At 43.1% G+C, this 144,179-nt stretch overlaps 4 protein-coding genes and 1 pseudogene across 7 annotated transcripts; 2 read left to right on the forward strand and 3 right to left on the reverse strand.

Moving 5' to 3' along the window:
* Nucleotides 1–1,635: 1,635 nt before the first annotated feature.
* On the forward strand, nucleotides 1,636–72,334 carry LOC142854925 (uncharacterized). The gene is given in 5 exon segments (XM_075981359.1): nucleotides 1,636–1,710; nucleotides 69,159–69,285; nucleotides 69,477–69,537; nucleotides 70,742–72,099; nucleotides 72,102–72,334. Coding segments are annotated over 5 exon segments (1,569 nt in total). The 5' UTR covers nucleotides 1,636–1,707; the 3' UTR covers nucleotides 72,122–72,334.
* LOC142855043 (large ribosomal subunit protein eL36 pseudogene) lies at nucleotides 9,899–10,239 on the reverse strand (annotated as a pseudogene).
* On the forward strand, nucleotides 14,552–19,334 carry LOC142854947 (uncharacterized). 2 transcript variants are annotated; one of them, XM_075981459.1, is made up of 3 exons: nucleotides 14,554–15,832; nucleotides 16,027–16,087; nucleotides 17,287–19,334. In XM_075981459.1, the coding sequence occupies exons 1-3, from the start codon at nucleotides 15,799–15,801 to the stop codon at nucleotides 18,329–18,331; spliced, it is 1,140 nt and encodes a 379-aa protein (XP_075837574.1). In that variant the 5' UTR covers nucleotides 14,554–15,798; the 3' UTR covers nucleotides 18,332–19,334. The 2 variants fall into 2 exon arrangements, with proteins under 2 accessions (XP_075837582.1, XP_075837574.1); XM_075981467.1 differs by lacking the exon at nucleotides 16,027–16,087 and having other exon boundaries at nucleotides 14,552–15,832.
* Nucleotides 72,335–84,516: 12,182 nt separating the features above from the next.
* On the reverse strand, nucleotides 84,517–97,879 carry LOC142854940 (2'-5'-oligoadenylate synthase 1A-like). Its single transcript, XM_075981450.1, has 8 exons — nucleotides 97,859–97,879; nucleotides 95,084–95,413; nucleotides 92,706–92,994; nucleotides 90,055–90,239; nucleotides 88,408–88,640; nucleotides 87,309–87,462; nucleotides 85,037–85,063; nucleotides 84,517–84,894 (listed from the first exon to the last, which is right to left on the reverse strand). The coding sequence occupies exons 1-7, from the start codon at nucleotides 97,862–97,864 to the stop codon at nucleotides 85,040–85,042; spliced, it is 1,221 nt and encodes a 406-aa protein (XP_075837565.1). The 5' UTR covers nucleotides 97,865–97,879; the 3' UTR covers nucleotides 84,517–84,894; nucleotides 85,037–85,039.
* Nucleotides 95,301–130,007, reverse strand: LOC142854846 (2'-5'-oligoadenylate synthase 2-like). Of its 3 annotated transcripts, none has more exons than XM_075981209.1 (12): nucleotides 129,654–130,007; nucleotides 128,754–129,006; nucleotides 125,635–125,816; nucleotides 121,582–121,820; nucleotides 111,730–111,874; nucleotides 108,740–108,913; nucleotides 108,367–108,649; nucleotides 105,048–105,235; nucleotides 103,246–103,484; nucleotides 102,389–102,551; nucleotides 98,023–101,102; nucleotides 95,301–95,413 (listed from the first exon to the last, which is right to left on the reverse strand). In XM_075981209.1, exons 1-11 carry the CDS (start codon nucleotides 129,918–129,920, stop codon nucleotides 101,046–101,048), a joined length of 2,190 nt encoding a protein of 729 aa, XP_075837324.1. In that variant the 5' UTR covers nucleotides 129,921–130,007; the 3' UTR covers nucleotides 95,301–95,413; nucleotides 98,023–101,045. The 3 variants fall into 3 exon arrangements, with proteins under 3 accessions (XP_075837324.1, XP_075837313.1, XP_075837335.1); XM_075981198.1 differs by having other exon boundaries at nucleotides 125,635–125,870; XM_075981220.1 differs by having other exon boundaries at nucleotides 125,635–125,813; nucleotides 129,654–130,006.
* Nucleotides 130,008–144,179: the final 14,172 nt, after the last annotated feature.

The raw sequence follows: 144,179 nt of genomic DNA on the forward strand, positions 1-144,179 counted from the left end.
AACAAATGTGCAAATATTACTGTGGGCTTCCAGCTCCTCTGTGCCCACCACATAGGTGCCCTCCCTCCACCTCTCTGCTTTACAACAAGGTGCTCCATTGAGAATCGCCAGGACGTGTCCCATTTTCTACCTCACTGTGTCTGATGGCTCTCTGAACCTTGGTAAGACCAAAGAAGTTTTCCTGTGCAGCCTGTGAATGACAAGACTTTCCATTTTAATCCCATGAACCCCTCCTGTATAAGTCATGTACACCTCCCCCCACCAGCCAGCACTGTCCTTCCGCGTTTCTTAGTTTGTATATTGACACGAGGCATTTCTTTCCATAGCCCTGCCGGGAAATCATGACTTTCAGAGTTCACAGAGCTCACTCTGCCTCCTGAGTGATGAGATGATGATAGTAAAGGTGGTTTGCTTCCTTTTATTGTATATTTAGTTTAATTTTAAATTTTATTCAAGTGTTTCTGTGTGTGTGTGTGTATGAGAGAGACAGACAGACAGATAGATAGAACAGACACACAGAGAAAGAAGAGAGAGGTAGTTGAGTATAAAGTTATTCTCCACACACTTTCTAGGTCACATGTCAAAAGTTTTCATTATGAAAACAAAAGCCAATTAACAACTCTGTACTTTTTCTTTATTTGCTTGTTTGTTGGTTTGTTCGTCCATTCGATCATACTTCTGAACACATATTTGCTTACTTTATTTATTTACACTGGAAGAGTTGAGTTAGAATTAAGAATCAGTACAGAACGAGAATGGTAGGTAGGAAGGTATCCTGGGAAAAGAGTAAGACATCGTGACATTCCCTTTTGGAAGAAAACATTCTTCTGGGAACAGGTCCAGAATAAGACAAGACACCTTAGTTTCAAGTGCTGCCTGCTTCCCACAAGTCCTTTCCCCAAAGTCAGGCATTTAGATTTGCAAGGGTCTCCCTTCATTCCCTTTTGAGGAACTTCAGGCCCTGACATTAACATTTGACTGGGGCCTATTTGCAAGGTCAATACTAGCTACACTACTCCTCCAGGGACCAGAAGCCACACCCCAGTTCACTGCTGCTCGCAGCCAGTGGAATTCATTCTCAGATCCTGCAGCCTCTTCAGGACACAGACCATTTCTTTTAGAAATCCCTTCCCCACATATGTCAGATAAATAAATACTCACCAGCAGAAGTTCAAGAGCAGATTCTCAAAAATTTGCTTGATTTTTTTTTTACTCGAGACAGGGTTTCTCTGTGTAGCATTGCTAGCTGTCTGGCCTTGAACACACAGAGACCTGCCTGCCTTCTTGTGGAGTTTTGGGGTTACAGCCTTGTGCCTCCACTAACCAGTTCATTTCTTATTTTTAATGCCAGGTTCTTTAGTTTAATTTTAGTTAATTTTCTGAAATTGTATGCTTCCTTTTAAAAACCGAACCCACTGATTTACATTAGCAAGAGACTTGCTGTTGAATTTGGCATAAATTTCCAGCCAATCTGGGGCAAGTCTGTCTTTAGATTAGAAGCCAGTCCTGGACCAGGGTGCTGAGTCCCTTCCGCTAACCTGGTCCCGTCACTCAGAACTCACCAGCCAATCAGAGCCTCCAGTTGACTCTCAAGTCAGATGGGAGGGTTCTTCCGGGAGCCAGACTTCCGTTCAGGTTCAGCCCCCTCGAGCACTGTGTCTGGGGCTCTGCTGTGGGCAGGGAGTCTGTCAGCTTGGCGGCTGCACCATGGTGAGTGAGGGGTTGCTCTACACAGACGGGAGGAGTAGCCGGGCTTGGCGAGGAGGGGCCGCTGTCCGTAAACTAGGCGGAGCGGCCGCTGAGGCTCCAGGCTGGTGTGGTAGCCGGGTGGGAGTCTGCAGACAGACACAGAGTTTAGCGTCTTCCTCCATCAGTAGTCCTAACCTTGCAGCTCTCCTGGCAGCCTCTAAATCCCTTCACTGCCCGGGCTGTGTCTGCACAGAGCAGAGCGTCGGGAGCCGCAGATGGTGGTGTCTGTCATGTTTATACCGTCGCCTGTGGAGTGAGATCACCACATTCGCCAAACGCGGAGACTCCTGGTCTCTCCTGGGTCTTCAGAAGTTCTGCACTTTTAACATTTAGGTTTGGGATCCGTCTGTAGTCAATTTCCTGTAGCTTGTAAACGGATTCTCCAGTGTAGAGCTGCGCTCCACTACTAAACTGTGATGCAGACGAGTATAGCTGATAATAGAATTAATGGTATAAGGATTTACTGGTTCTTAGGAGACATTAAGTCACACAAAGTAAATTTAAGTGATGGTGGGCTGCATCCCAAATATCCAAAGATGAGTAGCATGCACACCATACCTGTTAGAGATTAGTAACATGAGGTGCAAATGTTCAGCAGGATTAATCAGCCATTAAGCTACATTCCTATAACAAATGAGACAACCATGATTTACAACCAGCCAGAAGACCCACTTCTCCATCAAAGGCCTCTGACCTGCTGCTCTAGGGCCATTACGGGGGTCACAACCTTGTGTGCCAGGAGAATATAACAATTCTAAACAGCTGCATTTTTCAGCTCTTAGGACAGCAGTTTAGATTCTGTCCCCTGTGCTGATTGAGGTGGACTTGAATATTGTCTGCAGCCCCACAGGGCATTGCCCTTGCTTCCTCCTGGCTAACCATCCTACATTCTTGATTACAAGTATGCTGCACCACCGAGCTCTAAAATTACCAGTTTGAGTCATACACTGGGCCTGTCCATTGCAGTAACAATAAAAGGATTTGCATGTGGAGCATGGCTTCTCCCTTCAGACCAGAAAAGGAGGAATGGTGTACTGTGTACACTGCAGGGGGTAAACACACTGGACAAGCTAGATCTTAGACTTGAATTTAAAGCCATGAGCTGCAGTAGTGTCCATTACAAAGAAGGACACAGTGATGGGGCACAGAGATTGACTTTCTGTGTGATTCCCATCATACATTAATTCCTTCCTTGTGAATGAAGACAGACACTTGTGGGTGTATAGTTTAGGGAGGAGAGCTTGAACTCCTAAGTATTTAGTTTCCAATTAGTGAACTCTCCCATGCAGATATGTCCAATCCTGGTTGACATAGTGAAGTCAGCTCAGATGTTTGTGACACAGGCAATTGGCTGTAACTCCATGTGTCAGCTTACAGCACTCAGCAGCTAACATTTTACATGGGACAAAGTCATGCATTCTCTTATTAATGGCATTCTCCCTACCAGGGAAGTGCCTACTCTATTTCAAAGTCAGTGTAACTGAGTGTTCAATTATTTTTTATAATTTTAAGAAGTCAATTACTGGGGCTGGAGAGGTAGCTCAGGGGTTAAGAGCATTGCCTGCTCTTCCAAAGGTCCTGAGTTCAATTCTCAGCAATCTCATGGTGGCTCACAATCATCTGTAATGAGATCTGATGTCCTCTTCTGGCCCACAGACAGACGCACAGACAGACTATTGTATACATAACAAAATAAATAAATAAATATTAAAAACAAATCATTTATTGGTTATCATTTTTTAGATTTCATTTTCTCCAAGGCGTGACTGCTATAATCTGTTTCTATTTTCCAATGTGTCCCAGTTTTTGAATTTCATTCCATTTTTAAGTGCTGTTTATTTATCCATCTATTTCTTTTTTTTTTATTCATCTATTTCTTTATAGCAGTGATTCTCAACCTGGTGGGCCATGACTCCTTTTTGGTGATCAAATGAACCTATCACAATACTGGCCTAAGACCATTAGAAAGTATGAATATTTATATTATAATTCATAACGGTAGCGAAAATATAGTTATTTTGTAGCATGAAAATAATTTTATAGGTGGGGAGATCACTACATCAAGAGTAACTGTATTAAAGAGTCACAACACTAGGAAGATTGAGAACGACTGGTTTAGATTAATGTCTCCTGTAGCTCAGGTTTGCATCCTACTATGTAACTGAGAATTGCTGTGAACACCCAATCCTGCCTCTGCTACCTAGTGCTGGAAAGACAGTCCTGCATAGCCTATCAGGCTGGACCTTGACTGGTCGGTGTGAAGGAGAAATAGATCAGTGAATGAGTATCCTCCAATTTCTGGAGATTTTATTGTGAATTTAGGAGTGAAGTGGGAGCCGTGTAAGAATTGAGTTCACTGACAAACTGTAAAGCCAGTGTAGTCACAACAGACAAAGGATGGGCAAGAAGGAGAGTAAAAGCTTTCCTGTTGTGACTGTAGTTGCCATTAGCTGTGAGTAGTGAGGTGATCAATTTTAGATGTTCCATAAATGTCCTGTCTGGCCATTTCATGGGTCCACAGACCACACACAGGACCTGGTGCCTTGAAGGATGAACAGGAAGTGCTCTGGGAGAATGGAAGATTTTATTAAATTACAAATTTCCCAGATTAGGTGCTTGTCCGCCTATAGTGTGTAAGGACAAACCTGGAGGATGTTTGCTTTCTGAGACATTCTATCTCTGCTCACCCAGTGGGGTAACTACTAATGTCTTGAAGCCCAGCTGGGTGGTCCTAGAGGGACTCTGGTTGGCAATTAGGAGCACCAGAGGTAGTTTACAGGTTCTTTCCAGGATTCTCTTGTTTTGCTCTCAGGAGCTGTAAGGAGGACCAAAAGCCATGCCATGGTGAATGTAGGAGCCACTGTCCCCAGACCAGGAAGAGCAGGTTGGCTGAGCTGTCAGAGGTGCTTGGACAGGGATGAACCACGAGTCAGACAGGTTCTATTGTTCTTCTTGGTGACCTTGGTAGTGGCCTTGGGCCTCTGATCTTTATCGAGAGTGGGGGAGATTATGAGCTTGTAATATTGTTGCCTCACACTGTGTAACTGAGAATTGCTTTGAAAACCTATTCCTGTCTCTGCTGCCCAGTGCTGGGTAGATGGTCCTTCAACTTCTTCAGGACTGGATCTTGACTGGTCAGTGGGAAGGAAAAATAAAGCAGCTAAAGAGAGACCTCCAGTCTCTCTGACTTTCAGTGTATTATTGTAGATGAAGAGGGTGAGTACATAGGTCAGGCTTGAAGCTGGTAGATTCACAGTGTAGAAAGGGAGAGACAGGACAGTGGCTGAGAACTTTCCTATTTTAACAGTAGTTGAGATTACCAATGCAGAACCAAACAATCAATTTTAGGTTCTCCACCAATGTCCTGATGGTCATTTTTTGATTTCCACATATTGGGCAATAAAGAATTGGATAAAGAACTGAACTTATCATGAGACCAAATTGCTATAGTTACAGCAGTTCAACCAAAATAGATTTGAGTAAAATGTGGCCCTGCCTAACAGGAATGTTATTTTACTGGTTTTAAATATACACCTTGAGACAAAAGGGTTTGAGAAGTCTTTGATCTGCTCTAATATTATCCCTTGTTTCTGAAGCACATGGCCTTATATCTTGTGTCAACTTTTCAAAATAATTTTTTGAGATTATAACTATATCATACCCACATTCTCTTTCCTGTCCCCAAGCCTTACTATGACCCCTTAATATCTTCTAATTCATGCCCCATTTTTCTTTAACAAGAGTTGTAATTGTGACTTGTGTTTGGCTGCAGGATTTCCCAGGTATGAGGCAATAGGTTTGCTGCACTGCACATTGAATGTGTAATGGAGTGTGCATACAAAGGATCACGTGCTCTGGATGAGGGACAGGGTATGGTCTAGGAAAGTGGATGAATGTGTACTGAAATACAGACTTTCTGGACTTGGGCCCTGTCTACTGGGCTGGAAGGGCAGAGCAGGAAGTACAGTGCTGTCTGAGTCATTTTATCTCTAATCACCCATTAGGAGAGCTCATAATATTCTGATGTCCATCAGGGTGGCCTTAGCCAGTGAGGGACTCTGGAAAGTCTTAGCAATCAGGAATAATAGTGGCAGGTGGCTGGCAGGTTCTTTCCAGGATTCTTCTCTACTTTTGTTGTAATTGTTGTAAGGAAGACCACAAGCTATGCCATAGTGAGTGTAGGGTGTTCAGAGAAGGTCTGTTGGTCTGTCATTTCTGCTGCGATTTGGATGGACCATGTGCCAGACTGTGGTTCTATTGCTCTATGTAATGACCCGGGCACTGCTCCTTGTCCTCTGAGCCTCGCTCTCTATGGATTTCCTGGGGAGAGGGAGACTCTGCAGCACTGGCATGGTAGGATATTATGCTTGTGATGTCACTGTCCAGTGTACACACAGAATCATGCTTTTGGTCTACAGTGGGAAGACAGATTTGAAAACTGATAATCTGGTTTCTTGAAGTTCTGAATATTGCAGTCTACTTTCAAGTTTGTCTTATACATGTTTCAAGTAGTTTTAAAGCTGGTAGAACTACAGTGATGTTGATTTAGCAATGAATGATTTAAATGTTCCTAACTTTCTGCTGCCACCAGCTGCAATGGTGTGATTCATGGATGTTTAGTTCCACAGGACAAAGGGAGTTTCTTAGGTGCAGAGGTGTCAGGAGCCATCTCCCCCTAAAAATCATTTATGTCAGGAGTCATCTCCCCCTAAAAATCATTGCAGGAATCATTGCCCTGAAAGGTTTGCAAAGAGTTCCACACCCTAACAATTGCTCTATTGATAGAACCTACCCCACACCCAATTATCTGTTAATAGAGAGCTATCTGTCAGGGAAACCCACCTCACATTCCAAACTATCTAGAGAACCAGGTGTGTCAACTCTTGACTTCCTGACCAAGGCTTAGTGACCTGACCGATTGTAGCCTCCTGGCCTACGTGACCGACGTGGACCATGCTGCAAGAGCCTGTGCCCCTGCCCCCCCAAATTCCTCATCCTATATAAGCTGTAACCATACTCTAATAAACGAAGGCTTTGACAAGGGAACTTTGCTTGGCCTCCTTCCTCTTTTCCCACCCATACCTTCCAGATAGTGCCTCTCCGGGACCCTGGAATAACTGACCCTGCCAGGCGGGTTACACCCCTAGACTGAGTAACCTGCCAAGGCGGTCTACAGTGTGTATATGCTGTTGGGCAGGTAGATAGGGCAAAGTCTATATCTTGTGCTATAATCCATGTGACAGGAAGCAAAAATTATTCTATATTGTTTTGGGAATGGGCATCAGTGGGGCTGGGTTTACCTGAAAACACAAGGAGGACTAAAGGACTGCAGAGCCATAGCAGGAGATCATCTCTTTGCAGAGAGGGATCTAGAGCATGGGGTCTCTCTGGAAGAAATACCAGTAGCTGGAGGGTCAGAAACAACATTTAAGGATCACTTTGAGGTAATTTTGTGAAAATTGTGAAGTCTTTATTTATTTAATTTCTATACACATAGAATCATAGGTAGCTGGATAACATTGGTCAAGATCACACGTTTCCTGACTAAATTTCCTTTGGCCTTTTGATTAATAGCTGACTATATTTTCCCGCCTTTGTTCTTGACTTTCTCTCCATTCTCTTTATTCTTTCCCAAATATCCTACACATTCTTGATTGATCACCTTTGTGGTAATATTTTCTCCCCGAGACAGGGTTTTTCTGTTTCTTTGGAGCCTGTCCTGGGACTTGCTCTGTAGACCAGACTGGCTTCAAACTCACAGAGATCCTCCTGACTCTTCCTTCTGAGTGCTGGAATTTAAGGTGTGTTCCTCCACCACCACCCACAAAGAAGTTATATTATGGCAGCCTGTGTACTATTTTTTCATAATCCTAATTGATTACTCTGTGTGCTTCCAATACGAATGTAGCTTTGTAATCAGTTTTTTTTCTGTTATAAATTGTTGGGAATTGTCATTGTACTGTATTCATTTATGGTGCAAATTTAACATACACATCATCTCAATGTTGATGCATCATGTTTCCAAGGATCATTTATTTACTTCTTTATTTATTTAGGTTTTGTTGCTCTTGTTGTTAATCTGTGAGAGACTTTGGTTAATTGGATAAAAGGTATTTGGATGTTGACAGGTGGCTCAGCACATATTCATTTTGGAGGTGACCTGAGTTCAGATACCTGTACTTAAATTGTGAGGCTCATAACTCTATCATTTCAGATCCAGGGTATCTTAAACCCTCTTTTTTTGTGTTACTCGTATACATATGGAAGACATTCTCACTCTGGCATAAACATATGCAAAAAATAGCAATAAACTTGTTTTCAAAAGTGTTTGTTACTTATAAAGCAATTAGAGTAAAACAAGTTGCTTTAGGTGTGCATTGATTCTTTAAAAAAAATCAGTCATCTTGCATTTTGTTTTAAAATGATTTCATTTCCTCACTCTGATTGCAGACGTACAGGCAGTCATCAATCAGGGGGAGCAAAATGGTGTCTAGGTGATCCTAACAGACATACTTTTCTTTATTATAGATAGTGAGATGTTTTTTAGTAGTCAAAATTATTTTCTACAAAGTTAAGACATGAGAAGGTTTCAAGTGAATCTTTCCAATTTTGGGGGAACAACCCTCCTCAACCGGCTCTTCTCTATTATTGGTATAAGATAAAGAACTGAAGTGTATAGGATGAGTGCTGGTCAGTGATTTCTTAGAGTTTGATCTTGGTTAGCATCTTGTAGTTTTATTTAAAGGACCATATTGTGTCTGTGTGTTTTGTTTGTCAGTGCCACCCTTCTATGTTATTGATTTTATTAATCGTTATTGAAGTATATTACTCATTTTCTGGAAAATAATGGATTCACCAATTTTGTTTTCAGGTTTCTCATGTTATGAGTTCCTTGAGTGTTTATTGGTGTGGGAAGTTTCTGTGGAGAGACACTTTTAGTTTTCTCGTCTTTATCTTAGATGTTTGCCTCTTTCCATTTCCTGGCATATCTATCTTCATGTTTGTGTTTTTGCTGCTTAAAATTCGAAGGGCAATGTACTAATCACATTTAAAAACTTCTTTTATATTACTGTCTCTTTCTTCTAATTAGCCTCAGCTATCAGCATGACATAGCTTAGAGTGATCTGAGAAAATACCAATTGAGAGTATGCCTAGATCAGAATACCTGATTAAGGTATCTGAGAGAGATTGTGTTGATTTCGATTGATATAGGAAGACTCTTCCACTGAGTTGGCAATATCTCTGAACAAGCAGCTCTGATAGGAGAGCTAGTTGAGCATAAGACAGAGACAAAGCAAGAGGGAAATCCCGAAAACAATGGTTCCACATATTTTGCCTTTAGTTATTAGCTTGATTGTCTATCCTAAGATGTCATAAGGAGGAATTGTGAAATAGGGCTAACAGCCAAATAAGCATGTTCATTACCTGAGTTGCTTTTGATTGCATAATTTAATAACAGCAACAGAGAAGAAAGAACAAAAATGGGACTCAAAGGGGATTTTGTTGCTGCAACCTGGGAATGTTGACTCTGAGAAGAATGCTGAAGATATCAGAACACTGGACAAAGATCATAATCAGCTGGTCTGGTAGAACCTAGAAGATGGGAATGTTGAGAGTAATGACAGATAGTGGAGGTCAAGGTCATAGGATTTTAGTGGGCAGTAGGCTCTTCAGGGAACCATGCACTTTGCCCAACCTAACTGGCTTGAGAGACCTGTATCATAGGTTTTTCATGTTAAAGTCCATGGTTCCTGGGTCACAATATACCTCCCAGTTCCTGACAGACTGTTGCATTCCCTTAGGCAGTAAGCATTCAGGCTGATTTCTGCACTTTGTATGATCCCTAAGTAGTCAAGGAATCATGAATGCTTAACAGGACAATTGAACTTAGACATTAATCTTGTGTATGCTGTATAGCTTCTAAACATCATTATATCCTGGTGTAGACAGAGATTGCTTTTCATTTCCCAAATGTCCAGACTTGTAATAATTATACAGAAATTGTATTAATTATAAGACTGCATATTCAATAGCTTAGGCTTCTTATTAAGTAATTTTCCCATCCTTTCTTTTTTGTTTTTTTTGTTTTTTGGTTTTTTGGTTTTTTTTTTTTCCGCTACAGCAATGTTTATTGAGAACGGGGAGGGGCTCAGTCCTTCTTGGCCTCCGCCTTCCTCATAGAGGCCAGCAAGTTGCTCAGCTCCTCCCGCTTCCTCTTGGCGCGTATGTGCATGCCCACCCGCTTCTTGGTGAACTTGAGCGCGTGCTTGTCCTTGGATACCTTGAGCAGCTCCATGGCGCACCGCTCATAGGGCGCGAAGCTGCACACCTCCCGGATCACGTCCCGCACGAACTTGGTGTGCTTTGTGAGGCGCCCGCTCTGCCGGCTGTGCCTCGGCTGGCTTATGTTCTTCGTCACCTTGTGGCCCTTGTTGAGGTCCACGGCCATGGGGTAGCGCAGGGCCATGGCTGCTCCTCTCCGATGGCGGCCGCGACCGTAATTTTCCCATCTTAAATTAAGCCATTTTTTATCAGTCTGTGTATTGCCACATGGCTGTGGCCTGCCAGTAAGGTTTCTTCCAGCATTTGTCTCCTTCAGTGGCTACATGTCATCTCCCTCACTCTGCCTTCTTTTCTCTATCTCTTATTCGAATTCCCACCTTGTTCTATTCTGTGTTGCCATAGGCTCAAAGCAGTTTTTTTGTATTAACCAATGGGAATAAAACATATTCACAACATACAGAGGGGAATTCCATAACATCCTGGAAGCTACAAGAGTGTTGATCCTAGAAATTGCCTTTATCTTCTATATTTGATAAAGACAAAGTCTGAGTGTCCTCAATAAAACAGTCATAGCCTTGTCTTGTTGTGGCCTTTCTAGCCCAAGTCTGACTTCATTCCTTGTGGCACCATCAGGTGATCTTAGCTTGGTACACAAGCACAGGTGCTTAGACGACTTCATGAAAAAAATTATCTATAGATCATTTGTGTGATATTTTTGTTCTAATCTTTCTTATTCTCTCCTTGTCCTGAAAAAGACCTTAGGCAGAATTAGAGAGGTATAAACTGATTTCCTATACAAAATACTGCTTCTATTGGATGGTTATTACTGATGACTCATTCAGGTCTACAGTGAACAAAAACAAGAAGAAAAAGATGACGAGTGTAGCTGCAAGTTTTCCCTCCCATCTTCCAGCTCCCAAATAACCACTCAGAGGCTTATATTAATTACAAATATTTGGCCAATGACTCAGACTAATACTAGCTAATTCTTACAATTAAATTAACCAATATTTTGTATATATTTGCTACCTGATTCATGACTTGTTACCTCACATCTTGTTCTGCCTGCAGCTCTTGGAGTTTCCTTGACTTCACCTTCTTTCTCTCTGTATTTGTTTGGATTTCCTAGCTAGCTATATTCTGTCCTGTCATAGGCTAAAACAGCTTTATTCATCAACCAAAGAAAGCAACACATATTTTCAGCATTCAAAGGGACATCGCACATCAGAAAAGTGTGTTTTGTTAAGAAAAACAATACTAGGTAGTTTCAGATGACAGTCCAGTGGTTAAAAGGATGCAGAGTTTGTCAACTATTTTAGCACCATTAAAGGGAAGAGTCTGGCTGTACATTTGAAGCCTAGGAACATGTTCCATATGTAAGACTGCATCTAACTAAGCCCTTAATTCTTGGAAGGAGTACACAAAGTAATTCCTTGTCCCAGGAGCAACATCATATAGAACTTGCAGCAAATTTGGTCCAAGCTTGGTAGAGTCCATCAAATCTTGTCAGGATTACCTATGTCATACTGATTCAGAAAACAAGAAAAATGCAAAATATAAAGGTCATGGATTCTTCTTTTGTGATCAGGTCATCAGTATTTTGCCCATCTATGTTTGGCAGAGTCAGAGCCCCAGTGAAGAAGAGATTGTGAGAGTTCATTACAGGAAGTGGTGGAGATGAAGCTGGGTCACATTTTAGACCACAGGATGTTGAGATACCCAAGCTATGGGACATCTGCCATGGAGAAGTGCATAGGGGTGTGGAAGTAGTAAGAGTGAGCTATATGAGAGGTTGCAGTGTGTTGTTTGATATTTTGATCTTATTTAGATCAAAAGCCTGTTTGGGGTCAGAAAACAGAGCTTAGCTATTTACTGACAAAAAGATGTCATAGTGTAGAAGGAGTGGTAGGCTACATTCCCCATGCCTGGCCACCCACATTACTAGCTTTACACCTGAAATAACACACCAATTGTATTTTTTTTTTTTTTTTTGGTTTTCCGAGACAGGGTTTCTCTGTGGATTTGGAGCCTGACCTGGAACTAGCTCTGTAGACCAGGCTGGTGTCGAACTCACAGAGATCTGCATGCCTCTGCCTCCCTGGGATTAAAGGCGTGCGCCACCATCGCCCGGCTAACCATTATGTGGTTGCCAGGAATGAATCGAACTTCTGACCCATGGAAGGGCAGCCAAAGCTCTTAACCACTGAGCTATCTCTCCAGCTCTTTTTTTTTTTTGTTTTGATTTTTGAGACACGGTTTCTCTGTAGTTTTTGGTGCCTGTCCTGGAACTAACTCTCATAGACCAAGCTGGCCTCGAACTCACAAAGATCCTCCTGCCTCTGCCTGCCAAGTGCTGGGATTAAAAGTGTGTGCCACCACTGTCCAGCCAAATTGTATTCTTTTAAACACTGCCCAGCCCATTAGTTCTAGCCTCTTACTGGCTAATTCTCACATCTTGATTAACCCATTTCTAATAATCTGTGTAGCACCATGAGGTGGTGGCTTACTGAGAAAGATCACAATCTGTGCCCATTTTGGAGAGGAGAGCTATAGCGTCTGCCTCACTTCCCTGTTCCCAGCAGTCTGTTCTGTCTACTCCACCCACATATGTTCTGACCTTTCTTTATTAATTAACCAATGAAAGCAACAGATAGACAGATGACCCTCCTCCATCATCATAGAGGTTTGGAGGACAGTGGATAGATAGGAGACAAGAAGTAGTAAGGTTGGGCTGAGAGAGGATCTTGGCCTTTTTTGGATAGAAGAATGGAAGAGAAAGATTCACTGGTGGTTTTTCCAGTTTCTTTGATCTTTTAGGTTTTCAGTCCTGATATCTGACTCCCAACTTTTATTGATAAAGATTAATTAGTTAATGTTGCATCTGTTCCCCTAAAATTTATGCGTAATAAACATAAAGGGGTACTCAAGACCCCTAGATATAAATTGTACAGTAGTTTATTAACTTTAATTTTTTAATGCTAATGAAAAGAAAATGGCAGCTGTGGAGAAAGTTAAAAGTTATAACCTTTTATTTTTTATTTAGACAAAAGGGTAAATGTTGTGGAACATTAGTTGAAGATGTTTCACATCCATTTATGCTGTGGAACGTTTGTTTAATGATGCAAGAGTGTGTTGCATTCCTTTATATTGCATTTTTTAACTCTGTGTAGCTGTGTTACTTTGCCTGCATAAAACACCTGATTGGTCTAATAAAGATCTGAATGGCCAATAGCTAGGCAGGAGAGGGATAGGTTGGGATGGCAGGCAGAGAGAATAAATAAAAGGAGAAAGAGAGAAGGACTGAGGACCAAGAAGAGAAATAGGAGAATGTCAGGGACTAGACACCCTGCTTCACAGTTACCTACAGAGTAGGAAGTAAAGAAAGGTATATAGAATAAAGATAAAACCCCAAAGGCAAAAAGTAGATAGAATAATTTAAATTAAGTAAAGCTGACAAGAACCAAGCTAAGGCTGGGCATTCATAGGTAAGAGTAATATTCCATGTGATTTATTTGGGAACTGGATGGTGTGCTTCCAAAAGAGCCAAAGAGTAAAAAAAACTAACTATAGGATGGATCATCTGTGGGACCATAACTGGTCCTCCAGAAAGAGTCAGAGTTTGTGCTGACAGCACAGCCCAGAAAGCCGGCATTTCAAAATGGTGCAGCTTTTTTTCTGCTACCTCTAAATCAGGAAAACCTCTCTTAAAGGTGCCAAAGCATGTCACCAGTAAGCAAAGCCCATTTGGGGAAAGAAATGTAGCTAAACTTCATTTTTTTAGTGTCTAAAATTCTTTTCCAAGCTCTCTAAGATTGTAAGTGGATATTAGTTGGCTGCGTGGTCATGTTTATTATGGCAAACTGCTTGTTGGTTCCCAGCTGCTCAGCCCGAAAACAATCACACAGAATCTGTATTAATTAAATCACTGCTTAGCTCATTGGCTCTAGCTACTTATTGGCTAACTCTTACATGTTAATTTAATCAATTTCTATCAATCTGTGTATTGCAATGTGGGTATAACTTACAAGATAAAGTTCTCAGCATCTGTCTTCTGCAGGGCTACATGACTTCTCTCTGACTCCGCCTTCTTTCTCTCTGCATTCAGCTTAGTTTTCCCAACCCACCTTAGAGTTGTCCTATAGCTCTGTTATAGGCCCAAAGCAGTTTCTTTATTAACCAATGATAATCACAGCATACAGATTGGAATCCCACAATATGAGTTTCTATAGCCTCAACCCATTTTCTGTTCTTTGTGCCTACTGTGTTGTGGTTGAAACTAATCAGTCAGCTTTCTGTCATTACTTCCCCACCATCATAAACTCTATCACTAAATCACATAAGGTTGAGTAGAACTAGCTGCTATTTGGTGCTAAGGTTGTTTGGTAGCCTACTGTTTTTATTTTTGTTGATTTATTTTTGAAGACATGGTTTGTCTATGTAGCCCTAGCTGTCCTGAAAGTAGCTCTATATACCTACCAGTTTGGCTTCAAACTCAGAGTACCTCTTTACTCTGACTCCATAGTGCTGAGATTAAAGGTGGGCCAGCATTCCTGACTTTTCTGTTTTTATATTGTTTTTATCAAGCATATGCTATTGTAGTGAATATCACCCATATCTTAAATTTTAAATTTTACAGAGGGTATCATTATCTTTCCCTGGATGGCATGTATTCATGACATTAATATTACCTGTGCCTTCTGAGTCATTGGATTGCAGGTGCATAACCTTCTTTCTCCTTGTTTTGTTTGTTTTGAATTTTTATCTTATAAAGAATATTTTACCTGTATGCATGGTTATGCACCATGTGAGTACCTGGTCCTTCCTTACATTGATCAAAAGATGGTACTAGAAACATTGCACTTGGAGTACTGCATAGTTATTATCCCCCATGGAAGTCATTGGTACCAAGACCAGCAGGACTCTTTACTGTTGAGCCATCTTTCCTGCTCTGTGTTGATTATGTGTAATCAGCATATAAATTGCTATTGTTTTCATTTGTCCATTCGTAACTTTTCAAACACACAGTGCCTTTTAGTCAAATCTTATTTATGTTGCAGTTTAAATTGGGGCACTTCAGGTTTCTGGTAGATGAATAAAGAGTTGATGTGAATGCCTAACTTTTGTAGAAACTTCAGCAAAAACCTGTGTGTTATTCCTAACTTTTATGTTTGTTTGATTGATTTTTATCATGTGAAAGAGGTATTTAACATGTATTTCTGGCTGCCCTAGAAGTGATTGCATGGACTAGGCTGGTATTCAACTCAGAGGCAGATAAATATTCATGCCTCAGCCTTCTGAGTACACGGATTAGAGGAATGATTCAATGCATCCAGCTTTTTCATCTTATGTTTCTTTTTTGTAGTCAGAAATTAATCATTCATACAATTTCTCTTATCTGTACTCTGTACTGTTGAACTGTTTATGCATCTTTCATTGTTGGGTAGTAGGCATTTCTCTTGCAAGGTGATATCCCATTCAAATGGTTCAGAAATGACAATGGTGAACTTCGGGATCAGTTTGCTTCTAAAGTGACTTGGTGATAAATTATGATGTCTTTGTCATGGAATAAGTATGGGGAGCACCAGAATCATATGACTATACTGTCAAAGAAGTATACATTTACAGTGTTGTCAAATCATGCTTTCTGTTGTACACATGTATGGGATATTTTAGAATGCAGTGACCTATGATGACGTACATGTCGACTTGACTTGGGAAGAATGGACTTTGCTGAATCCTTCCCAGAAGTGTCTCTACAAAGATGTGATGGTAGAGACCTACATAAACCTCACTACTATAGGTAAGACTGAATTATCTTTCATGTTTCAAATAAGGGGACAAGTGTTCATTGGTTAATGATGTTCTTTTGTAATATGATTGAGAAAGAAGAATGGGTAAAGAAATCAGGCATGGTTCTAAGTTTTGCTTATATGGTAACTAAATTTTTTACAATTTTTAATATATATCATACATTTTTCTGTCACTATATTTTAGGATATAATTGGGAAGACCATAATATTGAACAATATTTTCAAAGTTCTAGAAGACATGAAAGGTAACTTCCATGTATAAGCTCATACAAATGTACCCCTGAAGAATTTATAATGTATCCTTTATGTTTTCAACCAAAACAACAATGTAACAAAGTGCATTGATGATTATTAAAATTATCACAAAATCATATACCTTAATTTCAGATAGGTGAACTGCATTTGCAAGTCATTCTTTTAAGAAAGAAGTAAGGAAATGATGTCTTAACCTATATTTCCATTTCAATCATGATACAATGAGAGCTATCCTGTAAAATTGTCAGTGCATTTATTTCATATTATTCATATTATAAAAGATGTACATGTTGAAAACATAAGTATATCTCTGAAACTCTCTATTACATTAATATTCCATAGAAAAGGTAGTTTATCCCATATACTTGTGATTGTGTTCAGTTTGGTGAGGGGGCAGTTAGAGTCCCAAATCAAGGGCAGCTGTCCTGGAGAGGCCTCAATCCATTTACCAAAAGTCTATGAGGACAGAAAGTCAAACTGTGAACTCAATGTGGAAGCTTGACATTTGTTATTCTTCCTTTATTAAGTATATCATATGTTCCTCTGGATACAAGCCACATGAGCATAGTGAAGTGAAGAAATATAACATACCTCTCTCTCGGAACAAATAGAAGATATATAGCAGTCCCCATGTTGAGTATACTTGTTGAATTTGATGTACAGGTATACAAGTCATTGTTTTCCTAGTCTCATTGTTAATATATCAACAAGCTCACATTTCAGAAAAGCACCATGAGTACTAGGACTGTGTAAAATCTTCTGTTTGTCCTAGTACACTTAGCAAATGTAATTTCACTCACAGTATAGGAAACATTATGAATGCAATAAGAGTAGTAAAGCTCTGAGTTTTTTCAGTTCTCTTCAAATACATGAAAATTCTCATACAGAAAAAAAGTTTCTGGAAATGTAAACCATGTAATAAAGGCTGTTATCAGTTATCCTCAAAGATGAAAAGCAAGCCTTAATGAAGGGGAAAAACAAGATTGTAAACATGGTGATAAAACTTCAACATATAATTCTTCTTTAAAATAGACTAAATTGTAAAATTAATTTATACAGATAAAAATATTCAACAATGTATTAAATGTAGTAATGCTTTCACATGTACCATTATCATTGTAGGGATGAAAAAAGTCAAAATTTCTGCATATACTCAATGTCTTAAAGCCTTTGCATGTCGTCTTCACAGGCATGAAAAAACACACACTAGATTGAAACCTTATGAAGAAAATGAGTATGGTAAAGCTTTTTCATATCACAGTCATCTTCAAATGCATAAAAGATCATACACCGGGGAGAAACCCTATGAATGTAACAAGTGTTGCAAAACCTTTACACGTCACCATACTCTTCAAATGCATAAAAGAACACATACTGGAGAGAAGCCCTATGAATGTAATCAGTGTGGTAAAGCCTTCGCTAGGCAAGACCATCTTCAATCTCATGAAAGAAGCCATACTGGAGAGAAACCCTATGAATGTAATCAGTGTGGCAAAGGCTTTGCATATCACAGTACTCTCCGAAAGCATAAAAGAACCCATACTGGAGAGAAACCCTATGAATGTAATCAGTGTGGTAAAGCCTTTGTATGTCACAGTTATCTCCAAAAACATAAAAGAACCCATACTGGAGAGAAACCCTATGAATGTACTCAGTGTGGTAAAGCCTACACACGGCAAGACCATCTTCACACTCATGAAAGAAGCCATAATGAAGAGAAACCTTATGAATGTAATCAGTGTGGTAAAGCCTTTGTATGTCACAGTTATCTCCGAAAGCATAAAAGAAACCATACTGGAGAGAAACCCTATGAATGTACTCAGTGTGGTAAAGCCTACACACGGCAAGACCATCTTCAAACTCATGAAAGAAGCCATAATGAAGAGAAACCTTATGAATGTAATCAGTGTGGTAAAGCCTTTGTATGTCACAGTTATCTCCGAAAGCATATAAGAAACCATACTGGAGAGAAACCCTATGAATGTAATCAGTGTGGTAAAGCTTTCGCATATTCCAGTAGTCTCCAAGATCATGAAACAAGCCATACTGGAGTGAAACCCTATGAATGTACTCAGTGTGGCAAAGCCTTTGCATATCCCAGTAGTCTCCGAAAACATAAAAGAACCCATACTGGAGAAAAACTGTATGAATGTAATCAGTGTGGTGAAGCCTTTGCACAGCACATTCATCTACAAAGACATGAAAGTAGCCATGTTGGAGAGAAAACCCTATAAAAGTAATCAGTGTGGTAAAGCCTTTGTTTGTCACAGTAGTCTCCAAACACATGAAAGAACACATACTGGAGAGAAACCCTATGAATATAATCAATGTGGTAAAGCCTTTGCATGTATAGTGATCTCTGAAAACATAGGGGAAACCATACTTGATAGAAACATCACGTATGTAATTATTGTGCTAAACGTTTTAAAGACATTAACTAACACATGCTAGAGATAAACCCTATGAATGTAATGAGTGTGGTAAAGCCTTTGCACTTCACAGGACTCTTCAAGTGCATAAAAGATCACACACTGGAGATAAACTCTATGAATGTCATCAGTATGGTAAAGCCTTTGAATGTATGAATAATCTAAGTCATGAGAAAAATCATACTGCATAGAAACTCTTTGAATGTATTCAGTATGATAAAGTTTTATACTTTATATAGGAATAAAACTTTTTGTGTGCAGTAATCTGTTAAAATCTTTGTATATTACAATAGACAATGACTACCTGAAAAAGATACTGAGGACTTTTTATTATAAAGTGTTTGGTAAGATCTTCAGTCAAAACACTTATAATCACATACACAGTGATTTGAGTTTCCTTTCTGTATGCTGTGAATATATTTTGTTACCATTGTTAATAAAGAAGCTGCTTTGGTCCTATAGCAGGGCAGAATAGAGCAAGGCAGGAATTCCAAGCAGAGATAGAGGAGAAAAGAAAGTGGAGTCAGACTCCATGTATCTGCTGAAGGAGACAGATGCCCTGGAACCTTACTGGTAAATCACAAGTCTTGTGATAAGATACAAAATACTAGGAATGGGGTAATTTAAGATGTCAGTATTAGTTAATAAGAATCTCAAGCCAATAGGCCAAGCACTGTTAATTAGTATAGTTTCTGTGTGATTATTTTGATTCTCTATAGCCAGGAATGAACAAGAATCTTCTGCCTACAACACAAGACTATTTCTTCTGTAGAAATAAATTTGACAGTGTTAACAATCTTTTCTAGCATTATGATGTCCTTTTTATATTGTTTGTACTTCAAAACTCATGGTAAAATGAATTTATGGATTTATCAAGCCCTATGTGTAGGGTAAATGGGCCAGCCAAAGAAACACATCCTGACACTGAAACCAGAGCCAGTGAAATATATAATTTTGACTCTGAACCTGGAGCCAAAGAAATACATCCTGACTCTAAGACCAAGACAAAGAAACACACTTTGTTCCTGAATCCAGAGCCAATAAAAGAAACACCTGACCCTGAAACCAATCTCAAAATGTTATAAGGGGCCAGTGAAAGAACACACTTTGGCCCTGAAACAAGATCCAAAAATAATTCTACCCTTGACCACCTGAGCACAAAACCAGCTAATCCCTAAGCTCCAGATCTACCAACACCTGAGCATAATATCCAGCCAACCTCTGCTTTGTTCAAGGTCAGGTATTGACATCTAAACAATTCCCACCCTGAGAATCTTCTCCCTGGGAAATCTCTGCCCCTAAGAATTCCTATATAAGCTTTGTACATGTTCAGTTGGCATCTGCCCATTTCTGCCCTGGCAGAGGCAGTCCTCCTGGATTCTTCCCTTCCAAATAAATTTCTTGAATGAGTTTTGGGTGAAGACCTTTCTCTGGAGTGATCAGAAACTTTGTAGTGTATTTGAACAGAGAAGCTTTGGTCACCTCTGCTGGCAAACCCCCTTAAAGGAGCAGAGCAGAAGTAGCAACTCTTCACCAGAGACTGCAACATTTCTGCAACAGTTTCCCATCAACTCCAGTGAAGCTGCGAAGTAACAAATTGGGCTGAAGCTGAGATAAAAATTGACATCACTTTTAGGAAACTTCCTAATCTGGTGGAACAGAGAAGCAACTGGACAACTCTGCTAGGAAACTCCCTTAGTGAATTGGAACAGAACAGCAATGGATGTCTCTGCTTTGAAGCTCTCTTAGCAGAGTGAAGCATGTCCCAGCTGTGATGGCTTTATTTTATAGGGTAGCAGTATTGCTACATCTTTTAGGGGAACAATTTGGACTGGAACACAGCCTCGTGTATAGCTGGACTTCCCAATAGTCATATGTCAGGGACCATTTTTGACAAGTATACCACTTACCAGAGTAGGAGCATGGCGATTAGAATGAAAATAATAAACAGAAGCATAGGGCAGCATCAGGAGGTAGTTCCAGTGAATACTGTAAATGCCTGTGTAATATTTTTCATATACTTTTTAAAGAAGATTTATTCATTGTGCATACAGTATTCTGCCTACATGCATGCCTGCAGGCTGAAAAAAAGCACCAGATCTCATTACAGATGGATGTAACCCACCATGTGGTTGCTGGGAATTGAACTCAGGACCTTCAGTTGAGCCGGTAGTGCTCTTAATCACTGAGCCCTCTCTCCTGCCCCAATACATCAGGGGGAAGAACAAAAGACTGCTTTAACATAATGCAAAAGACTAGAACAGTTACTTGCTTCAATACTTTGAGCCATCAAGTCCTCGATCATTGAAAAGAATATTCTGTTATTCAGGCAGTGAACCCTCTCTAGACCAAGTATCCTAAAGGCAGTCATTCCCTAGGTCAAACTCTTAATTCAAAAGAAGTAGCAGAAGTATGTCTGGATTCGTTCACCTTTGCTCAAGGGGGAGTGGATTTACCAGTATGGGCTCTCTTAAAGTCCAAAACGCAAAGCAACCAGACTTTAGGTCAGGGTGTGTAGCCACACCTATTAACAATTTTCAACAACCTCAAACTCTGACTTTCAGATAAGGCGGAAATGGGTTCATGGTTTTGGGCCTCCACAAGGATACCTTTTCACCTCATAGTTTTAGGTATCCAATACACTTTCCCTTCACAACTGTAGGTATGGCCTTACTCCTAATAATCAGGGTACCTTTTTCTTCAGAGCCCTAGGTATCAGGCTACCTTCCCTCCACAGCTTCAGTTATAGCCAGACTTCTCACAGTCAGGATTCCTTTCTCTTTATACCTATGGGTATCCAGTGTACTTTCCCAGCTGTAGGTATGTCCTGACATGACAGTGAGGGTATCTTTCTCTTCAGGGCTATAACAGGATACCTTTTCTCCAGTTTCAGGTATATTCTGACTTTCTAACAGTCAGGATAGCTTTCCTGTCAGCTGTAGATATCCAAGATTGTAGTTGGAGCCTGCTCAGCCAGTTTCTGTAGCCATCTAGACCCAAATAGTCACACAGAAAATATATTAATTACAACACTGTTTGGCCTGTTATCTCAAGATTCTTATTGTCCAATTCTTACATCTTAAATTAACCCATTTCTGTTCATCTCAACACAAGGTGGGGGGTTATCAGTAAGGTTCTCTTCTGGCACCTTTCTGCTTCAACAATTACATTGCATCTCTTTTACTCCACCTATTCTCTCCATATATCTCATCCAGCCTGACTATATTCTGCCCTATTGTAGGCCAAAGCAACTTCTTTATTAACCAATGGCAGTAAAACATGTTCACAGGATACGGAGTGGAATCCCACATCACAGGATACCTTCCCTTCAGAATTTTAGGTATAACGTGACTTCTGATTAGCAGTGTTGAAGGGAGGTGGCTTGTTTGGTTCCCAGCCACCCAGCTAGCTTAGGTCTAAATAACAACACAAATACTGTATTAATTAAATCACTGCTTGGCCCATTAGCTCTGGCTTCTTATTGGATAACTTCTTTTTTTTTTTTTTTTTTGGTTTTTCAAGACAGGGTTTCTCTGTGGCTTTGGAGCCTGTCCTGGAACTAGCTCTGTAGACCAGGCTGGTCTCAGACTCACAGAGATCTGCCTGCCTCTGCCTCCCAAGTGCTGGGATTAAAGGCGTGCGCCACCATCGCCCGGTTCCTTATTGGCTAACTCTTACATATTAATTTAACCCATTTCTATTAATCTGTGTATGGCCATGTGGCTGTGACTTTCTGAGTAAAAATCCCAGCATGTGTCTCTGGCAGCTCCATGGCATCTCTCTTACTGTGCCCTTCCTCCTAGCATTCAGTTCAGTTTTCCCTGCCTACTTAAGTTCTGCCCTATCAACAGGCCAAGGCAGTTTTTTAATTCATTAATGGTAATCACAGCACACAGAGGGGAATCCCACATCAAATCTGTGTATCTTTCTCCACATAGCTGTAGATATCCAGACTACCTTCATTTCATAATTGTAGGTATGCCCTGACTCTTCTGCCTGTCAGGATAACTTTCCCTTTAAGCTGTAACACTTGCACTATGAATTGAAATAATGTAACCCTTTTACATTTTATATTTCTCTTCAATTAAATGGAATCACTGATTCAGGTATGAAACTTTATTGATTTATATTAGTTCCTTTTCTGTTGTCGTGATATTATGTCTAGATCAACTTATAAAAATTAATTTGGCCTTTGGTTCCAGTGGGATACAGGATCACCATGAAAATGAGTGACAGGAGCCCAGGCAGTTTGGATGCTCACCTTACTAGACCGGGATGGAGGTGGGTGGTCCTTGGACTTCCCACAGGGCAGGGAACCCTGATTGCTCTTCGAGCTGATGAGGGAGGGGGACTTGATTGGGGAAGGGGGAAAGAAATGAGAGGCGGTGGCGGGGAGGAGGCAGAAATCTTTAATAAATAAATTAATTAAAAAGAAAAGAAAGTGAGTGACACCACAGCTGGGCAGTGGTGGTGAATACTTTTAATCCCACACCCAGGAGGCAGAGGCAGGTGATTCTCTGAGTTTGAGCTCAGCCTGGTCTACAAGAGCTAGTCCTAGGACAGATTTCAAAGTTACACTTTCTCAAAAAAAAATTATGGCTACAAGTGTCTAACTTGACAGCTAAAACAGGAAGCTAAGAACTCAAATCCTTAACCTACAGCATGAAGCAGAGAGTGTAAACTAGAAATGCCTACTCCCAGTGACTTATTTCCTTCAGCAGGACAGCATTTTATAAGTCTTCCCAAATGATTCCATTAACTTAGAAGTCTTGATTTCTCATACTTCAAGCCTACCTGATTGCTTCATGATGAGGAAAAGCTCTGTAAGCCATTAGCTGCATTAACACCTGTATTATAGGAATGAATTCTTACAAGAGAGAAACTTTCATGAGTGAAAATGTTTAAAGAGTTGTTTTGATTGTGATTATGTGGTTTCAGTGTGTCTTTCTGTGGGTATGTGAATGTGCATGCTTGTTTCTGATAATATTAGATCCTAGGATTTTAAAGCAGAAATTACTTGAAGTTGTCAAAAATCAGACCTTGGTCCTGGGAGTGAACATTTCCTACTGCCCAGCCATTTTTCTAGTGCTTTAAATATTTTAAAGCCTAAGTGTTTCAATTCAAAGTCAGGAAATAGGGATTAAACTCATACTGAAGAAAACTGTTTCCCTGAAAATGATTTTATAAAGACTTTAGACATCACAGTTGTCTTCAGCTTCAAGAAAAAAGTAATGTTTTATTTATTTTTCATCATAGCCTTGATGGAAGTAAACACCGTGTTCACTGAAGACTGATAGTACAGATCACTGCATTGTAGTTTCTGTATTGAAACATTAGATGTAGATACTAAAGTGTGCTCAATGTGTGACAAATCCCTTTAGTGAAGTTTATTTTGTGGTCCTTATATTTCTTCTGTGATTTTTGTTAATCTATTGTGTTTTTACTTATTGATAGGTATTTTTCTACTATAATGTGTAGAATGGTATCCCCATAATCTAAGAGGTCCATTGTTTCTTTAAATATCAGGCAGTGTGTGATCATACTTTTCAAGTAAGAGTGTCTATGAAGTGGTGGTGGGTTGTTGCTCCTGGTTTTGTTTTTCATATTTTTACAACTTCTCAAATTCCCTTGAGATTTTCTTATTTCTTATTCAGTTTTGCTTAGATGTTAGTAATGATTCAGGGATACATTTGAACTCATGATCCTCATGTGTCTACCTCCTGAGTAGAAGTCTAAGTGTAGATGATGTACTCCCAACATTTGCTGTTCTGTCAACACAATTTCACAATGTTAATGTTAAAATGCTTAATAGAAGAGAATATAAAAAACATTAATGATCTTGTGTGTATTCAAAAACAGTTTTTGTTTATCTGGTAGAGATTTAATAAAGTAGGATAATCATCATTCAACTGTGTATCTCATACCGTAGCTTGATGTTTTATGTGTGTGTGTGTATACATATATATTGAAGTTCCATGCTTCCCTCATCCCCATTAGTTAACCATTAGCATTTTAGCTTGAAGAATTGCCTTCTAAGGAAATTATGCAGAGATGTCAGGGAATGTAATGGCACTAAGACTTATTTTGTAACAAAGATTTATGGTGTGTGTGTGTGTGTGTGTGTGTGTGTGTGTGTGTGTGTGTGTGTGCAATGTGATTATCTGTTTGTAGGACCAATGCAGATATGTGGAGACCAGAGGACAACTTTGCAGTTTCTACTTTTGGTCCTCTTAATATGATGATCAAGGTTAACTTTCCATCCTTGCACACCACAGACCTTTCCCATGGAGCTATTTCACTGGTCCTAAAATAAGATTATTAGGAATATTGTAATAGTAAACTCTTATCTTCTTTTCAGATTGTAAACTTAATTTCATATGAGGATGGAGAAACACAGTATAATTTGAATAATAAATCCTCTTTGCATAGGAAAATATTTATATGATTATGCATCTTTTTAATTTGTTTAACCTGGGCACTAAACATCTGTTTATAACACTTTCTCAAAAACCATGATATAATGCCAAAAAATGCCTCTTTCATTAAAATTGGTTGCTGATAAGCCTGGTGACCTGTGTTCTATCTCTGGATGATCCATATTGCTCCTACAGGTTTTTTCTTTTATTTCTAAACTTGGGCAGTGGCATATGCACACTCCTACATACATAAATGATTTTTAATCCTGGATGAGTGCAGTTGAGGTCACTTGTAGTCAAATGAATTCCTAAGTTTCATCATTAAACTCACATAGGGGAAGAAAATAATAGACACCTGAGAGTTGTCTTCTCAGTGCTACATACACATGGCACAGGTGTATACACAGACACACAGTTCAAACATTCTTACATGCATAAAGTTAATAAAGCAAAGAAAATAACCCAATTATTGTACACATATTAGATGGTTGCACATTTCCATTATAGAATTTCAAGAAATATTAATGTTCGTCGGAACAATGATGGTCCTTTTTCAGCCATACTTTATCCTTTTATTCTCTGATTCAATGATAAGTCATGTAAAAACATACCTCAAATGAACCTAGAGGTGTATGGCTAAAATCCCAGCACTTGCAGGATTGTGTTGGGCCAATGTCTGAGACTGTGGCCATGTCGGTGCCCATAGTGAATTCCATTGCAGCTATGGATTTGTGGACATACCCTGTGTCAGAAATTCCAAAACTACAATCTTATCTCAAATTTTGGAACTTTTCCTAATATAATGTGGTTGGACTCTGACTGGTTTCAACAAAAGCTTTTGTTATCTTACATCAAGAGAACTGTGTTAACAATGAAACTCAGAAGGTGAGGTATAGAAATCCAATGAATGATTTGACAACCAACAAGAGGGGACTTTCCTCACCTTCAAGTGATAGGAGACAGAAGGAATAGTAGCTCATCTTCATCTTCAGCATTATTATGACCTGGAGAGTTGGCTCAGTAGTGCTGCTCCTCTTGGATACCAAAGTTTAATTCTGGCACTTATATCTGATTCTTCAGAACTACTTGTATTTCCTGGTCCTGGAGATCTGCTGCATTCTTCTGGCCTCCTAGGGAATCAGATATGTAAATGGTGGAAAGACAGATGATTATATATTGTTAAAAAGGGTTTTCTTCATGTGGCTATTATCTTAGAAAAGGAGAAAATTTAATTCAAGTGTGCAAGTTTTGCCAGTGAGTATGGCAATGGCATTTCAGGAACCAGTACTGACTGGAAGATGCTGTCTGATCCCCTATGACTGGAGGTACAGGCAGTTGTGAGCTGTCTTTTGAGTACTGGGAATCAAAAGTCAGGCCCTGTGGGTGAACAGCCAGTGTTTTAAGTGTTGAGCCTTCTATTCAGACCCATGAACATGTCATTAATCTCAGTAAGGTATGATTGGCTGATCTAAGTTCATCTTTACCTAGGCCTCGATGACCCAGAAGATTGATAGCATCAGAAGCTAACTTAGACTTGGTGCTTAAAGAATTTTCCAAGCCAAAACCTCCACAAAATGAGGGAAATGTACAGTGAATGATCAGGAGAGAAACTGACAATGAAAGTCTTTTAAAGATAGTTGACTATTTAACCAGAGCCATAAGAGTGAGTTTATCTCCAATAAGGTAAATAACCATCTATTGGAGCCCACAGTGTCACATGTCAGGTGTACCTCTGATTAAATTTATACCTCTTGTAAGGAAAGAAAAGTAACTTGCAGGTGTGAAATCTGACTTGTTTGAATGGTGTCATATTCTGTTTCCCTGATGCCTGCAAAGCCTTCAGTTAGGTGCTCTGAATGGTGGTTAATCTAGATGACATCCAGGTTGTGAGGAGAGCCTGAGACTTGAACTTAAGTCACCCTAAGGCTAAGGCAATCAGGCATTTAGAAAAGCTGTGGAGTTTGGAAGCATTGTTAGGTTTGGGTGTGAAATCCCGAAGTTCAAATGCCCAAGAGCATTGCTTGGGGTGTACATGAGGACTGTATTCTATCCACTCAACTGGTGGATACATCTAGGTATTCTTTTGTCAATTCATGTAGCTTGTCAGTGACAGTACTCTACATCCCCTACTTTGTGGCCCCCACTGGGACCTTAAAGATCCTCTGTCTTGGGGCTGGAGAGATGGCTCAGAGGTTAAGAGCACTGACTGCTCTTCCAGAGGTCCTGAGTTCAATTCCCAGCAACCACATGGTGGCTTACAGCCATTTATAATGAGACCTGGGGCCCCCTTCTGGCTTGCAGGCACACGTGGAAGGAATACTATACACATAATATAATAAATAAATAAATAAATAAATAAATAAATAAATAAATATTTTTAAAAAAGATCCTCTGTCTCCAACCCTGGTACCTGCCTCCTGGCATGAATAAGGATATTCTACAACACATTTATATCTCTCCCTTTGGCTACCAACTCATGAAATAGTGGATACCCTGAAATTCTTATTTCTTTGATAATTTTCATTCAGGGAAAAGACTGACTGCTGATGAGACTCTCTGTACTGAAGAAACATTTTCTCCTCTTGTCTCCTTGGAGGAGAGACAGGAGCTGAGGTTGGGGGAGGGTTTTAGAGATTGGAAAACTTGAATTATAGGACTTAGTTATATTACTTTGTTGTGCATATGTCTTGCTTTTTATCTAAACCTGTTAGGACCCCAAGGATGAATTAATTGCCTTATATCTTCATCACTGTTCTAAATTAGTCACAATACAAAAAAGTAATGTTTACAATGTTTTGTTATTAAGATGTGCTCCTGTTTTCTGTTGTTTTTATTTTCAAGAATACTCTCACTATGGGTGGCCTGGAACTCACTCTATAGACTAGGCTCTTCTAGACATCAGAGAGATTTGCCCAACTTGTCTCCAGTGTGTCTGAATTATAGATGGGTACATCACAGAACACTAACTTTTTTGTTTTGACTTTTCAAGAAAGGGTTTCTTTGTTTAGCCTCGGCTATCCTGGAACTAGCTCTGTAGTGCAGGCTGGCCTTGAATTTACAGAGATCCATATGCCTCTGCTTTCCAAATGTTAGGAATAAAGTGGTGGTAATGTACGAATGTAATTTGGTTCTTTTCATTGGAGAATTCATACTGGAGAGAAAGCATTTGAATGTTGTCAGTCTGGTAAGGCATTTATCCTCAAGAATGACCTCACTAGGCACCAGTGAGTTCACACTGGACAGGAGACTCGTAAGTGTAGCCAGAGTGACATTATCTGTAGCCCGCACTCTCTATTCATGATCCGCCAGATAGCTCAAGCTGAAGGCAGTTCTTCTCATGCTACCAGTGTGGGGCAGGATTGCTAACCAGGCAAACTGTGCCATAGAAAGAACCTACTGATGCAATACAGACCATCTCTCACCATGAGTAGAATGGCTGAAGAGAAGCTGTGCAAATTGGGTCTTGTAGCTATGCTTACAATCTTCTTAGCACTCTGTTGCCTGGATGGGGGCAAAACAAATTTCATTCAAGTATACAAATGAGGTTTTGTTCTTTGTAAAATTCCTACTAAATGCATTAACCTGGAAGCATTCTTGACCAAGCCTTAAATCTAAGAAAGCTTAAAGAAGTTGAGATATAATACAGCTTCATCATTCCCTTCAGAAGCAGATAAATGAGTATGTCACTGATAATAAATAATAAATGAGTTGTTCCTGATAATAAAATACAAGTTAATAGTTATTGCTCCAAGTGATAGGAAATAATATTCCATCAAATTTGTATGTCACTGTTGACTTAATTTACTTCTCTTATGGAACACTGAATAAACTTTAGCATGTTTTTTCATCTTATATGAACATTTTGGCTAACAGCAAGTAGAATGCATATAAAGTAAAACAAAGAAACATTTTCTATACTTCAAGTAATCCATTTAAATATACTTGCATAGGTCAAACATTAACTGGAAAGAATACAAAGTGTGTAGATAAATGAACAAAAATTTATTTGTTAGATGATAGTATTTTGAATGTGGGTTTTATTTTGTGTGATGCCAGAGATTGGACCCAAAGCCTGGAAGTGCTAGACAAACTATCACTGGGCTGTATCCCTAGCATGAAAGAGTTTCATTGAGATTACTTAAGACATAAAAATTTGAAATGTTATTTTAATCTCTATTCTGAAGCATGAGGAATACTTTCTTGCAAATCTTACTGTCAGTTCTAAATGATTTGATGCATTGGTTAGGATTCCACTTACAATGTGGTAGTAACAACTACTGAAAATTTAGACATAAAACCTCTCTGGATAAAGAGAGCTGAGAGAATGTTAGGCATCAGATGCAGCAGAGAGTCAGCCTTCCCTCATGATTAGGACCAGAAACCTAGGCAGTGTTGAGATCAAGTGTGTCCTGAGGGAAATATAGCTACTTCAGGAAATTGTCCTTTCAAAGGAAGTCCTTTATGAAGAAAGTGTAGTAGTCAAGTGTAGTGACTTGTCTGTCTTCTCAGTGCCTAACAAATGGACTGTGTGCTCTGTACATTAGAACTGGTGGTAGTGTTTAACTTGACTGGTCATGGTTAATCAACATGAGAAAATACATAGCTTAGAATACATATAACAAATGGGTGGAGCTGTAGTCTACCTGGCCCAGAACCTGTGGCCCTCATCCTTCCTTAGCCTCCCAAGTGCTGGGATCACATGTATTTGTCATCATGCCCGGATTTAAAGTCCTTCATAATTATTACCTGTAATAACATTATTGCTTCGCTTTAATGTCTCATTTAATTTAAACCTGCTGTGGTTTACTCAGTGTGCTTTCCTTTAACATAAAATAGGACCTAAACTGATAAATACCATGTTTTGATTTCTGAGACCAGTTTACAACTTTTAATATTGTATCCAAAATTGTTTTGTTTGTACAAAGATCTTCCTTCCTAAGGAAGAGACCCGAGTCTTCAGATATTTTGGAAAGTCCATGACCCAAAAGATATTCAAGATCTGTTTTAATTTTCTGTTTTATTCATTCTGTTTCCTTACGTGTTCCAGGGGGTCACTGTAAATGCTCTGCTTGGCAGAGGAATGGTATTCAAGAGGGAAGAAGGAAATCTGGTCAACATGACTTAGCTGATACTTGTTCAAATTTCTGAAGTCAGACCCTCAGCAGTTTACAGCAGTTTACTGTAAGCATATTCAAGCACAGTACAATTTTGGGGAAAATTTCCCTGTGTAATACAATCCCCTTGCACAAGAAGGCATAATTATATCCAAACTTAATTCAAAGTAATGTCACTTTTTTCGAGAAGATTATTTCTAGAGACAGGCCACATTTATTACCGTTTTGTTTTGTTTTGTTTTGTTTTGTTGAGACAGGGTTTCTTTGTGTTGACATGGCTGTCCTGGAACTTTCTCTGTAGATCAGACTGGGTTCAAATTCAGAGTTCCACCTCTGTTTTCCAAGTGCTGGGATTAAAGGCATGTGCCACCACTGCCAAACTTACCTGCATTACCTTACAAGCCTGGGGAGGGATCTGGTATGGTGTGGGAACTTTGGGAAGATCCTGGTCATAGAAATAATGCAAAGGTCATGTAGACTGTTGTAGTAATAAGAGTGGCGGACTGCGTCCCAAGCACCCCGGCCGCCTGCTGGCTTATGCCCTGAAATAATTACACACAAACTGCATTCTTTTAAACACTGCTTGGCCCATTATATCTAGCCTTTTCTCGGCTAACTCTCGCACCTGGACTAGCCCATTTCTTATAATCTGTGTAGCCCACTAGCTGGTTTACCAGGAATGATCTTAACCTGTGTCTGCCTAGAGTGAGAGAAACATGGCGACTCCTTGACTCAGCTTCTTTCTCCCAGCATTCTGTTCTGTTTACTCCACCCAACTATGTTTTAACCTATGAGGGCCAAGCAGTTTCTTTATTGCTTAACCAATGAAATCAACAGATAGAAAGATGACCCTCCTCCATCAGACTGTTAACCATCTCTGGTCCTGCTTGTGAAAACTTTGTATGGTCTGGATCTATAGATAACGCAGATCACCTGACCATTAGTCACTTCCATGTAAACTCAGGTTATATATTTTTTTCTCTTGAAAAGAGCTCTCTGTGTATCATTCCTGGTTTTTGTGAAAGTACTCCCAACATGTGTATCCTGTGTGTGTACTGTAAAAGTTGTCAAAAACTCAAAATGAAGTTGGTTAGATCAATCCAAGCAAAATAATTAAGTTGAGAGCTTATAAAGGAGGAGTTCTTATGCATATTTACCTGGTAGAAACTGTCACAAAACACTACCAGGTCCACAAGCTTGCAGAATGGCTGCTGTATAGTTGTATAAACAGTCCATCTGTCCAGCAACTGTCTGGTCAACTCTGGCTGACATTGTAGTCAAGAATCAGTTTTTCAAAAGAATTGATGTAATTCTTATTTTGTATTTATAAATATCCTCTGCTGGAAATATAGCTCAGTGTAAAACCATTGTCAGGCTGTGTGGGGTTGCAAGCTGACTTCCAGCACTATTATTAAGAATGTCCCCTGCCTCCCCCTCAATGAATGCTCCCACAGTCTCTATACTACATGTGTTCCCATTGCAATGATCTGCTCTTACCACTACAATACTGTTCCTCCCAGAAGTTGATATATTTTTTCAGTTTTAATCCATTTATTTCAGTCAACACCAGGTACTCACTGGCATTTGCCATTTTATACCATAGGTAATGTTCAGTATTTGGTTGTCAGCTGACATCTGAGTGTTAGAAGATGGAGTCCTCGGTATCTTGGGGAAATTTAGGAATGATGGGTAGAATCAAACTTGAGCACCACAGAGAACAGGGCATCGTTCTGATAGCACATGGCTCATTTAACTCAATCATACAGTTGAAACTCTATCAGAAGGTTATTATGTAGACTGACTGTAATGCATGGAATACTTAAACAGTGCCTGGCCCTTAGCAGGGATCTTTATCTGAGCAGTGAACAATGCTAGCTTTGCCCTCAAGACCTGGAAGTGCAGTCAATGGTGAGGGGGCTAGTGGGTAGGGTCACTTTCTGCTAATCCTGATGAATGAGTTTCGTACCCAGAGTCTAAATGGTAGCAGGAAAGAAGCAACATGGCACAAATTCCCTCACCCTCAAGAAAGTAAAAATAACAAAAAAGAGGTAAACATCTAATGATCGTTCAGCTGGTGCTTATAGTAGTTGATAATTTATGAAATAAAAACATTCATCAACATTTTGATTATTATATATCTATGTAATAGATTATTATGCAGACATTAAAATTATATACACAACAAGTCTAATAATGGAAAGGTTGATACTGACTTGTATAGTGGGGAAAAAAGCATGATAGGTTGTTGTTATGACATAAACTAACATATTTATAAATAAATGCACAATAAATAGGTGTCTATTGCCCCAAACTTAAGAAAATATGTGAAGGATTAATATCAGTTAACCTACATATTGTTTCTTTGTTTTTAAAACTATGCTTGGGCTGGCAAGATGGCTCAGAGATTAAGATTGCTTGTGGATCTTATAGAAGACTCAGGTTCCATTCCCAGTACCTACATGGTAGTTCACAACCACCTATAATTATATTTCTGGCACATAAATACAGGCACTTTCTCCCCACCACCCAACACAATACCTGAAAACTGTTTAATTTGTTACTAGGGATGATGGTGCAAACCTTTAATATCAGCACTCAGGAAGCTGAGGCAGGTGGATTTCTTTGGCTAGTACGGTCTACACAGTGAATTCCAGGACAGCTAGGACTACATGGTGAGACCCTGTTTCAACAAAACAAAACACACTGTCTTACTCTTTCCAAATTCTCCTCAAAGACTCTGTTAGGTTTCATAATCAAGAAAACTGTGTTTGGTAATAAAATTTTCTCTCCCAAAGGTCCTCTCTAGTCATAAGCTCCAAAAATCTTAAGGTCACAGAACATCTAGAAAGTGATATCAGATCTGTGCACTTTCATTTATAATGATATAAATGTATTCAGTTTTTTATCATTTATGTATGGACAAGGGTGAAAACTAAAGCAATGTTAAATGAAATTATAGAGCAAAGGGCCAGTGAGGTAGTCTAGTGGGTAAAGGAGCTTGCTTGAGAATTCAGTGCCTGGACACACATCATGGACATACCCAATTACCTCAATTCCACATCGAATACTATTGCACTCTCCCTCCTTAAATAAGACAGATAAAAGTTAAAGAAATTATAAAACCCATCATAATGCAGAAAGATGTCATGATCAGAATGAAAAACTCAGTATTGTTAACATAACATGTATTCCACAAATTAACTTTTAGATTCAGAGGCATTTTGTATTTAAATGAACAAGCTAATCTAAAATTTGTGTGGAAATGCAAAAGCCTGAGAATAACCGAAGCATATTTTTAAAAATAAATGGAAAATCTTACATTAAAGAATTTTAGAGCTTACACTAATAAACAGTTCAGAATGGCCCCACATGCCACATTCCAAGCACTCATGTATCACAGGCTGGAAGATTGAGTCCAGGTCAGTCTAGAGGATGTAGTGCAGCCCTGTCTCAAAAGAACCAAACAAGTATACTAATAAGAAATATCATTGACATGAATAAAAGATCAGTAAAACATAGTCTTGAATTCATATTCATACACATTGTTGTATGTAGGGGGAGAATGATCATGTGTTTCCTGGGCACCCAGACCTGAATAAAGACACAGAAACTATATTATTTACAGCACTGTTTGGCCAATAGCTTAGGCATACTCCTAGCTAACTCTCACATCTTAAATTAACCCATTTCTATTAATCTGTGTACCACCATGTGGCTACTTGTAAGGTTCTGGCTGGTGGCTGGTGTCTTTCTCCTTTGGCAGCTACAAGGTGACTCTCTGATTCCACCGTTCTTTCTCCTCTATCTCTGCTTGGAACTCCCACCTTGCTCTATTCTCCCCTGCTATAGGCCCAAGCAGCTTCTTTATTCATTAGCCAATAAAAGCACACCAGCTGCATTTTGAAAGAAGTTCCTGAATCAATGCGAGGAAATGTTTTTAGTGGATATCGCTGTAACAACTGAGTATTTGAGGATGGTTAGGATGGGGGTCTTAGCTTGGTGGCAGGTTTGCACCTCTCCCTCTGGGACTGATGGAGTGACAGGGAGAGTCTTCACTGCCGACAAAGCCTCAGCAGCTAGAGTGGAGATGGCCAGTGCCTGCCATCTTTCATGGGATGTGGGAAAGGCCTTGCCTCCACTTATTTCCCCAGAGGCTGACCAGCTAGGGTCCCTGTGGCCAGACAGGGACAGGAGTCAACTTTCCTCCATTTCCCATCCTGGGATGGGGAATGCTCTGGGCTGAACCAAGGTCACTTGTGTTTTACCGCAGGTGTACCTGGAGGTAAAGCCGCTGAGAGGTCCTCCACGCACCCCCAGCGAGCTCTTGTTTCTCAGGGGTTCAGCAGTACATTTTTTGTAAGTTTGTAGCATTAAGTTGTTATAAAAGATGAAGTTGGCTCTGCCTGGTAACTTCTAACTATCTGACTGGCATTCAAAGTTGGTAAATTGGACTCATATGTACTGATGCACATTTGGGGTGATTTGTCTTATCCTAAGCTCAATTTCCTGCCCCGACAACTGACACAGCCCTTTCTCTTTTTTTCCAAAATATTTATTTACTTATTATGTATATAATATTCTGTCTGTGTGTATTTCTGCAGGCCAGAAGAGGGCACCAGACCTCATTACAGAAGGTTGTGAGCCACCATGTGGTTGCCGGGAATTGAACTCAGGACCTTTGTAAGAGCAGGCAATGCTCTTAACCACTGAGCCATCTCTCAAGCCCCCTGATACTGCCTCTTAATCCCTCCTCCTGCCTCCTCTCCTTTCCCTGCTCTTCCTCTATACCCTTCCTCCGTTTCTCCACTTTCTTCCTAGCCTTTCCTCCCTCTGGCTCCTTGCCATCTGCCTGCCTCCTTCTCCTCTCCTGTGTCCTTTTTTTCCCAGTCCTCTGCTCAGGTGCATTTGGTCACGGAGCATGGAGCACAGAGCTGCATGTGTGCTGTCTTCCTCAGACACATGCATGCTAGTGGAACAACAGCAACTGCACAACTTGTAAAGTCAGTCACAACTTCCAAGAAGGGCTCACCCTGCTGCCTGTGCATTCTGTTTTTGTTTGTGTTTGGTTTCATTATTTCATTTTATTTTTGTTCATAAAACACTTTCTGAGGTAGTGAGGGAGGAAAACATCTAACTTGTGAGTGTGTAAGTGGAAGACCAAGCCAGCAGCAGATGGATGCTGGACAAGCACAATGCCCTGAACCCTTCACGTTGGAGACCTTTTTGAAGAGGCCTTAAAGGGGAGAAGCAATGCCAGGTAGGTGAGGCAAGCCACATGGAATTTGGACGTTGAGGATCATAAGCCAAAGGGAAGCAGGTACAAGTGGTAGGAAGTAGAAGGGGTTTAAGACAGTGCTTTAGGCATAGGGGTTATGGTTCAGAGATAGGGTTAAAATGGTTAAGGATAGAGCAAGGGACCAAGACAGCAGCAGTGGGGAGCTGATTTATGAGGGGAGGGGGAGGCCCTAGGTTCCACCTTCTCAGCACTGCACACCTGGCTGTGCTGCCCCATTCCTGTAACTGCAGCGCTCAGCAGCTGGAGAGGGGATCAGCCCCACTCCCGGCCCTGTGGATTGCAATTTTTCTTCATTTTTTGCAGCAGCATTGGGGCTAATAAAATGTTCTTGCAACCTGTGGTTAAATATGATCCTCTGTTTATTAGATGTGTCCTCAGTGTCTTTCATGATCTTTAAACTCAGTTTAGGAATGCATACTCCTGTACTCAGACATACATATAGACAGACAGACAGACAGACACACACACACACACACACACACACACACACACACACAGAGTGAGAGAGAGAGAGAGAGAGGCAGACAGAAAGAAATAACAGTTCCTTTTTTAGAAATTGATTGCTTTATTAAACCTCCAATAATCGTGATTTTTCAAGCAGCATACTCTGGCAAATTGTGGGTCAATTGAACTCTCTGCTCATAACACAAGGAGCATGCAGGACCCTGTCTCTGTCTTCATATTCACTGAACTCTCTTAGGATTTGGTGGATTGCAGAAAATGCCCAATTTTATGTGGAAATTACAGGTCACTGCCTTCTGATTTGGTTGATTCTTTAATGTTAAAAAAGATTTATGTAGGCTGAGTGTGGTGATGCATTCCTTTAATCCCAGCACTCAGTAGGCAGAGGCAGGTGGATCTCTGTGAGTTGGAGTCCAGCTCCGTCTACAAAATGAGTTCCAAGACAGCCAGAGCTGCTACACAGGGAAACCATGTATTGAAAACAACAACAAAAGAGATTTAAGCTTTTATTTTATGTACGAGTGCTCTATCTGCATGTATACCGCTTTACCAGAAGAGGGCACCAGATACTACCATGTGCTAACTGGAAACTATAGAGCAATGAGTCCTTCTCTCCAGGCCTGATTCTTTGTTTTTCTTGCATGCCTGCATTAGTGGAAGAGTGGGCACCTGTATATTTGTGTATAATACTGCAGGCATGCGGTGGGGGCAGGTGGCATCCAAACCCTGTGTGAGTGTGGGTCCAGCAACAGAAGCTCTGTACCTTTCAGGCTCCCCACTTTAAAAAAAATTTAATTTTTTTTACGATTTATTTTTTAATTACATTTAATGTAGTGGCATTTCAATCATATTTTAATAAATGAAACTTGCCTGAAGATCTGAAAATACAGTGGCATTTGATGATATTTTAATAAAATTTTACTCATTAAAAAAGAGAAGAAGATTTGCTTTGAGCATCCAGGCTTCTTCTCCTGCCACCCCAAGTCCCAGTGACCACCAGAACTTGCTTTGTTCTGTGTAATGTAGTGTACCCAGTGTCCACACGCACTGCTGAGATCAGAGCCCTAAACTAGCTCAGCTTTCCAATCCAACACCTGAAGCTTCATCCCATCCCCAGCCCAGGTTCCCTCTGTTTTTTATTCATTTCTTTTTTCTTTATTAATAGCAAGTAAATTATCTTGATTTTAATTATTTTTAGTTGTGAAGGGAGGCCAGAGGCTTTGGATTCTCTGGAGTTGGCAGACAAAATAGAAAAGGAAAAAAGAAAGAAAAAATGAAAGAATTAAAGAAAGAAAAGAATAAATGAAAGAAAGTAAAATTAACAGGCAGTGGTGATGTACACTTTAATCTTTAATCCCAGCATTGGGGAGGCTGCTGGGGACCAACCTCAGTAGAGACTGTGTCTCGAATCTGGGATCTGGAAGGTGAAGTGAGGACACAAACACAGGGTTCTGATGCAAGGCGACAGGCTATCAGCTGCAGGGCAGGTTCTTTTTCTACCCCAAGCTTCAAACCTCAATCTTTTATTGTAAATTTTACACAAGGAAGTTGATTCTATTTTCTTGTCACAGGTTAGTCATTACATGGGCAAAGCAGTTCACAAGAAATACAAAGATTCTTTGAAATCAGAAAATCATCATCCATCATCACACTTTTCCGGTTCCCAAGCCCATACCAGCCACTATATTCTTGGCTGAGTTAGTCACAAAACACCCTGTGAGGCTGTCACATCAGAGGGTAACTACGTGTGGTTTACAGGAGCGTATTTCAGTGGGTTGTCCTCCATTGTACCTTTCCCATTGTTCTTCCTCACAATTCCAGTACATATCATTATGACTTATAAGGCCGCTAGGCAGTTAGCCCCCAAGCCCTAGGTTCTTCAGAAACGCTATTCATCATAGCCAAGTTCCTTTCTGTTTCAGTACAATTCTTTTGCCAAATATCATAATCAGGCAAAGAACAATTTCTGCATTTCCCCCAAATTTCCTCAAAGTCAGCTTTTCCCCCATGACCTGCTTTACAGTTTTCAGTGCCTGCCTGATCTATCAAATCAGGAAGATTCATATTATTGTACAGCACATCCATATTTTCAGATGTCACTGGTGTGGCAGGAAAAAGAACACCAGTAGAATTGCTATAACCAGAATCATCTATAACATTGCCAAATGTGTACACAGACACTGTAGAAGCAGTCCTCAGGGCACATAGGTGTTCTCTCCTTGGTCCTGATGCAACATGCTTATTGAGCTGCCACTGGGTTGCCTAGAGGGAATTGCTTCCTGCATCTCAGGCACTGTGAGTGGAAGGGGGTATGCTTTGCTGTCTCTGGCAGGAGGCAGAGGCAGAGGCCAAGGCAGGCTGATCTCTGTGAATTGAAGATCTAAAGAGCTAGTTCCAGGACAGCCAGGATGACAGAGAGAGACCCTGTCTTGAAGAACCAATCAAAGAGCTAAACAACTAACTAACTAGTAAAACAAAGGAAATCAGGGCTGGAGTTGTTATGAGGCTTCCAGACTGGCTTCTATGCTCAGCAGTGCAAAAACATATATCCAATGCATGGGTCATTTTCCAACTCACAAGGGTGGGGACTTTTCCTCCACTTTCCAGATCCTGAGTGTTGGAATGACAGGCACAGACCAGCCTTCCATTTATGCAGTACTGAGGACAGAGCCCAGGGTTCCAGGCACCTTAGGCCATAAGCCAGATCCACAGCACTGCTTTCCCTTGTTTTTTGTTGTTGTTGTTTTATTTCAAATTCCAAGTCAATTATATTTGTTTTTTATTTTTTACATTTATTTATTTTTTTATGTCCATGGCTGTTTTGCCTGCATATATAATCTATCTGTGTGAGAGTGTCAGGTCCCCTGGAACTGGAGTTATACATAAGTGTGAGATCCCAAGTGGGTACTGGGAATTTAATATGGGTCCTCTGGAGGGCAGTCAGTGCTCTTAACCTGTGAGATCCCATGTGGGTACTGGGAATTTAATATGGGTCCTCTGGAGGGCAGTCAGTGCTCTTAACCTGTGAGATCCCATGTGGGTACTGGGAATTTAATATGGGTCCTCTGGAGAGCAGTCAGTGCTCTTAACCTCTGAGTCATCTCTCCAGCCTCTATACTCATGTCTATATTTATTTGTTTGTTTATCTATTTATTTGTATCACTTTTGTGATTTGTTTTCTTCATTTAGTTCTTTGTTCAGGATCTCTGTATAATACTGGAAATAACTGCTAGACCAGTATGGCATCCAATTTACATAACTCTGTCTGTCTCTGCTAATATTAAAAGAGTGATCCAGGACAATTGGCTTCCATTTGTTTGTTTGAGTATTCATTTTCTTGTTTATAATTTATTTATTTACTTGCTAAGTTTATTGAGATTGCTGTAGACAGTGAGTGGTCTTGTCTGGAACCACAGATATCTGAAACTAGGACTCTTGAATGTTTCTGATAACATTCCCATAGTTAAAGAAATGAAAGAAAGCTAGGCATGTTTCCTGAGTAATTAGGAAGTGCAATCAAACAACTTCCAAAACATGCAACAAATCACAGAGACAACTGGCTACGTAGGCAATCAGCCAAAGTTTTGTTTGCAGCGTTGAAGCAACCAACTTTGACTAAGGCCTGGAATAACTGACAGATTATTTTTAACATCTTACCCTGTCTTGGCAAGATTTGACAGTTCTGCTTATTCTTTTCCAGATACTATGTATTTTGTCAGAAGTTGAGGTATTGGCAGTTCCTTGCCCAGAGGCCAGTTTTGCCAAGAAGACAGGCTCCAGGTCGAGTGTCTTCGGTGTTCAACAATCTCTTGGGAATAGATCAGTGTTGCCAGAGCGACTGTGTCTCACTACCACAGAACTCTAAGTTAGAGTAAATGCCATTTTCTACAGCTCTTTGAAGAGATTGAAGATTATATATACAGAATATAATCTCTATGTATCTAAAGAACCTAGTTAGTCTAACTATAAACATGACAAACATATATGACTATTGATTTACAATTCTTAATACCTATCTAACTTAAAGACTAAGAGAATAAACAGCTGTGTAATAAATGAGGACAGTGACCTCCACATATAAACAATTTACAGGAATACATTGCAATATGGTAACTATATATATCAATACATAAACAATATATTGTAGTAATATGGGGAGCGCGGCGGCGGGGCTGCGTCCCCGACACCCCAAGCCGCCTGCCCTGCCCGGGTAGCTTATGCCCCGAAATAATTACACAGACACTGTATTCATTTAAACACTGCTTTGGCCCTTAGCTCTAGCCCTTACTGGCTAATTCTCACATATTAATTTAGCCCATTTCTAATCATCTGTGTAGCGCCCCTAGGTGCGCTTACCGGGAAGATTCTAGCCTAAGTCCATCCTGGGTTGGAGCTTCATAGCGTGCGTCTTCCCTGGAGCAGGTAGCATGGCGTCTCTCTGAAGTGTCTGCTCCGGAGAGCAGAGCTGCGGAGTCTGACCTCACTTCCTTTTCCTCCCAGCGTTCTGTTCTGTTTACTCCACCCACCTAAGGGTGGGCCTATCAAATGGGCCTAGCAGTTTCTTTATTGCTTAGCCAAAGAAATCAACAGATTGATATGACACTCCCCCATCACTTCCCCTTTTTCTGTTTAAACAAAAAAGAAAGGCTTTAACTTTAACATAGCAAAATTACATATAACAAAACAGTTATCAAGTAAAAGTTACATCAGAAACATTTATACATATAACAAAATTGACCTTAAATCTCTATCAATGCAAATTATTCATACCTATATCATTTCCCCCTTTAAATGTAAAAGAACATTTATAAATAATATTTTGGGAACATGGGCGCAGTTTTTTCTCTCCAAACTGCTTCCTGCTGAATGGGGGTGTCGTTAATTAGGTCTTTCATGGTTTAACCTGTGTGCTAGTTTCATCTCAGTTGGCAGTCAAGCAAAGCAATTTTCTGAGGGCGTTCACAGGAACCTTTCGGGAGGTCGTGGTCTATCATACCAAATCGGGATAGAAGAAATCCAAAGGGTCTGGTCCTCTGTGAAAACAAAAGAAGACTCTCTCCAAAGCATCATATCCTTAGACCCAAATTCTGAAGTCATACCCTCATGATATCCATTCTGGTTCCACTTGGCAGCCCATATAATGAAATGTCTCTCTGTACTTAGCTCCTTCACAGTCAAAAATTTTATAGAAAACACAATGTACATAATCCAGACTCTCTGTGAATTTTCCATCTTTACGCGGCTTATTTTTATTTATATCTATAACTATCTGTACTCTGTCTCTTTAAAGACTTTACTTTTACTTTTTTCTTTTTAAACCATTAACTTTATTCTCTATATTCTTTTTCTTCTCTCTCCCAAGCCAACGTACATTCATCCAACAGTGTGACTCATTTAGTGGTCTGAATCTGTCCTATTGTGAATCTGCAATTTTTTACTATCCAGGAGCAGTTTTGATTTGAACCTTTAAATCACTAGGCGCTTAAGAATCTAAGCTGTGACATTCCTAGGTTAACTTTTTGCTTTTTGAGCATATATCTTTGACCTGGAATAACCCTGTAGACCAGGCTGTCTTTGAACTCTCAGAGATCCGCCTGTCTCTGCCTCCCAGGCATTGGGATTAAAGGCGTGTGCTACCACACCTTGAACTCACAGAGATCTGTTCCTCTCTGCCTTCTAGGCACTGGGATTAAAGGCGTGTGCTACCACACCTTGAAGTCACAGAGGTTTACTTTAAGAATTTTAACTTTTAGTCTGTATATATTTTTAACACTGTAAATCATTTAAAATTTTTCCTTGTCTTTGAATCTCTTTACTGTATCTCTCTCTGTTTTTCTGACCACATGAGTCTTTAATTTACCAAGCAATATCAGTAGGACTAAAGGCGTGGCTTTGCCGGCTGGATCCTTAGCTTTACAGACTCATGGCTGAGGTACTGGCTGTAGCCATGTTTATAGCCATAACTGGCATTTCAAGGTCCCTGCCAGCCAGCGAGCTACAACAGACAACACTCAAGTCCTCTCTCGGTAGCCGGCCCTCCTGCCTCAAACAGTCAGAGTTTGCCCTGGCAGGATGGCCCAGAAAGCCGGCATTTTTAAACGCGCAGCTTTTTTCCTGCTACGGCTGAAAACCGAAAAGCATGTGTTCAGCTTTTCGTCAACACCATTTAAGTGTTTCGTGGCAGGACCTCTTAATGAGCTGCAGGGATTTGCAGCTGAAGCTGAGTCAGGAAAATTTCAAAATGGAGGACGTACCATTTTGTGCTAGCTCTGGGGCCGCCAGGTAGGAGCGGCACTCAGCACTTTAATTCTGAGACTGAGCACGCAGCACAGAAATTCTTTTCATCCAAGTTACACGCAGAGCACTGTGCAGTCTGAAAACACGTCCCTGTATGGCGGCAGGAATCCGCCATGCTCTTCTGCCTGCCTAAGCCTGATTCTGCCTTCTGCCCAGGAGCAGGCGGGGAGCTCTGAGTCATCGTCACGGTCTCAGAGCACTCTCCTTCCGATCCCAAGCGGGAATACAAACATAAAGCCAGAGTTTGCACTGGCGGCACAGCCCCAGGAAGCCACACTTTGAAATGACACAGCGTTTTTTCTGCTGCTGTTGCCGAATCAGGAAATCTCTCTACAGCACGCCACCAACAAACAGCAAAAATCTGTGTTAAACTCTTTCTCCCTTATTTTTAAGCCTTCTCAGGTTTTTTTAAGTGGGTTTAGTCCATCACGTGGGCGCCATCTGTAGTAATATGGGGAGCGCGGCGGCGGGGCTGCGTCCCCGACACCCCAAGCCGCCTGCCCTGCCCGGCTAGCTTATGCCCCGAAATAATTACACAGACACTGTATTCATTTAAACACTGCTTTGGCCCTTAGCTCTAGCCCTTACTGGCTAATTCTCACATATTAATTTAGCCCATTTCTAATCATCTGTGTAGCGCCCCTAGGTGCGCTTACCGGGAAGATTCTAGCCTAAGTCCATCCTGGGTTGGAGCTTCATAGCGTGCGTCTTCCCTGGAGCAGGTAGCATGGCGTCTCTCTGAAGTGTCTGCTCCGGAGAGCAGAGCTGCGGAGTCTGACCTCACTTCCTTTTCCTCCCAGCGTTCTGTTCTGTTTACTCCACCCACCTAAGGGTGGGCCTATCAAATGGGCCTAGCAGTTTCTTTATTGCTTAGCCAAAGAAATCAACAGATTGATATGACACTCCCCCATCAATATATAATTATCTTAATCAGAGGTAGAAATGTACACTGCAATATGGTAAATATATATATATATCAATACAATATATATCGATACATAAAAATGTTTTAAACAGAGGTAGAAGCATGCATGCATACAATAATTTTGTATCCATATACAAAAATCTATGCCAATGTAATTATTTATAAACAATAATTCACAAATACCAATCTATTATCCCATCATCCAATTTACCCCCCTTGTTTTCAAAAAGATCCCTGAGCTTATAAAATTCCTCCCCCAACCCTCAATCATATACTAATTGTAATCAACCCCTAAGTGATGTCCCTAAACCCGAGGGCAAACTTTACTGGGAGAGGGGACATCGTCTCTAGAATTACTTCCAGCTGTGGAATAGGGTGGCATTCTTTCTGGGGGATCCTGTAAAAGTAAAATGATGATTAATTTCAAGATTAATGTCTGGTAAGATTGCAAATAGTTTCTGAGTATTTTGTGGAGGTCTGGCCAGAATGTTGTAAAAGATGTGCACCATTTCAGCTAACCAAGTTGGAATCATCTTGTGCAGCTGGTACACAAAACAGGTCTTGTAGTAGAGCTATCAGTCTCATGATGTCATATCAATCAGGTGGAGTTGTTGTTATTGGGCCCCATCTTCTTCCTGGAAACTTCAAAAATTACTACAGGAAAATTCATTGTTCATTGTGGAAAACTTGAACAGTATTTATATAGACAGATAGACATATATATTCAATGAAAAATGTGAGGGCTGGAGAGATGCCTCAGCGGTTAAGAGCATTGCCTGCTCTTCCAAAGGTCCTGAGTTCAATTCCCAGCAACCACATGGTGGCTCACAACCATCTGTAATGAGATCTGGTGCCCTCTTCTGGCCTGCAGGCATATACACAGACAGAATATTGTATACATAATAAATAAGTATTTTTAAAAAATATATATGAAGAAAAACAAAGATGTTTTCTAACTTCTTTTTTCTTTCTGTCCCACATCAAATGGCCCGTGACATGAGATAGTAACTCTGGGTTTTTTCTTTTAACAACATGCTTGGATTTAAAGAAGCACAGAGCCGTTGCTCAACTCCAAAACCAGCTCTATATATTCATAAACATATAGATACATATACATATATATATAAATGTAAGCATTGTATCATTTGTACTTTTGAACCATATTTGATTTTCTTGATGATCCCTATTGGGTAGTTATTTTTCTACCTATCATCATTCAAACATCAGGGGTTTCTTGAATTTTTGAAGATGAGTATTTTCGTGCAATGACAAGAACATGACCCTGCCCCCATTCTAAATGCTTTTCTTACCACCTGTATGGTTATCACCAGTGTGGATGAGCTGTCATTTCTCTGTTTCTATAGGTTTCTCTTTTTCAAAGCAAATCTTTATCAATTTTGATGGTATCCACAATTTTCATCTCCTGTGGAAACAAGAGCAAAATCCCTTCCCCAACGTAGTACATCTCCTGGTTTCCATGGTGAAATCAACACATCCTTGAAAATATACTGGTTGATTCAATTCAGAAGTTTTTTCCATTATCCAATGCCTCTCTGCTGCTATTGTTTCTTTCTCAATAGCATTAAGAAAATTCAAGGTCAATAAAGCATTATGTAATCTATTTCTGGGAGTATTTTCTGTTCTTTTCTGTTTGTTCAGTATATCCTTTATAGTATAACTTGAAATTTCTATAACTGCCTGGCCTGTAGGATTATTTGCTATACCTGTAATGTGTTTTATATTATAATAAGCAAAAAAGTGTTTCATTTTCTTATATACATATGTTGGACCATTGTCTGTCTTTATTTGTGCAGGTATACCCATGATGGCCATAACTTCCAATAAATGTGTAATTACCAAATCAGCCTTTTCTGAGCTCAGGGCAGTTGCCCATCGAAAACCTGAATACGTGTCTATGGTGTGGTGTACATATTTTAAATTACCAAATTCCATAAAGTGGAACACATCCATCTGCCAGATTTCATTCCTTTGAGTACCCTTTGGGTTACTCCCTGCAAGCAATGGTGTTTGAGAATAGAAAGAACAAGTAGGACACCTCTTTATAATCTCCTTACCTTGTTGCCATGTAATAGAAAACTCTTTCTTTAAACCTTTACTATTGACTTGATGTTTTTTATGAAATTCTGAGTCCAGTTATTGGTGCATCATGTACAATTCGAGGAAAAAATCCAAGGAGTTCTCTTTATGAGGTTAAGTCTATCACTTTTGGGATAGTTGCTATTAATTTCTCCAAAAAAATTAGCACAAGCTCTTTTCCATGGTTCATTGTCTTCCCATAATGTTTTTTATTTCATCAGTACTAAAAGGCACTATAATTTCTGCTTGGTCTATACCTGCTAGTTGATGAAGTGTCAGTTTACATTTAATAATTATTTTAGAGACTTTTTCCACATAAATTTTTAATTTTTTATTTGATTTATGTGGTATAAATATCCATTCTAAAATAATATCTTCCCTCTGCATTAAAATCCCTGTAGGAGAAATTCTGGAAAGCAATATGACTAGGATACAACTAAGATTTGGGTTCACCCTATCCACATGTGCCTCTTGTAATTTTTCCTCAACTATTGTCAATTCCTTTTCTGCTTCAGCTGTTAATTCTCTGGGACTATTCAAATCATTATCACCATGTAAGGTTTTGTTTAAAGGAACTATTAGATCAAGTGTTATTCCAAAAGCTGATTATAGACTGGAAATGTCTCCTAACAATCTTTGAAAGTCATTAAGAGTCTGTAACCTGTCTCTCCTAATTTGTGCCCTTTGTGTTCTAATTTTCTGTAAACCTATTCTGTAACCTAGGTAATCAACAGAATCTCCTCTTTGAATCTTTTCAGGAGCAATTTGTAATCCCCATTTAGGCAAGACTTTCTTTACTTCTTCAAACATCCTTTCTAAAGTATTTTACTCTGTGTTCTTCTGGCCCAATACGTTCAAACCATCTCACACTCTGCTTTACCTGAGATAAAGTTTCAATTCCTAAAAACATTTACCTCCGGAAGGGTTCAATCTGGATGCCAAGATTCTGGTGCAATTATTGTTACATCCACACCAGTGTCTACCAGACATCCAGTGACAATATCATTTATTCATATTTTTGATTTTGTTCTTTGTTCTTTAACAGAAGTTTGAAAAAATACTTGTTAATGGTTTTTCTGAAATTGTTGTTCTTTCTTTTATAGCTGTTTTATCATCCAGAGCAGTATGGTTTCTTTCAATAGACATTAGGTTCTTAAATTGTTCTGGAAAAGAGTTTTCTTCACAATGACAGGAAACAACTAAATCTGATTTGGATAGGGGCCTGCGAGAGGCCCCTCATGGAGTTTACAGACAGCAATGGGTTACCTAGACTGTCCCTTGTTGATCTACATTCATTAGTCCAACTTCTGCTTTTGCCACACCTTCTGCATAATCCAGAGGGTGAGGTCCTCTGAATGGATTATGTTTAGAAAAAAAGTATTGTTTCTAGGAACACCCTGTTTATGATCCCTTTTAAGATGACCTTGTGATGTAGGTGGGTCTTCTCTCTATCTGTTGCTTTCATTGGGTAATTAATAAAGAAAACTGCTTGGCCTGATAGGTCAGAACATAGATAGGCGGGGAAGACAGAACAGAATGCTGGGAGGAAGAAGGCAGTGAGGCAGATGCAATGAAGCTCTGGCCCAAGATGGACATAGGTTAGAAGCTTTCCGGTAAGCCACCACCTCGTGGTGCTACACAGATTATTAGAAATGGGTTAATCAAGATGTGAGAGTTAGCCAGTAAGAGGATAGAGCTAATGGGCCAGGCAGGGTTTAAATGAATACAATTTGTGTGTTGTTATTTCAGGTGTAAAGCTAGCCGTGCGGGAACCGGGTGCTCGCCTCATCACTTGACATTTTGATTTTTTCTTCAAACCTCTGAAAATCATCTCTTCTATACAAGCATCATCATGGTCAAGAGATTCAATATTGATTGTATCTCAGATCTATTCCTCCAAAGGTGCTGATCTTGCCTTTTTATCCCTTTTCATTGAGAATTAGCATTTTTCAAAAGCTAGAGATTTAATTATTATTTTTCTAGCTTCTGAATTTTGTATCATTCTATTTACTGCTGATGTCAATCTTTGTAATAAATCAGTGAAGGTTTGGGCCTGTATGACTTTAGTAAATGACTGAATCTTCTTTCCTACTTCTTCAGTTCTATCTCAAGCAATCAAGGCTGCTGCACACCATAAAGTCAGGGTTTGGCCATCTTATAAGAATTTGCCTTTCTATATTAGCATGATCTCCTGCTCCAAGAAGTTGATCTTGGGATATTTCCTTACCTCTAGATCTACTACATTGTACAATTGTCTTAGCCTCTTCTTTTCACCAGGTCCTCCATTGTGGACCAGTCTCCAAGACTTCTGGAACCAAGTCTCTCCAGTCTTGAGCAATAATTCTATTTTATTACAAGTTGACCACAAGTTTAACACTTACGTTACAATTAGTGATTGCGTGCTGATGTGGGAGTGATTTCTTATTAATAAAGAAACTGCCTAGACCCATTTGATAGGCCAACCCTTACGTAGGTGGAGAAAACAGAACAGAATGCTGGGAGAAAGAAGCTGAATCAAGGAGTCGCCATGATTCTCCCACTCCAGACAGACGCAGGTTAAGATCTTCTCTGGTAAGCCATCTCGTGGGCTACACAGATTATTAGAAATGGGTTAAGAGGCTGAAACTAATGGGCCAGGCAGTGTTTAAAAGAATACAGTTTTTGTGTAATTATTTCAGGGCATAAGCTAGCCATGTGGGCGGCCGGGGTGCTGGGGACGCAGCGCCACCGCTCCTATTACAACAGAGTGGCGCCCAGCGTGGTAATGAATTCCATGTAAAACCTGAGAGAGCTTAATTTTAATCAGAGAAAAAAACAGAATTTAACATAGATTTTTGCTCTTTGTTGGTGGTGTGCCGTAGAGAGACTTCCTGATTCAGCAACAGCAGCAGAAAAAAGCTGCGTCATTTTAAAGCACGGCTTCCTGGGGCTGTGCCACCAGTGCAAACTCTGGCTTTATGTTTGTGTTCCCGCTTGGGATCGAAAGGAGAGTGCTCTCAGACCATGCCGAAGGCTCAGCACTCCCCGCCTGCACCTGGGAAGACTGCAGAATCAGGCTTAGGCAGGCAGAAGAGCATGGCCGATTCCTGCTGCCATACTGCACAGTGCTCTGTGTGTCAGATTTGCTTGTAACTTGGATAAAAAGAGTTTCTGTGCTGCATGCTCAGTCTCAGAATTAAACTGCTGAGTGCAGCTCCAATGTGGACTTGCTGTGTGCGTGGAACTGTGCGCAGCTCAGGGGCAGCAAATAGATCTGAGGCAGGAGTGGCTACTCCATGCTGAACTGTGCTGACCTCTGGCAGGAACTACTGCAATTACTGTAATAATAACAGCGCAGTTAAGGTTTAGACTGGGCAGGACACAGATGGTACCATATTACCTGTACATGGTGCAACTTAAGTTTTTAAGAACTGCTTAACATTTTAAGAAATACTTCTGAATAGTAAAAAAAATGTTACAGATTCACAATAAAACAGATTCAGACATAAAAGACCACACTGTTGGATGAATGTACGTAGCCTTGAGAGAGAGAAGAAAAAGAATATAGAGAACAAAGTTAATGGTTTAAAAAAAAAAGGTAAAGTCTTTAAAGAGAGTACAGATAGTTTTAGATTAAAAGAAATAAAGAAAAATAAGCCACGTAAAAATGGAAAATTCACAGAGAGTCTGGATTATGTACATTGTGTTTTCTTTAAAATTTTTGACTGTGAAGGAGCTAAATACAGAGAGACATTTCATTACATGGGCTGCCAAGCTAAACCAAAATGGATATAAGGGTATTATGATTTCAAAATTTGGGTCTAAGGATATGATGCTTTGGAGAGGTTCTACTTTAGTTTTCACAGAGGACCAGACCCTGTGGATTGACTCTATCCCGATATGGTATGATAGACCACGACCTCCCGAAAAGTTGCTGTGAACACCCTCAAAAAATTACTTCACTCAACTGCCAACTGAGATAAACGTGGCACACAGGTTACACCCTAAATGATCTGATTAACAGCGCCCCCATTCAGCAGGAAGCAGTTTGGAGTGAAAAAACTGTGCCCATGTTCCCAAATATTGTTTATAAATGTTCTTTTACATTTAAAGGGGGATATGATATAGATATGAATAATTTGCATTGGTATGGATTTTAAGGTCAATTTTGTTATATGTATATGTATTTCTGATATTGATTAAGGAATTGTGATTGTGTAGTTCATTTAAAATGTAATGTATAATAGGAAATATAGGTTGCTAATGGATAATTATTGATAATAGTAAAGCTTGTAGTCATGTTCGTTAGATTTTCTAGATATATAGAGATACATTTCAGTTAGATAGACATTCTTCATATCTTTCAAAAATTGCAGAATATGGCATTTTAAATGTTTTAATAACTTAGGGCTTTTCATGACAATGAGACATGTCTGCTCCTGGCAGCACCAATCTACTTCAAGAAGATGGGCATCGAAGAGGATCCTTATGGAGTTTGATAGCCATTTGGGCAAGAAACTACTCTTGCCTGGACTGATGCATAAACTGGACACAAAGAACCCACAGAGAGAGGACTGCTAAACTTGCCTAAAGGTGAGATGACCTTTCAGGGTTCCTGATTCATGAAAGAGTCTGCAAGACATTCTGCAGGACACAGCAGATAGTGACTGAACTGTCTTTGAAATATCCTGCTTCATGGAAATGTAGGCTAGATACTATGGGCCTGAAGGCTGAATATGGATGCCCCACCGGTACAGAGGAAATTTGGGTGAATGTACAGGCAGCGAGAATTCTCTGTCATTTCTAGAGTTTTGATTTCTTGTTTACTTAGGTAATATTATATCCTTCTGGAGTCTTTGATGGAGTTGAAGAATAGATAGATAGTCATAGCTTTCCTTAGTTATGATAAAAGATAAAGTAGATAAGAATATTGTAACTGTAATTTTTACTTGATAACTGTTTTGTTATATGCAATTTTACTATGTTAAAGTTAAAGCCTTTCTTTTTTTGTTTAAACAGAAAAGGGAGAAATGATGTGGGAGTGATTTCTTATTAATAAAGAAACTGCCTAGACCCATTTGATAGGCCAACCCTTAGGTAGGCAGAGAAAACAGTACAGAATGCTGGGAGAAAGAAGCTGAATCAAGGAGTTGCCATGATTCTCCCACTCCAGACAGACGCAGGTTAAGATCTTCTCTGGTAAGCCATCTCGTGGGCAACACAGATTATTAGAAATGGGTTAAGAGGCTGAAACTAATGGGCCAGGCAGTGTTTAAAAGAATACAGTTTCCGTGTAATTATTTCAGGGCATAAGCTAGCCATGTGGGCGGCTGGGGTGCTGGGGATGCAGCCCCGCCGCTCCTACTACAACAGTGTGCCATATGAGACTATTTCTTCCTTGAATCTCCTTAAATTTAACATTGCTGCAGGAGTCTAATCAGCTCTTCTAGAGCCTTGGGAATATCTATCACTTGGCAATTCCTGTAAGTTTAGCAGATATATTAAGGTGCATTGTTTGAAAACCTTAGGCTATTTTTCTCTAACCTTATAATGCAATGCTGAAATTGGTTCTCCTTTAAATTGCTCTGTCTGGATTTGAATATCCCTATGATCTGTCTTATTAACTTTTTCTAAGGCCTGTATCGTGGCACACATACCAAACAACTTTTTAAGAGATAAGCCAAGAATTATCAAACTGATAACAAGGATTATTACAATGATAATTAACAGCACATCAATTCTAGTTATGTTGATTATCCCTTTATTTAATTGTTCCATTTTTAAATCATGCATTGTATAATCATACAGAGACCTATTGTAATTGTGTTTCCCATTTTTAATGTGGGAAAAACTATCTCGTTTAAGTAACTCCTCCCTTTAAGAATTTCAATTTTCTCACCAAATCTGCTGACAATGATGATGAAGATGTGAAGCTGACTGCTAATGTGTAGAACAGTAAAAGTTTTTTTTCCAAATCAGCTACCTATTCTAGCAGGTAGTACAAGAAGGGAGTCCTGGGAAATCCCACCGGGATAGAGGAAAGGACAACCTAGCTGGTAGTTTGGTGACTCTGGCCACGTGTGTCTCTGGCCTATGGTGGTGGCTGCAAACCCCTAGCAAATGGCTTTTGGGAGAAATCAGACCCCAAAAGTTGGGTGCCAAATGTAGCACAAATTTTAAGTGATCTTAAAAATAAAAACTCAGAGTCAGCTATCAGGGTTAAAGCTGAAGGATCAGAGAAGATGATCAATCAGTCACTGGATAGAAGTGGATGTTGCTGAACATGACTGTCAAATGATACTCTGACCTTGTGTAAGCTGTAACATTTTCTTTCAACAAAAAGCTTTTAATCTAGTTGAACTTGTTCTGAGGTGAAAATGAACTAATTGTGTTTAGTTAGCAAGGCAGGCTTTTAGGAGTCTGTAGTCCTTGTGAGACAGTAGATCTAGTTATGAAGGGTGTTCCAGCATATATTCTTTATAAAAATTATTTTTATTGAGTTATATATATTTCTCCACTTCCCTCCCTTCTTCTCCCCTCCCCTTCAACCTTCTCCCATTGTCCCCATGCTCCCAATTTACTCAGAATATCTTGTTTTTTTCTACCTCCCCCATAGATTAGATCCATGTATGTCTATCTTAGGGTCCTCTTTGTTGTCTAGGTTCTCTGGGATTGTAAATTGTAGTCCCAGCATACATTCTATAAATCAAAACTATATACCTAAATAAAAAGTTATCTATGGATATGTGTGACCATATATTGAAATGCAATCATAAGATTACATGTATACATTGTATGAAAATGCATGATAATAGGGAGGTATCAAAGCTGTTATTACACAAGTGAAATTACTGATGAAAGCAAGTTTTCAGAGTAAGCTATAACTGTGCCATGGCCTGCATTAACTTGTGATAAATTCTCTTGACAGATGGCAGTGACATATACATGTATATGGCTTAGTTTAAGGTTTTGCTTTTCAAATAACACTGTTCTTAAAGACATGGAATTAATAGGATATAATAATAGAAAGTATGTTGTAAAATAGCAACGGAGTTTAAGGCTACAGTTGTTTTTTAAAACAAAATAAATGTAGACATTTTAGCCTGCCTTTTGTTTATTTGTTTTAATAATAGTACAGGATCAGCCACTCTGGTTCCCTGCCCAGGGTTTTCTGAGACAGTGTTTCTTCATGTAGCCTTGGCTATTCTAGAACTAGTTCTGTGTACCAGGATGGACTGGAAGTCAGAGATCTGCTTGCTGGGGTTAAAAGGTGTGTGCACCAACATCGCCTGGCTACACTTTTAATATTAATGTTTCAATTGCTTCTGTTCTTGTCTCCTTAGTTGCTCAGGTTTCTGAGTTTGTCATGAATGTTCTCTTGGTATGATAAAGTTTGATTTCACATTCTGCATGCAGAAGGGACACAAAATATAATATCTGCAATATCATGTTCATCTTGGTTGCCAAGTACTGAAAATCAGATTTTGGAACAGGTTTCTTTCATGTGTTTTTATTCTGGTGCTATTTATGTGGACCAGGATGTCCTTCTCCCTGATAGCTGCCTGCCTCTATCCTCCTCCTCAAGTTCTCCAATTAAAGGTAGGCACCACCATGGCAGGCAGTTTCCTCTTGGTGTCCTACAATCATAAACAATGAGAATCCTATTAGTTCAGGATTTTGACTGTGAGATTCAGGATTATGACTACATTTCTAACATGACATCTGACATGGCTTGTCAGAACTTTTAGCTGGCTGTTTGGAGAGCAGTTTCCCATTGGACTAGACAGAAGACACTAGCCTGAGCTATCCAATGATATTCAGTGACCTGGGTTCCCTAGCATATTCATTGGTCTGAAGGACCTTTGGACTTTTGCCATGTTGAGGGGTGAGAATGAATCTCACCAGAGAACAAGTGTGCCTTTCCATTCTGACTAAGATTGGGTTTCTTTTTTAAAAAAAATATTTATTTATTTTGCATACAATATTCTGTCTACGTATATGCCCGAAGGCCAGAAGAAGGCACCAGACCCGATTACAGGTGGTTGTGAGCCACCATGTGGTTGCTGGGAATTGAACTCAGGACCTTTGGAAGAGCAGGCAACGCTCTTAAACTCTGAGCCATCTCTCCAGCCCCAGATTGGGTTTCTTTGGAGAGAAAAAAACATGCTTGTAGATCAAGGCAACTATGGGAGAAGACACTGCTCAGATGCACTAAATTGCACCCCACACCTGGTATGCACACTCTTATTTTTGCAGGAAAAGCACATGATGATGTGGTGCAGCAACACCACTTCTCTGTTTCCTTGTATGTATTTCCATCATATTCTTCCACTCCCCCAACCAATAGTCTAGGAACCTTTGGAAAACAAAATAATACTGGTCTAAAAGAAAAAAGAAACATATCGATAAAATGACTCCTAATGATATTCTGATATACTCAAAGATCAATTCCTTGATCAACCATCATCAGAGAAGCTTCCTCCTTCAGCAAATGGGAACAAATACAGAGACCCACATTCAGACACTGCACAGAGAGTGAAAGCCCTTGGAACACTCAGCCCCCAAAATGGGGTATCTCCATGAAATCCAAGCCCTCAGAGCTCAGGGAATCCCATGAAAGAGAAGTTGGAAAATAGTTAAAAAGGTTTGGACATATACGTATCACCTATTCAATGTGCATATCTTTTGTACTATGACTGGTATGAAACTAAATGGATTGGCAGTTCCACAGTACAGCTCTCATGAGGCTATAATTGAAATGGTGATATCTGTGAAGGCACTGTTTCCTTATCTTCTTTCTTAACATAATGGTTTGCAAACAAAATGTACCTATTTGACATCAAGTTATGTGGTTTTGTGAGAATTTAATAATCATCAGTGTATTTGAAGTTGTCCTTATTTACACTGTTGTTTCTTTTAAAATTTCCAGAAATCTTACAATTTCTTGAGGCCTATTTATATCAGCTTACACATGAAAATTACCTTTGATGTCTTCGAGAACTTTGACAATGTTCTTCAAAATTATGATCTTCCCATTTGCATCCTAAAATATAGTACTGGAAAGTGAATAATGTATTATTGGCAAATGTACAAAATTTAAGTTATTATCCTCTAAGTGAACCTTAGAACCGTGCCACACTTATTCACATCATCCTTCCTTAGTCTCAATTACAATTACAATTACAAAAGATCATCTGTAAACAAGAAACAGTCATCCCTTATTTTAAAATGTGAGGGAAAATTCACAGTCTTACCTATAGCAGTGAGGTTCCTGTAGGTCTCCAGCATCACATCTCTGTAGAGACTCTTCTGGGAAGGATCCAGCAAAGACCACTCTTCCCAAGTGAAGTCACACAGACACAGTATTGTATACATAATAAAAAAATAAATATTAAAAATAAGTCATTTATTGGTTATCAGTTTTTAGATTTCATTTTCTCCAAGGCATGACTGCTATAATCTGTTTCTATTTTCCAATGTTTCCCAGTTTTTGAATTTCATTCCATTTTTAAGTGCTGTTTATTTATTTATCTATTTCTTTTTTTTTATTCACCTATTTCTTTATAGCAGTGATTCTCAACCTGGTGGGCCATGACTCCTTTTGGGTGATCAAATGAACCTATCACAGGACTGGCCTAAGACCATTAGAAAGTATGAATATGTATATTATAATTCATAACGGTAGTGAAAATATAGTTATTTTATAACATGAAAATAATTTTATAGGTGGGGAGATCACTACATCAAGAGTAACTGTATTAAAGAGGCATAGCACTAGGAAGATTGAGAACGGCTGGTTTAGATTAATATCTCCTGTAGCTCAGGCTTGCATCCTGCTATGTAACTGAGAATTGCTGTGAACACCCAATCCTGCCTCTGCTACCTAGTGCTGGAAAGACAGTCCTGCATAGCCTACCAGGCTGGACCTTGACTGGTCTGTGTGAAGGAGAAATAGATCAGTGAATGAGTATCCTCCAATTTCTGTAGATTTTATTGTGAATTTAGGAGTGAAGTGGGAGCCGTGTAAGAATTGAGTTCACTGACTAACTCTAAAGCCAGTGTAGTCACAACAGACAAGGGATGGGCAAGAAGGAGAGTAAAAGCTTTCCTGCTGTGACGGTATGGACATTAGCTGTGAGTAGTGAGGTGATCAATTTTAGATGTTCCATAAATGTCCTGTATGGATATGTCATCGGTCCACAGAGAACACACAGGACCTGGTGCCTTGGAAGAGGAACAGGAAGTGTTCTGGGAGAATGGAAGATTTTATTAAACTACAAATTTCCCAGATTAGGTTCTTGTCTGCCTATAGTTTGGAAGGACAAACCTGGAGGATGTTTGCTTTTCGAGACATTCTATCTCTGCTCGCCCAGTGGGGTAACTACTAATGTCTTGAAGCCCAGCTGGGTGGTCCTAGAGGGACTCTAGTTGGCAATTAGAAGCACCAGAGGTAGTTTACAGGTTCTTTCCAGGATTCTCTTGTTCTGCTGTACGGAGCTATAAGGAGGGCCAGAAGCCATGTCATGGTGAATGTAGAAGCAACTGTCCCCAGACCAGGAAGAGCAGGTTAGCTGAGCTGTCAGAGGTGCTTATACAGGGATGAACCTTGAGCCAGACAGGTTCTGTTGTTCTTCGTGGTGACCTGGGTAGTGGCCCTTGACCTCTGACCTTTTTTGAGAGAGGGGGAAACTATGAGCTTGTAATGTTGTTGCCTCACACTGTGTAACTGAGAATTGCTTTGAAAACCAATTCCTGTCTCTGCTGCCCAGTGCTGGGTAGATGGTCCTTCAACTTCTTCAGGACTGGATCTTGACTGGTCAGTGGGAAGGAAAAATAAAGCAGCTAAAGAGAGACCTCCAGTCTCTCTGACTCTCAGTGTATTATTGTAGATGAAGAGGGTGAGTACATAGGTCAGGCTTGAAGCTGGTAGATTCACAGTGCAGAAAGGGAGAGACAGGACAGTGGCTGAGAACTTTCCCATATCAACAGTAGTTGAGATTACCAATGCACAACCAGACAATCAATTTTAGGTTCTCCACCAATGTCCTGATGGTCATTTCTTGATGTCCACAGGCCAGGCAATCAAGAATCTGAATAAAGAACCAAACTTATCGTGAAACTAAATTGCTATAGTTACAATAGTTCAACAAAAATAGATCTGAGTAAAAGTGGCCCTGCCTAACAGGAATGTTATTTTACTCGTTTTAGATATATATCCTGAGATAAAAGGTTTGAGAAATCTTTGATGTGCTTTAATATAAATCCCTTGTTTCTGAAGCACATGGCCATAAATCCTGTTTCAACTTTTCAAAATAATTTTTTGAGATTATAACTATATCATATTCACATTCTCTTTCCTGTCCCCAAGCCTTACCATGACCCCTTATTATCTTCTAATTCATGGTCCATTTGTCTTTAATAACAGTTGTGAATGTGACCTGTGTTTGGCCGCAGGAATTCCCAGGTATGATGCGATGGGTTGCTGCACTGCACATTGAGTGTTTAATGGAATGTGCAAACAAAGGACCCTGTGCTTTGCATGAGGAAAACTGTATGCTTTAGAAAGGTAGATGAATGTGTACTGAAATACAAACTTTCTGGGTAAGGCTGGGAGGACAGAGCAGGAAATACTGTGCTCTCTGAGTCATTTTATCTCTAATCACCCATTAGGGGAGATGATAATATTCTGAGGCCCAGCAGGGTGGCCTTCGCCAATGAGGGACTCTGGAAAGTCTTAGCAATCAGGAATAATAGTGGCAGGTGGCTGGCAGGTTCTTTCCAGGATTCTTCTCTACTTTTATTGTAATTGTTGTAAGGAAGACCACAAGCTATGCCATAGTGAGTGTAGGGTGTTCAGAGAAGGTCTGTTGGTCTGTCATTTCTGCTGCGATTTGGATGGACCATGATCCAGGCTCTGGTTCTGTTGCTCTATGTAATGACCCGGGCAGTGCTCCTTGTCCTCTGAGCCTCGCTCTCTATGGATTTCCTGGGGAGAGGGAGACTCTGCAGCACTGGCATGGTAGGATATTATGCTTGTGATGTCACTCTACACACAGAGTCATGCGTTTGGTCTACAGTGGGAAGACAGATTTGAAAACTGATAATCTGGTTTCTAGAATTCTGAATATTGCAGTCTACTTTCAAGTTTGTCTTATACATGTTTCAAGTAGTTTTAAAGCTGGTAGAACTACAGTGATGTTGATTTAGCAATGCATGATTTAAATGTTTCTAACTTTCTGCTACCACCAGCTGCAATGGTGTGATTCATGGATGATTAGTTCCAGGGGACAAAGAGAGTTTCTGAGCTCCAGAGGTTTCTTAGGCATGTATGGTGTTGTGCAGGTAGAAAGAGCAGAATCTATATCTTGTGCTATAATCCATGTGACAGGAAGTAGAAATTATTCTATATTGCTTTGGGATTGGGCATCAGTATGGCTGGGTTTACCTGAAAACACAAGGAGGTCTAAGGGGTTGCAGAACCATAGCTGATGGAGGAGGGTCATCTGTCATGTGTTACTTTCATTGCTTAATAAAGAAACTGCCTTGGCCCTTTGATAGGACAGAAAATTAGGTAGGCGGAGCAAACAGAACTAAATGCTGGCAGGAAGAAGGCAGTGAGGCAGATGCCATAGCTCTCCTCTCCAAGATGGATGAATGTTAGGATCTTCCCGGTAAGCCACCACCTCGTGATGCTACACACATTAATAGAAATGGGTTAATCAAGATATGAGAGTTAGCCAATAAGAGGCTGAAACTAATGGACCAGGCAGTGTTTAAAAGAATACAATTTGTGTGTTGTTATTTCAGGTATTAATCTAGCTGTGCGGGAGCCAGGTGGGAATGCAGCCTACAGCTCCATCTACACATAGCAGTAAATCGTCTCTTTTTGCAGAGAGGGATCTAGAGCATGGGCTCTCTCCAGAAGAAATACTAGTTCTGGAGGGTCAGAAACAACAGTTTAAGGGTCACTTTGAGGTAATTTTGTGAAAATTGTGAAGTCTTTAATTTCTATACACATAGAACCATAGGTAGCTGGATAACATTGGTCAAGATCACACGTTTCCTGAATAAGTTTCCTTTGGTCTTTTGATTAATAGCTGACTATATTTTCTGCCTTAGTTCTTGGCTTTTTCTCTCCATTCTCTTTATTCTTTCCCAAATATCATACACGTCTTGATTGATCAGCTTTCTGGTAATTTTTTCCCCCGAGATAGGGTTTCTTTGTAGCTTTGGAGCATGTCCTGGTACTCTCTCTGTAGACCAGGCTGGCTTCAGACTCACAGAGATCCTCCTGTCTCTGCCTCCTGAATGCTAGGATTAAAGGTGTGTGCCACTACCACCCAGAAAGAAGTCATATTATGTCAATCTGTGTACTATTTTTTCATAACCCCATTGATTACTCTGTGTGCTTTCAATACGAATGTAGCATTGTAATCAGCTTTTCTGTTATAAATTGCTGGGAATTGTCACTGTTCTGTATTTATTTATGGTGCAAATTTTATATACACATCATCTTAACATTGATGCATCATGTTTCCAAGGATCATTTATTTACTTCTTTATTTATTTAGGTCTTATTGCTCTTGTTGTTAATCTATGAGAGACTTTTGGTTTATTGGATAAAAGGTATTATGGATATTGACGGGTGGCTCAGCACATATTCATTTTGGAGGTGATCTGAGTTCAGATACCTATGCTTAAATTGTGAGGCTCATAACTCTACCATTTCAGATCCAGGGTTTCTGAATCCCTCTTTATTCTGTTACTTAAATACATATGGAAGATTGTATGAGAAGAAACTAGTATTTCTTCTGGAGAGAGCCCATGCTCTAGATCCCTCTCTGCAATCTTGCACAAACATATGCAAAAAATAGCAATAAACTGGTTTTCAAAAGTGCTTGTGACTTATAAGGCAATTAGAGTGAAACAGGTTGTTTGGCCTATTAGCTCAGGCTTCTTATTAACTAGCTCTTTCATCTTAACCCATGCCTATTAATCTCTGTATAACCATGAGGCTGTAGCCTACTGATAACGTTCTGGGGTGTCTTTCTGCTTTGACAGTTACATGGCATCTCTTAGACTCTGCCTACTCTCTCTCTATTTCTCTTCCAGCCTGGCTATATTCTGCCTTGCCATAGGCCAAAGCAGCTTTATTCAGTAACCAGTAAAAGCAACACTTGTACAGAAGGACATCACACATCACTTTTCCTATAATCTATCCCAACTGCAGTTTCCCCTCCCTCCATTCCTTTCAGTCCTCTCTACTATGCCCTTCTCCACCAGATCCACTCAATCTTCATTTCCCTTCAGAATAGAGCAGATATCCCAGAGATATCAATAAAGCCATACATAGCAAATTGATATGATAGGCACATATCAAAGACTGGATGAATCAACCTAGTAGGAGGAAAAGGCTTCCAAGAGCAGGCAAAAGATTCAGAGATATCGCCACTCCCACTGTTAGGAGTTGCACAAAAACACCAAGCTACACAGTGATAACATATATGCAAAGGACCTAATGCAAACTCCTGCAGGCTCCGTGATTACTATTGCAGTCTCTGTGAGCTCCTATGAGCCCTACTTAGTTGATTCTGTGGCCTGCATTCTCCTGTGTCATTTTAGTTAGGAAAGATTTTGTCTATGAATTTTTTTGATATTTCTATGCCTTTGGGGTGAGTTTCTTCTCCATTTCCTGTTATTCTTAGGATTGGTCTTTTCCTAGTATTTCAAATTTTCTGGATGTTATCATGCTTTTAAAGTCTGAAATTCTCTGTTTTATGTTTTGTGTTCTTTTGATGAAGCAAGCCTCTGTAGGTCTCATTTGATTATTTAGATTTTCATTTTTATAATTTCTTCAGTTCAAATTTTTTAATGGCTTCTATTTGTATTTTAAGGTCGTGAACAGATTCATTCATTTCTGTCAACTGTTTCTTTGTTTATGTTTTGGCTTTCTTTAAGGGATTAATTTTCTCCAATACTTCATTTATCCTTTTTCTGCTTAAGGGATTCTGTTATCTCTATAAAGTTTGTTTTAATTTAATTGTGCTTCAACTGTGTTAGAATGTTCAGGGCTTGCAATAATAGTAGGATACCTGGAATCTGATACTGACTTATTGCTCTTGCTGTTGTTGATTGTATTTTTATGCTGGTGTCCAGGTATCTTGGTTTGACATATTTGTGGGTCTAGGTACCAATTTCTCAGTTTGTCTTTGTTGCATGGCTGTTTTGTTCCTTGGTTTCTCTTTGCTGTCTAGTTTTCTGCTTTATGTGGCTTGAACAGAGGCTCTCATCCCAAGTTAGGGCTGGAAATCTTACAGATGGTGTGGCCTTTGCTCCAGGAGGGAGTGTCTGCCCATGTTTGGGAGAGGGTAGGGAACTTGGGGATTGTGTTGAAGGGGACTGAGAGAAAGAGGAAGGTCAGTTGGAAGGTGGCCTAAATAGACTTCTTGCAGATAGTGTGTGGGTCTCCACCCAAGTTTTAGGCTACAATACAAAGAAAAGGAGTGAAGTGGGATTGGGGATAGTGTTGTGGGACTACAAAAGAATGGAGGAGGTACACAGACAAGAAACCTATGTGAATTTCTGGTGACTGGCATAGGTTCTGGTTCAGCAGAGAGTCTTCGCCTCAGTTTTCCTACTTGTTTTTTTGGCTGATGTGGCCTGCACTTGAGCAGAGGCTATGCATCTGATATAGGGGTGGGTACATGGTTTTGGGGCATAGCAGCTGTAGGGTTGCTGGAGGATTGTGTCTGTGGGAATGTAGGGAGTGTGGAAATTTTATGGGCTTGTGGTCTACCTATCTGTTCTTCTGAGTGGTGTGACGTACACATGAGTCTGCCTAAGTTGGAAGCTGTAACACAGTCATATTCCTAATTTTTATGAATGGGAATATGTCCTGTGCCATTATATGTTGTAAATATTTATTTTTTTACAACATGTGACAGTCAGGAGATTGTCTTAAGTGTCAGAAGAGACTTTGGACATTTGCGATGTTTGGGCTGCTACAGAGTATAAGGATCATTGGACTTAGACTAAATATATTTTTATTTTTATTTGTATCTATTCTTATCTCATACTATATATCCTGATTGAAGTCCTCCTTTACTCATTCCAGTCCCTCCCCCCCACCTAATCCCCATTGTCCCAGCTTTACTGCTTCCTTTCCCTTCAAAAAAGAGCAGACCTCCCAGATATATCAACCAAATAAGTCATATCAAGGTGCAATAGGGTTAGGCACAAACTCGTCAAGGCTAGACCATGTAATGCAATAGAAGGAAAATGTCAGACACACCATGACTCCTACAGTTAGGAGATTTCACAAACATCCCAAACTAAACAACCATAGCATGTATGCAGCCATGAAGACTCTGTGATTGCTACATCAGTTTCTTTGAGCCACTATATGCCCTACTTAGTTGCTTGTATGGGCCATGTTCTCCTGATTTCTTCAACCACTGAATGCTACAATACTCACACCCTCCTTCTACAAGATTCCTAGAGCTCAAGCTGTTTGGGTAGGGATCTCTGCATGGGATTCCATCAGCCCCACTCATTGTCTAAGCTGCTTTTGGTTAGAGGATTTAATCAGAAAAACAGAAATATAAGTTAGAACAAAAAATGGAAAACCAAAAGTAACATTGATGCTAGGCAGAACCTGGAATGATGTCTCTTGAAAGACTATAGAAGATATCTAGACTTTAGGTGGCAAAATACATAGAAAGTAGTACACAGAACTAAATTGGCTGTTCTTGTAGGACCAGGAAGATGGAAATGTTAAGAGGAATGCCAGAAAGTAGAGATTGAGATCATAGGATTTCAGTTGGAAATGATAGACTCCATAACAGATTAAGTTAGAGGTCATTTGTGTGATATTTTTTGCTCCAGAATCTTTCTTTTTCTGCTTGTGACCTGGAAATTTAGTAAAGCACAATTAAAAAATGATGGGCTAATTCCTTAAATGAAATATTAGATCAGTTGGAAGGTTATTCTTGATGACTCATTTAGGTCTTCAGTAAAAAGAAAACATTTGGGGCTGAAATAAATGAAAATGAAAAGATAGTTTCAGGTGGCAGCCAATTACTGAAACAAGTGGGATTTTCAAGGAGTTTCTTACTATTATGGAAAAGGCCCTTGCCATGGAATGGAAGTCTAGCAATGTGCTCCAAGAGTAAGACTCTATCCACATAAACCTTCTATTTATGTAATGAGTAAGCAAAGTGATTCCTAGTCCTAGCAAGCAACTTCTTACAAAATCTGCTACACATGTGGTCCAAGTGTGTTAGTGTCTGTCAACTAAGAAGTTAAACTTTTCAGGATCACTCATCATGTACTGGTCCTGGAAACAAGAAAGAATCACCATTTAACGTAAGGGGTTCTTAGTTTGTGATTACAACTCAGCATTGTTACTGGCATCCATGTTTGGCAGAGTCAGAAACCCAGTGACGAGATTGTGAGAGTTCATTTCATGAAGCTGTGAGGATGAAACCTGTTGTTATTGTTGTTGTTGTTTTTAGTCTTTGGGTGCCTCTACCCGGCTCTCAAAAAGTGACATATACTGGGCTTTTTATTTCTTATAAATTCCTGGTTTGAGGTTGTCTTATTTCTAGTCAACTTTTCTTAACTAATTGTCATATCTACCTTTTGTCTGTGGGCCTTTATCTTTCTCTGTATACATTTTTTTACTTCTTACTCTATGGCTTGCTGAGTGGCTAGCCCATGCCTTCCTCTTCTTTTCTTGGTCATCCTTCCTTTTTCCCTCCAAGATTTCCCCTCCCGTTTATTCTCTCTGCCTGCCAGCCCGTCTCATTCTTTCCTACCAAGCTATTGACTGTTCTTTAGGCCAAACAGGTATTTTAGACCAGCCCAGTATCAGAGCTTCACACTATTAAAAAATGCAACCTAAAAGAATGCAACATGCCGGGCGGTGGTGGCGCACGCCTTTAATCCCAGCACTGGGGAGGCAGAGGCAGGCGGATCTCTGTGGGTTCGAGGCCAGCCTGGTCTACTAGTGCCAGGACAGGCTCCAAAACTACAGAGAAACCCTGTCTCGGAAAAAAACTAAAAAAAAAAAAAAGAATGCAACATATATTTGCATCATTGAAACAATTGTTTCACAACATAAATAAATATAACACATCTTACAATATTATTCCACAACAACAAGGGTTGTATTTTGATACAGCCTAGGTTGCATTTTGATACCACAAAATATTGAGATTTTTAAACTAAAAGACATCTTTTATGGAGAACTAACTGAATATAGGGAGTGGAAGTAACCAAAGAGATCAATGTATGAGAAAATGCAGGGATAGGGCCATCTAAATCCTTTGAAACTGAAGCCCTGTGCATCTGAGACAGAGCTACAGGATTTGATGTTTGTCCTGCTATGCTTCAGTCTTGCCTTGGTTCAGTCTTCCCTCACTTTGTCTCCATTTCTCTACTTTGTTGTGTGAATGGTATTCTGTCCCATTGTATGTTGGAAAGATGTAACTTGTTTTCTGATTTTTACAAGATGTTACTTGCTGTGGGACAATGGTCTTGTACCTTGTAAAGATTTGTCACTTCTATTGGTTTAATAAAATGCTGATTGACCAGTAACCAGGCAGGAAGGATAGGTGGGGTGACCAGACCAGGAGAATTCTGGGAAGAGGAAAGGCTCAGTCTGCAGTTGTCACCCAGACACAGAGGAAACAAAGAGGAGAATGCTTCACTGATAAAAGGTACCAAGCCATGTGGCTAACACAGACAAGAATTATATACTAATCTAAGATGTAAGAATTAGTTAATAAGAAGCCTGAGCTAATAGGGCAACCAGTTTATAATTAATGTAGACATCTGTGTGTTTCTTTGGGACCAAATGACTATGGGACTAGGCAGGACAGAAACCTCTGTCAACAAATCCCTGTCAAGTGATTGTCTTGAACATCAGAAGAGACTTTGAACATTTGAACAGTGTAGGGCCTATTGCAGACTGCGAGTATCATTGAAGTGACTAAATTAATTTTCTTCATGGTCTACCATGAGCATATAGTGACCCAGGTCAGAATATAATTGATTGAATGAAAAACTTCCCAGATAAGAAGATATATTTTAACATGTGCCTCTTCTTGGTAACTTTCATTTGATTGCTTGTGAAACCATTAGTAGGAGGAGTTTTTCTGAATGAAATTTCTCATTGGGATGTGATATCATATAGTAAGGAGGGGTGCTTGTTTGTTCCTAGCTTCCCAGTCCCAAAATAATCACACAGAAACTGTATTAATTAAATCATGGCTTGTCCCATTAGCTCTAGCTTCTTATTGGCTAACTCTTACATTTTAATTTAACCCATTTCTATTAATCTGTGTATCGCTACATGGCTGTGGCTTACCGGGTAAAGTTTCCAGCATCTGTCTCTGGGTGGGCTACCTAACTTCTCTCTGACTCAGCCTTCTTCGTCCCAGCATTCAGTTTAGTTTTCCCCCACCTACCTAAGTTCTGCCCTATAGCTCTGCTATAAGCCCAAAGCAGTGTGTTTATTAAACAATGATAATCACAGCATACAGAAGGGAATCACACATCACCTTCCCTTTTCTGTTTAAATGGAAAGGAAGGTTTCAATTTTAACATAGTAAAATTACAAATAACAAAACAGGTATCGTGCAAGAATTACAGTTACAGTATTTATATCTACTTTATCTTTTATCATAACTAAAGAAAACTATAACTATAAATTCTTCAACTCCATCAAAGACTCCAGAAGGATATACTATTACCTAAGTAATCAGGAAGTATATTGTAAGTAACTTCCAAAACTCTAGAAATGACAGAGACATCTCATTGCCCAGACAGTCACCCAAAGTTCTTGTGTGTTGTTGGGGCATCCAGTCCTCAGCCCAGAGGCCCATAGTATCTGGCAGACTTTTCCATGAAGCAGGAAATTTGAAGACCTGTTCTGCCTTGCAATGGAAAAGTCCATCAGTTGCTGTCTTCTGTGCCCTGCAGAATGTCTGGAGACTCTTTCATTAATCAGGAACCCCCAAGAATCATCTCACCTTTAGACAAGTTCAGCAGTCATTTCTCTGTGGGTCCTGCATGTCCAGTTCATCAAACAGTCCAGGCAAGATCAGTTTCTTGCCCAAATGGCTAACAAACTCCATAAGGAGCCTCTTCAATATCCATCATCCTCTCAAAGTAGATTGGTGCCACCAGGAGCAGATGTGTTTCATTGTCCTGAAAAGCCTTAAGCTCTTAAAACATTTTAAATGCCATATTCTGAAAGATTTGAAGAATCGCTATTTATCTGAAATACAACTCTGTACATCTAGAAAATCTAACTAACATGAGTACAACCTTGACTATTACTATTATAGATGACTCTATTTACATATAATTTAATTATGCATACATTTTTAAATGAGTTGCACAAGTGCAATACCTTAATCAAGAGGAGAAATACCTAAAATACAATTGACCTTAAATTTGTATCAACCAACCAAGATCCATACCAATGCAAATCTCTATAGCATATCCCCCTTTAAATGTAAACAAACATTCATGAACAGTATTTGGGAATATGGGTATAGTTCTCTCCAAACTGCTTCCTGCTTTTTATTTGGTGAAGTAATTTTTGGGGACATTCACAGTGACCTTTAGGGTGGCCTTGAGTCATCAAGCCACATTAGTCTGGAAGGATTCCACAGGTTCTCATCCTCTGTGGAAACCAAAGAAGAACCTCTTTTCTAAAGCAACAAATCCTTAGACCCAAATTCTAAAGATATGATACCTTTAAAGCATATATGTTGGTTTCTTAGCTCCTTTACAGTCAAAAAATGCAAAGAAAACACAATAATAGACATAATCCAGACACTCTGTATATAGTACATCTTCATGTGGCTTATTTGTTTTTATTCTATTACTTTTCGATATTTATTTTATTATCTTTACTCCTTTAAGACTGTCTGTACTGTCTCTTTAAAGACTTTATTTCATTTTTTTTTTTTTTGTTTTTTCAAGACAGGGTTTCTCTGTGGCTTTGGAGCCTGTCCTGGTACTAGCTCTGTAGACCAGGCTGGTCTCGAACTCACAGAGATCCGCCTGCCTCTGCCTCCCGAGTGCTGGGATTAAAGGCGTGCGCCACCATTGCCTGGCTTTATTTCATTTTTTATAAACCATTTACTTCTTTTTATAATTCTCTATATTATTTTTCTTTTCTCTCCCAGTTCTATGTACATTTTTTAAACATACTGGGTCTCATTTAGAGGTCTTTTATGTGTGAATCTGTCTTATTGTATATCTGTAATCCTTTACTGTTCAGGAGTGCTTCTTAAACTGCTAAGCACTTCTTATGAACTTAAGCTGGGTCATTGGTAGAGCAAATATGGCCTGCCTGCTTGATTCACACAGTCCAAGATGGCAGAGGCACATTTGCTGCCTCCGAGAGCCATGTACATTGCCCCATTTACAGGCACACAGGGGGTCTAAGTTGCCATTAGCAATCTTCTCACAGACCCCATAACTGGTCCTCCAGAAAGAGAGTTCACACTGGCAGCACAGCCCAGAAAGCCGGCATTTCAAAATGGTGCAGCCTTTTTTCTGCTACCTCTAAATCAGGAAAACCTCTTTTAAAGGTGCCAAAGCATGTCACCAGTAAGCAAAGCCTATTTGGGGAAAGAAATGTGGCTAAACTTCAGTTTTTTAGTGTCTAAAATTCCTTTCCAAGCTCTCTAAGATTTTAAGTGGATTTTAGTTGGCCATGTGGGCACCAGTTTGTTGTGGGAATCTGCTTGTTAGCCCAGCTGCTCAGCCTGAAAATAACCAGACAGAAACTGTATTAATTAAATCACTGCTTAGCCCATTAACTCTAGCTTCTTATTGGCTAACTCTTACATATTAATTTAATTAATTTCTATTAATCTGTGTATTGCCATGTGGCTGTGGCCTATGAGGTAAAGTTCTCAGCATCTGTCTCCTGCAGGGCTACAAGACTTCTCTGACTCTGCCTTCTTCCTCCCAGAATTCAGTTTAGTTTTCCCAATCCACCTAAGAGTTGTCCTATAGCTCTGCTATAGGCCCAAAAGCAGTTTCTTTATTAACCGATGACAATCACAGCATCCAGAAGGGAATCCCACAATATGAGTTTCTATAGCCTCAAACCATTTCCTGTTCTTTGTGGCTACTGTGTTGTGGTTGAAACTAATCAACCAGCTTTTCTTTTGATGTCGTAACTTCCCCACCATCATAAACTCTATCACTAAATCATATAAGATATAGTAGAATTATCTGCTATTTGTTGCTAAGGTGGTTTGGTAGTTTACTGTTTATATTTTTGTTTGTTTGTTTGTTTGTTTTTGAAGACAAGATTTGTCTCTGTAGCCCTAGCTGTCCTTAAAGTAGTTCTATAAACCAGGCTGACTTCAAACTCAGAGAACCTCTGACTCTGACTCTCAAGTGCTGGGATTAAAGGTTGGCCAGCATTCCTGGCTTTTTTGTTTTTATATTGTATCATGGGTTTGTTCATATCAAGCATATGCTGTTGCACTGAGCTTCACCCACATCTTGAATTTTAAAATTTGTCAGAGGGTATCATTATGTTTCCCAGGATATCATGTATTCATGACATTAATACTACCTTGTAGTAATAGGGGCGGCAGTGGGGCTGCGTCCCCAAACACCCCAGCCGCCTGCCCTGCCCGGCTAGCTTATGCCCCGAAATAATTACACAGACACTGTATTCTTTTAAACACTGCTTGGCCCTTAGCTCTAGCCCTTACTGGCTAATTCTGATATCCCTATCAACCCATCTCTAACAATCTGTGACACCGGTCTTACCGGGAAGATTCTAGCCTAAGTCCATCCTGGGTCGGAGCTTCATAGCGTGCATCTTCCCTGGAGCAGGTAGCATGGCGTCTCTCTGAAGGCGTCTGCTCTGGAGAGGAGAGCTGTGGAGTCTGACCTCACTTCCTCTTCCTCCTGGCATTCTGTTCTGTCTACTCCTCCCACCTATCTTCTAACCAATGAAATGGGCCGAGGCAGTTCCTTTATTGCTTAGCCAATGAAATCAACAGATTGATATATGACACTCCCACATCACTACCTGTGCCTTCTGAGTCATTGGATTGCAGGTGCATAACCTTCTTTCTGCCTGTTTTGTTTGTTTTGAATTTTTATATTAAAAAGAGTATTTTACCTGTACGCATGGATATGCACCATGTGAGTACCTGGTCCTTCCTTACATTGATCAAAAGATGGTACTAGAAACATTGCACTTGGAATAATGCATAGTTATGACCACCCCCCCATGTAAGTCATTGGTATGCAAGACCAGGAGGACTCTTTCCTGCTCTGTGTTGATTATTTGTAATCAGCATATTAATTGCTATTGTTTTCATTTGTCCATTTGTAATTTTTTAAACACACAGTGCTTTTAGTAAAATGTTATTTTCGTTGCAGTTTAAATTGGGGCACTTCAGGTTCTGATAGATGAATAAAGAGTTGAAATGAATGTGCATAACTGTTTGTGGAAACTTCAGCAAAAACCTATGAGTTATTTCTAGCTATCATGTTTGATTGATTTTTTTTCATGTGAAACAGGTAATTAACATGTATTTCTGGCTGCTGTAGAAGTGATTGCATGGACTAGGCTGGTAATCAACTCAGAGGCAGATAAATATTCATGCCTTCTCCTTCTGAGTACACGGATTAGAGGAATGATTCAATGCATTCAGCTTTTTTATCTTATGTTTCTTTTCTGTAGTTAGAAATTAATCATTCATACAATTTCTCTTATCTGTACTCTGTACTGTTGAACTGTTTATGTATCTTTCATTGTTGGGTAGTAGGCATTTCTCTTGCAAGGTGATATCCCATTCAAATGGTTCAGAAATGACCGAGGTGAACCTCCTATTCAGTTTGCTTCTAAAGTGACTTGTTGATTAAATTATGATGTCTATGTCATGGAATAAGTATGGGGAGCACCAGAATCATATGACTATACTGTCAAAGAAGTACACATTTATAGTGTTGTCAATTCATGCTTTCTGTTGTACACAAGTATGTCATATTTTAGAATGCAGTGACCTATGATGACGTGCATGTTGACTTCACTTGGGAAGAATGGACTTTGCTGAATCCTTCCCAGAAGAGTCTCTACAAAGATGTGATGGTGGAGACCTACAGAAACCTCACTACTATAGGTAAGACTGAATTATCTTTCATGTTTCAAATAAGGGGACAAGTGTTCATTGGTTAATGATGCTCTTTTGTAATATGATTGAGAAAGAAGAATGGGTAAAGAAATCAGGCATGGCTTTAAGGTTTGCTTCAAATGGTAACTAAATTTTTTATAATTTTAAATATATAACATTTTTCTGTCACTATATTTTAGGATATAATTGGGAAGACCATAATATTGAGGAACATTGTCAAAGTTCTAGAAGACATGAAAGGTAATTTCCATGTATAAGCTGATACAAATGTACCTCTGAAGAATTTGTAATGTATCCTACATGTTTTAAACCAAAGCAACAATGTAAATAAAAACTGCATTTATGGTTATTAAATTATCACAAAATCATATACCTTAATTTCAGATAGGTGAACTGCATTTGAAAGTCATTCTTTTAAAAAAGAAGTCAAGGAAATGATGCCTTAACCTATATTTCCATTTGAGTCATAATACAATGAGAGCTATTCTGTAAAATTGTCAATGCATTTATTTCATATTATAAAAGATATACATGTTGAAAAGGTGATAATCTCTGTAAATCTCTTTATTACACTAATAGTCCGTAGAAAAGGTAGTTTAACACATATACTTGTCATTGTGTTAAGTTTAGTGAGAGGGCAGTTAGAGTCACAAATCAAGGGGCAGCTGTCCTGGAGAGGCCTCAATCCGGATACCAAAAGTCTATGAGGACAGAAAGTCAAACTGTGAACTCAATGAAGAAGCCTTATATTTGTTATTCTTCCTTTACTAAGTATATCATATGTTCCTCTGGATACAAGCCACATGAGCATAGTGAAGTGAAGAAATATAACATACCTCTCTCGGAACAAATAGAAGATATATAGCAGTCCCCATGTTGAGTATACTTGTTGAATTTGATGTACAGGTATACAAGTCATTGTTTTCCTAGTCCCATTGTTAATATATCAACAAGCTCACATTTCAGAAAAGCACCATGAGTACTAGGACTGTGTAAAATCTTCTGTTTGTCCTAGTACACTTAGCAAATGTAATTTCACTCACAGTATAAGAAACATTATTAAAGCAATAAGAGTAGTAAAGCTCTGAGTTTTTTCAGTTCTCTTCAAATACATGAAAATTCTCATACAGAAAAAAAGATTCTGTAAATGTGAACCCTGTAATAAAGGCTGTTATCAGTTATCCTCAAAGATGAAAAGCAAGCCTTAATGAAAGGGAAAAACAAGATTGTAAACATGGTGATTAAACCTTAACATATAATTCTTCTTTAAAATAGGACTAAATTATAAATTTAATTTATACAGATAATAATAATCAACAATTTATTAAATGTAGTGATGCTTTCACATATACCATTATCATTGTAGGCATGAAAAAAGCCGAACTAGAAAGAAAACATCTGTATATACTCAACATGTTAAACCCTTTGCGTGTCATCTTCACAGGCATGAAAAAACAGATACTATATTGAAACCCTATGAAGAAAATGAGTTTGGTAAAGCCTTTTCACATCACAGTCATCTTCAAATGCATAAAAGATCATACAGTGAAGAGAAACCCTATGAATGTAATCAATGTTGTAAAACCTATGCACGTTACCGTACTCTTCAAATGCATAAAAGAACACATACTGGAAAGAAGCCCTATGAATGTAATCAATGTGGTAAAGCCTTTGCACTTCCCAGTACTTTTCATATGCATAAAAGGACACATACTGGAAAGAAGCCGTATGAATGTAATCAGTGTGGTAAAGCCTTTGCATTTCCCAGTATTCTTCAAAAACATAAAAGATTACATACTGGAGAGAAGCCCTATGAATGTAATCAGTGTGGTAAAGCCTTTGTGTGTCAGAGTAATCTCCAAATGCATGAAAGAACCCATACTGGAGAGAAACCCTATGAATGTAATCAGTGTGGTAAAGCTTTCGCACGGTCCATTTATCTTCAAAATCATGAACGAACCCATACTGGAGAGAAACCCTATGAATGTAATCAGTGTGGTAAAGCCTTCGCATGGCAAGGCCATCTTCAAACTCATGAAAGAACCCATACTGGAGAGAAACCCTATGAATGTAATCAGTGTGGTAAAGCCTTTGCATGTCTCAGTACTCTCCAAAAGCATAAAAGAACCCATACTGGAGAGAAACCCTATGTGTGTAATCAGTGTGGTAAAGCCTTTGCACAGCACATTCATCTACAAAGTCATAAAAGAACCCATACTGGAGAGAAACCCTATGAATGTCGTCAGTGTGGTAAAGCCTTTGTGTGTAACAGTTATCTCCGAATGCATGAAAGAAGCCATACTGGAGAGAAGCCCTATGAATGTAATCAGTGTGGCAAAGCCTTTGTATGTCACAGTAGTCTCCAAACACATGAAAAAACCCATACTGGAGAGAAACCCTATGAATGTAATCAGTGTGGTAAAGCCTTCGCACGGCAAGACCATCTTCAAACTCATGAAAGAACCCACACTGGAGAAAAACCCTATGAATGTAATCAGTGTGGTAAAGCCTTTGCATATCCAAGTAGTCTCCAAAAACATAAAAGAACCCATACTGGGGAGAAACCCTATGAATGTAATCAGTGTGGTAAAGCCTTTGCACAGATCTTTCATCTACAAAGTCATAAAAGAAGCCATATTGGAGAGAGACCGTATGAATGTAATCAGTGTGGTAAAGCCTTTGCTGATCAAAGTAGTCTCCAAAGACATAAAAGAACCCATACTGGAGAGAAACCCTATGAATGTAATCAGTGTGGTAAAGCTTTTGCATATCACAATAGTCTCCAAAAGCATAAAACAACCCATACTGGAGAGAAACCCTGTGAATGTAATCAGCACATTCATCTACAAAATCATGAAAGCAGCCATACTGGAGTTAAAACCCTATAATGTAATAGGTGTGGTAAAGCCTTCGTATGTCACAGTAGTCTCCAAACACATGGAAGAACACATACTGGAGAGAAACCCTATGAATATAATCAATGTGGAAAAGCCTTTGTATGTATAGTGATCTCTGAAAACATAAGACAACCCATACTGAAGAGAAACATTATGTATGTAATTAGTGTGATAAAGGCTTTGTTTATCATAGTCATCTTCAAAGACATGAACTAACACATGCTGGAGAGAAATCCTATGAATGTAATGAGTGTGGTAAAGCCTTTTCACTTCACAGGACTCTTCAAGTGCACAAAAGATCACACACTGGAGATAAACTCTGTGAATGTAATCAGTGTGGTAAAGCATTTGCATGTATGAATAATCTAAATCATGAGAAAAAATCATACTGCAGAGAAACCCTATGAATGTATTCAGTGTGGTAAAATTTTGTACTTTATATAGGAGTAAAACTTTGTGTGCAACAATATGTTAAAATCTTTGTATATTACAATACACATGTATTTTATGTTGTATGTTGTGAATGTATTTTGTTACCATTGTTTAATAAAGAAGCTGCTTTGGGCCTGTGGGCAGGGCAGAACAGAGCAAGGCCAGAATTCCAAGCAGAGATAGAGGAGAAAAGAAAGTGGAGTCAGACTCCATGTATCTGCTGAAGGAGACAGATGCCCTGGAACCTTACTGGTAAATCACAAGTCTTGTGATAAAATACAAAATAATAGGAATGGGCTAATAACAAGAATCCTGAGCTAATAAGTCAAACAGTGTTAATTAATATAATTTCTGTGTGATTTTTTTTTCTGGTCTGGGCAGCCAGCAATGAACAAGAATCTTCTGCATACAACACAGGACTCTTTGTTCTGTAGAAATAAATTTGACAATGTTAACAATCTTTTCAAGCATTATGATGTCTTTTTTTATACTGCTTTTACTTTTAAACTCATGGTTAAATGAATTTATGAAGCCCTATGTGTAGGGTGAATGGGTCAGCCAAAGAAACACATCCTGACCCTGAAACCAGAGCCAGACAAATATATAGTTTTGGAGCCAAAGTAATACATCCTGAATCTAAAGCCAAGACAAAGAAGCACACTTTGTTCCTGAATCCAGAGCCAATAAAAGAAACACCTGACCCTGAAACCAGTCTCAAAAGGTTATAAGGGGCCAGTGAAAGAACACACTTTGGCCCTGAAACAAGATCCAAAAATAATTCTACCCTTGACCACCTGAGCACAAAACCAGCTAATCCCTAAGCTCCAGATCTACCAACACCTGAGCATGAAATCCAGCCAATTTCTGCTTTGTTCAAGGTCAGGTATTGACATCTAAACAATTCCCACCCTGAGAATCTTCTCCCTGGGAAATCTCTGCCCCTAAGAATTCCTATATAAGCTTTGTACATGTTCAGTTGGCATCTGCCCATTTCTGCCCTGGCAGAGGCAGTCCTCCTGGATTCTTCCCTTCCAAATAAATTTCTTGAATGAGTTTTGGGTGAAGACCTTTCTCTGCAGTGATCAGAAACTTTGTAGTGTATTTGAACAGAGAAGCTTTGGTCACCTCTGCTGGCAAACCCCCTTAAAGGAGCAGAGCAGAAGTAGCAACTCTTCACCAGAGACTGCAACATTTCTGCAACAGTTTCCCATCAACTCCAGTGAAGCTGAGAAGTAACAAATTGGGCTGAAGTGGAGAAAAAAATTGGCATCTCTTTCAGGAAACTCCCTAGTCGGGTGGAACAGAGAAGCATTGGACACCTATGTTAGGAAACTCCCTTAGGGAAGTGGAGCAGAACAGCAATGCATTTCTCTGCTTTGAAGCTGTCTTAGCAGAATTAAGCAGGGCCCAACTGTGATGGCTCTCTTTTGAAGAGGAGCAGCATTGCTACATCCTTTAGGAAGAACATCTCCCACTAGAACACAGCCTCGGGTATAGCCGGACTTCCCAATAGTCAGTATATGTCAGGGACCAAGTATTCCTCTTATCAGGGTAGGGGCATGGGGATTAGAAAATAAGGAAAGAAAATAAAGACACAAATGGAAATAATAAACAGAAGCATAGGATAGTACCGGGAGCGAGTTCAGTGAAGACTGTAAATCTGCCTTATTTAATTTTTCATATAGGTTTTTTAAAGATTTATTTATTATGTATACAGTATTCTGCCCACATGCATTCCTGCAGGTCAGAAAAAGGCACCAGATCACATTACAGATGGTTGTAAGCCACCATGTGGTTGCTGAGAATTGAACTCAGGACCTTTAGACTAGCAGGCAGTGCTCTTAGTCACTGAGCCATCTCTCTAGCCCAATTTTTCATATACTTTTATACCCCAATACAACAGGGGGAAGAAGACAAAAGACTGCTTTAACGTAATGCAAAAGACAACTAGAACAGTTACTTGCTTCAATACTTTGAGCCATCAAGTCCTCAATCATTGAGAAGAACATTCTGTTATTCAGGCAGTGAACCCTTCCTAGACCAAGTATCCTAAAGGCAGTCATTCCCTAGGTCAAACTCTTAATTCAAAAGAAGTAGTAGAAGTATGTTTGAATTCTTTAACCATTGCTGAAGGGGGAATGGATTTACCTGTATGGGCTCTCTTAAAGAACAAAACACACAACAACCAGACCTTAGGTCAGGGTGTGTAGCCACACCTGTTAACAATTTTGAGCAACCTCAAACTCTGACCTTCAGATGAGGTAGAAATAGGCTCATGGTTTTGGGCCTCCACAAGGATACCTTTTTCACCTCATAGTTGTAGGTATACAGTACATTTTCCCTTCACAACTGTAGGTATTATCTGACTTCTAACAGTCAGGGTACCTTTTTCTTAAGAGCCCTAGGTATCAGGCTACCTTCCCTCCACAGCTTCAGTTATAGCCAGACTTCTCAACAGTCGGGATTCCTTTCTCCTTATAGCTGTAGGTGTCCAGTATACTTTCCCTTCACAGCTGTAGGTATGTCCTGACGTGACAATGAGGGTACCTTTCTCTTCAGAGCTATAAGAATTCAGGATGCTTTTTCTCCACAGTTTCAGGTATACCCTGACTATAACAGGGTAGCTTTCCTATCAGCTGTAGATATCCAGGATTGTAGTTGGAGCCTGCTCAGGCAGTTTCTGGAGCCATCTAAACCCAAACAGTCACACAGAAAATATATTAATTACAACACTGTTTGGCTTGTTAGGTCAAGATTCTTATTAACTAATTCTTACATCTTAAGTTAACCCATTTCTGTTAATCTCACCACAAGGTGGGTGGCTTATCAGTAAGGTTCTGGTCTGGCATCTTTCTGCTTCAACAACTGCATTGCATCTCTTTTACTCCACCTATTCTCTCCATATCTCTCATCCAGCCTGACTATATTCTGCCCTGTTGTAGGCCAAAGCAACTTCTTTATTAACCAATGGCAATAAAACATGTTCACAGCATAAAGAGAGGAATCCCACATCACAGGATACCTTCCCTTCCGAATTGTAGGTATAACCTGACTTGACAATGAGTGTTGTAGGGAGGTGGCTTGTTTGGTTCCCAGCCACCCAGCTTGCTTAGATCTAAAATAACCACACAAATACTGTATTAATTAAATCACTACTCTGGCTTCTTATTGGCTAACTCTTACATATTAATTTAACACATTTTTTTAAATTTGTGTATGGCCATGTGGCTGTGACTTTCTGGGTAAAAATCCCAGCATCTGTTTCCGGTGGCTCCATGGCATCTCTCTTCCTCTGCCGTTCTTCCTTCTAGCATTCAGTTCAGTTTTCCCTGCCTACTTAAGTTCGGCCCTATCAACAGGCCAAGGCAGTTTTTTTATGCATTAATGGTAATTACAAAACAGAGGGGAGTCCCACATCAAATCAGGATATCTTTTTCCACATAGCTGTAGATATCCAGACTACCATCCTTTCATAGTTGGAGGTATACCCTGACTCTTTTGCCTGTCAAGATAACTTTCCCTCCAGAACTGTAACACTTGCACTATGAATTTAAACAATAATGTAACCATTTTAGATTTATATTTCTATTCAATTAAATGGAATCACTGATTCAGGTGTAAAATTTTATTGATTTATATTAATTCCTTTTCTGTTGTTGTGATATAATATCTAGGTCAACTTATAAAAATTAATTTGGCCTTTGGTTCCAGTGGGATACAGGATTGCCATGAAAGTGAGTGACACCACAGCTGGGCAGTGGTGGTGAATACTTTTAATCCCACACCAAGGAGGCAGAGGAAGGTGGGTCTCTGTGAGTTTGAGGCCAGCCTGGTCTACAAGAGCTAGTCCTAGGACAGACTTCAAAGCTATACTTTCTCAAAAGAAAAAATCATGGCTACAAGTGTCTAACTTGACAGCTAAAACAGGAAGCTAAGAACTCAAATCCTTAACCTATAGCATGAAGCAGAGAAATGCCTACTCCCAGTGACTTATTTCCTTCAGCAGGACAGCATTTTATAAGTCTTCCCAAATGATTCCATTAACTTAGAAGTCTTGATTTCTCATGCTTCAAGCCTACCTGATTGCTTCATGATGAGGAAAAGCTCTGTAAGCCATTAGCTACATTAACACCTGTATTATAGGAATGAATTCTTACAAGAGAGAAACTTTCTTGAGTGAAAATGTTTAAAGAGTTGTTTTAATTGTGATTATATGGTATCAGTGTGTTTTTCTGTGGGTATGTGAATGTGCATGCTTGTTTCTGATAATATTAGATCCTAGGATTTTATAGCAGAAATTACAAGAGGTTGTCAAAAATCAGACCTTGGTCCTGGAAGTGAACATTTCTTTACTGCCCAGCCATGTTTCTAGTGCTCTAAATATTTTAAAGCCTATTTGTTTCAATTCAAAGTCAGGAAATAGGGAGGAACTCAGAAGAAAACTCTATTCCTGAAAATAAGTTTTTTAAGACTTTAGATATCACAGTTGTCTTTAGAGTCAAGAAAAAAGTAATGTTTTATTTATTTTTCATCATAGCCTTGATGGAAATAAATTATGTACTGTGTTCACTGAAGACTGATAGTACAGATCACTGCATTGTAGCTTCTATTTTGATGTATTGATTTAGTCACTGGACCAAGGTCAGGATGGCCCACAGATGCTTCCCTTATCTACCTGATCATGCAGCTATTCTCCTGCCCTGGAATAGACCAATCACTGCTAGTAACCCTTTGAATAAGCCAATCCAATAAGTTGGAAAACAACCTACAGGTCCCCCCCCTTGTGTCTGTGGCTTTTTGCTTTAAAAGATGGACTATAACAGCTATTGGAGGTCCTTCATATCCTGAACCTGAAGGGCCCTGTCATAACAGAATAAAAATCCTCTTGCTTTTTCATCAATTGTGGTTATGTGAGTGGTGTCTGGAGCAACTCCTCCCTGATCTTTGGACTTCTAGTCCTACAGTACCTCCAGCATTATAGATAAAGTGTTTCTGAGACAAACTTTTTTATTTTGGATCAAGTAGCCTTGATTCCACGCCATTGCTCTCCAGAGCAATGACCTTGTGCTTGTGATTAAATTATGTAAATTTTTAGATTAAAGAACTCAACCACCACTGAGCTCTAAAATTAAAAATTTGAGTCATGTAGTCAACTGTCCATTTCAGTAACAGGGAAAAGATTTGTATGTGGAACATGGCTCCCACCTTCAGACCAGAATAGGAGGTATAGTTTATTGCATACACTATAGGTTAGCAAATAGCTGTTAGTCACCATTATGAAACAGAACCGGATTGTGACAGGATCAGTGATTCTGTAATTTCCCAGCATATGTTGATCTATCATGAGAATGAAGGCAGGCTAGATTTAGGCTGTATAATTCGGGAAGGTTAGCTTGTGTCAATAAATATAGACTTTCTAACAAGGGAACTCTCCTATATGTTCAGTCCTGCCTGTCATGATTATATCCATTAGCTGTAGCTGTGTGTTTCAGGTCACAGATCTCAGCAACTGACATTGCACTTAGGGGCATGGTGAAGTAATATCTTTTTAGTGTCAATCTCTCTACCAGGGAATGTTTTTCTCTTTTTCAACCATGTGGTTTTTTTTAATTATATTTATGTTTTTTAAAAAATAATTGCTATTTTCACTTTTTAAATTTTATTTACTTTAAATGCATCACTGCTTTAATCCATTTGTTTCAATTTCCTATTGTTTCCAGGTCATTAAGAATTTCTTTCCATTTTTCTCAAATGCTGTCCACTAATTATTTGTCTTCACTAGTCTAGGCTTATCTCACACTATGCAGCTGAGAATTGCTTTGAACACCTCATCCTGCTCCTGCTGCCCAGAAAACAAGTCCTGTAACTGCTTCAAGACTGGGCCTTAACTGGTCAGTGAGAAGGAAAATAGATGAGTAAATGAGTGTCCTCCAGCTTCTCTAGACTTTATTGTGAACTTGCAAATGAAGAGGGACCCATGTAAGAATTGAGTTCACTGACAAACTGTAAAGCAGGTGTAGTCCCAGAACAGAAAGGGATGGGCAAGGAGGAGCATGAAAGTTTCCCCCCTTAGATCATAGCTCAAATTAGAAATAAGTAGTGAGGTAATCAATTTTAGATGATTATAAAATGTGCTGACTAGCTATTTCTTGCAAGGAATCAAGAATCTGGATAAAGAACAGAACTTATCATGAAACCAAATTACAATAGTTACACTAGTTTGACCAAAGTAGAACTGAATAAAATGGTGTGGCCCTGCCTAAAAGAACTGTTATTTTACATATTTAAGATACATAGCCTGCAATAAAATGTGTGACTAATATTTTGTGCTCTCTAATATAAATCCCTAGTCTCTGGAGCACATGATCATAAAGCCTTTTTATGAATAATCTTTAGAATAATTTTATGGATTATAATTACATCATTTCCATCATCTCTTTCTTGCCAATGAGCCCTTCCATAGACACTTCATTGTTTTCTAATTCATGACCTCATTTTGATTTAACAAGAGTTACTGTTTGAATGTGACCTATGTTTGGTTTCAGGACTTCTGAGCTCTGAGGGAAAGGGTTGGTTACACTAGTCAGTGACTCTGTAGTGGAATACATACACAAGGGACCCTGTATCTTGGAAGAGGAACAGGAAGTATTCTGAGAGACTTGAAGACTTTCTACTAAAATACAAATTTACCAGACTAGAGCCCTGTCTTCCCCTATAGAGGAATGGCAATGCTAGGAAGGGCCGTGCTGCCTTAGTCATTTGATTTCTCTCATCCTGTAGGGGAGCTGCTACTGCCTTGCAGCCAAGCTGGGTAATACTAGCTATTGAGGGACTCTGGAAAAGCCTAGCAATCAGGAGCCCCAGTGGGAAGTAGATTGTGAGCCATGATGGAGCCAATAGGGAGCCATGAGGGTTTTTTAACCCTAAATTGTCTAATTTCTACCTCCGGTTCTTATCCCACCTCCCTCTGAAGACATAACACTAACTACCATTGTGGGATTGGGGCAATGACTAATGTGGTTTCTTCTAGCTGAATTTGGGGTATCATGTGGCAGTATTGTGATACCGTTCCAGAGAGACTCTTGTAAAGACTAAATTCTCAGATGTAGATGGAAAAGGAATTCCTTTACTCTTGTCTGGGAAGAACTAAAATGTCCAAAGTTTATAAGACATTCTTGATGAGCTCACAATAGTCCCCGTCTATTAGATGTTTCCCTTTAACCTCTACAGTTGGTCTCCAGAGTGATGAACCCATAACCAACTTTCACACCCTTTTATAGATGTTTTATCAGCCCAAAGTCAGCACGATTCCCTTCCCATGTAGCATCTGAATAGAGAGAGAAAAAGGTATTTAGCATCATTTAATTTGAATGTTAAAATAATAAATGCCCTGTCCTTTGCTGTGGGGAGGTGCTCCAGGAGCCAAGGTCTGATGTCTCACATCTGGACAACACCCTTTTATCAAGAAGAAAATATTAGTGAGATTTGCTGTCTAAATAACATCTCATATAGACTTATATCTAATGTCTGTGGAGTGCTATCCCTTGTGTTGTCACCGATTCCCTTAGTCTTTGATTAAATTTTCTCCTTGAGTACTCAAGAACAATGCAGGTTGTCAAAATTAATCTTTTTTCTGAGTTGTCAAGGCCAGTTGAGCAACTAGTCCTCAGAGGTCACTTGGGCTTGGAAGGGATCTCAGATCTTCAAGTCTCTCTTTTATCATTTGTCCGGCAATGTGAGAATAATTGCTTCATGTACTGTGGCTTCCTTTGAAGCCTTGAGGAAATATCTCCCACATTGATCATCCATTTTAGACTTGATAATGTTTCAAATTCATTGAGTGGGTTCTCCATGGCCTCCATGAACTGAACAATAAGTGATCAAAAATCTCTGTCCCTAGGGACCTCATTGACTTTGTATGGAAAGGGAGTTAGTCCCTCTAACCACATTAGAATAGCCTCTATGGATGATGATTAAACAGCTAGAAGGTCAGTTTTACACCAGTTTTGTACTTTTAACTACTTTATAATATTTCAATAGCCAAATACAACTTTGTTTGACATACATTTTAGTCAGTCCTTGAAATAGCTGATATCTGACCTCGCCAACTTCAATAAATAAATTATTTCTAAATCTAATACTCTATATACCTTAAAAAACTTACTCAGACCCTCATAGCTTATGAAACCTTTCCTGTCTTGTTTATTCTGGAGCCACCCAGTCATCATTATTTTCATATATCTAAGTCCTTTTTTCATTAAGGGCATTTGCACATTTATCTTCTTCTAACATGTTCTTTTATGTATTGCTTCCTTTTTCTAGTATCATGAGAAATAGAAACATTGACAAATATGTTTATGATCTATTGTGAGATTTTTCTCCCCTGTAGAGGGAAAGGAAGCAATGTCTATCCCAACTGTAAGTCCCAATGAAGATGCAAAGTACAATTTCACCAAAGTCCATCCTGGGAAACCAAGGAGTTTACTGAGCTTACTTACTGAGCATGGTTGAAAAGATACTTACAAGGATTTTGATACTGTAGTGGTTTTAGTCAAAATGACCCCCAATGTCCCATGGAGAGTGGCACTATTAGGAGGTGTGGCCTTGTTGGAGGAAGTATGTCACAGTCACTTTCTGCTGCCTGTTGATCAGGATTTAGAACTCTCAACTCTTTCTCCAGCACTGTGTCTGCCTGTATCCACCATGCTTTCTGTCGTGATGATAATGACTAAACCTTCTGAAACTGTAAGCCAGCCTCAATCAAATATTTTCCTTTCTAAGTTTTGCTATGGTCATGGTATCCCTTCACAGCAATAAAAACTCTAAGATACCCAAAAGCCACACAAGAATGTCTCCAAACAGTGTGTACAATGGCTCTCCCATAGCTGCCATATGTGGAACTTACCTTCTCTCTACTTTTCCACTGCCCATACACTCCCTATTATATTACTTTTCTCAGTGGATGTAGGAAGTAAGCCTGTTAGCACTCAAGTTAAATTAACACTTTTAAAGATGGCTTTCTCACAGGTGCATATCCAGAATCTGCATCCTCCCAAGTCTTTCCCAGGCTGTGTACTCTAGCTCATCCCTAGAACCACAAGGTCACATGTCATTAGGGGTGAATTGTATAGTTACCTGGAAAAGAGACTATTTACTTGCTGGAGGGGATACCTTCTTTCATGATAGAATATTAACAGTCAGCAAACATGGTGGTGGTCATCCTTTGTAAGCAGGCACAGCTGATCACAGGAAGGTACCAATTGTTTGTCTTAAGATAGTGCTGAGTAATAACAATTAAATGAAAGAAAGCTGAATCAAAACTGTAAAAGAAAATGTAATAAATTAATATTTCTTAAGTACAAACTATTCAACTAAATCTTGGATAAAACACAAGGCATTCTTCATATGATACATGGCATCACTACTATACCCATGCTTTTAGATTTTAATGTGAGTATGGAGTTGATACCAAGAAACAACAGATATGTAACTAAACATCATGGAATTGATGTTTACAGCATCCAGTACAACACAACTAAGAAATCCCTCTTAAAACTATGATGCTCCAGCTTACTCTAGAATATCCTGTTCACAGGGGGGGTCTCTCATTTGTTGTTCTCACTAGACTTAGAGGGGGTGACCCAGAAATGAGCTGAGAGGGCAGCTCCCCAGAAGCCTGTCTTGGTCATGGATTTGCCCACCTTGATTCAGCTCAAGCTGGAGTAGGGAAATAGGAACACTGTAGTAGAAGACCACTAGTTTGTTTCCCAGATGCCCAGACTCCTGAAATAATCACACAGAAACAATATTATTTAAATCATTGCTTGGTCCGTTAACTCTAGCTTCTTATTGGCTAACTCTTACATCTTAATTTAACCCATCTCCATTAATAAGTGTGTCACCATGAGGCTGTGGTTTACCAGATAAAGTTCCAGCCAGCGGCTGTCTCTGGCAGGGGCTGCATGGCTTCTCTCTAAATTCTGCCTTTTTTTTTTCTCCCAGCATCCAGTTTTGTTTTCTCTGCCTACCTCTATTCCCTGCACAGGCCCAAGACAGTTTCTTTATTAGGCAGTGGTATTCACAGCATACAGAGGGGAATCCCACATTACCTTCCATTTTATGTTTAAATAAATAGGAAGGTTTTAACTTTAACATGAAATTACATATAACAAAATAGGTATCAAGCAAGAATTATAGTTACAACATTTATATCTACTTTATCTTTCATCAAAACTAAAGACAACTACAATAATAACTATCTATTCTTCAACTCCATCAAAGTCTCCATGATATAATATTACCAAAGTTAGCATGCAGTGCACTGCAGGCAACTCCCAAAACTCTGGAAATGACAGAGACATTCCTCTGCCTGGACAGTAACCAAAAGTTCTGTATCATTGGAACATTCATCTTCAGCCCACAGGCCCATAGTAGCCAGCAGACTTTTCCATGAGGCAGGAAATTTCAAAGCCCATTCCACCTATATTTGTCAGTGACTTTTTTCTGCAGAATGTCTGGCAGACTCTTTCATGAAGCAGGAACCTTGAACACCTTTATGCAAGTTCAGCAGTCATTTCTTTGTGGGTCCTGCATGTCTAGTTCATCAAGCAGTCCAGGCAAGAGCAGTTTCTTGCCCAAATGGCTAACCAACTCCATAAGGAGCCTCTTTGATGCCCATCTTTCTCTTGAAGTAGATTGGTGCCACCAGGAGCATATGTGTCTCACTATCATGAAAAGTCCTAAATTCTTAAAATATTTTAAATGCCATATACTGTAGTCTTTGAGAGTATGCAGTGTGCTCTGAGCCCCTGGTGACCCTGCAGAGTGTGATTTGTTCTGAGGTCTAGGGGACATGCATCTTCTCAAACTCTGGGACACTGGGGCTCCTGGTTCTCAGGGCTATTAGAATAAGAACTGAATGAACGAGGGCTGGAAGGACACACACACATAGTTATTAAGAGAATGGGCACTGGGAACAGGAGCAGGCTTTGGGAGCAGGTGCCCTGTGCAATGCCCTGAACTCTTAAGTAAGCAGGGTACAAGAGTTGAGGTCACATGTGTGTTTTGGGGTCTGACAAATGAGCCACTGGTTCACAACACTGAATGGAACCATTAGGTTTCTGTGTGGAGGGTGTGTGTGTGTGTGTGTGTGTGTGTGTGTGTGTGTGTGTGTGTGATTCCATAGCTCAGGAGACTCAGCAGGAGGATGCCTATGAGTTAGTTCCAGGTCAGACTATGCCACATAATGAGGTCTTGTCTCAGAAAGAGAAAAAGGAAGCAGACACCCACTGTGATTTAACTCAGTGCATCAAAAGTTCATCATCATGTGTCTGTTTTTGTGACCTCCAGTCTCACAAATTCAGTTCATTTTTGTCATGCACCTCTTCAAACCCCCCTGCATGCTGCAGCCACCATGACACCATGACACCATGCATCTTCATGTGCACTGCTCACACTCCCAGGTCCCCATAGTCATGCACAGTTGCAGAACAGCTTCTGAGTCAGATGGGACAGATCTTGAGTCTTGTCTTGGGGACATGGACAGAAGGAACCAGGGATTCCTGACTTGAGATGATGTATAAGTGACCTAAGTGACCTGGGGGATCTTAAGCCATGTGACATCATAGCTGTAGTGGGTTGGTTCTGCTCTGTCCAGTACTGAGTGCTCAGTGCCTGGACTCATGGGTAGTATGTAACAAGTGGTCAATAAATGCATCTAGTTAACTACAAACACATACACACACAAATACACACACATCCACACATATACATGCACGCACACATACCACATCCACACATCTACACACACACACACATGCACACACACATCCACACATCTACACACACACATATACACCTACACCCCTTTGGCTCATCTCACACACTGTCATGGCATCTGCTGTGGTTTATTGTCATTGATCAGACATTGGACAGATATTCCCATTACATATACAGACAGAAGTCAAGCCTGAGTTCGTCTTCCCCTTCTGAATCTCTTGTCCCACAGAGGACACTGGTAGAGGATAAGGCAGATGAAGCAGGCCGTGAGGAAGGCTGTTTGTGATGGGACAGGGTGGAAGTGTGGGCGGGCAAGGGTCAGAAGCCTGGCGTCTGATCCCAGCTTGGACACTCCCCCTTTGGGGCCTTGGACAGCATCCTGCCCTCTCTGGTCAAGGCCTGCAGCAAAGGAGCACATCCCCTGACTCCGGAGCCTTCTGGGGAGATGCTGCTGTGCTCACAGGAGGACACCATTCCAGTTCTTGTCTACCTGAGGATGGAGGGAAGGCAGAGAACATCAGGTCTACATTTATCTCAGCACTAAGGCAGGAGGATGGCAATGACCAGGCCACCTAGGACTACACAGCAGAAGGCCACATTAAGACAAACCAAAACAAAGAAAACTAGCTAACCTGTTATTGTGGCACAGGAACTTCGGTCTGTAACAGAAAACACACAATCATGTCATGAGCCCGCATTGGTACTTGGAAGGGTATGCAAATGAGCCTGGGGGTAGGCACCTGAAGCCCCTCAGAAGAAAGGACAGCATATCCCCGTGTTGTGAAGATGGCAGTTAGGACTTTTGGGGATGGGGGAGATTAGCCCGTTGAAAGTATACATAGCCCTACCTGAGTTCCCCTCATTCAGTAACAGATCTGCCAAAATGGGAGAGAGAGCCAAGCCACCTTTCTGCTGTGTGACAGTCCTAAAGGTCACAGCAGCCACAGGTGGCTTGCTCCTGGGTCCCTTCTTTCCTTCCTGACCTTCTGAGGTTTGTGTCCCACATCCCTGCACCCATTCTAGGCTCAATCCTGAGGCAATGCATGACATCATCTGTTCCCTAGCATCAGAAAAACCCTGCCCCAGGAGAGGAAAGGTTCAACTGCAGGTCCCTCTGTGTCATGTTGTGACTGTGACACAGCCCTGCTGAGTCCCATGGGTGACATGACAATGAGATAGGAAAGATGAGCCGCTTCATGGACCTGAGCACTTATTTCAGAGTCCATGGGAATCCCAGCCCCTCATCTCCTTAGCTGACAGTTCTTGAGTCAGTGGCTTCAGCTCTCTCATCCTACTGGCCTCTTGTGTGTGTGTGCATGTATGTGTCTTTGTTTCTGTGTACTAGTGTATTTGCATGCACATATATATACATATATGTTTGTGAATGTATACATGTTTGTGTGTGTGTGCAATCAACCAAGAATACCATACTCCTCAAGTGCTGTCTCCTTGACGTTTGGGTTGCATTGCATTGGAACTCATCAAGGAGACTATGCTCCCTTGCTGGCCAGTGCAGGGACCTCATTGTCCACACATCGGAATGGCAAGTGCACATCTCCTTGTCTGACTCATTTACATGGTTCTGATGATGATATTAGGCTCCTTATCCTTGCTTACGTGACTAGTATGTTATTGACTGAGCCTCCTCATATCATCAGAGAGAGTCGGATTGGATTCTATTAAGCACAATACAGCTGAATACAGCAGCGATAGATGTCCATGTGCAAGAGTCCCTGTGCTAAGAGTCAGACTTCTTTGGGTATATACCCAGGGGTGGCACAGCTAGGTCATGGAATTTCTGTTTTTAGTTTTTACAGCAGCTGCATAGGTTTACATCCCCACTGGCCATGACTAGGATTCTCTTCCTCACCTCCTTGCTGGCATTTGGTATCATCTGTTAGCTTTTGTTATCATCCGTTTTCTTGTTCATGATCATTCTAGCTCCAGTGAGATGAACTCTCAAAGAAGCTGAAAACCTTTTAGACCTTGAAATTTTATGTATGGCATGTTTCACCTGCATGTGTGTATATGTACCACTTGTGTGAAGTGCCCATGGAGGACAGAAGAGGGCACCGATTTCATTCTCAGTATGGTTGTCATTGGTTGCCAAGTGTGTATCAGCTGTGTGAGTCTTCTGATGGAGTCTAGGGTCTCATATATAGATCCATTCATCTACAGTAAGGATTCTTTGACCTCTTTTCCTAGCTGTGTCCCTTTTATTTCCATCTCTTACTACTCTTGCCATGGCATCGAGCCCTCCATGGAGTAGGAGTGGAGAGTATGGACACCTGGTCTTGTTCCTGATCTCAGGAGAAAAGATTTCATGAAGTTTTCCACTTACTATGAGTTGGCTCTAAGTTGGTCATAGAGAGCCTTTATTATGTTGGTAGGTGGTCTCTCCATTTTTAGTTTTAATTATGAAGGGATATTGTATTTTTTTCCAAAGCCTTTTCTGCCTCTCTTGAGGTGGTAATGTGATTTCTGTCTTGGAGTTCATTTGTGATGTATTTCTTGATTTGCATGTATGGAACCTTCCGTGTGTCTCAACTTATAGAGCCCTAGTGAGGATCCAGTGAGCTACTGTATGATAAAGACCACAAGACAAGCATGTGGGTGGATCCTGTGAGCTACTGTATGATAAAGAACACCCGACAGAGACTGAACACAAAGCAAACACTCAGAGCAGAAGCTGCTATTTCTTAGGATGCTGAGCAACAGGAACTCTGCAGGGGTGATTTGACAATCCCTGAGACCAAGAATGACTGTAAAGCAAGCAGTGTGGCAGGACAACCTACAAGCTTGGGCACCTTTGGAAAGACAGCATTTTTTTTGTTTGAATATTCTCCCAATAGATGAATTGACCAAAGTTATGGTCAAGGAGACAGAATGGTGACAAATTCTCACCGGCACATCCCAGGAGCGCACTCGGGAAGTATCCCAATTTTTAATGCATGGGTATTGCAGCCAGACTGTAGCTTCTCCTGCCAGCCGCCACCAGCCTTCTGGATTCGAACCAACCACATTCCTTGTTGGGTCAGCTGGGTCCAGGATCACAGGCCTGCAAAGCAACATTCAGAGAGGGAACTGACCGGCTGGCCAGTGCCCAAGGTACCACTGCCCACGAACAGAGGAGAAGCTCAACAGAGCAGCACTGTCCAAAGTTTGTCCTGAGTCCCTGTCACACAGCACAGAGAGAGTTCAACCTGAGAGGGTCAGAGTACGAGAGGTGAGGGCTGAACACAACACAGGGTCAAGACATGTCACCACCCAGATGGTACATGCACTGTATTGTTCACAGCCTCCCAGTCCTTATGGCTTCAGTTACTGTGTGGCCTGAGATCCCACAGACCATTGCAGCTGGCTGGAATTCAGTAGGGTTAATACCTGGGCTTTGAACTGCCTTTTATGATATTATCTTTGTTTGAAGTGTTTGAATCTTATCTGAGTTCTGCCAGAAGGGTTCAAAGCCTCTGCAAAAATTGCTTGTGAAAAAAATTAAAACATTGGAATACCAGAACTGGTCTCCAGAATTGCTCTGACATTTATTTCCGTCACGGAGCTTCAGAGAAGAGGGTTTGGCATGCAGGCATTAACTTGCCAAGATGCAACTTGTACAATAAAAAGGCCTTTTTGCTAACCAAAACTGGCTTCTGTATGGCTGCAAGCCAAAATTCATCCTAAAGAGACCTTTTCTTCCACAAAACAGAACACCTACATCACTGCAGGAACACCTCAGTTCCCACTCCATATACCCCCTCCCTCTGCTGTTTGGGTGTAGACAAGGTCAGAGTCTTGGTCTCCTCATCTGCAGACAGGAAAGCCCACCTCTGCCTCCCAGGGCAGGGCAGGTCTTCATGTCAATCATGTGACAAGAGGACAGTGTCCAACACAGTGACAGGACAGGAAACGCTCCACTGACACGGAGCTCCCGCCTCCCCATTTCCACAGTGCTATACCATGGTCCTCCCTGGTGGGGAGGTTGAGTCAAGAGGGGGCAGGCTACCTGACTCTTGTGAGCCGACTCAGCAGGTAGTTTGAGATCTCCTGGTCTTGAAAGTCATAATAAACTGTCCAATGGATTTGAAGCTGCTTGTATTTTGTGACCAGTTCCAAGACTGTCCGGAAGCCCCGGGCTGTGTCGAACTCAGTGACTCCACTCCCACGTTCCCAGGCGTAGACTGTGAGCAGCTCCAGGGCATACTGTGGGGGCAGCGGCTCACCCAGCTTCTCCTTACACTGTGAAGAGAATGGCAATGAGAAGAACAGGGCTGTCAGCTGCTGTGTGGGGACCTGTTCATGTAGATTTAGTCTACAGACGCTCCCATGCTATAGCCAAGGGCTGAGTGGTTGAGATGGAGACCGTGTGGTCCACAGAGACAGCATTTCCCAGCAGGCATAGGAGGAATCATGACACAGTGATTGACAGCCAGGAAATGAGGGTCAGAGCAGGGTAGTAATGATGCTCACTACTTATGGTTTTATCACAGGCTCTGAAATAACAGGGGAGGAGATAGGGAGAGGGCCCAGTCCATAAAGTGCCCCCCAGTCAAGTCAGGGAGTTCAGATCCCAGCACACACAGGCTGATAAGAGCAGTGACTCATAATCCCAGCTTTAGGCAGAGGAGATGGGGTTCCCAGGGCTCTACGACTGTTTCGAACTGTTGATTTAGCACTCTGAAGGCTCAATTGTGAGGCCCTGCGCGGATTTACAAAATTTACTCACTCCCTGAACTCCACATGTAAGTGCACACACATATAAACACAGACACATGCGCTCCCTAGAACAGGTATATAGACAGAAACACCACAGAAACATTTAAAAAGGTCCAGAAAAAAATGAGATTGCCCGTTTAAAGAGCTAATAGCTTGAAATGGCAGGAAAATAGAAACCAGAGAATGTGACAGGCTTAGCCTCAGAAAGAAGCAAAAATCTAGACACAAATGATGTAGCAACCAGGAAGCAGTGAACCAGACATGGCTGAAGAGAGAGTAGGCTACCTGGAAAGTGGACTAGAAGACACCTACCAGAACAAGCGTGGAAAGTCCTCCTTCCTCCGGCTCCCCTTCCGCCTCCCTTCTCCCTCCTACAGCAGCACCTTCCCTTGCTGTCTTCTGTTACCTTCTCTTCTCTCAAATCCTCCCCTTCTGCCTCTCTTTCCCCTCTTTTCCTTCTCATCTTCTATTTTCTCACCCCTTGTGTTTCTTTTTTTTCTTTTTGTGAATCTGACATAAGGTAGAGTCATCTTGAGAAGATGGACTCACAAATGAGAAAATGCTTCTATCAATCTGCCCTGTGGGGCATTTTATTGATCAGTGATTAATGAGATAGGGACAGCCCACTGTGACTGGTGCCATGCCTGGGCAGGTGACCCTGGAGTGTACATAAATGCCAGCTGCGTGAGTCATGGAGAGCAAGCCAGTGAGCAGAATTCCTCCATGGTCTCTGCTTCAGTTACTGCCCTGACTTCCTCAGTGATGGACGGTGTCTGGGATGTGCAACCTAATAAGACCTTTCCTTCCCAAGAGACTTTTGGTCATGCGATAAAATATTGTGTCAATAGAAAGCAAACTAGACTATCCCTGCTTTTCTCTGGCCCAGTTTCCACTCATGTATAAACAGGAACCACAGTGGCTGGACCAGACGCCATACCAGTTGGTACCAGTGCTTGACCAGGCGGATGAGATTCTTGAGCTTGGGTGGACGATCCTTCAGGAAGTTTCTCTGGAGCTCGGTGAAGCAGGTGGAGAACTCGCCTTCCTTCCCCAGGGAGGTACACTCACTGATGAGCCTTCTGTAGATTTGGGGGTCAGGCTTGTTGTACACGTTGACATCACCTGTAAAGGAAGCTTCACTTAGTTAACACCACAGCCCTTTTCTGAGGTTCTTTGGTTTCTCTGGGGTGACAAGCTCACAGGCTGTGGGATTCTGTGAACGGGGCAGAGATTAACCACTGCAAGCATGACTCCTCATACATGCATGTGCCTCAGCACACCTCAGGACTGCAGACCCCATGTGGCCCTAAAAATCCCACAACTGTTCCTAATATAGTGCCTTCCTCACAGGCCTGGAGACAGCGGTGGGAGGAAACAGTACACTGAGGTCACACACAAGAGGGCTGCACGGTCATCTAATAATGGCCAACCACATTCTGTGTGCCCAGTATTATCTGCATGGGGCTTGTCGTGTGTGTGCACCCCTGCTCGTGCCAGATTTACTGTGGAGCAGTCTGCTGCATTTTATATCGTGCATCTCAGGCTTACAGAGTCTCATGAGAAATTTTACATGTCTGAGTAGAGGTAGTAGAGGACACCGGGTGTCTTCCTTTATAATTTGTCACCTGCTCCCTATTTTCTCTGTGAGCAAGGAGCTGGGCTGGCATCCAGAAAGCCACAGAGATTCTCCTGTCTCTGCCCCCATAGTGCTAGGGATACAGGTCCATGACTAACACCTCCTAAGTTAGGTGGATGTTGGGGATTTGAACTCAGGTCCTCGTGCTTGTTCAAAATCGCCCTTATCCACTATGCTATCTCCCCAGTCACTGTGTGCTTACACTGCATGATTTTCTGTAGTGCCTAACTTAATACCACATGACTTTATTTGTCTAGGTTCTGAGAAGAGCAACATGTGTGTGTGTGTGTCCTATGAAGTTGTAGATGGGCAGCAGGCTATGGAATAGCTGTATGTATGCAATTGTGTGTGGGTGCATAGCACATTTGAGTGGATTTGGCAGGCAGCGGGCTGTGTCTCAGGTGTGTGCACAGGTGTGGCTGTGGCTGTGGCTGCAGTAGGCCATACCATCAGGCTTTGATGCTGACATAGGACAAAGTCACCTGCTGATGGAGTTGGGGACATGCCCCGTCACTCACTGACTCATGGGCTTATTTTCAACTTGAGGGTCCAGCAGAGTAGAGCTCATTGACTATGTCATCTTGGGTAGGGTTGTGGCAGGGTCCTCTCTTAGGTTGCCACCCACACTGCCATTTCCAAGGGAGTCCTTCTGTGGTGGCCCAACTTCCTTACTAGGAAGCTGCCTGAGGTTGGGGAAGTCTATGACCAAGACAGGTTTCTAGGGCAACCGCATTATAGTTAATTTCTGGATCATTCCCTATGGGTTCCCTCCCCTTGCAGCTTCTCACACCATGCGGCTGCTCTTTCTCCCAGACTGGCCTCTCATGCCCTGATGCCTAAGACTTTTATTGTTTCCTTGGCTCTCCTAAGCAGAGGGCAGTGACCTTGTCTTTAAGTTAACAGCAGCAGTTCACACACTGGCCACCAAGGGGTGCTGTGTTCCCCAAATATAAAGCCTCAAGTATTCTCTATACCCCCAAGCCCCAGTGTGCTTTTAGGGGTGTCCCTGGTTGTCTTTGGGTAGAGCTGGGCAATTATTGATTTTGGAGACACACTGTGTGTCAGGCCCGGTGTAAGATCTTAATATAGAGGGTCATTTCATGCATAAAATAACATGTCTGTGCATGTCGGAGGCTGGGGTGGCAATGGCTGGGTTTCCAGGGTTCTGGAGGCAGATAGCACTCCTCTGACAAGTTCTGCATCCTGCACTAACCCTCCCACAGACACCCAGGCCTCTGCCCATGTCTGAGGTTTCCTTTGGGAAAAGATACATCAGTTGTTAAATTTCAGTGATTTCTCTGCTGCCTCATGTTTAGAAAGACAAAATCCACAGTCAGCCACAAATATCGCTGGTACACTGAGGGGACATCTAAGGTGCCTTCATTGCCTCAGTGAGCCAGCTTGCTACTTAATGTCCTTCTCTGATGGATCCTCATTCCCCACTCCCAAAATTCTAAATCCCTCCTCCCCAGCTCACCTCTAAAGTGATCCTCTGTTTGGGTGAATTTCTCAAATGATAAATACTTTCAGTTCAGTAATAGAGGTATGGGTAAGAGAGATTGTCACTAATGTGATTGGCTCACAATCATGAGGACCCATGTTGGAAGCCCAGGATTCATGGAAATACCAGGAGTGGTGGCACAGGATTGTAATCGCAGAGCTGGGGAGGTGAAGACAAGAGGGTTCCCAGGGCTCTGTCCAGTCAGTCAAGATTAATGTGTAATTCCAGGTCAGAGAGAGACCAGAACTCAGAAAAGATGGATGGCTGCTGAGGTGTGTTAGCCATGGTTCATGATTGCATTCTCCCCACAATAAATCCGCATATGACGAGAGGAGGGGGGAGAGATGAGAGAGAGAGAGAGAGAGAGAGAGAGAGAGAGAGAGAGAGAGAGAGAGAGAATATAAAGGATGAAGGCATTCATAAGGGTGAGCTGAGGCTCTGACTGGCTTACCCAGCATATCATAGGCCAGCAGAACATCAAACTCCACCTCCTGCTGGAGCTCGGAGGAACTCAACTTCAAGATTATCCCAGGGGAGTTGTTCCTCCATGATCTGAGGACCTCAAATTTCACTGGGAACTTTTGCTCGCCCTGTAACTGGCACAACTGTTTCTCAATCTCCTTTAGGAATTCTCCTCGTTGCTTTAACTGATCCTCAATACTGGTGAGATTGTTAAGGAACACCACGAGGTTGGCATCTGACCTGCCCGTGAGCATTTTCCCTTTGCCCGAGGAGCCACCCTGAAAGACAACAATGAGAAAGACTAGGAACTGGGAGTCCAGATGCTGAACAGCCTAAGGGTCCATCAGCTAGCGTGATGATGGAGAGGGAAAGCCAGGCTTGCGCTGAGGAGTAAAATCAGGATCTATGTAGGAAAATAGATGGTTCTGGATCTCCACATGTTGCGGGAGATAAGCCAGACCCAGGATGACAGACGCCATTGTCTATCTCTGGAGTCTAGAGTTAAATATGGCTGTGTGTGTGTGTGTGTGTGTGTGTGTATGTGTGTGTGCGTGTGTGCATGTGTGTGTGTGTGCATGTGTGCATGAGAGAGAGAGAAAGAGAGAGAGAGAGAGAGAGAGAGAGAGAGAGAGAGAGAGAGAGAGAGAGAGAATGAGAAAGATGGAAGGGTCTAAAGGAGATAAGGAGCAAGGGATGGCAATGGCGGTAGGAAGGGTAGCACATTTTCTCTAAGGTGTAACCTAGATCTAGCTGCACTCATGTGACATGAAATCAGAAGGGGACTCTCTGAGAATGTTCTGATGGGGGGGGGGCAAATAACAGGATGGTAGTGGGTGGGAGGACAGTATATCCATATATAATTAATATATACATATGAAAGTATTGTCAGGAACTCCATTGTTAGCATTGTTAGTTGGAGGGAATATGTTTATATGACATCACATACATATAACAAATTGGCTTTATCTAATCTAGAACAACATAAAAGTCATAGAACCACAGGAAAAAGAGTAAAAATGAATCCACACCTATAAAACAACAATAAAATAAAGAAGAAAAAGAACTCATACTACAGAGAGCCTCTCTAAATAAAATGCTGAGAACAATCACAACACATGTGAGCACCGGCCAAATGTCATTACAAATGTCACTTCTGGGGACCCATAGCCAAACATCAAGGGGAGATTGGGGAATCCTGTGGAAGGAAGAAGGAAGGATTATAACAAGGGGAGGGGTCAAGGACACTGCCAGAAAACCTACAGCATCAGCTAACCAGGATTCATAGGGGCTCACAGAGATTGAGCTGAAAACCAGGGAGGCTGCATGGGACCAACCTAGGCCTCTGCTTATATGACGCAGTTGTGTAGCTTGGTCTCTTTATGGCACTCCTAACAGTGGGAGCAGGGGCAGTCTCTGACTCTTTTGCGGCTTTTGGGACCCTGTTCCCCCTACTAGGTTGCCTCATCCAGCCTTATGTGAGGGGAAGGATATGCCACAGCTAGCTAATAGCCATGGGAGGCCTTTCCTCTTCTGTAGAGAAACAGTGGAGGACTGGACTTGGAGGACAGAGGGGAGGTAGGAAAGGAGGGAGAGAAAACCATAGTCAGGATGATGATATGATGATATGATGATGATGATAATGATAATAATAATGATGAAAAACATCATATCTGGGGACAGAAAGGTGGCTCAGTAGTTAAAAGACCCTGTTGGTCTTACAAATGTCCTGCGTTTAGCGCCCAGCACCCACGTAGGCCAGTTCACAACCACCTACAGCTAAAAGGGATATGACACCCGCTCTTCAGCTCTGAGGGCACCGCACTAACACACACACAGCACTCATCCACAAGAATTTAAAAGTAAAAATGAGAAATAAACCACCAGCAACATAATTTCTGCGGCTTTAACAGTGACTGAGACTTAGGTACTGTCATGCAGTTCGGTTTGACAGACTCTGACCCAAGCCCAGTGAGGACCCATCAATCCAGTTACCCACACATGGGGTCCTGTTCTGTCCTGTGCCATCACAGGAGGTGTGCAGAGAACGCTGCACACACAGAAGGTCGGGAACCAACCAAAGGCCACACAGCATTGCGAAGGTTGGTTCCTCTGATCCACCACTCTCAAGAAAACTACTTCTCCAAGCTTGGCCTCAGTTTCCCTGACTCTGAAATGGATGTGGCCTAGGGGTGGGGGGTGGAACACAAACTGTAGCTGAGGCTCTTTTCTAACACAGATGTGGGACCTGGGGGCAGAAACCACTACACAGCTATGATCAGAAGTGAGGAGACGGAATCAGGGCTGCAGTCTGGCTCCCAAGGGTCCTCTCCTCCCATCTGGGTCAGTTCAGGCTGAGGGGGGGCTTACCTTCACCACCTTGGAAACCCTCACAGAGTAGTCCGTGTCTCGGAAGCATCTCTCCATCAGGAAGGCACACATTGTGTTGATGACAGTTCTGACATCATTACGGAAGCTGGTGTTGGGTTGGAGGTAGTAATCTATGAACCCGTCCAGCCCTGAGGCCTGGGTGCTGCTGAGTCCCTGCCCCATCCTCAGGCCCTTAAGCTTTCCTTCTCTCTGTAGCCTGAAGCTCCTGTGTCTTCCAGGCGGGCTGAACCCAGGCACAGGGCTTTTCAGTTTCGATTTCTTGGAATGGGTGAGGTTGCCAGTGTTTCCAAGTCTGTGATTCCGAGGATCCTATGGGCACATGGCCAGAATGATTCATTGTGAGCAATGCCCTGGGGAACTGTGAGAAAGGCTCCAGGAAAAGAGGCCTCAAATGCACTTTGTTCTGTTGGATGTGGCTTTGAGCCTCAGGTGACAAACATTTACATTTAATTCATAAGACATGTTTATTCATAACACTAAGTGCCTACATAAAAAAGATGGGAAAATCTCGCAATAGTGAGTTAACAGAACACCTGAAAGCTCTAGAACAAAAAGAAGCAGACTCACCCAGGAGGACTAGGTGAAGGAAATAATCAAATTGAGAGCTGAAATCAACAAAACAGAAACAAAGAAAACAATATGAAGAATCAACGAGACAAAGAGTTGGTTCTTTGAGAAAATAAACAAAATAAGAAAAAAAAAAACCTTTATCCACACTAACCAAAAGGCAGAAAGAGAATAACCAGATTAACAAAATCAAAAATGAAAAGACAGGTATAACAACAGACATGGAGAAAATCCAGAGACTCATCAGGACATATTTCAAAAACCTGTACACCACAAAATTGGAAAATTTACAGGAAATGGACAATTTTCTGGATAAATATCACTTACCAAAATCAAATCAAGGCCAAATAAACAAATTAAATAGATCTATAACTGCTAAGTAAATAGAAGTAGTCATTAAAAGTCTCACACCAAAAAAAAAAAAAAATCCCAGAAGGTTTAAGCTCAGAATTCTACAAAATTTTCAAAGAAGAACTAATACCAATTCTCCTCAATTTCACACAATTGAAACAGAAGGAACATTGCCAAGCTCTTTTTAAGAGGCTACAGTTACTCTGATACCAAAACTACACAAAGACACTACTAAGAAAGAGAATTACAGACTAGTCTTACTCATGAACATTGAAGCAAAAATACTCAATAAAATACTGGCAAACCGAATCCAAGAACACATCAGAAAAATCATCCACCATGAATATGTAGGCTTCATCCTAGAGATGCAGAGATGGTTCAACATACAAAAATCTGTCAATGTAATTCACCATATAAACAAACTGGAAGGAAAAACACACATGATAATCTCATTAGATGCTGAAAAAGCCTTTGACAAAATTGAACACCTCTTCATGATAAAAAGTCTTGGAGAAAGCAAGGATACAAGAAACATACCTAAACAGAATAAAGGCAATAAACAACAAGCTGTAGTTGGAGGCAGCGCATTCTTTTTCTGGTTGCCCAGATGCCAATATAACCACACAGAAACTGTATTTTTACAACACTGCTTCGCCTATTAGCTCATGCTTCTTATTGGCTAGTTCTTATATCTTAAATTAACCAATTTGTATTATTCTGTGTATTGCCATGTGGTTGTGGCCTACCGGTAAGTTTCCATCCGTCTGGCATCTGTCTCCTGCAGAAGCTACATGGCTTCTCACTGACTCTGCCTACTCTCTCCTCCTCTATCTTTTGGAACACTTGCCTTGACCTACTCTGCATTGCAATAGGCCCAAAGTAGCTTCTTTATTAACCAATGGTATTCTCAGCATACAAAGGGGAATCCCACATCAGCAAGCCAGCAGTCAATATCAAACTAAATGGAGAGAAACTCAAAGCAATCCCGCTGAAATCAGGAACAAGGCAGGTTTTCCACTCTCCATATCTATTCAATATAGTACTTGAAGTTCTAGCTAGAACAATAAGACAAGAAAAGGAGATCTAGGGGATACAAACCGGAAAGGAAAAAGTCGAACTCTCACTATTTGCTGAGTGATTTGATAAGTGACCCCAGAAAATCTACCAGGGAACTCTTACAACTCATAAACACCTTCAGTAATGCAGGAGGATACAAGATTAACTTTAAAAAAAATCAATAGCCCTCCTGTACACAGATGATAAATGGGCTAAGAAAAAAATCAGAGAAACATCACCCTTTACAATAGTCACAATAGCATAAAATATCTTAAAGTAACTCTAACAAAACAAGTGGAAGACTTGTATGACATGAACTTTAAATCTTTGAAGAAAGAAATTGAAGAAGACACCAGAAAATGAAAGGCTCTCCCATGATCTTGGGTAGGTAGAATCAGGATAGTAAAAATGGCAATCTTACCAAAAGCAGTCTGCAGATTCAAAGCAATGCCCATCAAAATCCCAGCAAAATTCTTCACAGACCTTGAAAGAACAATACTTAACTTCATATGGGGAAAAAAAACAGGATAGCCAAAGCAATTCTGTCAGACCTTGCATGGACTTTGAACTATTTTTTTTAATCATTTACCAGAGACATGGGTAATATGAAGCAAAGCAAACCTGTTTGCCTTTTTTTAACAAGAGACCTAGAATCTTTAACTAAATGAACTAGCGTGGTGGCTGTAGGCTCAGAGGAAGGAGCTGGTTTGCTGTTGCTGCCCAGCTGACAAAGCTACAGTTAGCTTAGCTGTCAATGTAAGAGATCTGAGAAGGACTCACCAACATGACAGAGACTAATCCATAGTCCTTTACCCAGACAGTTATACCAGGCTCCTGTGGTCTCCATGACATTGAGGGCTGAAGGTGTAAGTCACAAACAATGCCACACCAGTTTGGAATTATGATTAATAGGGTGGTATTTATTTAAAGGGGAAAAAACTTACAGATCACCGTCCCAGGCAACAGCCCTCTGCGCAACCAGGAAGGGAGTCTAGTCGCCGGAAGCGGAGCAGGAAGTAAGAGAGAGCCAGAAGGGAAGTGGCCGCTTTTTTAAAGGGAGAGAGACCACGCCCCAATGGGCTGTTATCTCAGCGGCTATAGGCTGGAGGAGCAGAAGGACCTCCCGCAACAGAGAGCAGAGGTACTAAGGAGCCCAGGAATATGAAAATTTGTATGCCAATAGTCTATAAGCATATTTCTAAGGGTATTGGGCTTATAACTGCCTTAAATAAGTCACCTGACCCCCTTTGCCATTCACTCTCCCCAGATATGTAAAAGACTATTAAAACAAACCCATGTCTCTGTAAACATCTTGAACTAATACCCTGTATTGTAGGTTGTAAGTCCTTACAGGAAGATGCACTCCCCAGGGGACATCAATCCTGACTATAGGAGCCCACTCATCAGGGGCAGTAAATCCTGACCCCAGGAATGCACTCCCACCCCACACATGATCTTTTGCTATAGAAGGATGCTTATTGCCTTTCTCTAGGTCACAGAGCCTGATTTTTGCCTGTGGCCCTAACTAGTTATAAATTTTTATGCCCACAGTGTTTGAATGAAGTTTGCTTCTGGTTAATAGACTTTGGTAGTCTGATCCCCATTATTTGTGCAACCCCAGGACCCAGCAGTACCAGGACAGTAGTCTTGTCTGCCAGCTCCAGAGGATGAGAGATTTTCCTGTAGAAGGAACATGGGGGGAACTGGCCTCAACTTGTCTAGGCAAAGTGGGCCATCAGCTCCAGTGCCCTGCTTGTCCGTGGTTTGGGCCAAGCCCTGGCAGCAGGCAAAGATTGGGGCAGTCTTTCCCAGTGGTTAGTGTTACAACTGTTCAAGTAGAATTGTCCAGTTGTGTGTCCATTGTCTTTTTGGAGATCTTGTGGGTCACTGCTAAGATCTGAGAGTCTGTCTGTTATATAAATGTAAATATCCAAATTCCACATTCAGCAAATCTCTGACAGTGTGAGGACCTGAGTCAAACCACCTTCATTTGTTCTTAGTTGTTCGTTATAAGCTATACCTTGAAAACATTTGAGAGATTAGATAAATTTTTCCTGTACTTGATTACATTAGTACTTAGCATGATTTATAAGTATAGTTTTGGTCATCTCAAGGCTTAATCGTCTTTAACTATCTATAATTAAAATAACAATTTCTGAATTAACGCTCTTTCAGTATCAAGATAAGACTTTGAATTTATAAACATAGTCTGCAAAGGGACTGGGAATTTTCCTGATCCTTCTGTAGTGTATAATTATAGGCTAAAAGTTTCTTGTATGACTCAGTTTACCAAAATAGTTACAGCTCAACAATGTTAGCAAAAACAAGGAGGTTAGACACATATCTTTAAACCAGTTGGGTTTTTTTTTTTTAACTTGAATGGGCTTTAAGTAAGGAGAGACATTTTCTAAACCAATAGTTTTCATTTTTTGTGACGCATTGTCATGTAATGCCCGACATGCAGGTGACCCTAAGCTACTCCTGTAAAAAGGTCTTTTGACCTCAAAGGGTCATGACCCATAGGTTAAGAAACTGCTCTAAGTGTAATGGTCTGCTCGGTTCCTTTAAGAGACAAGCCATGCCCACTCCCCCCCACCCCCATCCTCTGGGCAAGCTGATCTTCAGCTTCCAGCCTGGGTCCTTTCTCTCTCTTGAAGAGATGGTTTCTATCTCTCCCTTCTCCCCACTTCTCTCCCCCTCCCCACCTCTCTCTCTTTGCTCTTCTCCCCTTTCCCCTACATAACCTACTAATTAAAGTAAACTCCCTGGGTGCCGCGGTTCTATGATGAGAAGTGGTACAGGGGCCAGCACAGTCCTCAATGTGACAGAGCCAGGGAGAGAAGGGACAACCTTTGTGCTAGGATGCATGGAGCTAAGCCCTTATGCATCAATGGAGTTGAAACACTGGGGTGAGGGCCCTGGGCAGTCACGAAGGTAAGGGCAGCTCTCAAGGCTAAGGCAGGAGGTATCAACCACCCTTGGCGTGAAGCTTTGTATAGAACTACCCTCCGAGACAAACTACCGCCATCTTCAGGAGTCGACCTGAGCCGGCTCGTCCTAGAACATCACAACTGGGCCTGCTGACTGTTTTTCTTCCCCCTTGGAAGAGGGGTGTGGGAAGGTTAAGGACTCTTACTTCAGCAACCAGTTCCAACCAGCTGTATTCTGCTCTGCCCTATTTACACGTGGTCTCTGGTAGGGGTTAGAGGATGTAAGGGGAAAGATGGGGGGACAGGGTGCCCTCTAGGCAGCCCTGGGGAAGCCACCATTCATGGTGGGTGACGACATTCCAGTACAGCAGAGTTAGAGTCACCTCAGCCCCGCCCATGACCCCTCACCCACATGCTGCAGGTAAGCCCAATGAACTCTTTGGTTCCTCAGACCTTGGTTTGTCTGGGGACCTTAGGAGAAGGGGTACATGTTGTTTACATTTCCCCAAGAGAAGTTGTTTTAGCAGCAGGGGTAGAGGGAGAGGGTTGGCTGGCGGCTGGGCTGGACACCTCTGCTTCCACACAGGCAGGAAAGGCTTGTGGATGGAGGGAAGAGCTCAGCAAAGATGCAGTGAGAGTCTGAGAGCTAACTGGGACTGCCGGAAATGAAGGGCAAGGGAGGGGCTCAACCTTGGTGACACACAGGGTGAGTCTGGAGCTGAAGAGAGGCATGGAGAGAAGGAAACAGGAAAAAAAACATATAGAATGGGAACACAGCACGCTGCTTGGGGGCAAGCATCTCTGAAGGTCACTTGCACAGAGGGGTGTCCACAATGTGAGAGCCTGGGGTGGGAGGGGGAGCATATCCGAAGTCTTGATTTCAAGCAGAGTTGTCTGGGAGTGCAGGAGAGAGGTGGGGACCAGCCAGGGAGGACTGGACCCGCTCCCTTCTGTAACATGGCTTGAGTCTTTAAATCAATGGTCAGTCGACTCTAGAGGCTTCATCTAGCATTTTCATCCCAGAGATGGACTCCAACTCAGATACCCACAGTGGGGTAGATATGAGCTCCACAGCTTCCTGGGGTCTGTACTACCTGGGGAGAAAAAGACAGGTGGGGTGGGGGCTTAAAGAAGGGTGTGGTGGCAGACGCCTTTAATCCCAGCACAGGCAGGTGAATCTCTGTGAGTTCGAGGCCAGCCTTGTCTGCAGAGTGAGTTCCAGATCATTCAGGGCCACACAGTGAGAACCTGTCTCCAGAAAAGAATCTGGAAAAGCTATCTGAGAAAACACAACAACAAAACTCTCTCTCCCCAGAAGACACAACACAATGTCTCAGGTTCCAACCGGGAAGTACATAGGGAGTCTGGGGACAGTGTTCAGCATCTCACAATGCACAGTACAGCCTTCTCACCTTGTCCCCGGAAGTCAACAGTGCCAAGGAGGCACAGAAGGAAGAATGGAGTGTGTCTGCCTGTGGGAGGGTAGCCTGGAAGGCTGTGCCTGGTGTATCTTGGGGGGGGGGGATTCCAACCTTCGACAGTACAATTTTACCCCTTGCTTGCTAGCCACTTTCAAAGCTACAGGTGACCATGTGACAATTCTAGGGGTTTGTTTTGTTTTGCCTTTTTTGGTTGTTTTTTTCGAGACAGAGTTTCTCTGTAACTTTGGAGCCTGTCTTGGAACTAGCTCTTGTAGACCAGGCTGGCCTCAAACGACAATTCTAGGTTTTTAAAAGTGTAAAAATTCATCAATGAAGCTTTTAGTCTAATCTACTTACTATGTGCCCTCTTTTCTTCTGTTTTTGTTTTTCTCTCTCTCTGTATTGCATGCATGTGTATGCATGTTTGCATGCGTACACATGCATATGTCATTTGTATGCATGTTTTTGTGTGTGTACATGCATATGTCTACCTGTATAAGGCCCCGGATGCTGTGAGGACTCATCCTCTGTCACTATTCCACCTCATTTATTGAGGCAGGCTCTATCAATCAAACCCAGAGCTAGCTGATATGGTTAGCTTTGCTAGCTGGCTTGCTCTGGGGATTCTGTTGACTCAGCCTTCCAAGGTTGGAATCATAAGGAGGCTGCCACACCCACCCTGCATTTATGTTGGTTCTGGGAAAATGCTGAATCACTTCCTCAGATGCCGCATCCTTCCCCTTCTCCGTGCCTCACGATCCCGACTCTCAGTTATCTGGGTCTTTAGGTACCCGGAGCAGGGCGGATGACTGACTGAAAGAACTCCTGGAGTCCAGTTTTCGGTTCTTTGCGGGGGGGGGGGGGGGGGGGGGGGCTCAGTAATTCCAAATCACTGTAGCAAGAAAGCCCTCTGATTGGATTTGTGACAGAGCCACCCACTTTTTTCAGGGCACTCTTACTGGCACTTTCCACGGCTGCACTCTCTGCCACGAGTCTCCACTTTGCAGTTCAAAACAGAGGGAGGAGAGCCACTCATTTGCTTCTTTGGCCAGAAGATGCCAACACCAGCGGTCACCTCCTCCCACGTCGCCTGTGGGATTAGCTGGATCCAGGATTACTGGTCTAAAGGAGAGCTGAGAGTTAGAGACTAGGAAAGGACTGTTTGTTTACAAGACAGCTGGCTCTATTCCCATCAAAGACACACTGTATCCTGGCAGCCTAGGTCAAGCAATCTGAATCTACTTAAGAATCAAAGTAACTTCCTTGAATTGTTGTAGTTGAAAGCCAAAAACCCTTCTGAAAGCTGTTGTTTACACCGCACAGTGAACCATAGTGATGACCCCTTTCAAGAGACTCTCACCCAACCACAAGATGTCACAGTACACTGTTGCTAAGTAGGTCAGCACTGGTGTGTGTGTGTGTGTGTGTGTGTGTGTGTGTGTGTGTGTGTGTGTGCATGCGCACTCGAGCCTGGAAATGGCAATGCCGTTTCTCAGGGATATCCTGCCACCTCAGACCCCTCTCAGGTCGGCTAACGCATACATTTCACGTTTCCACATGACAGAAGAAAGAAAGCAGTGAGGGTGCCCTCTGCCTGCCCCCCTCCCCCACTTCTGCATCCCTTCTGGCTGGCCAGCCCCTCCCACTCCCGAGGTTGGGTTTTCTCCCTGGAGTGAAACTCATCTGGCAGCTTCTCCCTCAGTTTCACACTGGGAATGAACAAGACCCTGGGGAGAAGAATCCAGGTCATGGAAGAAATAGCACAGAAGGGAATCAGGTTAATTCAGAACAGGGTGGGGGACTGGGGCACAGACACCTCTTTTTCTGGATCTGGGTCAGTAGGAACGTCCTTATCAGCTCATCTTCGAAGTTGTAGTTGACTGTCCAGAAGATGCAGAGCTGCTGGTATTTGATGACCAGGTCCAGGATGGTCCGGAAGCCTTCAGCAATGTTGAAATCATTCATGCCGCTGCCCTGCTCCCAGGCGTACACGGTGAGTAGCTCCAGGGCGTACTTTGGGGGCAAGGATGCTTTGGGCTTCATTTTCCTTTCACACTGATGGGGAGAATAGAGATGTCAGGTGAACTTGGTGAGGCAGAGGGGCCCAGTGTGTCTCATGGACTGCTTGGGTTGCAGCCAGGCAACAGGGTTATGAAACAGAACTTGAAAGAGGGAGCCCCTGAGTCCTAGGTAGGCTTGCTAGACTCAGCAGCAGGCAGAGTGGTGCACATGGTGTCCTGTGTTTGGACAGCAATGTAACTCCTGGCTGACAGGACCCTCTGCAGGCTGCTATGAGCCCTGTACCAGGGATTGCCATGTCAGAGGAAGATTGGCTGTGGGATGGGGAGGTAGGTGGACTAGTGGGGGGGGGAGGAGGGGAGGAAGGGGAAGGGTGGTGCTTGAGGGAGTCATGTAACTTGCTGAAATTCAAATCAGAGCTCCCCAGTCGCCTAGGGCTCAGCCACTCATGATGATTTAAGTCTCAGCCACAGCTTCCTGTTGCCTTCTGAGAGACAACCCAGTGTCCATACAGCTGTACTGGTAACCTGTGGCATGCAACTTTAACTTCCATCCGTGCTTCTCAGGAGAACTTGGCTGCCCCTGAATTCTTTGACCAGTGTGAGGTCAGAACAAGCCACACATTGCTCTGATGTTAGGAGGCTCTTTAGGCCTGACCCAAATACACAAGTAGCGGAATGCAATCAGAAGACCCATGGCTAAACAAGCAACAGCTTCCCTACAGAGGCCCAGCACCGAGCACGGGAGGATTTGGGGGTTCAGGACAGTTGGCAAAGCTGGTATCCTAGCTTGCTGGTAAAACAGCAACCACATTTGTTGCGGGAGGTCCTTCTGCTCCTCCAGCCTATAGCCGCTGAGATAACAGCCCATTGGGGCGTGGTCTCTCTCCCTTTAAAAAAGCGGCCACTTCCCTTCTCGCTCTCTCTTACTTCCTGCTCCGCTTCCGGCGACTAGACTCCCTTCCTGATTGCGCAGAGGGCTGTTGTCTGGGACGGTGATCTGTAAGTTTTTTCCCCTTTAAATAAATAACCATTCTATTAATCATAATTTTAAACTGGTGTGGGATTGTTTTTGACTTACGCTTTCGCCTTCACACTGTAAGACTTTAAGACAATCCTGAAGCCATTTTTGACAATTCTGAATCCTCTCAGCCTCTGTGCCATAGTGCTTCCCCTCCTCCCCTGGGAACCAAGGACCTAACAGCTACACATGCACGTACTCAGTTCCTGAACAATTACCCATATACGTATGTTTTGGTTCGGTCCCCTGGGAAACAGGGTCAAAATGACCTCTTACCTCATCTGATCTGGCAACAGCTCTCCAGTCAATTATTGGTAATAGCCCTTTCGAATAAGCCAATCAGAATAGTCAAAGAACAACCTTCCTTGCTTCTGTGGCCCCTTTAAAAGTAGACTGTACCAGCTATTTGGGGTCCCTCTGCTTCCCGAATGCTGGGGGACCCTGTCATGACAGAATTAAGAAAATCCTCATGCTTTTACATCGGCTGTGGTATGTGAGGTGGTCTTTGGGGACGACTCCTCCTCGGTGTTTGGACGCTAGAGTCCAACAACACATTGGCCAAAGCAGGGTCTGGCTGACCTGTTTGTACCAGTGCTTGACCAAGCGAATCAGACTCTTCAGTTTGGTGGGTCGGGATTTAATGAACTTGCACTGTAGCTCTGTAAAACACGAGGAAAACTCTTCCCCCTTGATGCTTGATGATTTACATAATGCAATGAGATCCTTGTAGGCTTTGGCTTTGGAGGTGAAACCAGGATACAGCTGACCTGACATGAGAGGAGAGTGTATGTTAGTCCTATTGTATATGGTAAGTAACAGAGTAAAAAAACCAATCTTTTTCGAGACAGGATTTCAGGTAGCCAAGGTTGTCATTGAACTTGCTATGTAGCCAAAGTTATTCTTGAATTTCTGATCCTCCTGACTCCACCTTCCAACTGCTGAGATCACAGGTGAGTACTCCCATGCCCAGTGTATGGGAGTTGAACCCAGGTTTTGGGCATGTTAGACAAACTCTCTACAGACCTCAAAACTGTGGGTTTTCAAAAAAACTTTATTATTTATTCATTTATGTAGTTTTTCAAGACAGGGTTCCTCTGTGTAGCCATGGCTGTTCTAAAACTCACTTTGTAGACCAGGCTGGCCTCAAGCTCACAGAGATCCACCTGTCTCTGCTTCCTGAGTGCTGGGATTAAAGGTGTGTGCCACCAATGCCTGGCTCAAAAACTTTATTTTTATTTGTATGGATGTGATGTGTTCACACACATACAAATGTGAGAGGCTGTAGGGGCCAGAAGAAGGAACCATGTCCCCTGGAGCTGGAGTTACAAGGTGTGAGCCACCGAACTCTAGTGCTGGGAACCAAACTTGGGTCCTCTGAAAGAGCAACAAGCCCCCCTTAGCCAATGAACCCATCCTATATATATATAATTTTTTTTGACAAGTGCAATTTCATTCTGGGGGGAATTTCCTTTGAACCATGTATATATATTTGAATTACTGATGGGTATCCAAGATGCAGACAGTAGTGACTCCATGGTCTGGTGGGTGCTGGTAATTTCACAGTAGCGCACACACCTGTGGTACCCACTAGGGTAGCCACCAGCCACTGTGGCTGATTATATTTGAGATAATTAAAAGGAAAAGAGACAAAAATTCAGCTCTTTGGTAGCTCCAGCCCCACCTCAAGCTCTCAGTGGATTCAGAACACAGGTCTAGATGTTTCTCAGTGTTGGAGAAAGACCTTCCTGTCAGTTCTGAGCTCGTTCACATACTGCCGTTGCTGAGGTATCTTTAGTCCCCCTCCCATTTTTGTCAATACAGTTTCACTGGGACTGAGATGCCCCTGTTTGTAAATCTATTGCCCAAGGCTGTTTTCAGATTGAAATGGCAAAGTCAAGTAGTGGGAAAACTATGGCCTCCTAGGCTGAAAACATTTGCTGTGTTGCTATACAGGTGAGTTTTCTGTCAACTTGACACAAAGCTAGGCACACCTGAGAAGAGGGAGTCTCAACCGAGGAGCTGCCTCCACCAGACTGGCCTATGGCCTCATCTGTGGGGGCTTTTTCTCGGTCAATGAATGATGTGGAAGAGCCCTGCCCTCTGGGGGTCCTGAGTTGTATAAGAAGGCAGGCTGAGCAATCTAGAGAGAGCAAGCCAGTGAGTGAGCAGTGTTCCTCCATAGCCTCTGCTTCAGTTCCTGCCGCCAGGTTCCAGTCCTGACTTTCCTCCATGACTTACACAATTGTAAGAGGAACTAAATCCTTTCCTCCCCAAGATGATTTGGTCAGTGGTTGTTTTTGTTTTTTTGTTTTTGTTTTTTGTTTCTTCGCTTCATGACAGGATTTCTCTGTGTAGCTCTGACTGGCCTCGAGCTCACAGAGATCCGCCTGCCTCTGCCTCCAGAGTTCTGGGATTAAAGGTGTGCACCACCACCGCCCAGTTTGGCCAGTGTTTATCACAGCGACAGGAGGCAGACTAGCACAGCCGCTATTTCAAGAGCAAACAGACAAACAGACAAAAGTGGGCTGAAGCCCATTCTATAGACTCCTGTCTCTTTTCTGAGAGAAATCAAAGCAGCTGGTTTTTGTTTGCAGTTGGGGAGAGATGTGTCAAACCCAGGATCCTCATGCTAGGTAAATACTCTGCCTCTGAGCTCCAGCCCCAAGCAATGGGTAAGAGCTTTGTTTGCTTTATCTTGGGGTGGTGACATTAAACACAGAGCCTTGTACATGCTAAGCAAATGTTTTACCCTGATTAACCCTGGGCCCCAAGAACCTCTCGCATGGAAGATACTATAGTCTTCATAGTTCTAATATAGGAAATACACACATACACACACATATAGTGTGTGGCCTCTGTATGTTCATGGGTGTGAGAATGTGTGTGTGTGTGTGTGTGTGTGTATGAGAGAGAGAGAGAGAGAGAGAGAGAGAGAGAGAGAGAGAGAGAGAGAGAGAGAGAGAGAGGACACGAAGCAGCCTAGAGTCAATCTGAGAAGTTGATTTTGATGCAGGGACCAGCCCACCGTGGGTGGCACCATTCCCTTGACTGATTAAGAGCTAGCTAAGATAAACCTATAAGTGAGGCAGCAAGCAGCATTCCCCCATGGTTTCTGCTTCAAGTTCCTTCCTTGAGTTTCTGCTCTGACTTCCCTCCGTGATGGCCCTCCATGATGGACTGAGATCTGGACATGTAAGCCAAACAAACCCTTTTTCCTCTAAGTTGCTTTGGGAATGTGGATGCATGTGCCTGTCTGTGCATAAGAGGCCAAAGGAGGATGCTGGCTGTCTTGATGCATCATCCTTCACCTTATCCCACTGTGACAGGGTCTCCCCCTGAACTTCAATCTGATTCAGCTAGACCCTTTCTCCACCCGCACCCCCTCCACAGGCAGTACTGGGGTGACCAGTGTGCCTCCAATAGAGCCTGGCTTTTTATACAGGTGCTGGGGATAAAACTCAGGTCCCCATGACTGAATGGCAAACACTCTTACCACGGATCCACCTCCCCAGCCTACTTTGAGATCTTTCGTTCATCTATATATTTCTGTATCTCTCACCTGTGAATGGGCTTTCTGAGGAGGAGTTTTTTTCCCCCAATTTCCTGTCTCTTAACTCACAAATCCCCCCACATTCTGTTCTTTAGTTCCCTTCTCCACAGAGGAAATGAAGGGATGTTATCTATGATCTGTTTGTAACTGTATGTGCCATCCCTCACGTGCCGTGGAGAACAGAGCCAGCAGCTCCTTGAGGCTGCCTGGACTGCTTACATCAGAGTGGAATTGCATGTAGGTGTCGGGGGCCTGGGCAAGAACTGGGAGAGAATTACCCAACCCTCCCTGGCTTTTCCTCCACGTTTTCCAGAATCTTCTCAGGAGCTAGGGTTTGTGGACTCCTACCTAGTGCATCATAGGCAGGCAGGACATCAAAGTCGACACTTTCGTTGAGAATCCTGGATTTCAAGGTGAAGCTCAGCACCCTGGGGGCCTTCCACTTTGAAGGCTCAAACTCCACCTCCAGCTCCTGGGTCTTTCGGAAGACTTCTAATTGCCTCTGGATTTCCTGGACAAATAGTGTGCGCTCCTCTATTTGGGAGTTGTAACTCTTCAATGAGCTGAGAAACACTACGATATCAGCATCTGATCCATTCTTCAGAGCCGTGCCTTTGGCAGTGGATCCTCCCTAGGAGGAAAGAGAAGGTGAGATTCTGCCTCCCCTCACCCTTGTCTCCCTGGCTCCCAAGAGGTGGCACAGCGACAGGCCGGGGCTCACCTTGACGGCCTTCAGCACTTTGGTGCTTGAGTCCTTGAAGCAGTTGTTTTTGAGGAATTCACAGACGATGTTAACAGCTTTTTTGATCTGCTCCAAGAACTTTTCATTGGGCTGGAGGAAGTCTTTGATGAACGTGTCCAGTAAATGGCTTGGGGTGATAAAGAGTGATGTGGGCTGGGGAGGAAAAAGATTTGGTGGGCTCTTCCCAGAAGCCACCCCAAAACTCACCTCTCTCCTCCTGCTAGCCTATTCCAACAGTGGTCAAAGACCTTTCTGTCTTACACAGATATACTCTAAAAATGTTCCTGAGATTCTGGGCAATTCTTACCTCCCGTGGCCCACCCCCTCTCCAAGCAGAAACTCTCCTGGTTCCTCATGGGCTACTTGGGAGAGATCTAGATCCTTCTGAAGGGGTTGTGGGATGCAGACATGGGAGGCACCCTCGGACAGCATGAGGAAATCCCCAAAGACCTTCCAAGAGGCAGGTGTGAGGGTCAAACTTGGAAAAGTAGATGTGAGCTCAGACACAGGGAGGAGGGCCTGAAGGGTGTTGGACTAATGGCTTTGAAGCTGGATAAGGAACTAGGGTACTTGGGCAGGGTCAAGGAGCTTGAAAAGGGAACGAGGCCTCAAGCGTCTCCATCCCAGCTCTGCGAGACTGCATTTGGATTGCCCGCTGCTGTAACGATAAGGTTATAGATTTAGGGGGCACTTTTTAAACAGTGGGGAGGGAGGAAGAAGACAAGTCTAAGTGGATAAGTTTCCTGGAGAGCATTGGCAGAGAGCAGTGCAGCCGTCTGGGAACAAGAGAGGGGGCTTAGCTTTGCAGGCTAGCTGATCTTGGTCAGACACCCCTAGATGTTGTGACCCTTGCACCCCCTTGACAGTGGCAGCATACTCATTCCTTCTGCTCCTACAGCTCAGATGGTGTACAGGATGGGCATGCGCACACAAATGTACATGTGTCGTGTGCATGTGTGAACACATATCATATGCAAGTGTACACACGGAATGCACACATATGAGAGGCTACAGATGAATATTCAAGAATACGAGTGTTTGCATGTGTGAGTATGCACATTATGCACACACGTGAGTGCATGCAAACGTGAGTGTATGCAGTGGTGAGTGCTGACTTATGTTCACAAGTGTCAGCGTCGTGCAGCACCTGTGAGAGTGTGAGGTTCCAGGTGCAAAGGTGCGTGTTCGTCTGTGAGTGTATGTGCTTACATGTGAGTGTGTGTGTACACGTGATAAGCCCGAAATGCTCATTCCTGCACTGACTGTGGACCCAGGTTCAATTTCCAGCACCCGGGTGGTGGCTCACAGCTGTCTGTAACTCCAGCTCCAGGGGATCTGATACCCTTTTCTGGCCTCTGTGGGTAGTATACACATATAACACAACATATATTCAGGCAACACTTGTACACATAATATATATTGAGACATGGTTTCTCTGTGTAACCATCCTGGCTATCCTGGAACTCACAGAGATCCTCTTGCCTCTACCTCTCAGGTGCTGGGATTAAAGGGGTGTGCCACCACTGCCTGACATTAAAAAAAAATTTTTAGGGTATAGGAGAGACATGAAAGCTGAACATATCATGTGCCTGTGTGTTAGAGGGGGGATCTACAGGGTGTTCTTGGAATGGCTGTCAGAATATGAAGATGGTGTGTGTGTGTGTGTGTGTGTATGTGTGTGTGTTACTTATAATTTGACCGCACTATGGACTTAAATTTGGTTTTGACCATAGCCCAGTGGTTGTGGAAGTGAAGCACTCTCAAGAGACTCTGGTGACTTGTAGCCACCACCCTAGTGATGAAGCTGAGGGCATGTGTGTGCGATGTCACCCAGCCAACAACGGCAAATGCCAGAGTTCCTGCCTATGAAGCTCACACAGGCATTGTGCATCCCTTTTTGCAGAGACAGATGTTTGAAAACTCAGAAGTAAACCAAGGAGGTTGTCCCAAGGAAATAAAAGACCAGGCTGTGGTGAAAATGGCCAGGGTTGGGGACATGGGAGCGATTGTGTTGTCCTTGGCATCTACCTGGGGAATGACCTCATTCACAGACTCTGCCTCCTTCTGTCCGTCCCACACTGTCAGAGTCTGGTAGCTCTGTAGATGGAGTGTGGCCCCTGCCTCCACACTTTGGATAGAAGTTTGCCCCTCACCTGTTCTCACAGGTGGGGTGTGATTGGCACCTCTGTCCCACTTCGAAGGTCAACAAGGCAGTCTTTGGACAGACTCAGCTGGTCTAGCTTGGGAACGCTCTTGATGCCCTCTTCTGACAGGCAGATAGATTACATCTGCATCACTGCTGGCCCCACACCCAGGGGCTGGGCCTCAGGGTCTGCTTGGGAGTCACAGACATGAGTTCTGCACACTTCTAGGAGGCTCAGCTCCTTGTCTGCCCCCAACTCCTGCCTCCTGATTTCACTCTTGCAGAAATAAACCCATCTCTTTTCTGGGGGAACCCTCCTTTATAGCCCCCACTTTTCTACCTCACAGTCATCTTTGTGGCCTCTAAGAGTTGGTTGAGTTGTATCTCCCTAAAATATATAGGGATTTGGACCTGTCGTACCTGTGACCATGACCTAATAGGAAATGGACTTAGAGAAGCTGTTAGGAGAGGGTCATGAGAGTGAGCTCCAGCTAAATATGACTATTATCCTTAGAGGAGTGGGGTCCCCAGACAGACCCACATCAAGGAAAAGGAGCGAAGACAAGGCAGACATATGCAGTGGAGGGAAAGACAGGGTGATGATATCACAAGCTGAGCCAGGGATCAGAGCTGTCCGAGGAGAGTCCACCCCTCCCCCTTTTCCTTGTCTTTGAACCCCCAGCATCCAGAACAGTGGGGGAAATGAATTCTGTTGCTTTAAGCCACACTGAGTGTGTGACATGTTACAGTAGTCACACAGGCAGCCACGGCACACTCTCAAGTCAGCATCAGGAGGACCCTCTCTCCAGTGTGGACATCCTCTTACCAGAACATTCCAGCACTGTGCAGGTGACATATCATTCAGGCTGGGAGAGTCCAGCCAGGCCTCAGCCGCCTCTGTCAGCAGCTCCCAGGAGCCATCATCTTTGCCCACATTATTGGTTGGGTCAGTTGGGTCCAAAATGACCGGTCTAGAAATTTTATCAGATTAAAAGAAATCAGGACTGAGTTTAGTAGCACACATCTTTAATCTCAGTACTTGGGAGGCGGAAGCAGATGGATCTCTGTGAGTTCGAGCTCAGCCTAGTCTACGTAGTGAGCTCCAGGCCAGTCAGGATTGTACAGTGAGATCCTGAGAGCCTGTCCCCCTCAGCCCACCCCCCCTGCCCAGCAGCGCCTGGGAAGATAGTTTAGAAACTAAGACTGCTTAGAACTCATTCATAAGGGCCAGGGTTCAGGACCCACGAACAACATGGGTGTCCCTGTACATGACTTCAGTCCCACCTCTGAGGGGTAGAGACATGGGTTTCTCTGGGGCTTGCTGCCTTCCAGCCTAGTTGAGAAAGCCAGAGCCCAGAGTAAAGAAGAGAGCCCTGCTTCAGAATAATACACAAAGGACACCTATATCCTCTTCTGGTGCACAGACGCACATTTTTTTTTTCTGAGACAGGGTTTCTCCACAGCTTTGGAGCCTGTCCTTGAACTAGCTCTCGTAGACCAGGCTGGCCTTGAACTCACAGAAAGCTGCCTGCCTCTGCCTCCCAAGTACTTGGATTAAAGGCGTGTGCCACCTCCACCCGGCCAGACATATGTAGAGGCGTAAACGAATGCAGACAGTTTGTAAAAATATATATATAGTTTTAATGCAGAAATAGACTTACAGAACCACCGTTCCCGCGGAGACCAGGAAAGTAGAAGAGGAAGCTCGGAGCACGCTCGCCAAATTTATAGGCAGACATTAGCCCGAGGCGAACACGCCCCCTAAGGGGCGGGACTTATCCCTACATCTCCCCTTTTTGTCTAAATAAGACAGAACTAAACCAAATACAACTACATACAATAACAACAAATAATAAATATAACAAACAATATTGAGAACAAAAGCTTTGCTAAACATTCTATCTCAAGGAGTCCAAATAATGTAAAGAGTAACTACAATTATATAATCTTCAACTCAGTCAAAGATCTGAGAAGGGAATAAACACTACTCAACAAACGAGATATATCCAAAATGTGCAACAATTGACAGACAACTGACTACCTGGGCAATCACCCAAAGTCTCGTTTGCAATGTTGAGTCAACCAATTTTGGCTAAGGCCTAACATAACTGACATACCATTATTAAAGGCAAGGAACTTTTCAAAACTATCTTACCCTGTCTTGGCAGGATATGACAGTCCTGTTTTATCTTTTGATGCACGCTCTGTATCTGTGTCAGTGGTTGAGGTATAGGCATTTCTTTGCCCAAAGGCCAGTTCTGCCAAATAGAAAGGCTCCAGGTGGAGTGTCTTTGGTGCTCAACATTCTCTCGGGAATGGAGTGGTGTTGCCAGGAGCAATTGTGTCTCACTATCACGAAACTCTGAGTTAGATTAAAGGCCATTTTCTACAGCTCTTTGAAGAGGTTGAAGATTATCTATCTATACTGAGTATAATCTCTATATATCTAAAGAACCTGATTAGTCTGATTATAAATGACAAACTTAGATGACTATTTATCTATATAATTCTCAATATCTATCTAACTTAAAGACAAAGACAATAAACAACTGTGTAACAAATGAGGATAATGACCTCCAAATATAAACACTGTACAAATATACATTGCAATATGGTAAATATATATCAATGCACAAACATTATATAAGTATCTTAATCAGAGGTAGAAATGTACATCGCAATATGGTAAATGTATACAATATATATATCAATACAATATATGTCAATATATAAAAATGTTTTAAACAGACATAGAAACATGCATGCATACAATAGTCAATATAATTTAACTTTGTTTCAATATACAAGAATTGATACCAATATATTTGTCTAAAAGCAGTAACTCACAATTATAAATCTATAATCCCATCATTCCCTCTTTTTTTTTTCAAAATGATCCCTGAGCTTATAAAATTCCTCCCCCAACCTCCCAACCCCTAAATGATGTCCCTAAACCCAGGGGTAAACTTTACTGGGAGAGGGGACGTCGTCCTCTAGAATTACTTCCAGCTGTCATGGGGGCGACGTTCTTTCTGGGGGATCCTGTGAAAGTAAAATGATGGTTAAATTTCAAGATCAATGTCTTTTAAAATTGCAAATAGTCTCTGAGTATTTTGTGGAGGTCTGGCCAGAATGTTGTACAAGATGTGCACCATTTCAGCTAACCAAGTTGGGATCGTCTTGTGCAGCTGGTATCCAAAACAGGTCTTGTAGTAGCGCTATCAGTATCATGACGTCATCTCAACCAGGTAGAGTTGTTGTTGTGGGGCCCCATCTTCTTCCTGGAAACTTCAAATGTCACTTCGGGAAAAACTCATTGTTCATTGTGAAAAACTTAAACATTAATCATATAGACATATATATACATACATATATATATTCAATAAAAGGCATGATATATATATTCAATGAAAAGTATGATAGATATGAAGAAAAGCAAGGATGTTTTCTAAACTCATATTTCTTTCTGTCCCATATCATGGCTCTTGACATGAGACAGAAACTCCAGAAACTCTGGGTTTTTCTCTTACTAACAGGCTTGGAATTGGAGAAGGACTGAGCCAGAGTCCAACTTCAAAACCAGCTCTATATATTTATAAAGAAATGTTTAATAAGATATATAAATAAAAATTAATACTTACAAAATGTGTCCATCCATCAGTAATTAAATATTCAGGGTTCCTTAATTTCTTTGAAGATGAGTGTTTTCCTGTGGAGATAAGAAAAGAACCCCGCCTCCAAACCTATCTGTATTTCTTACCATCAGTATGTTCGCCATCCTTATGAAAGAATTGTTATTTATCTTTTCCAAGTGGCTTCTCTTCTTCAAACCGAACCTTTATTAATTTTGATGGTATCCACAATTTTTCCTCACCTGTGGAGATAAGAGCAAAACCCCTTCCCCAACGTAGCACATATCCTGGCTTCCATTGTGAGGTCAGCACATCCTTGAAATAAACTGGTTGATTTAGTTCAGTAGACTTTTCCATTATCCAATGTCTTTCTGCAGCCGTTGTTCCCTTCTCATTAGCGTTGAGAAAATTCAAGGTTAACAAAGCATTATGTAGCCTATTTCTGGGGGTGTTTTCCACCCCTTTCTGTTTGTTCAACATATCTTTTATAGTTCGATTTGATCTTTCTATGACTGCTTGACCTGTAGGATTGTATGGTATACCTGTAACATGCTTGATATTGTAATAATCAAAAAACCGTTTCATTTTCCTAGAAACATAAGCAGGACCATTGTCCGTTTTTATTTGTGTAGGTATACCCATGATAGCCATGACTTCTAATAAATGAGTGATTACTGAATCAGCTTTTTCTGAACTTAAAGCAGTTGCCCACTGAAAGCCTGAATAAGTGTCAATGGTGTGATGAACATATTTTAATTTGCCAAATTCTGCAAAGTGGAACACATCCATCTGCCAGATTTCATTCCTTTGGGTGCCCTTTGGATTAGCCCCTGCAGGCAGTGGCGTTTGGTTATAGAAAGAGCAAGTAGGGCATTTCTTTACAATCTCCTTAGCTTGTTGCCATGTAATTGAAAACTCTTTCTTCAAACCTTTGCTATTAACATGATGTTTTTTATGAAATTCAGAGGCTTGTAGCACACTACCAATCAGTAATTGATCAATTTCTGCATTACCTTGTGCTAGAGGACCTGGCAGACCCGTATGGGATCGGATGTGTGTTATGTACATAGGGCAAAGCCTGTTCCTGATCAAATCTTGAACCTGGAGAAACAATGAGGTTAGTTCAGTATCATCAGGTATAAATTCAGCAGTTTCAATATGTAAAATAACTCTTTCTGCGTATTGTGAATCAGTGACTATATTAATAGGTTCTTTAAAATCCCTTAGCACCATAAGAATGGCATATAATTCTGCCTTCTGGACAGAATTATACGGACTTTGTTCCACCTTATCCAAGTCTTCTGATTTGTAACCTGCCTTCCCTGTTTTATTGGCATCAGTATAGAATGTATGGGCTCCAGTTATTGGAGCATCATGGACGATTCGAGGAAGAATCCAAGAAGTTCTCTTTATGAAGTTAAGCCGCTTGCTTTTTGGATAGTTGTTATTAATGTCTCCCAAAAAATTAGCACAAGCTCTTTGCCATGGTTCATTATCTTCCCATAATTTCTTTAGTTCATCAGCAGTGAAGGGCACTATAATTTCTGCTGGGTCTATGCCTGCTAGTTGACGAAGTCTCAGCTTGCCTTTTATAATTAACTCAGAGACTTTTTCCACATAAGTTTTCAGTTTCTTACTTGGTTTATGTGGTAAAAAGATCCATTCCAAAATAATATCATCTCTCTGCATTAAAATTCCTGTAGGAGAAATTTTTGATGGTAGTATGACAAGAATACATTCGAGCTCTGGATTCACCCTGTCCACATGTGCCTGTTGTAATTTTTCCTCAATCATTGTCAGTTCCTTTTCTGCTTCAGCTGTTAATTCTCTGGGACTGTTTAAATCTTTATCACCATCCAAGGTTTTGTTCAAATGAATTATTAGATCAGGTGTTATTCCAATAGCTGGTCGTAGACTGGAAATGTCTCCTAACAGTCTTTGAAAGTCATTAAGAGTCCGTAGGCGATCTCTCCTAATTTGTGCTTTTTGTGTCTTAATTTTTTGCAAACCTATTTTATAACCTAAATAATTAACAGAATCTCCCTTCTGAATCTTTTCAGGAGCGATTTGCAATCCCCATTTAGGTAAAAGTATCTTTATTTCTTCAAACAGTCTGTTCAAGGTATCCATGTTTGAATCGGATAACAAGATGTCGTCCATGTAATGGTATACTATAGATTTGGGAAATTTCTTGCGTATTATTTGCAATGGTTGGTTCACAAAATATTGGCACAGGGAGGGGCTATTTAACATACCCTGGGGGAGAACGGTCCAGTGGTACCTCCTCGAAGGTTGAGAATTGTTATAAGTAGGCACTGTGAAGGCAAATTTTTCTCTATCTTCTTTTTGCAAAGGTATAGTGAAAAAACAATCCTTTAAATCAATAACTATGAGAGGCCATCCTTTTGGTAATAAAGAGGGCAAAGGAATTCCAGATTGCAGAGGGCCCATAGGTTGAATAACCTTGTTGATGGCCCTGAGATCTGTCACCATTCTCCATTTACCTGATTTTTTCTTAACCACAAATACAGGAGAATTCCAAGGGCTGGTAGATTCTTCTATATGTCCAGCATCTAATTGTTCTTGTACCAGCTGTTCTAAAGCCTGTAACTTTTCCTCAGCTAAAGGCCATTGCTTTGTCCATATTGGTTTCTCAGTCAACCATTTTAGAGGCAAGGCTGTTGGTATCTCTGAAGGGACATCAATTGCTTGTTCTTGTACAGCCCGAATGGCCGGTTTTCTCCGTTTGTAATATCTTTTAATATTATTCTCAGAACTATAGGCTCTAGAAGTAGCAGGAATGTTAATTTCGGTATTCCATTGTTGTAATAGGTCACGACCCCATAAATTCATTGCGATATTGGCTACATATGGCTTTAATTTTCCTATTTGTCCCTCTGGCCCTATACATTCAACCCATCTCGTGCTCTGCCTTACTCGAGATAGGGTTCCAATTCCCAGGAGCTGAACATTTACATTCTGAAGAGGCCAATACGGATGCCAAGATTCTGGGGTAATGATACTTACATCAGCACCTGTGTCCAGCAGGCCAGTAATAAAAATGCCATTTACACACACTCTCAGTTTAGGTCTTTGATCATTTATAGAAGTTTGCCAAAACACACGTAACTTATCTTTCTGATCATTATTGCTTGTAACAGTAGGCATGGGGCTTCCTAATTGTCCTGATGAGGCACGTTCTCTGCAGAAACTGGATATGACTGAACCATGTTTGCCATGGGGGCCTGTGAGGCCCCCCCTCTCACGTTTCCCGACTGTATCAGGTTGCCTTGTCTATCTCTTGTAGACCTGCATTCATTCGTCCAATGTCTGCCTTTTCCACATCTTCTACATAAACCTGAAGGCTGAGTCCTCCTATTTCTGTTATTTCTAGAAGATGCATTATTATTATTATTATTTCTGAAAGATGCATTATTATTATTATTATTTCTGAAAATCCGTTGTCTACAATTCCTTTTCATATGACCCATTTTGCCACAATTAAAACATTTGGTATTCTGGTGTCTCCTTTTACCATTGGAAATTGCTTCTTCTACCCAAGCTTCAGTGCCATAATCAAATGTATCAACATTGAGTGTATGCAAGACCCATTCTTCCAAAGGCGCTGATCTGAGCTTTAAAGGCCCCAAAATCCTTTTGCATTCCACATTTGCATTTTCATAAGCCAAAGACTCAATCATTATACGTCTTGCTTCTGGGTCAGATATCCCTATTTGTACAGCCTTAGTTAATCTTTGTAAAAAGTCACTAAAGGGTTCTCTCTGACCCTGTTTAACTCTGACAAATGATTCTATTCTCTGTCCTGGGTCTTGTACCCTGTCCCAAGCCCTTAAGGCTGCTGTAGTACACATGGAGAGTGTGTTTTCATCCAAATTAGCTTGTTCCTGAGGGTCGGAAAAGAGCCCTTCACCTAGAAATTTATCTAGGGAAATGTCAATTCCCTTTGCTTTTTCCTGCTGTTCTAAGAGTCTAGCCTCTTGCCTGAATAAGCATTGCCATTTCAATTGCGGTCCACTCTCAAGTACTGCAGAGCTCAGCTGGAGCCAGTCCAAGGGGGTTGCTCTGTTTGTCGTGGCCCAAGATCTTAGCATCTCTTTAACAAAAGAGGCTTGCATCCCAAAAGTCATGACAGCCTGTTTAATTTCCTTGAGGTCATTCATACGGACAGGCTCCCATGTATCCTCCTTGATGACCCTAGGGTTTCTGGAACCAACCACCTTCTCTGTTGTTATTACTGGAAAGGCAGGTAGAGCTGTCGGTAGAGCTTTGTGGAAATTGTCCCGGAGAGATTTACCCACAGATGTAGTTAAAATTTGCCCTTCTACCCTTTGCTCTTCTTCATCAGAATTTAGAAATTCCTCAATCTTTTCAATTCTATTCACCATTGCCTTCTGCAATGTCTGAATCTCCTGTCCAGAATTATGTTCCAAAGCCTTCACTGAGGATTCTAAAGTATGAAGTTTGTCCGTTAGAGATAACATCTTATCTTTGGACATAATTTTTATGGCATAAACTGTGCCTTCTTGTATTGACACTCTTTCCATCAATTTGTCATAAGCTTTAGACAAAATCCAATTGTCACATTCAGCAGTTTTGATTCTCTCAGTTAATGTTTCATTTCCTACAGAAAGGGACTGAATCTTATTGTCCAAATCAGCTGTTCCCTCTTCCATAGTAATGAATTTCTCCTTAATATCAGCCACTAATGTTTCAGTTCCTACAGAGAGGGACTGAACCTTACGATCCAGATCAGCTGTTCCCTCTTCCATAGTAATGAATTTCTCCTTAACATCAGCCTGGAGAGCCTCAAACTGATTCTTGAGAAGATTGTTATCAGCCTGGAGAACTTCAAACCGATTCTCGAGAAGATTGTTATCAGTCTGGAGAACTCCAAACTGATTCTTGAGAAGATTGTTATCAGTCTGGAGAACTTCAAACTGATTCTTGAGAAGATTGTTATCAGTCTGGAGAACTTCAAACCGATTCTTGAGAAGATTGTTATCAGTCTGGAGAACTTCAAACTGATTCTTGAGAAGATTGTTATCAGTCTGGAGAACTTCAAACCGATTCTTGAGAAGACTGTTATCATTCTCAATTGTTTTTAAGCGTTCTATTTCTGCCTTAAGAATCCTGGATTCATCTCGTAAAGACTTTATCATATTTCTATTATCAAACCATTTGGTGCCAATGAAAACTACGAATCCCAGAAGGATCCATAGAGGTGGCGTGATAGACACCTCTTGTAAAATCTCCCACATGGTACAATTAAAAAAACTGTTAAATTCTTGAACAGTAATGTGTTCAGACATTTTATTTATAAAAGAAAAAAAAATTTTACCTGCAATGATCGGTTCCTGCCAGTTGTTGGTCTCTGTGTTTTTGGAGCCTGTCCTAGAACTAGCTCTTGTAGACCAGGCTGGCCTCGAAATCACAGAGATCCGTCTGTCTCTGCCTTCCAAGTGCTGGGATTAAAGGCGTGCACTACCACGGCCCGGCAGGCCTCAAACTCACAGAGATCCGTCTGCCTCTGCTTCCCAAGTGCTGGGATTAAAGGCGTGTGCTACCACTGCCTGGCAGGCCTCAAACTCACAGAGATCCGTCTGCCTCTGCTTCCCAAGTGCTGGGATTAAAGGCGTGTGCTACCACTGCCTGGCAGGCCTCAAACTCACAGAGATCCGCCTGCCCTTGCCTCCCAAGTGCTGGTATCAAAAGCGTGCGCCACCACTGCCCTGCCAAGTCACTTTGTGTCAGACCAAATCTGCCGCTGTGGCAGCTTTTGTTGCAAAACCGCAGGTACTTAAGCTTCCGCTAATTCAGGCAGTGGGGTTCTGCTGTAAAACTTAGCCAAGGCAGGCAGAATGGGCCTGTGTGGCCGAGTATGTCTCGGACTCGGCACTGGGGCCGGAGTCACGAACTGAAAAACAGCACCCAGGAGGGTGCTGTGTTAGCTAGCGGGCTACCCGCTTGAGTCGAGAGCAAAATAGCCCGACGTTGGACGCCAAAATGTAGAGGCGTAAACGAATGCAGACAGTTTGTAAAAATATATATATAGTTTTAATGCAGAAATAGACTTACAGAACCACCGTTCCCGCGGAGACCAGGAAAGTAGAAGAGGAAGCTCAGAGCACGCTCGCCAAATTTATAGGCAGACATTAGCCCGAGGCGAACACGCCCCCTAAGGGGCGGGACTTATCCCTACAGACATACAAATTTTAATAAAGAATTTGGGCTGGGGAAATGGGTCAGTGGGTAAAATACCTGCCTCACAAAAAGGCCCTGAGTTGGGGACCCTCAAGACTCATATAAGAACTAGATGCTGGTATGTTTGTAATCCCAGCCCTGAAGAGGCAGAGGCAAGTGTGTCCTGGGGCTCGCTGGTGAGCCAGTCTAGCCTTTTGGTGAACATCGGTGAGAGACCCTGACTCAACAGATAATGTGGAATGGCTGGAGAACCCCCTCAGAGGTTAAGAGCACCGACTTCTCTTGCAGAGGACCTGGGTTCAAATCCCAGCACTCACATAGTGACTCACAACGATCTGTAACTGCAGTTCCGGGGAGTCTGACATCCTCTCCTGGCCTTCATAGGCACTGTGCGCACGTGATTTACAGGCATACACATGGGGAAACACACATACACATAAAGGAAGTGAACCTTTGACGATAAGCAGAGAGTGAAGCCTGATGTCAACTTCTGACCTCCAAGTGCATCTGTACAGATGCATGTGAGTGTGCATGCGCTCAACACAGAAGGGAGAGGCTCCTGAGGGCTCTGCGGTACCCAGCCACACTGACTCCTCATCCTCCTCTTCCCAGAGATGTTCGATCTCACGGTTCTAGCTGTGAACTCCTCCCCTTCCTCCAGACTTTGGGGGGCAAAGCCTGACCACGGTTTGGAATGTGGAAAGCATTGACTGGATCTCCTCTGTAGACAGATTCTCATCCCCCATCTCCCATATCATCAAGGACTCAGAACTCACTCTCAATGGGGCCCTGGCCTGCGGCTGGAGAGATAGGAAGCTGGGTACCTTTGGGACCTGAGCTGGCACAGAAGAGTGTTGCGAACTGTGACATCATCGAAGCCGTAATTGACTATCCAGTAGACACACAGCTCTGACGACTGCTTGATGAGTCCCAGCACGGTCCTGACACCTTCTGCGATGTCAAAGTCCTCATCTGGGCAGCCCTGTTCCCAGGCATACACAGTGAGCAACTCCAGGGCATAGGAGAACCCCGGAGATGGGGAAGTCATCCGCTTCTCCTGGCACTGGGAGAGAAGACAAAACTGTCAGGAAGCCGAAGCCTAGAAGATGTCACCGTCCCCCGTGCCTGGAAGTCAAGGTGTCAGTACCATCAGACACAGATGAAGGGATGGAAGGAACACCTGGAATGCTCACACTTCTCACAGGGGTGTGAGTGTGTGATACAGTGTGTAAGCCTGGGCGGGTGTGAGTGTATGTGTATATGTGTTGTGAGTGTGTGTGTGACTGTGTGAGTGTTTGTGTGATTGTGAATGTGTGTATGTGCCCGTGCATGAGTGTGCATGAGTGTGTGAGCATGAACACATGCTGTGTGAGTAAATATGTGAGCACAGAAGTGTGAGTGTGTAAACATGCATGTCAGTGTGTGCATGCGTGTGAGAATGAGCTGTGTTTGTGAGTGTGTGTGAGGAGGCCAGAGGTCAAGGTCAGGTGTCTGCCTCAGTCACTCTCTACCTTATGTTTTGGAACAGGGCCTCTCACTGAACCTGGGGCTCACTGATCGGCTGCAGTGATTGGCCAATGAGCCCGGGGGATCCACCTGTGTCTGCCTCCTGAACACGGAGTTACAGACACAGGCTGCCACTCCTGGCTTTACACGGGTAGTGGGCTCTTCCGTGCCTGCACAGTGTGTACTTTCCTCACTGAGTCTTCTCTCCAGTCCCAGTAGAGTGGTTTAAAAAAATCTACTTGGCACTCTTTATTAAAGCTAAATAAGTATGCTCCACTATATTTCATGCAGAGTCCACGTATGCAAATATAGACACACATGTACATGTTGTCTGGGGCTGTGTCTGGGGCTCCAGCAATTCTACTGCATGTCTACCCAAGAACAATGAATGCTTAGGTTCACAAAAGACATATCAGAGGACACCCACAGTAACCCAAGTCACAGAGGTCACAACCTGGAAATGACCCAAGGGCCCGGCAGCAGCGGAGAGGAAAACACGGGTGTGTTACTATAATGGAACATACGCGGGAATGAAAACTACTGCTATGTAATGACGTGGCTGGATTTCTCAGACACGAGTGAAATAAGATACCACCTGTGTGCAGTACGATCCATTTACAGTGTTGGAAAATAAGGGGGGGCTGGCAAGATGAAGAGAGTTCCATCCCCAGGACCCACATAGTGGAAGGAGAAAACTCATTTCTGTACGCTGTCCTCTGCCACACATACACTATGGCACATTCCCACACACACATGCACACACACTGTTTCTCATGCACTTGTGCACACACACACACATGAACACACTCTCATACACACATGCATGTGCACACACACACATGAACACACTCTCATACACACGTGCATGTGCACACATGAACACACTCATACACACATGTGCACACACATGAACACACTCTCATACGCATATGCATGTGCACACACACACATGAACACACTCTCATACACACATGCATGTGCACACACATGAACACACTCTCATACACACATGTGCACACACACATGAACACACTCTCATACACACATGTGCACACACACATGAACATACTCTCATACACACATGAACACACTCTCATACACACATGTATGTGCACACACATGAACACTCTCCTACGCACATGTGCACACACATGAACATGCTCTCATACCCACATGTGCACACACACATGAACACACACTCATACACACATGTGCACACACACATGAACACACTCTCATACACACATGTGCATACACACATGTGCACACACACATGAACACACTCTCATACACACATGCATGTGCACACACATGAACACACTCTCATACACACATGTGCACACACATGAACACACTCTCATACACACATGTGCACACACACATGAACACACTCTCATACACACATGTGCACACACACATGAACACACTCTCATACACACATGTGCACACACACATGAACACACTCTCATACACACATGTGCACACACATGAACACACTCTCATACACACATGTGCACACACACATGAACACACTCTCATACACACATGTGCACACACATGAACACACTCTCATACACACATGTGCACACACATGAACACACTCTCATACACACATGTGCACACACATGAACACACTCTCATACACACATGTGCACACACACATGAACACACTCTCATACACACATGTGCACACACATGAACACACTCTCATACACACATGTGCACACACACATGAACACACTCTCATACACACATGTGCACACACACATGAACACACTCTCATACACACATGTGCACACACATGAACACACTCTCATACACACATGTGCACACACACATGAACACACTCTCATACACACATGTGCACACACACATGAACACACTCTCATACACACATGTGCACACACACATGAACACACTCTCATACACACATGTGCACACACAAGAACACACTCTCATACACACATGTGCACACACACATGAACACACTCTCATACACACATGTGCACACACATGAACACACTCTCATACACACATGTGCACACACACATGAACACACTCTCATACACACATGTGCACACACATGAACACACTCTCATACACACATGTGCACACACACATGAACACACTCTCATACACACATGTGCACACACATGAACACACTCTCATACACACATGTGCATACACACATGTGCACACACACATGAACACACTCTCATACACACATGCATGTGCACACACATGAACACACTCTCATACACACATGTGCACACACATGAACATACTCTCATACACACATGTGCACACACACATGAACACACTCTCATACACACATGTGCACACACACATGAACACACTCTCATACACACATGTGCACACACACATGAACACACTCTCATACACACATGTGCACACAAACATGAACACACTCTCATACACACATGTGCACACACATGAACACACTCTCATACACACATGTGCACACACATGAACACACTCTCATACACACATGTGCACACACACATGAACACACTCTCATACACACATGCATGTGCACTCACACACGTGTACACACATTATATTCTTTTAAATAAGATTCATCTGTGGTGATGATTATTGGAATTTAAAAATTATTTTAATATTTTCAAATTTTTATGACTTATATGTATGGGTGTTTTGTTTGTATGTTTGTCTGTGTACCATGTGTGTGCCTGGTGTCTATGGTGGCCAGAAGAGGGCACTGGATCCCGTAGGACTGCAGTGACAGATGGTTGTGAGCTGCCATGTGGGTGCTGGGGATTGAACCCAGGTCCTCTAGAAGAGTAGACAGTGCTCTCAACCATGGAGCCATCTTCCAGCACCCTAATATTTTTTATTATGTGTGTCTGTGCGTGTGAGTTCAGGTGCCTTCATAGGCTAGAGGTGTGAGACCCCCCCTGGAGTTAAAGCTGGTTGTGGGATGCCTGAAGTGGGTGCTGGTAATTGAACTTGGGTCCTCTGGAAGAGCAATATGTACTCTTAACCGGGGAGCCATCTCATCAGTCTCTGGATTTTTTTAAAGTGTCTTGCTATATAGGTGAGGTTAGCCTTACACTCTAGATCCTCTCGCGTCCACTTCTTGAATACTGGGGCCACAGTTGTGCGACTCCTAGGTGCTTGGGTTGAGAAAATATTCAATTTTGGTTTGTGGATGAAGAGGAGATCAAATTAGATGAAAGTATGTTGTTAATATTATTAAAATTTGCTTGCTGTAAATAATCTCAATTAAAAGGTAACACAGTGGGGTGTGGTAGCACATGGCTTTGATGCCGGCACTTGAAAGGCAGAGGCAGCCTGAGACCCTCTTGAAACAAGGCAATGGCATAAATTACCTCCTGATACCAGTGCTTGACCAACAGGACCAGCTCCTTCACTCTCCTGGGATACCGCTGGAAGAATCGCTGCTGTAACGTGGTGAAGCAGGCTGCAAACTCGCCAGGCGCTGCTCTTACTTGATCCATGGAACTTTTGAGATCCCAATAGATCCGGGAGCTGGAGTCCTCACCAAAGCCTGCTGACAGAGAGCAGCAGGACGCTCGACTTTGATGGCGGTCTGAGTCAGCTGGAGCTGGGGAGATGTCTAGTTAACAGTGGGGCTACTCTCCCGGGTAGATAATGAAGGCTAACAGGTAGCCTGACATGAAGGCAGGATGGGGTGGACCTGAGACAGGGTCAGCGGAGTCACGCAGAACACGAGGCAGGGAACTACGCATGAGAAATAGATGCCCCAGAGTGATACCGAGGGCAAGGTGTCTGCACGACTGGCGGATGTCGGTACCACAGAATGCCTTCTACTGGTACCTCTTACAGAGACTCAGGGACACCTCGAGGTGGCAGGAGTGGGGAAGGGTGGAGGTGCGCTGAGCCAATTAGTTTCCATTCTTGCCTGCGGAGCTCTGCCATTCATAAATATATTTAGGTGCACAGCCTGGGGCGAGCAGCCCTGGAAGGACATCCTGGAAAGAGCTGGGCACATGCCTTACCATTTATTGAGTGTCGACTGTATACCAGGCACAGTTGAAGTCCTTTATGCAATGAGGTAACATGAAAGTCTTATAAACCGCCGGTTGTGATGGCGCACACCGGTAGGATTTGCTGAAGATGGCAGAGTCAGGAGGATCACGAGTTCGAGGCCAGCCTGGTCTACACATTGCCGGGCGATGGTGGCGCACGCCTTTAATCCCAGCACTCGGGAGGCAGAGGCAGGCGGATCTCTGTGAGTTCGAGACCAGCCTGGTCTACAGAGCTAGTTCCAGGACAGGCTCCAAAGCCACAGAGAAACCCTGTCTCGAAAAACCAAAAAAAAAAAAAAGTCTTATAAACCTCTCGCGGGGGTGCAACTATCAAGTTAATTATCTTGAGAGAAACGCCCTGAAGTTAAATAAACTGGAGCCAATTTTGGGTTAAATGTCCTTGGGAAAGAAACCATGGCAGCAGCCTACCTCATCTGTTTGGGACACGTAGACCAGATTAGTTTTATTTTTATATAGTAAAGTAAGCAATTTATGAATCCCTCTGTAGGGTCTTATTTTCTCAGAAAGCAACATTCATTGCTTCCTTGTAATAAAAAAAAATGTTGCCAGGGTTGGTGGTGCACACCTTTGATCCCAGCACTCGGGAGGCAGGGAAGGCGAATCTCTGTGAGTTTGAGGCTATCCTGGTTTACCGAGAAAGTTCCAGGACAGCTAGTGCTACACAGAGAAACCCTGTGTATGGGTGTGTGTGTGTGTGTGTGTGTGTGTGTGTGTGTGTGTGTGTGTGTGTGTGGAAGATTCAGCTCTACCGCCACCTGGTGGTAGCATCTGGGTGCTACATGTGAAGCATTTCCTTCTCAGGGCAGCAAGCAGAGGGTGGGCTGGTCTCCTGCCACCAGGCCCTGGGCATTAGAAGAGAGAAGCCATAATTTCCTGCAGCGATGGAGCCTCACATCTCTCTCACCGCTGACTCCCATTCTTTTGAGGCAGGCACACCACTACAACCAAACAAACCTGGAAGCTAGCTGCCCTGATCTTAAGAGTCGATGACAAAGGGACCCATGGGGCCATGTATCAGTTACTTTTCTGGTCCCTGGGATGAGACACCTGACAGAAGCAACCAAAGTGGGGGAAAGCTTTCTCTTGAGTCACTGCTGGGGAAGACATGGCTGCAGGAGCTGACGCTGAGTGCTTCTTCCTTGGATCAGGAAACACACTGGAAGTGGGGTTGGAGGCAGGGTGGGGTTATCACCCTCCAGGCTCAATTCCAGGCCACCCACTTCCTGTGGCAAGGACCCTTCTCCTACAGGCTCTACACCCTCCCAAATTAGTGCCACCAGCTGGGGACCAAGTGCTTCAAACCCTAACAGATGAGAAGGGCCCACAGTGGCAGCTTGCATTGCTCTCTGATTCAGGCCATCATCCTGAGAATGCTGTCATGTGGGTGTATGCACATTTCCATCTTGTCAGAAAATGGCCAGGTGATGCTCATTCACAGTTCCAGTAACCCAGAAGTTCCTCGGAATTGTGGACAATGGAGGCGCCCTAGCCCCTAGCTCAGAAGCCCTGGGCTGTCAGACTAGTTGAATCTACTGTCGACAGCATAGCCACCAGCCATTCCTGTCCTTCTGTTTCCCCGTTCATCTGTCTGTCCATCCTACATCCATTCACTTTTCCATCTGTCTATACATCCCCACTTCCTTCCACCCATCCAAACATACATTCACACATCCACCCATTTTCCCATCTGTCCACTCATCCATCCATACTTCCTCTTACACATACATCGGTCCCCCACTTCCACCCACCCATCCACCTACCCATCCATACATCTAGTGAGCACCCAGCCATCCATACATCTAGTGAGCACCCAGCCATCCATACATCTAGTGAGCACCCAGCCATCCATACATCTAGTGAGCACCCAGCCATCCACTCTCCTCCACCCACTCACCGATAAAAAGAGTTTGGAACATTTCATCTAAAGTAAATGAGATGAGAATGAAGTTCTAGATAGAATATGCCCAGGGTAGGAGGCTCTTCTCTCTTGGGGGCTGTGGTATTGAGTCCCAGAGGCTCATATGTTTGAATGCTCAGTCCCCAGTTGAATTGTTTGGGAAGGACTAGGAGGTGTGCCCTTGTTAGAGGCGGTGTGTTGCCGGACCCAGTGACTCTCTTTCTTCCTGCTGCCTGTGGATCAGGATATGAAGCTATTGCTCCTGTGCTATGCCTGTCTGCTTCCCACCATGATGATGAGGGACTAACCCTCCGAGCCTGTAGGCCAGCCCCCAATCAAATGCTTCTTTTTTTAAAGAGCTGCCTTGGGCAGTAACAGAACAGTGACTCAGACAGGGGGTTGCGAGCCCCATTTTGGAAATAGCCAGTCTGTCTGTCACAGCCTCAGCCTGTAGGACTCAAGTGGCTCCCCAGTACTCCCAGAAAGTTTGGGACCCCACCCCAGTACCTGGAGCACTCACATAGAGGATCAAAGGCTGGAAGGACCTGCAAGAGTATCTTCTGCCCATGTACGGACAGTAGGACTTCAAGGGTGTGCCCAAGGCTCACTGACGTAGAGTATTTCTTGTGGTGTTTCAGCCGTTGTTCAATCACGCTGAGGAGTTCACGTTGGTTTTCCTTCTGATCCCGAAAGCTACGGAAGCTACCCATGAAGAGAACAAGGGTGCCATCTGAGTAGCCTCTTAGGACTGTTTCCCGGCCATAGGAGCCACCCTGCAGGGAGTGAAGCAGCAATAGTGAGGTCTGGACTTTCTGTAGCTCCAAGCAGTGACATTTGTCAAGTCCAGTGAAATTCCCAAATGCCACCATCATTTTAAAATCGGGTTGCTGGCACTAATTTGCATCCGTGTCGGTACGCGAGCTCCAAACTGGAGGCAAAGAAAACTGCAATATGATGAATACATGGCACAGTGGAGTACCATACAAGAGTGAAAACGGCGGCACAAACAAAACTCTCACAGATCGAGTCAAAGATGCCATACAGCAAAGAGCGCATGCGCGTATGCATGTTCCCAGTCCCCGCTAATTTACTGAGCACAGATTACAGCAGGACCCTGTGCTGCTGGAAACACTGTGTGTCTCACCATCACAACACTCTGAAGTGGGGGCTAGGCTGATCTCATTCTACAGACCCAGACACTGTGGTACAGAGAGATGAAGTCGCCTGCCAGAGGCGTCGCCAGGCAGAAGGCGATGTGGCTGCTGTTTGGTCCCCTGAACAGTCTGCCTTCGTGTCCGCAGTGGGAGAAAAACCTTGGGAAGTGCAGTCTCCAGGGCCTGGTGTGGAGCAGTGCTCAGCATCACCGTGGGGGGTGGAGGTGGGGGAGGGGAGCAGCCTGGGTCTCCAACCTGGCTCTTACCTTAGCCACTCCCCACACGGGGAGCTCACTGCTCCGCAGGAAGTCAGAGATGGCATCCACGTCCTGGTCTATCAGTTTCAGGCATTCTTCACTGGGTTTGAGTTTTGCGTGGATAAAGTCTTTTAGCTTGTGTGCTGGCACTGCGGGCAAGTCAGGCCATCCGCCGGATAACCCATCGGATGACCTCCAGGATGGTCCCGCTGATGGCTCCCCAAGTGACCCCCCAGATGGCCCGGCAGATGACTGGCCACCCAGCCAGTTTCCCATAGTTGCTAGCTGGCCTCAGGAATGCTGTAATGGCAGAGGGATGCCCCTGTAGGTCAGGTCTGGGGATTCTGCCCCACTACAGGGGGGTGTGACTCCATAGAGGAAGTGGAGTCCGAACTCGCTGCCCCGCCTCCATCACAGCCTTGCCTAGGAAATCGAAACCCATGTGTGGGAGTCGCTGCCCAGCAGCTGCATGGGGAACTTCCTGCTAGCCAGCCTCTCCCGGGACACACCACTCCAGAGCCAGAGGTGAACACCTCGCAGAGGCCTGTGTGTGTCCTTCAGAGCAGGACTGACTTCCTGGTGTCTCTATCTCCTCCATCTGTAGATCAGGGGAACCTGTCTAAAAATAACCAAACCAGTAATCACTAAGCTAATTCGGTTTGATAGAGGGTGGAGGGTGTCCATGGAGACTGGCCCTTTTCTCCTTTTACAGTGGCTGGAGCACGCAGTGCCAGGCTGAGCAGTAGAGAAAGAGCCCAGAGAGGCTACTGACTTACTCAGAGACACACAGCATGGCAGGTGCTCTGACAGATATAGGCTTCCTTTCTGCCTTTGGATGAACATGGGGCCCTAAAGAGTCAAGAGTAGCTTCCTAACACACACACACACACACACACACACACACACACACACACTTAAAGTAAAATTTAAAAATAAAATTAAAAACAAGGGGAATTTTGCCAATTCAATATAATTATTTTGTGTTGGTTTTGAGATAAAGCCTTGCTATGTAGCCCAAACTGGCTTTGAACTGGTCATCCCCTGCCTCAGCCTCTCATAAGCCATTATTATAGCATCTTCCTTCAGGGTAGGATGGACATTGTGTTTAACTGTCCTATGTTGCAGATGGTGTCCTGGGAAGCTCACTGGGAAAGGCATAGCGACTTTGGTTTTGCATGTCCCCGCAAGCAGAGTCCCGCTGAGTCCTGGACCATCGGGAGTACTGGCTCCCTACAGGAACCCTGAAAGCAGGACTCTCGAAGTTCCTCTAAGTGAGGCCAAGGACAGAAAATGACTGCAGGGGACGAACACTAGTGGCTCTCAGGGACCCTGCCTCGGCCTCCTGAGTGCTAAGGTTGTATAAGTGGGAAACCTCACCCAGTCCTAGCTACGACCCCCTGGAACTTCTCCCCAGGGCCATGGCCTGAATAGAGTTCAGAGGATTCACTTACACCACCATGGTGTCTGCTGTTGGAGATGGAAGGGCTTAGGTCAGCAAATAAATAAATAGCCACGACCTCACTCCTCACTCACTCCAGCCGCCAGCCACCCCAGTTCTGGAGCCATTTTGGCAAAAGGGTTCAAAGTCTGTGTGGTGGGAAGAGGGGCTGGGATACTAGGCCGTTGCCCCGCCTGTTGCTAGATTCCATGGAAACATAGGTCTGGTCACATTTGTCTAGACCGGAGGTTTTCAAGCGGTGGGTCTCAACCCCTCTAGGTCGAACAACCCTTTTACAGGGGTTGCCTAAGATTATCAGATCACACGTATTTCCAATGGTCTTTGTATGTCCGCCCACATGCCAGTATGCCCACATACTGTATTAAAGGGTCAAAGCCTTAAGAAGGTCTAGAGCTCCGAGGATGTTGTGACCAGCAGCCATCAAGAGACATAATTTGGGGTCTGGTTGGCATCCTCCATGATTTGGCTAGGTGAGGTGAAGTTGGGACCAAGCCCACTGGGGTTGCCTGGAGCCAAGAGCAGGAGATGCCCCTCACCCAGGCTGGCCACTGTGGGCTAAGCTGAGGAGGCAGGAATGGGCTGCAAGGTTGAAAATACTAGGGAGGCGCTGTCCTCCTGCATCCCTGTTGTTCTGTCCCAATTGTGGTCCAGGGAGAGCCAGGCTGTCTGAGACACTCCTGCTGGGGGATGGGCAAGTGCAGCCACCTTCCTCCGTTTCTCATTCTCCTGTGGAAGGATCACTACCATGTCCACCCCTCAGGTGGTCCCTCTGGAGGACCCTGCTGTGGCCACACTGCTCCCGGTATCTGGCACTTGCTTCCTGTGTGCAGGGCTGGGACATTCATAAGATATGTCTCCCTACCCTCCACCCCCTGGTTCCTAGCTGTCACTTAGACTCGGCTAGGGGATTGGAGGCATTTTCCCATTTAAGACAGATAAGTAGACATTTGTCCTGGAGACAGCCTGGCATCACCCTGGCCCTGGTGGGAATCAGAGGACAAGGGACAAACACCGCCCATCCACAGTCCACCCATAGTGTGGCGAAGGTGAAGATTCTGGAAAATCAGTTTCTGGATGAAGGGCTTGCTAACCCATCCCTTCCTGTCCCCATCAGGACCCTGTTTCTATTGCATTTGGGAGCATCAGACATCAGGAGGCAGAGTGGCCTGACCTTTCCTGGGGAGATGTGAACAAATGTCTGTTCAACCCAGACAGGGCACAAAGACTGAACAAGGAAAAGATGCCTAGTCTAAGTGGTGAGCTAATGGGTTTATTGGGGTTACTAACAGCATGAGTTGGAGGTTGCAGGATGTGGGTGACCCCCAAGCACTGCATTATCAAAAAGCCTCAGCCTTCATGGGTGCTGAGTCAGGAATGCTGTACCCCTGTGCTTCTCACTTACCCTCCCCGTCCTAGGCGCTCCCTCTTGAGGGAGTGGGTGGAACCACAGGCGAGGCTTGGGGTCCTTCCTGCTCCTTCTACGCCCCTAAGGCCCAGGTATCACTTGTTTTGCTTATGCCATTAGCATGGCTGTGGACCCGGGTATTCTGTAGCCAGCATCACAACCTCTGCCCCATGATGGCCATGGTCACATTACACGGGGAACATATCTGAACCACAACTGGGGGGGTCTCTGCAGGTGGAGGGATACCAGAGAGGAGCGTGGCTTCTTGGCAGGGCTGGGCTGCTGCTGGGTGTGGCTGTGGGGGTGGAGGCAGGGCACAGTGGGTGCTGAATAGCAAACTGGCAGAGCCTGAGATGTCTGGATCCTCGGGAGCCTAGCATGGGAGTCAGGGACACTGGGTGATCAAAGCAGAGGTCAATGAAGCTCCACTAGGTGGGTAAATGGGGGAGGGATGACAGGGTGGTGGGTGAGCAGGCAATCAGATGGGAGACGGTGTGAAGGGGGCACACACAGACACACATACATATACACACATACATGCATATATATATACATGTGCACATAAACACAAACATACATACATATACATACACATGAAGTCACATACAGGCACACACTAAGACACATAGACACACAGACACACACAAACACAGATACACACACAGACAGATACACACAGATAGAACACATTTAGACACACATAGACACAGACATGTACACATGCAGACACACAGAGACATATATACATGCACACACACACAGACACATGCATACACATACACACATACATCTGGCCCAATACTCCAAGTCTCCCATACTGAGGGCCGGTGTCATTTTCTCTCAGCCGATGTGACCACTGATCTTTCTGGACGTCATACAGAAGCCTGTGGGAAGGAAGACATGCTGGTTACCTTAGCATTTCTGCAGCGCTGAGACCACACACATACAGGTCCTCAGGGGCCATGGGTGGGTCCCGTCCCTCAGAGAGGACCATGTCTGCTCATGACCATGTCCTTCCCCAAAGGATGCTCTTGTCTACCTCACATGCCTCTCACCTTCACCAGCCACGGCTTGATGGGGGTGCCGTCCTTGTCCATGCAGCACAGGGCAGATGTGCAGGCTGCAGCCTCCTGGGCAAGCAGGTCCCAGCAGGCATTGCAGCCCAGGTTGTCTGTGGGGTCAGCTGGATCCAGGATGATGGGTCTGCAATCATACCCAAGGTCAGTCTCATCCCCACAATGCCCACCTGAGACACTGGCTGGGCTGTTCTCCACTCCCTAACACTACAGGGGCCAGGGCCAGGACCTCAGGACTCCTCAGTGCCCCAGGTGCACACTCTAGGGCAGGGGTAGGAGAGAAGAGGCATATGGTGTGGGGTGTGGTGGCAATGCCTGTAAACCTAGCACCCTGGAGGCAGAGGCAGGGGGATTGCGAGTTTGGAGCAACCTGGGCTACACAGTGTATTCTAAAGGGTTGGGGGTGAGAGGACTGGTGAGATCTCTCAGTGGTTAAGAGCACTGGCTGCTCTTCCAGAGGACCTGAGTTCAGTTCCCAGCAACCACATGGTGGCTCACAACCTCTGGAACTCCAGTTTCTCCATGGGCACTGCACACACAGTGCACATACATATACGCAGACAAAACACGACACACATAAAATCCTTAAAAGGGAAGGAAGGAAAGAAGGAGGGAGGGAAAAGCAGCTGCACAAGTACCACTTCTTCAGGCTGTGTTCATTACTAACCACTCACAGGGCTGCCCTTCCTCCTTGAAGCAGGCATTGCTAATCAATTACAGCCCTGATTCTGCCACTGCCCCTCCCAGCATCCACGGCAGATATCATCAGCTAATATATATCATACACCAGACCCTTTCTCAGGATACACTGCCACTGCCCGCAAACAGTCAGTGTAAACGTGCGTTTCGGGGACAATCCTGCTTATCTCTGTCCCCATTTCAGAGGTGGGCGTGACGGTGAAGAATGACACGTGCCTCTATTACCCGAAGGCTGCTGACGAGAAGCTGCCAGGTGTAAGGAGTGCGAACACCAGACGCCCAGTTACATCCTAGTTTCGGAGGAATCACGAATGCGCTTGAAGTTTGAGGCGGGATTCTCATGATGCAGCCCAGGCAGGCTTTGAGCTTGAAGCCCTCTACCCCCAGCCTCATGCTTTCATTTCATTCTCTTATGTGTACCAGTGCTTTGCCTGCATGTGTCTGTACACAAACATGTCTGGGGTATGGAAGCCATAAGAGGGCGCCAGACCCCCAGGAACTGGAATAGGTAGTTACAAGCAACTGTGTGGGTTCCAGGAACGGAACCTAGGTCTCTGCAAGAGCAGCCAGTGCTCTGAACTGCTGAGCCATCTCTTCACGCCTCTAACTCAGCCTCTTGTTGTGATTACAGATGTGTGTCACGGCATCTGGACACTTGGGGGGGGGGGGCAGGTGTCACAAAGCCCAGGCTGGCCTTGAACTGGTTTTGTAGCCAAGGATGACTCTGGACTCCCAGTCCTCCTCCACCTCCTCATGAGTATAAATTTTCACAGCGGTGAAACACCAAGCCCAGTTCATGCAATGATGGGGATGGACGCTGGGCAAACCCTCCGTCAGCTAAGCCATGTCCCAGCTCTCACATTAAACATAAAAAGCACATGTCTGGCCCAAATCTTGCATGAGAGCCACTCAGACTAGCATGCGATCTGATTTGTCTGCACTTGAGTTGAACTTGGAGTCTTGCATCTATTTCATCTGACAACCACATTTACAGGTGGCCAAGAAACTGACTGACTCTCTCCTCAGGCACTAAAAGTACCACTCTGGGGAGTTGCCCAGTTCCTGAGAGTGGGCCTTGCCTTTCCATCTTCTGCCAATAGGGAGGCAGGAAATGGATATTGTGTGTCCGAGGTAGAGAAGTCTGGGGGTGGCCAAACCTGGGCTTCTGAAGTTGCAGCTTCAGGAAGTCACCTATGGCTTTGTCCTTGGCGTTGTAGTTGACGGTCCAATAGATGCACAGTTGGCGGTACTGGCCAACCAGCTCCAGCACGGTGTGGAAGCCCTCCGCCATGTTGAACTGGGGATTCTGGCTGCCCTGCTCGAGGCATACACAGTCAGGAGCTCCAGCCCATGCTGGGGTGGCAAGGAGCCCTTCCCCTGGACCATCTTGTTGCACTGGGGAAGCAAGAGAAAGGAGATGTGCTGGTTCATGTTGGCAACACAACAGCTAATGCCTCCCCTGGTGGTCAGAGGGGCTCCAGGGATTGACAGGTGCACCCCTAAAGCTTAACGGAGCACCATTGTGTGCCTTGGCACAGAGACACAATGTGTTAGCTCCACTCTTGGGGGTATGTGTGTGTGTGCTGGGGGTGGGGCTCGGGCTCACGCATTCCAGGCAAGGCTCTTATCAGCCCCTATCCATGAACTGCACCCCAGCATGCCAGTTCCTTATCATTTTGAGACAGATTCTTGCTGAGTTGGCCAGACTATCCTTGTGCTCACTCTGTAGCCCAGGCTAGCCCTGACCTTTCAATCTTTCTACCTCAGCCTCCTACGTAGCTAAAATGAGAAGCCTGCACCAGACCTGGCTAGATCCTGCTTTATGGACACGCAAACCAGCGTCCTCTGGGTGGAGTGTGACTGACCTCACACACTTGCTTGTGGCCAAACACACACCCCTCTTTCTAGCCCCCCTCCGCTCCCACCATCTCCTCCAAGGAAAGTACTCGGGACACAGTTCCTGGGACCCAGCATCGCTGTGAGTGTGCGTGTGGGAATTCGGGTGACGGAGGCCCCCTGTGCCTAACCTGTTGGTACCAGTGCTTCACCAGCTGGATCAAGCTCTTGAGTTTGGTGGGACGGGTACTAATGAAGTCACGCTGCAGCTCCGTGAAGCAGATAGAGAACTCGCCTGCATTGCTGTAGCTGTGGATTAGGTCCTTGTATACCTGGGGATCAGGCCTAGAGCCCGGCCTCAACTGGCCTATACAGTGGGAAAAGGTTAGAGTCGCTCTGTCGTCTAGGGAGCCTGGGTGAGCCAGCTTACAAAGCTGGTCTGAGAGACCCGTAGTATACCTGGTCTAAGGGTGACCTGAGACCCACTGGGAGGTCACCAGGTGTTTTAGTGAGGGCATAAGCATGGCATGGTCCATCTTAAAGCCCTCATGAGAGTGGCGTTCCCTGCCCAGCTTTTTTCCAGCCACCTGCTTGCCCACCATAGAGAAAGTCTTGACTGAGAGTCAGCCTAGGGTGTGGTGTCTCTAACCCCCTCTGATGCCCTCTCAGCCCGCCCAGGGAGGGGGCTCCAATGGTCATTAGACAAAAAGCCTTCTTCAGACGCCAGGGCTGCAGGGGGCAGGGGGACCACGGCTGGCTCTAAAGACCTAAACAGAAGCAGACCAGACCAGTTCACACAAGTAGAACAAGAGCCCACACAGCATCTAGACGCCTGTCTGTCTCACTCAGTATGTGGGTGCTCCAGGGTAAGATTCACACCCGGGGCAGAAGACTGAGGTGCCTACTTAACATATCAAAGCGGACCTGACCTCCAGGTTCTCCAAGAATCCCCAGTTCCTACCTGTTTCAGGGTACGGCTGGTACACCCCACCCTCTACCCTGAACTCTCCAGCCCAGGGGGACTGGGACTGTCCTTCCCCCCCGGGGGGCTCTTCCCTGAATAATCCAGACATTTTGTTTACTTTTTTGTACCTTTGGCAGCCTGGCTGCTGCACCTAACCCCCCTCTCCCTGTCTCTTCCCTTCCCCCTCTCCCCACATGGCCCAGTTCAGCCTGGTCAAGTCCACTCTGGACTCTCCCATATGTCCCTGTCTCTGACTGTGTTCTCCCTTTTATCTACAATAAACTTTCTCCTTCCCCATACCTAGGAGCAGCCATGTCCTTTCCTTTCCTTTCCTTTTCTTTCCTTTCCTTTCCTTTCCTTTCCTTTCCTTTCCTTTCCTTTCCTTTCCTTTCCTTCTTTCTTTCCTTCACCGGAAGCTGATCTTGGGTCCCGTGGTGGGCTGAATGAGAACGTCCCCTCACAGGCTTATATATTAAAATGCTTGGTCACCAGGTGGTGGGACTGTTAGGGAAGGATCAAAGGTGTGGCCTTGTCGGAGGAGGCTTTGAGGTTTCAAACACTCACTCCAGTTCCCAGCTCCCCCATGCCCAGGGATCAGGATGTAAACTCTCAGCTACTTCTCTAGTATTGTCTGCTGCCATACTTCCCTCTATGATGACAATGGACTAATTCTCTGAAACCATAAGCAAGCCCCCAATTAAATACTTTTTTAAAATAAGAAGAGCTGCCTTGGTCATGGTGTCTCGTTACAGCAAAAGAACGGCAGCCAAGACAGGTACTCTGCAGGAGTAGTACGTACTCTTAACCGCCTGGCCAGATCCTCAGCCCCTCCTCTCCCAGCATCTTGTGGGAACCAAAAGTGGGGCCTTGCCACACATGACAGAAAAGTTGTGATCAATCTCCACATCTCCCATGCCTGTGACATGGATAGGATCGTGCCTGGAACCACTCTGCCTGTGTCCAGGAGCCTCACCGAGGGCGTCGAAGGCTGGCAGCACGTTGAAGTCCACGCTCTGGTCCAGCAGTGTCTGGGAAGTCAGGGAGAAGCTGAGCACTCAGGGATTCTTCCTGTTGGAGATCTCAAACTTGACATCGAACTTCTGCTTCTGCTGGCACGCCTCCAGCTGCGCCCGGATCTCCGAGATGACCTCTGCCCAGTGGCTGCCTTGCTCAGAGAACTGGCAGAAGCAGCTGAGGAACACCACAAGGTCAGCATCCGAGCGCCCTTATAGAGCCGTGCCTTTGGCAGAAGAACCGCCCTGGGGAGGACATGGAAGGTGGCTTGAGCCCTGAGTGCCCTTTGATGTCCCACAGACTCTGTGTGTGTGTGTGTGTGTGTGTGTGTGTGTGTGTGTGTGTGTGTGTGTGTGTGTGTGTGTGGTCAGAGGTTGACACTTGTGTTTCCACCAATCTCTATTATTATTATCGTTATGATTTTGAGACAAGGTCTCGCTGAGCCTGGAGCTCACCAATCTAGCTGTGCTGACTGACCAGGGAACCCGAGGGGTGGTCTTCTCTCTACTCTGGAGTTTGGGTATCACAGGCAGTCTCCATGATGCCAAGTTCACGCAGTGCTAGGGTTGGAATTCAGGGATTCCCGTATGCCAGTTAAATTCTCTGCCAGCAACGTGCCCTCCAAGAAAAGAGAATCCCCCTTTCTGGAGGTGTAGCACTTCCAAAGGCTGCCACATAAGAAAACAGACACAGTCAAGCCAATTTTGTAGATTTGTATGGAATCAGATGACTGACTGTTAATAAATTTCTTGTGTTTTTAGTTTAAAAAGAAAGATAAAGGCAGATCCAAGAACCAGAGAGAACAGCCAGCCCTGGTACCCTGTGGATGTCTCTGGATCACGCTGTGCCTGTAAGCAAACTGTTCTCCAGCTGAATCAGCCACCTTGTTCCTTTGCTACATGGACATAACTGGAGCCCACGAGGTGGCTGGAGAGGCGTCCAGCCCACAGGAGTCTCCTGCAGCTTGCCAGGCTCACCTTAACCACCTTGAGCACCTTGATGGGAGAATTCCGGAAGCAGTTTTCCTTCAGGAAGGAGCATATGATATCTACAGTTTTCTTTACTTGATCCAGGAAATGGCGGTTGGGCTAGAGGAATTCACTGATGAACTTGTCCAGGTCCCCAGCTGGGGTCTGGTGAAGAAGGGCTGGCTGTAGAAAGAAATGGGCAGTGCTGGCTGAAGCAGGATGCCGGGGAAACCCACGTATCGGGCTTCAGCATTCCGGAATGATGCTGCTCCCACGGTCTCCCACGTCTCCTGCACCCACGGTCCTTCCCCTCTGACTAGTGCGTCCTGAAGTAGCACAGCGGGGCCTGACAGGGAGCCTCAGTTTCCCCTCCCCATCTCAGTGGATCTTGTGTGTTAAGCCAATGGAGTAAGACTGTATTGGCTGTGGCCTAAGTTTGATTTGTTTTTCAAAGATTTGTGTATTGCATGCTGGGTCGTCAGTGGGGAGGGGGTGCCTTTAAGTGGGGAGCCTTGCAGAATGTGCCTCAGGGTGGAGTTGAGATAGTCCTCAGGGAATCCTGAGTGAATTCTGACAGGGAGATGTGGCAAGAGCCAGCCTGGCCCTACGCAGCCCCGTGGCATCTTGCCTCGGAGCGTGATGCGTTCCTTTGGCACATGCTACCCCAGCAGCGACACTGGCCATCCTGCCAGCGCCATCACCTTGATCCACCTTCCCTAGAGAGCTGCCTGGCTTCAGGTCTCTTCTACAGTCACAGAAATGGATTAAGATGGTAGCTGCAGGTGGCTTATGTCTTGGGTTTTCTTCTCCAAGTGCAAAGCCCAAATACTTAACTAGGGCCTTATGTAGAGATGGGACACGGGGAGGATGCTGCTCAGTTTAGTTCTGTCAGCTTGACAAGAGCCACAGTCATCTGGGAAGAGGGAACCTCAGCTGAGAAAATGCCACCCTGGCATTGGCCCGTAGGCAAGCTTGTGGGCATGTTCCTGAGTAATGATTGACGTGGGAGGACCCAGCCTGCTGGAGGTGGTGCCACCCTGCACAGCCTGTCCTGTTTGGTCTGAGAAACCACGAGGAACAAGCCAGTGGGCAGCACTCCTCCGTGGCCTCTGCCTCAGCTCCTGCCTCCAGGTTCCTGCCTCGTCCTCCCTCAGTGGTGGACGGTGAAGTGCGAGTGTGAGCCAAATGCTGTCCCCTCCTCAGGACGCTGTTGGCCATGGGGTTTATCCCACACAGAAAGCCAACTATGACAGGGAGGCAGCAGAGGGTGGACGGGATGAGAAGCCGGGCTTCAGCCAGGCACAGGCTTGGGCCTCAGGGAGCTCGGGGGTGGGGACTGAACCCCAGATAAGGCAGTTCATTGTTTCTGAGTGTCACCAGGGCACGGGCTGAGGTCAGTGCTCCAGAGGAAGGGCAGCTGTCACCGTCAGCATTCCTAGAGACTGGGGAGGTGCATCCTGGCATCAAGAGACCTGGAGGGGAGACTACAGCGCTCACCACCCCAGTGAGCCCACCACCCCGGTGTCCTGTCTCCTTAAAAAACGAAAAACATAACATTTAATATGCGGCATACGATGCTCGCACCAGGTGTGTGTGTGTGTGTGTGTGTGTGCGCGCACGCGTGGCAGATCATCTGTGAAGGTCAGAGGACCACTTGGTGGGGTCAGTTCCCTCTTTCCACCTCCACACGGGTTCCGGGAATGAACTCAGGTTGTTGACATTGTAGTGAAGCTCTTTCCCCGCTAGGTCATCCCAGTGGCCCCAGGGCACCATCTCTTACCATCACATCCCAGGGTGGGACAGGAGTCCCATCTCTGCTCTGAAGGCAAACTTGTGACTCCAGAGCTGCTGCCTCCCGAGCTAACAGTTCCCAGCTGCCCTGGCCCACATTCCAGGTGGGGTCCGCAGGGTCCAGGATTAGAGGCCTGGGGACAAAGCAGATGGAGGTGGGGAGGTACAATCAGCGATGAGCAGCTGGGAGGGACCGAAAGGAACATTAGATGGAGTCCAAGCCAACTGTCTCAGTCAGAGAGCTCTTGGGCCAATGAACTCTAATGACGTTTAACTGTGCCAATCAAAAGGGCTCTGGAGTCCTTTGGGGCGTCCAATGTACCTGCTTCCTCATCGGAATGCAGAGGCGAGTGGGGAGGGTGGGATAGGTGAACCAAAGCCCACCATGGCTCCTCCCAGGTACCCAGACTCCAGGAGGGAGGCAGAAGATGGCATTGAGGTGGGCACTGGGGAAGTATGCACCTGGCTTTCTGAAGCTGGCTGAGAAGATACGCTCTGAGGGCCGGGTCCTGTATGCTGTAGTTGACTGTCCAGTAGACACAGAGTGACCGATACTGCTGGACCAGACTCAGGACAGTCCGCAGGCCTTCAGCTATGCTGAACCCTGTTTTCCCACAGCCTTGATCCCAGGCAGATTGTCAGGAGCTCCAGGGCATAGGCTGGGGGCAGAGCAGAGCCTGCTGCCTCTCCTCCTTTATCTTGAGAGGCAACCTGTCATCCAAGCAGAGATCAGTTAGGGTGGCCACCTGGAGGCTGGTTCTTGGGACTTAGGAAGAGGCAGGGGGTGTGTAAAACAGAACCTCAGAAGGACCGGGTTGCAGAGACTCCCTGGATGATGCTTTGTGTTTTACAGATTGGGGAAACTGAGATCTGGGGAAACTGTGACTTGTCCCAGGTCAGACCGTGAGTTAGGGAGCTCAGATTTGGGTGAGACCTCCCTCAAGGAGTGTGCGGAGCTGTATGGGAATGGGGGCTGCCATCTGTCCATCATAGCATCTCATCACCCACAGGCGGCAAGCGTGGGCTCTGGCAGGTGTGTGTCGAACACACAGTGGTTGTGGACTAAGGTCCACTTACAGGGCTGCTGCACTGACCAGAACGCCTGCGACTCCGAGGAGGTTGCAATGCTGCAGGTCCAGAACCCAGGGTTTATCTCTAGCACCCTTGCCCAACTCTGGTTCTGACTTGGCATCCTTATGACTGTTCCACAGAGCCTTTCGGGATGTGTTGATTTAACAGCTAGCTTCCACCAGCCCAGAAGCTAAAACTGTTATCAATAGCATAGGAGGCTATAGCAGAGCTAACCCTGTTTGCTGTTACCCACCGCTGTATTTCAGAACTGTTTGACTTATGCCTTTTATTTTCTTTTTGTAGTATTTTTGAGACAGGGTCTCTCTATGTAGTATTACAGAGATCCACCTACCTCTGCCTCCTGAGTGCTGCATTAAAGGTGTATGTCACCACACCTGGCTTAGGCTTTCTTTATTCTGTTCCCATGAAACTGTCCCCATGGAACCTGGAATTTGGTGACCTAATCCTGGTTGCTCGTATTCCAGTCCAGGTTATACTTTTATCCCCTCTGAAGGGGGACCTGGTTTTTGTTCTTGTCAGTGGCATGAATGCAAGTTAGCCTTCAGAAGAGGAGGTTCTAGAAGCTGCTAGGGTGCAGCACAACTTGAAAAGAGGTGGTGATGGGGACCATCATAGGCACTTGGAGGTGATGACCCCCCCTCTCATTTTTCTCATCCACCTGTGAGGTTTCAGACTGACATAAGGTAACGGGGAGGAATGAGTGTCAGGACCCACTAGAGAAATTAATATGCCTGGTGACATTCAAATTCAACTATTTCCATGACAAATGATTCTTAAAGACAATCCACAGACTGGGAGAACACATTCACATTACTATAAATAAATAAGGATCAACATCCACATATGTAAAGAGCACTAGTGAACCAACAAGAAGTCAGCTCACAAAAGAAAACCATAGACAAAGAACATAGCAAGTGCGTCCTGGAAAGACAATAAAAACGATCACTAAGAAGATAAACCAACCAGTCTGCAGGCGGGAGCCAGCCAAGAGGCCTCACCTGGCAGTACCAGTGTTTGACCAGCAGGATTAAGTTCTTAAGCTTTATTGGACGAGTGTTCACAAAGTCCCTTCGGAGTTCTGTGAAGCAGGCTGCGTGCTCCCCATCCCGGCAGCCACTGCTGAGGAGGGAGGAGTATACCTCAGGTGTGGGCTTGACTCCAGGGCGGGGCTGTCCTGGGGACAGCGAGGGAGGCGGGTTAGGACGGGCACTAGGCACTGAGCTCAGCCTGTCCCTGGGAGGGCAGTTGGCTTGAGGAGAGAGTGGGTTGCATGCAGGGGTGTGGGGGCCTGAGAGGAAGAATGGGTTTCAAGGTGGCTGAACAGAGAGGAGTTTCCGGCTAAGTCAGAGATGCTGGGGCCTGGCTGTGTGGTCAGGAGCTGGTCTCAGCGAAGGTCAGGCGACCATGGCCTGCAGCTTGTCCCCACCCTCAGCTGCAGATGGAGGCGTATTTTGGAATAAGTCAAAGCCTAGCTAGAACATGTCTGAGAATTCAAAATTCTCATAAAGGGAACATTTTCATCAGCCCCTTGTTCACATAAGTCTTAGTTTTCAAGGCTGAGGGAAGTCAGAGCTGCCCGGTGAGGGACAAGCACTGAGATCAGGACCACAGACCAGCAGGACTAGGCCTTCCTGACTCCTGTGGTGTCTAAACTGGATATATTTAGGCAAGAAACTTAGGTTCAGAGAGGGTTAGGGGCCTTCTTAGGTCACACAGAAAGTGGGTGGAAGGTCAGAATGCAACAACCTATCTTTCTCCTAACGATGGCTCCTTCAACTCTGAATCAGGCCGAGGACCCCTCACCCAGCACATCAAAGGCAGGCACCAGGCTAACATCCAGCCAGCTTTCCTGATCTGCTGACATTAGCCGGAACTGCAAGACGCCAGCCGCCTTTGGCTCAGAAAACTGAAAGGTCAGTCCAGGCCCAGGGTGGCGTCCCCAGGACTCCAGCGACGCCCGCATGGCACCCAGGGTTTCTGTGCGTCCGGTCTTCTGGTCCCCAAAGCTCCTGAAGCAGTTGAGGAAGATGACAAGTTCTGCATCACAGCCACCCCTGAGAGCTGTGCCCCGGGCGTAGGCTCCTCCCTGTGAAGAGAAAAGACAGCTGGGGATCTCACGAAGGACGGGGTGGGCTGTGTGGGCTGAGGAGGCAGCTCTCTGCATCCGACACCAGGCAGACCCCGGGTCCTGCTCATGGCAGCCAGGCCTGAGCTCTGGAAGAAGGGACTTT

Source organism: Microtus pennsylvanicus, chromosome 1, assembly GCF_037038515.1.
Source record: "Microtus pennsylvanicus isolate mMicPen1 chromosome 1, mMicPen1.hap1, whole genome shotgun sequence".
Lineage (NCBI taxonomy): Eukaryota > Metazoa > Chordata > Mammalia > Rodentia > Cricetidae > Microtus > Microtus pennsylvanicus.

Bases quoted from the DNA above. Each gene is read 5' to 3' on its own strand.
- LOC142854947 (XM_075981459.1), top strand. From the start codon at position 15,799: ATGGTAGAGACCTACATAAACCTCACTACTATAG. The intron at 15,833-16,026 runs GTAAGACTGAAT...ACTATATTTTAG, and splicing joins CATAAACCTCACTACTATAG to GATATAATTGGGAAGACCAT. The intron at 16,088-17,286 runs GTAACTTCCATG...TCGTCTTCACAG, and splicing joins AGTTCTAGAAGACATGAAAG to GCATGAAAAAACACACACTA.
- LOC142854940 (XM_075981450.1), bottom strand. The intron at 87,463-88,407 runs GTAGCCTGCCCC...GTTGCTTTGCAG, and splicing joins AGTCGGCTCACAAGAGTCAG to GCCTGTGATCCTGGACCCAG. The intron at 85,064-87,308 runs GTGAGAATTTGT...TTTCTGTTACAG, and splicing joins TGCGCTCCTGGGATGTGCCG to ACCGAAGTTCCTGTGCCACA.
- LOC142854846 (XM_075981198.1), bottom strand. From the start codon at position 129,920: ATGGGAAACTGGCTGGGTGGCCAGTCATCTGCCGGGCCATCTGGGGGG. The intron at 108,914-111,729 runs GTAAGAGGATGT...TTTCCTCCCCAG, and splicing joins CACAGTGCTGGAATGTTCTG to CCCACATCACTCTTTATCAC. The intron at 101,103-102,388 runs GTAAGAGTGCCC...TTTTCTCCCCAG, and splicing joins TGCAGCCGTGGAAAGTGCCA to GTAGTACAGACCCCAGGAAG.